This window comes from Rattus norvegicus, chromosome 3 (genome assembly GCF_036323735.1).
Source record: "Rattus norvegicus strain BN/NHsdMcwi chromosome 3, GRCr8, whole genome shotgun sequence".
In the NCBI taxonomy this organism is placed as follows: Eukaryota; Metazoa; Chordata; class Mammalia; order Rodentia; family Muridae; genus Rattus; species Rattus norvegicus.
The window spans coordinates 66,637,280-66,781,458 of NC_086021.1; the positions used below are offsets into that span (position 1 = coordinate 66,637,280).

Here is a 144,179-nt window from a genome sequence, read left to right on the forward strand (position 1 = left end):
AGTTTCCATATATTGCCTTTACAAATCGAAGCTTCTTCAACTGCATTCATGCCTTTTGACTGTCTAGACACTGAGAAGTAGAAAAACAAAAACTATAAACGTTGACGTGGAAAGTATCCCATGTGTCTGTTTCATAATTTCATAAATAGATAGAAAAAAGTAAAGTTGCACTCTGCTTGATACCACAGCCTTTGGGGCTGTGTTTTCAAAGGTCCTTAAAGATTTTTTAATTCTATGGTATGACTATCATTAAAACAATCTGGCTATAAGCAGTCTTGTTGAAGACAAATTAATTCAGTTTATGAGTCCATGACCTAAAATTTTTTACAGTAATTAGCAGCTCTGGTTTACCTGAAAGATATAGTTATCAGGAGCGGGCAACTTAATATCAGCGCATTCTAATATCGATGTTATTTAAAGCCATATATTAACAGTCATAAGCATCTGTAGTGACAGAAGAGACATGCAGCAAAGGACGGGGAAACGGGAATAGAATTAATTGGTTTTGGTCTACCCACTTCAAATTAGAAATAGCAACAGAAAAAAAAATTAAACACTAAATGTATTCGTTAGGCAGGATCAGCAATCATGCTGCCCACACATGATCTGCAAGTAATTTGTAAATAAGAAAATTCATCACCTGGAGAATAATACACTCTAGTTTTTATGGCCCCAAAGACTAGACAAGTAAAAGCCGCTAATGAATGCACTGCATAAACACAGGGGCAAAAAACTGTGCATTGGTGAGCAAGTGACGATAACAAGGAGGCTCTTTTTTGTGTGTTGTTGTTGTTATTAAAGTAGACCAAAAGATGCACGGCACGCATCTGGAGATTTTCCTGAAGTGTTAGCACTGCTCAAAACAGGGTCGCTTAAGAGGCATAGGAAAGTGTTACTACAAGGTACGAAGGATAAAAGTCAGTGTTTAGAATGAGTTAGCATTTTACCAAAGAGGATGGGTGTAAAAAAAAAAACAAAAAAAAAAAACAAAAAAAAACCCTAAAACAGCTACCTTGATTCTAATTAAATATTTCTAATTGTATATTAGAAAACCTTTCTAATAAATGATAATCTGAAACAAGTTTTAGATTATCATCCTCAGATATAAAGCGATTGCCAACACATTATTTATTGAGAAAGTAAATATTAAATGATATTTTAAGGATTGTTCTACTTTGGACAAGTCTTTGATGTGGAAAACTACATTTTCTCTTGTAAGCTGTGGTTGTATAACACACTTTAATTCTGAATTCAAGGGAATGCACTCAGCTCTATGCCATTCCATTGTGAATTAGTTTTTCAGGGCCAGCTAAGAATTCAGAAGTAGGGCTGGAGAGATGGCTCAGTGGTTAAGAGCACTGACTGCTCTTCCAGAGGTCCTGAGTTCAAATCCCAGCACCCACATGGTGGCTCACAACCATCTGTAATCGGATCCGATGCCCTCTTCTGGTGTATCTGAAGACAGCTACAATGTGCTCATATACATAAAATAAATAAATAAATCTTTTAAAAAAAAAAGAATTCAGAAGTAAAGGGTAGATTCCATTGGACAACTTATTTTAAATACAGAGGTTCATCTCCCTGGTTTGAGAAGGCGACTATATAGCCCATTTTACAAAGAACTAGTAACTCTTTAGGTTTTTATATTTGAGTGTGTGTGCGTGTGTGTGCGCGCGCGCGCGCGCATGTGCACGCGAAATGTGCACACACACACCCTTGTGCCTCAGGAGGTCAGAAGAAGGCATGGGATCCTCTGGACCTAGAATTACAGGTAGTGAGCTGCCAGATGTTGATTCTGCAAACAAATTTTGGTCCTCTGAAAACGTTGTAGGTACTCATAACTGTTGAGCCATCTCACCAGCCCCAATTCTTAATTTTAAGAGAAATTCTAGTTAGATTTACTGCAAAGGAAGACAAGGATTTCCCCATATAGTTTAATTCAGGAGTGGGTTGGGTTACTTACACATAGGCATCATAAACTGACAAACACCAACAGTTCCCAGGTTTTGTCATCTGGACTAGGACGATGAGGAACTGGGCTAAATCCAAGGGCGCTGCTAGAAGCTTCCACCGCATAGACTCCCCTGAAAGTTGTACACTTGAACTAAAAAGAAAGAGGATAAGGAACGTGTCAAAGTAAATTGAAGTTGGCACAGGTGCTGTCAACATTGCAGTGATATAAGACATGCGAAGAAGAACAATGCCGGTCTAGTTCAAGAAAAAAATTAAGTCAGTGCTTATTGTAAATATAATGCTTGTTATACATATAGATATTTTGTGGGGATTTTATTTTCTTTACATTTCATTAACATCGGAAGAAGTTCTCTGATGGGGTGTTTACATGAATTATTATTAGGGTGTGTGTGTGTGTGTGTGTGTGTGTGTGTGTGTGTGTGTGTTCTTGTTCAAGCATGCTATTGTCAGTGCTCTACCACTGAGTGGAATTTCCGGCCTTCTCTTTTTCAGATAAGGTCTTTCGCTGCAGCTTGGACTGACAGGAAGCTCAATAGATAGCTCACGTCGACCTTAAATTTGCTACGTAGCCAAGGCCTTGACCTTAAACTTCTGGCCTGCTTCCACATACAAATGTTGGTATCAGGGACATACATTTCCAATCCTAACTCATGAGACACTGCATAACCAAACGTTAGTCCTTCGTGAGGCAAAAATGACTTTTCTGATTATTTACGGTTAACTAAATTTATTTGTTAGATACATGTTCCAGGAAATTAATGAGATGGAAAGAAAAAAAAAAAACCACTGTGATGGTTTGCATATGCTTGGCCCAGAGAGTGGCACTATTAGAAGGTGTGGCTTTGTTGGAGGAAGTGTGTCACTGTGGGGTGGTCTTGGAGAGCCTCCTCCTAGCTGCCTGAGGATGCTCAGTCTGTTCCTGGCTTCCTTCAGGTGATGTAGAGCTCAACTCCTCCTGCACCATGCCTGCCTGGAGGCTGCCGTGCTTTCCGCCTTGATGATTATTGACTGAACCTCTGAACCTGTAAGCCAGCCTCAACTAAATGTTGTCCTTTATAAAACTTACATTGGTCATGGTGTCTGTTCACAGCAATAAGACCCTAACTAAGACAATCACCTTTACTTATATTCTAAGTGATTTGTTAACATTTGATAAACAACATTTAGTTATTAAGTAGGAAAAGTAAACTTAATAGGAAAAATTATTTAAAAGGCACCCCACACCTATAATTTTTGTTTTCAAAGGTCAGGAAAGGGTTTCCTTGCTTTTTGTGGTGCTTTGTGATAGTTTACAAGAAAACAAGCATGTTAAACATCCTCAACCATTCCTACATTGGCACGTATTCTTCTTGTCCCCGCCAACATTGTGGCTGAAGGGGCAGTGTGTAAGTCAGGGAGAAGGAGGCAGGTGGGTGTTGGACGGAAGCCTTGTTTTGCCAATGTTTAGTCTGTATCTGCAAACTCTGGGCCACAGCCTTGTGTACCATATAGGATACATAATAATAGCTGTGTGAGTCCATACACAACACTGCATGGCTGTGCTAAGTATCTGCTTAACCTTGGTGCCTACATCTTTTGGCTCTTTTAACGGCTCAATTTTTTTTTTAAAGGATAGTTTATAGTTGAGGGGAGGGGAGAAAGAACAAAAGAAATAAAAAGAGGGAAAGAAAGGAAAGAAGGAAGGGAGGGAGGGAGGGAGGAAGGAAGGAAGGAAGGGAGGAAGGGAGGGAGGGAGGAAGGAAGGAAGGAAGGAAGGGAGGGAGAGAGGGAGGAAGGGAGGAAGGGAGGGAGGGAGGAAGGGAGGAAGGAAGGAAGGAAGGGAGGGAGGAAGGGAGGAAGGAAGGGAGGGAGGAAGGAAGGAAGGAAGGGAGGAAGGGAGGGAGGAAGGGAGGAAGGGAGGAAGGAAGGAAGGGAGGGAGGAAGGGAGGAAGGAAGGGAGAAAAGAAGGAAGGAAGGGAGGGAGGAAGGAAGGAGAGGAAAAGAAAAATACTACTGGAGGCAAATATCTTAAATGGGATATGATTCGACAACGGAGGATTTAAGATGTTTTGAGCAAGGTCTAAAAGCCTAGTGACAGATATAAAATGACAAAGAGAAAGCAAGGCTGCATGCTAGCCAGGAGCACGAAACTGGAAGAAACATGCAATATTGATGCAGAAGCCAAGGTAGAGAGTAAGAAAAAAATAACATGAGAATGGCATTAAGGTTATATAAGGAGTCATCTCTAAAAGATGTATGTTACATGATAGGCAGCAGGAGACTACTGCATTTGGGGAGGGGGGGGGATACCCAGGATAGCTGATTTCTTACCTTATTTTGTCATTAAACTGACTCTATTAACACGGTGACATCAGTTTTTCCAAGAAAATAAAAGTCAAAGGCTTAAGTTCTTCTTGTCTGTGTAAATAACCAGAGAACACGAAGGAAAAGCTAACAATCTCTTTGTTTATTCTTTTTCTAGACACATGGTTCAATATCTGTCCACTGTTTTCCCTCACTCCACTCACTCTTTCTAATTAAAATTTATATATAAATGATACCCATCTTCAAACCTATTAGTCATTCTACTTAAATATGGTCCTACGCATTGAAAAATAACAAAACAGGAGAGAAAAACCTATGTTTTATAAGATTTTTGTGAGTTGAAGGCTTCCTGTTAGCACAAATTGTTTCCCATCTTGCTGGACTCCCCTAAGCTTGCCCACATCTCTTAAAAGTCCTCATTAAAATGTCTTCTAATGGCATCTTTTGAATATATGTGTCTTCTGCTGGGATGCTGACTGATATAAGGCCTCTAGTCAGAGTTCTAAGAAGAATTTTATTAAAAAGGAAGCTATCCTAAGCGAGAGGGAATAGGTATATTATTTATACAAAATTATGTATGTGGCATATTTTACTTTTCACACTCTGAAGTGTTTGAAACTCCTGCATTCAAAATGAACATAAATTTATTTATAGCTTTTTTTTCCTTGAGACAAGATTTCACTATGTTGATCAAGATAGCCTCAAACTTCTGTATTCAAATGATCTTCTTGTCTGAACTGCCTCACAGCTGAGACTCAGGGCTTGTCTCCAGGTATTGTTATAATAGTTTCTTATAAAACTGTTATTCTGATGACATGGTATTAAAATGAATAAAAATCTACCCTCTGTCTTTCTCCCCACCTGTAATGTAAATTCGTAAGAGAATATTATTTATTGAATATAGAGCTGTGCTTGAAGAAAAATATTGGGAAAATCTTAATATGCTACAGGAGGGCATTCTTAGCCATAATGATAAAACTGTAAAGTCAAAGAATTTCTCCCTTCCAGAAGAAATCTGTGTCGTAATCCCAAGAATTTGAATAAATTGCCTCTTATTAATTGCAAAAGGGAATTTCCAAATATAGCTGAGTTTTTGGTACTTGAGCTGAAACTGTCCTGGATTCTGTGAGAGGAAGGAGGCTGGAGAGACCGGGAGGTGATAAAGAAACACATGGGAAGGATATAGCCACAGTCCAAGGTTTCTGGCCACCTCAGAGGAATAGGCTGTTTCCTGGAGCCTTCAGAGGGAATTCATCCTTACAATTCCTTAATTTTAGCCCAAAGAATTCATTTGGACATTAGCACTCTTAATAAGAGAATAAATGTTTGGGGTTTTTAGTCACTTTGTGGAAATTTATTAAAGCAACAATGAGAAACTAGTACAGATGCCAAGGCAATAAAGGGGGTTATCAGACCAGAACACAAACCAAATAGGATGGGAAATAGAATTCAACTCCTTTATTGAAATAAGAGACCTAAACCAAACTCCTTCAAAGACAGGAGCAGGAAGAACTGGAGCCATGACTTAAAATGGGGAAACTGAATTGCTACCCTTCCCGAATTTACACAGGTAGAGTGGAGCAGACAACGTGAAGAAAAGGAGCCAGGAGAAATGTAAGATCAGCTGGGCATGGTGGCTCACTCCTTTAATACCAGCACATGGGGAGCAGAGGCAGGCAGATTCTATGAGTTTGAAGTCACACTGGTCTACAAAATGAGCTTCCTGTCTTGAAGTAAAAAAGAAAGAAATGTAAAGCTAGGATTCAAGAAGAGAAATGGTGAACAAAATGATAGTTACGATAAAATTAAGAATTTTAGATGCCTCGGTGGTTACCAGAGGACCTGGGTTCAGTTCTCAGCACCCACATGCAGCTCACAACTTATGTAATTTCAGTTCCAGAAGATCTGACCCTCTCTTCAGGCCTGTGTGTGTAGGCACTATAAGCTAAACATCTATACACATAAAAATAAAATATTTTAATCATATTTTTAAAAATTTAAAGTTTAGAATTAGAAGGATGAAACTATCAAAATACAAAGATGAGATTAACAACTTCCTACTGGGCCTCCACAAGTCTGTATCAGGTGGTGTCTTAGAGCCAAAAGAAGAGGACATGTTCCCCTATCCCTAATCTAGAAGCTATCTCCTGTTGCAGCAAAAATAAAAACCTGGGGTGGGGGTTGGGGGGATGGTTCCTGAGAGTACCCTGGCTGTCTCCCTTCCTTGTTAGTTCTAGCTCCAACAGACCATTGGAACTATTGCTAATTCATCTCAGATTAGTATCTCTCCTGGTGGCTCTCTGTGAGCTGCAAACACTCTGGTTCCAGCTAACAGGTAAAATCAGGGCTCTAGAAGTCCAGCAGCGGCTGACCTATTGCGGCTCCCTGACACAGGACTCGGCCCATACTCCTGGAAACCACCTCCCTGGTAGTTAAAATATAAACTCCCAACTACCCGGTGAAATCAAGACTCAACAAACTGTAACCCAACAATCAGATTAATATGTTAAATTCTCAATCCACAATACATCCACACAATAAACTTACAACCAATTGATAAGGATATAAACCGCCCACCTAGATAAGATAAATTTGTCTACAGAAATCCATCCCAGCTACTTGGCAATTCAAGACCACCCGGATCTGGGTCATCCTCCCCGTCTCCATCTTGATTCTTCTCTTCTCCTTTTCTCCTGCCTTACAAAAGCTTTGTCCCCACCTTATTTTTTTACTGTCCAATCATGGCCTTTACCTAACTTGTCTGCCTTCACCTGCATAATGATCAACTTATAATCTCCAACTGATAAGCACTGGCAAATGAAAATTTAGTTCCCTCTGGGGAAGTCTCACTGGGAAAACAAATTGAGGGTGGGTTGCATGCCCAGCCATGAGGTTGGGTAGATGACCAACAGAAAATCTCAGCAACATTTTCAGGGATCCCTTGTCTTTTGATGTCTTCTCTGGGCTCTTTTATTTTTATTATTTATGTACATTAGCACAATGCACTGATTCCATCTAAATTCCAAAGTATTGTTTCACATAGCGTCACCAGAGAAACAACTCCAAAGTATTTACATTATGATTGGCATTAAAATACAAACAAGGCCTTTTTATTCTCATCTCATAAACTTATTTCATAACTAAGCATGGTATATATACTTTTAATCCCACCACTCAGAAAGTGGAGACAGACCAATCCCACATTTGAGGCTAGCCTGGTCTATAGACCAAGTTGTAGGACACACAGAGAACCTCCATCTCAAACACCACCACCACCACCACCACCACCACCACCACCACCACCAAAAGTTATTGCATGCAAATATGTGTGCCTCATTTTGAGTTGTATGTTAACATGATTTTAAAATAGAATTATAACATAATTGTTCTTATTAAGCATTAATGATTCAATTATGCTTTGAAACATAAAATAAAGTTTTCTGTAAGAAGAGGTGATCTTTTCTTCCTTAAGCACTTTGTCAATTTTTTTTGTAGTATCAGAATTACTATTTTCAAACCTTTCCAATGAACTTTTGGCACTTATTTTAAAAGTTACAATCTATCTGCAATGGATTTTTTTATCATTTCTGTGAGCAAATATTGACTTCTCTCCAAAAATGAGCCCATCAGGACCTGTATTTAGTAAATGATAAAAGTTGGCATTTATCTACAGAGGTTATGCTAAAAACTTCCTAGGTGACTTCATTTATTTATATATAACTATGTTGTTAATTTTATTATTTCAATTTCAAACATAAGAAAACACTTTTTACCATTTGTGATGATCTGAATGAGAATGACCCCCATAAGCTTATATCCATGAAAGCTTGGACCCTAGTCGATAGAACTTTTTAGTAAGGATTGGGAGGTGTGGCCTTGTTGGAGAAGGTATGTCATTGTGAGTGGGCTTTGAGACTTCAAAAGACTCCTATCAGTTCTAATGTGACCCCTCCATCCTGTGCTTGTGGACCAGAATGTGAATTCTTAGCTCATCCTGCTACCATGCCTTTGCTTGGCCATTGTAGGCGTCCAATTTTTCCAACCTATGTTAATAATGGTTCAACCTCTTCTCTAGTCCACCACCCACCAGAGGTAATAGAAAATAAAGTTCTTAGGACATGGGAGAAGTAGACCTGTTTAGAAATAGTTTTTTGGGAACAAATCCAAACTTCATTGTCAGGATATCAGCAGTTCGGCCCAGTAGCAAATCAGCAGCTGCAGTCCAGTCCTCTCAGTAGACACCACAAGCAAACCAGCAAGGGCAGTTCAATCCAGAAGAAACTGCAAGGCTCGCCAGTAGGCCCAAGGCAGCAGAAGAAGCCACAAAAAGACTGAGGAACCTCACAAGAAGATCTTTGGTGAGTTTCTCTCAATGGCATCACCACAAGTGGAGCTCAGCTACACAATGTAAAGTGAACCAATACAAGTAAGTGTGTTGTCAGCAGACAATAGCAAGGTGGAGCAAAGCAAACCAGTACTGGAGCTCCCACTGTATGTGGGGTCATATTTACATTTCTTCTGAACATCACGTGTTTGCTATAGCAAAACATCCTTTGACCCATGTCTGCCTCTGGGAAACAATCTTTCATGTGTCTGCTTTAGCATGGCATCTTTTACTGTGTGCCCTAGCAAAACATCATTTGACATAATCGACTTTCCAGAGAAACCAGAAGTTTCCACTTCAGGTCATCACCTATTCTAACCTGGGCTAAAATCACAAGCCCAATTAAATGTGTTCTTCTATAAATTACCTTGGTCATGGTATTTTGTCCTAGCGATGGAAAAGTAATTAAGACATGCCTTAAAGGTAAGAAATAGATTGGGATAGATTCAGAACTGTCCAGTACCACAGTCTTGCTCATGTTTGATAAAGTTTGAAGTCAGGTAATATAAATGTGCTTTTGCTATTGATTTAGTTATTCTAAGTACTACGTATTTCCATTTGATTCAGCTTGCCTGAAACTGATATCTCAGCACTGAGACTGGTTCAGCTACTTGGAAACTAATCTTTGCAAGTGTTTCTCCTGAGCCTATTAAACAGAAACAGACTTATGATTAATCTAGTGCTAATTATTCCTCACTCTTGAAGCATATCCTCTCCTTGGTGTTCTACTTGATGTTACCCATATGAATCTCCACCGAAGCTTATGTTGGAGTATCCTTTCCTCCCCCAAAACCTTTCACCGGCTTCTTCCTCTTAGCCACACCCACACACGGTTGACCATTTTTCTGGATATTTGAGGCATCACTCTGCTCATCCTACGGTACCTCCGTAAAGCTCTTTCCTTCATGTGCCATGCCCTGAATGCTCTGCCCTGCAGTCTTGCCTGCCCAGGTTGTCTCTTCAACTCAGATGGAGCTCTGATTTCTTCCTTTCCATGCTAAGGCATGAAACGTGTTTCTAGACGGCAAGCTGGGACAAGACAAGGAACAGTCCTCTGGCAGCTTGTTTTATACCTCTCAGAGACGTTGTTTGTTTGCTGTCCAATATCTTGATTTTCATTTTATTCCTTTTTATTCCATATGGCAATTTCTTTTGTAATTAGCCATTAAACTGCAAACAAATTATGTGCATAAGTCCTAGATCATGCTTTAATACATCACCTTTGCCCCCCCCCCTTCACATATGGTAGTGTTAGAAGGTGAGAGAACGATGTCACTGTGATCCTCACTACCTTGAATGTTAGCTTTTCATACGTGAAAGACAGAAACATTAGAATTTGTTTATGCCATTACCATTTGGTCTTTGCTAAAAACAAAGTTTGATAAAGTCACTAATGTACAAATCCATTCAGCCAAACAAGTAGCCTAGTCAAATTCATGTGAATTGGCAGTAATGGAGTTGATTTTTGAAATCTGACCTGTCTTCCCTCAAAATCATTGTTCAATAGTTTTCCCAATTTGGGTTATGTATGTATGGTGGTTTGAATATGCTTGGTCCAGGGAGTGGCCCTATTAGGAGATGTGGCCTTATTGGAATCAGTGTGACCTTGTTGGAGGACGTGTGTCACTGTTGGGGTGGACTATGGGACCCTTCTCCTAGCTGCTTGGGAGAAAGGCAGTCTTCTTCTGACCACCTTGCATCAACCCATAGAGCTCTCAGCTTTTGTTCTAGCACCATCTCTGCTTGAAGGTGCCATGCTTGATAACGGACTGCACAGTCTGGCTTGCAGATATCTGAACCTGCAAGCCAGCCCCGATTAAATGCTGTCCTTTATAAGAATTGCTTTGGTCATGGTGTCTATTCACAGTAGTAAACTCTAAGACAGCATGTATCTTCACCACACTTTTAAACATTCACATACTGCTTTTGGTATTACTGACTTTAATATTAGAAGCTTTTAAAATTAATTGAGCACTGCTTCTGATAATGACCACTAAATCATAGTTCTGATATGCTATTTGCATATTTTAATATATTATAATATACTATGAAAAGTATAATACAGTATAATTTAATATATTATGTATCATTAGTATATTATGAATATTTCTAATATTAGAAATATATGTACCCACAAGTACAAATTTGATATATCTACTAAAATATATTATTATATATTATTAGTATATAATAATATATATTACCATCTATTAGTTTTATTTGCAGGCACATTCATGAGACCTTTGCTCAGATACTGTTGTTGAGGAAGAACTCTAAGAATATTCATAGAAGTTTACAGTAACGAGTAATAGGAAATTATCCAAATATCCATCAGCTGAAAAATAGACAGTGATCCAGCCATAAAGCAATAAAAATTCTGTATGTATATAGAGACAACAGAAACTTTCATGTCCGTGGTAATTAAGACTCTATTCCTCATGAAACCTTCCTCGGAGCCCTATAGCATGAGAAGAGAGGAGAGCAAGGCCAATAAGGCAAAAGGACCCATCAATGTCTTTTATTGGAAAAAGCAAGGGAAATAAAGGCCCCAAGGACATTTACTTTAATAACTACCTAATGGCCAATGCCTAATACTGCTTCATGTACGTTAAATGCTATTTCTGTGCCATCCATAAGGTCTGTTTCATTCAAACCCTTTCTGTATACTGGGAAGTTGTTTGTAATGTAATCACCACTTTTGAAAAAATAATCTTTAGATAATCCTGGCTTCCTCCATGTAAGGCAAGTAAATATGAATCATTTGAGTTACTCTGTACATTCTGCTTGCTTTTCTAGAACAAGAAGTAAAGTTCTAAAAGCTTTTGAAGCAGAGATAATCTCACCCAGTAGCAATTTGAACATTTACTGTAGATTCCGAATCGTCCTCTGCAGGGTGTCTTTTTCTTAGTAGACGTTAAGACAATTCTTCATTGAATTATTTGCCCAAAGAGTTGAGGAATACCAAAAAGAATTACTTGGAAAGATGAAATTTAATTGACATCAAGGATACTTATACTACATCATCAAAAAAAAAATCATGGCAATATCAGTAAGTGCCTTTTAAATTAAATGACAAATTGGAAGTGTTTAACAACATATGGTCTCTTTTCCTTGACATATATGATTAAGAATATATCTTTTTATCAAAATGTAAAATACCATCTGGCAAAAGTAACAATTATTCTATTGGCTTTATACATTAAATTAATTCACTGTACTTTAAAATGTAAATATTTTCCTATTTTTTCTTTTCCTTGTGCTGGATCTATATTTATTTATAATACAAACTGCATAACTCAAAAACTATAATTAGGTATAACAATTAAAACCAATTTTGAATTTTGAACAGAAAGTATTCGTTAAATTCATAACAAACATTTCTTAAAATTTTAAGTGGAAACAGCCTTTTTGTAAAAACATTCATAATTATAAAGCCGGGTTAATAAAAATTTGACTATTGTCACTTATTAGGTATGCCATCAGACCTGTATTTGAGAGTAGTTGTCTGTTAAGCTCTTTAAAATAGGAAAGGGGACACCCGCAGATCCCGGCCCGCAGCAGCTCTCTGCTCCCAAACCCCGTGGGAGAGAGACCTCACCGCCTGGTCAGGTGGGCACTCCTGAGGCTGCAGAGCGGAGGAGACCACCAACACTGCCCACCCCTGCCCACATCCCTGGCCCAAGAGGAAACTGTATAAGGCCTCTGGGTTCCCGTAGGGGAGGGCCCAGGGGCGGCAGGATCCCTGCGCCTGAGACACCGCCGGAACCTGAAGGAAACAGACCGGATAAACAGTTCTCTGCACCCAAATCCCGTGGGAGGGAGAGCTAAACCTTCAGAGAGGAAGACACGCCTGGGAAACCAGAAGAGACTGCACTCTGCGCAAATCCAGACGCCAGAGGAAAACACGAAACGCCATCTGGAACCCTGGTGCACGGAGGCTCCCGGAAAGAGCGGCACAGATCTTCCCGGTTGCTGCCGACGCGGAGAGGACTTAGGCAGTACCCCACGAGCAAACTTGAGCCTTGGAACCACAGGTAGGACCAACTTTTCCCCTGCAAGAGACCTGCCTGGTGAACTCCAGACACAGGCCTACAGGAACAGCTGAAGACCTGTAGATAGGAAAAACTACATGCCCGAAAGCAGAACACTCTGCCCCCATAACTGGCTGAAAGAAAACAGGAAAACAGGTCTACAGCACTTCTGACACACAGGCTTATAGGACAGTCTAGCCACTGTCAGAAATAGCAGAACAAAGTAACACTAGAGATAATCTGATGGCGAGAGGCAAGCGCAGGAACCCAAGCAACAGAAACCAAAACTACATGGCATCATCGGAGCCCAATTCTCCCACCAAAATAAACATGGAATATCCAAACACACCAGAAAAGCAAGATCTAGTTTCAAAATCATTTGATCATGATGCTGGAGGACTTCAAGAAAGACGTGAAGAACTCCCTTAGAGAACAAGTAGAAGCCTACAGAGAGGAATCGCAAAAATGCCTGAAAGAATTCCAGGAAAACATAAATAAACAAGTAGAAACCCATAGAGAGGAGACACAAAAATCCCTGAAAGAATTCCAGGAAAACACAATCAAACAGTTGAAGGAATTAAAAATGGAAATAGAAGCAATCAAGAAAGAACACATGGAAATAACCCTGGATATAGAAAATCAAAAGAAGAGACAAGGAGCTATAGATACGAGCTTCACCAACAGAATACAAGAGATGGAAGAGAGAATCTCAGGAGCAGAAGATCCCATAGAAATCATTGACTCAACTGTCAAAGATAATGTAAAGCAGAAAAAGCTACTGGTCCAAAACATACAGGAAATCCAGGACTCAATGAGAAGATCAAACCTAAGGATAATAGGTATAGAAGAGAGTGAAGACTCCCAGCTCAAAGGACCAGTAAATATCTTCAACAAAATCATAGAAGAAAACTTCCCTAACGTAAAAAAAGAGATACCCATAGGCATGCAAGAAGCCTACAGAACTCCAAATAGATTGGACCAGAAAAGAAACACCTCCCGTCACATAATAGTCAAAACACCAAACGCACAAAATAAAGAAAGAATATTAAAAGCAGTAAGGGAAAAAGGTCAAGTAACATATAAAGGGAGACCTATCAGAATCACACCAGACTTTTCGCCAGAAACTATGAAGGCCAGAAGATCCTGGACAGATGTCATACAGACCCTAAGAGAACACAAATGCCAGCCCAGGTTACTGTATCCTGCAAAACTCTCAATTAACATAGATGGAGAAACCAAGATATTCCATGACAAAACCAAATTTACACAATATCTTTCTACAAATCCAGCACTACAAAGGATAATAAAGGGTAAAGCCCAACATAAGGAGGCAAGCTATACTCTGGAAGAAGCAAGAAACTAATCGTCTTGGCAACAAAACAAAGAGAAGAAAAGCACACAAACATAACCTCACATCCAAATATGAATATAACAGGAAGCAATAATCACTATTCCTTAATATCTCTCAACATCAATGGCCTTAACTCCCCAATAAAAAGACATAGATTAACAAACTGGATACGCAACGAGGACCCTGCATTCTGCTGCCTACAGGAAACACACCTCAGAGACAAAGACAGACACTACCTCAGAGTGAAAGGCTGGAAAACAAATTTCCAAGCAAATGGTCAGAAGAAGCAAGCTGGAGTAGCCATTCTAATATCAAATAAAATCAATTTTCAATTAAAAGTCATCAAAAAAGATAAGGAAGGACACTTCATATTCATCAAAGGAAAAATCCACCAAGATGAACTCTCAATCCTAAATATCTATGCCCCAAATACAAGGGCACCTACATACGTAAAAGAAACCTTACTAAAGCTCAAAACACACATTGCACCTCACACAATAATAGTGGGAGATTTCAACACCCCACTCTCATCAATGGACAGATCATGGAAACAGAAATTAAACAGAGACGTAGACAGACTAAGAGAACTCATGAGCCAAATGGACTTAACAGATATTTATAGAACATTCTATCCTAAAGCAAAAGGATATACCTTCTTCTCAGCTCCTCATGGTACTTTCTCCAAAATTGACCATATAGTTGGTCAAAAAACGGGCCTCAACAGGTACAGAAAGATAGAAATAATCCCATGCGTGCTATCAGATCACCACGGCTCTGAAACAGAATACTCACTGCCTTGCTCCTTACAACTTGCTAGCAGAGTTCTTAGACCATTCAAGACCATCTGACCAGGGATGATACTGCCCATCCTACCCTGAGCCCTATCACGTCAATTATAAATGAAATAATAAAATATTCTACTACCTTGCCTAGAAAAAAAAAAAAAAGATAAACCACATCCCTAGTCCTAGATTTTTTTTTTCCGGAGCCGGGGACCAAACCCAGGGCCTTGCGCTTGCTAGGTAAGCGCTCTACCACTGAGCTAAATCCCCAACCCCCCTAGATTTCTTTTACTGGTACATTTCATTTTCATAAAACTACAGAGAAGGTCTTGGAGCATGGTCATCTACATAGATCTTTACCAGAGTGCAAGGATAAACTTCATTCAGTAGCTTTTAAAAATTAATCTGGCCTGATAGAGGAGGTGACCTGGTGGGGAAAGCACTTGCCTTACAAGCATGAGGACCGGAATTTGAACCCTAGAGTCCACATAATGCCAGATAAATTGGAAGCCTGTTCCTAATCCTAAAGTTTCTGTGACAAGATGAGAGGTTGTTATAGGAAAATCTCCTGAAGCTCATAAGCCAGCTATGACCCAACTAGCCTCTTTTACACAGCAATGAACACCAGAGAGACTTATTCAAAATGAGGCGGAAGGGGAGGAGGAGAGGATTGACACCCAAGGCTGTCCTTTCATCTCCATGTGTGCTCTGTGTCACACATGCACCCGAACTCTCATATTCACATACACACATCATATATGCACACAAATAAAGAGAAATAAATAAATAATATGTAAGTAAAAAAAATAGGAAAGGGGTTTTTATTATAAAGGCATGGGTCAGTGCACCTTAACAGAGCATGTTTTGAACATGCTTGTAGTAATGTTAATCACTACTCATGCACTCATTCAATAAACACACCAAGTTCAGAGAATACTAAATGAGCAAAAAAAAGTTCCTCTCTGACAAAATACAGTGCACACGACACATTTAGTGATGTGAACTTTTGACAACAGAAGTTTTAAGAAGCATGTTAAACATAATATACTTTATGTTACCGTGTTCTTAAAACCGCTGTGGACCTCAAAGAGAATGTGTTATCATTACTGTATAATACTCCTATCAGATATGTAGCAATAAAAGTTCTGCTGTTTGTTTTTAAGGAATTTATTATTTCAAGAGGAACTTCATCTCAGTTTTAAATGTTCTCAGTGCTTTAAAGTATTCTCTGTAGGTAGGGTAGAGTAGTTGGATAGATATGTCTAGTATTAGATATTAAATTTTAATCTCTACTATGAGCAGAGTATCTTTTCTTCGTTTAAGAAAACTTAAAATTCAGACGAAAGGCAGGTTAAGTAAACCAGAGTTTTTAAATGAGATTATAGGAGAGGATTGATTACACAAGATGCTATGGATTGATTCCCCCCAACCCTCAAATGTAGGATACAGTGTGGGAGTAGAGAGAAAAGACAACAGATAGGAGGAACTATAGGTTTTTGAAAATCCTAAAGGTATGAAAAAAAACATGATTTAAATAAACTGAACCCATTTTCAGTTTGAACCCAAAGATTGAGGCTGATGAATCCCGACAAACCCCTACCACAGTAAACACATTAAACACTAATGTCAACTCAGAACGTTCTGCTGCGCTCCTGTCCAGTGACTCATACCTAAGTTCACTGTGAATCACCAACCTCAGTGCTCAGGAGCTGAAGCAGAAAGATTCTGAGCTGGAGGCTCTTCTGGACCACACGGCAAGTCCAAGACCAGCCTAGCCTACATGGTGAGACCCATTCCACAGAAGAAAAAGAAAGAAAAGAGGGTCTAAAATAATTGTTGTGCCTTTTAAATTGCTGTTTGCTTGACTTGTTCTTCAACACAAAATTAATCTTTTATGGATGGAACACATTTAGAACATTTTTAAACATCTGTTTTGCTAATTTCTGCTTCATATCTGAATCTTTCTTCCATTTACATTTAATGTGGTTACTGATAAGGCAGGATTTACATTTGTTATTTTGATGTTTCCCTCTCCTTCCTCTCTCCCTCCCTCCCTCTCTTTCTCCCGTCATTTTCCCCTTCTTTCCCAATGATTATTTAATTAATTAATTAATTAATTAAGTAATTTATGTGCTTTACATCCTGGTTGCAGCTCTTCCTCTCTCCTCTCCTCCCAGTTCTACCCCCACAAATTCCTCTCCCCATTACCCCTTCCCTTTCTCCTCAGAGAAAGGAAGGTCCCTTGGGTGCTTGCCTGCCCTGGGACATCAAGTTGCAATAGTACTAAGTACATCCTCTCCCACTGAGGCCTACTAGCCATTTCAGTTAGGGGAAGGGGATCCCAAGTCAGGCAACAGAATCAGAGACAATGCCCATTCCAACTGTTAGGGGATTCATGAAGACATGGGGATAGGAGACAGGATAGGGCTGGGTGACTGAGTAGAAATCCGAGAGGGGTATCTCTGGGACTAGCCAGAGACCTGGGACCGGGAGACTCCTGGGCATCTATAGGGGTGACCCAAGCTGAGTCTCCTAGCAGTGGGGTGAGGGTGGGGTATGGAGACTAAAGTGGCCATCTCCTGTAGCTAGGCAGGACTTCCAGTGGGAGGGAGTGTGACACCAACCCACCCACAAAACTTTCAACCTAAAATCTGTCCTGCCTACAAGATGTACAGGAATAAAGATGGAGCAGAGATGGAGGAAACTTCGGCCAACCAACGCCTGCTCCAACTTGACAACCATCCCACGGGAGAGAGCCAACCCCTGACACCATTAATGATACTCCGCTATGCTTACAGACAGTAGCCTAGCACGACTGTCTCCCGAGAGGCTTCATCCAGTAGTAGATGGAAACAGATGCAGAGACCCACAGCCAAACATCAGGCGGAGCTCTGGGAGACTTGTGGAAGAGAGGGCACGTAGGATCGAACAAGCTGGAGAGGCCAAGGACCCCACGGGAGGACTACAGAGTCAACTGACTTGGTCTGTGGGGGCTCACAGAGCCTGAACCATCAACCAGAGAGCTTGCGTGGGTTAGATCTATACATTTGTAGCAGGTATGCAACTTGGTCTTTCCCAATTTTTAATAAGTCTTTATTTTAACACATATATTTTTCAAACAGACAAGAAGCTTTAAGAGAAAGTTAAATTTCTAAACATTTTTTAAAGTATTTTTTATTTGTAAAAGCGTTTTGCCTGCATATATGTCTGTGCACTACATGTGTACCTAGTGTGCAAAGAGGCTACAAGTAGGCTAGAAGAGAACATCAGACTCCCTGGAACTGGGGTTACAGATGATTGAGAGCCATCACGTGGGTGCTGGATCCTCTGGAAGAGCAGCCAGTGTTCTTAATCACTGTGCATTATAAGAAACATTTAAAAAATATCTCCGTATGGCTTATGCAACAAATCCAGTGAATATTGGATTCTGAATCCATTGAAAAGGTCTCCCAGTAAGGTGCTGCTAAAAAGATGACAATGAACCAGACGGCCATGGATGTTTCCTCCAGAAGCATTTCCCAGTACAAAGAAGGTAGGTATCACAACAGCAGAAACCATGGGTGTGGGGTTGGGAAAGAGTAAGAAGAGCCGCTCACTGGACTTTTCAGACTTGAAAGAGATTAGAGAAGTGAAAGGGGAAAATGGATGAAGCAGCAGAGTGCTCCAATCAGAGGGAAAGGAATAGACTAAAACTATCAGAAGAGAAGTTAAGGGAGGGAATGACCTGAGCAGGAAGAGGGTAGGTCCCAAGGAACTCGAAAGAACTTAAATAGCATAGGTTCCATCCCCAGCATCCCAAGAGCAGCTATTTGTTTCATGTCATGTCTTTATTTCTTCATTGCTGCTAGTTTTAACATTATCTGGCCCACCTCTGCTTCTCTCTCTAGCTTTGAAGAACTGTCTTATATTGTAACCCTGGCTGATCTAGAACTCGGTATATAGACTAGGTTGATGGCAATCCTCCTGCCTCTGCCTCCACAGTGTTGGGATTACAACAGGATGTACCACAGTGATTGTTAGTCTTTGTTGTAAGTTTGGCTATATTTAGAATCACCATGGAAACACACCTCTGGAGATGTATGTATGTATGTATGTATATATATTAATTTAACAATCTTGTTCTTTGATTATAAGCACAAAGACATATTTGAGCATTTTATTTTTAATATTTTATTTATTCACTCAATTCATGTGTGTGCACAAACATGTATGTTTATAGACATGTGTAAATGCATACATGCACATTTACACATGTGTGCACAGGAGCAAGAAGGGGGCATTAGGTGTCCATCATCCCCACCCCTGCTTCTCAGAGGCAGGTTCTTCTTGAACTTGGGGCTTTCATCTTAGCTAGGTGAAAACTAGTAAGCCTGAGCGATCTTCTTATATTGACCCTGTGCCAGGAGGGGTCACAGCAGGTTGCAGGGACTGTCTGGTGGCTTGTGAGTAAGTGCTGGGATCTGAGTTCAGTCTTCATGGTCACTGAACAAGCACTCTGAGCTGCTAAGCAGCCCATCTAACTCCCTGTCTTTGACTATTTTCTAAGTGCTTGCCCTGGAAATTATAATTCAACTATGGTTTAGATAAATCTACTTAGGTTCAATACTGTTTAAAAGCCTCGTGCTATGTGACTTCATTTCTTACCTTTAGTTGTCATCATACAAATTACATCTTTATGTGGAATACTTCTATCAATTATGATTTATAATTCTTTCACTCAGTATCTTAGTTAGGGTTTTACTGCTATGAACAGACACCATGACCAAGGCAACTTTTATAAGGACAACATTTAATTGGGCTGGCTTACAGGTTCAGAGGTTCAGTCCATTATCATCAAGGCAGGAGCATGGCAGTATCCAGGCAGACATGGTGCAGGAGGAGCTGAGAGTTCTACATCTACATCTGAAGGCTGCTAGCAGAATACTGACTTCCAGGTAGCTAGGATGCGGGTCTTAAGCCCAAGCCTACAGTGACACACCTACTCTAACAAGACCACACCTTCTAATCCTGCCACTCCCTGGTCCAAGCATATACAAACCATCACACTCAGTCCTTTAACTCAAATAGAAAAATGAGTTACAATCATATGTGTGTGTGTGTGTGTGTGTGTGTGTGTGTTACTTATTCAACTGTCTTTACAAATATTCACTCCTTCATGTGGTTTGAAATATCTAGTACCTTTTTATTTGAAACTGAAGGACTCTCTTTAGTATTTCCTATTGAGAAGATTTTTTTATTGGCAAATTCTCTTTATTTTCTTTATTAAATACATTTTGAAAATGTATTAATATTTCCTCTGGTTTTGAAATGTAATAATCCTGGATGTAGGATTCTTTTGCTCTTTTTTTTCTGTTTCAAAAAGCTTTATATTTTTTACCTGGTCCAAGACTTGGGAGGGGCTCCAGAGTGACTAGAAAGTTGCCTAGTGACTTGAGTGGTTCATCCAGGTGGAGGTCCTGAGGCGGCTGGTACGATGCAGAGGAGTGAGCCCCTTGGAAGGCAAGGGGGCCTTCTAGTCATGCTTGAGAGTGAGCCACTCAAAGAGATATGCACCCAGAGATGGCTGGGACACACCAGTCTGTTGGTTGTGGCCCAGCCATCCAATGGAGGTTGGTCAGGTGGTTGAGAAGCTTCAACTCCTTATTCAGGATGTGGTTTTCCAAGAAGTCACAGTGGTGAAGGTCTGTGCAGGCAGAACCCAGGAAATGAAGATCCAAGAGGGCCTGATTCAGGTTTTTCTCCAGAACCTAGGCAGCCTCTGTAGCTTCCTGGGTTTTACCCCACTCATCTTGAGATGGCTTCTGCACATCCTGGAAGAGTACACAGCCGGCGTTTGTTCTACAACCTGAGAAGCTACTTGGTGCGCTCTGGCTTCTCCTTTCCCAATTGGAGGAAGAAGTGGCTTACACCCACCAGAGCTATGCCATCTGATCAAATTAGTATCCCATAGAGGTAGGTGTAAGAGGCCTCTGGGAGCAAGTTGATCAGGCAGTTCACAGGGATAATAATTTGGTGGAATAATCCTGAGAAATCTGAGAAGTCATGGATGACCCATGAGTATGGACCTAACTGCGAAGAGATGGTGCTGGCTGGTCCTAGGAGCCAAAGATGATGAAGAGGTCCTGCAACTGAAGAGATTGTAAGGCTGGAAGCTAACAAAGAGGGAGTCCCGGGGTCAGTTTTGTCCAAACACTGTTGAAGCAAGACATAGATCCCTGGGACCTCCAAGGCGCTGTTGTCACTTTTGTTTTTAATATTTGAATGTGTTCTACAGGTCTTTGAAGAGCTTTCCATATTTCTTCATTAATTTTTCTGTTTTTCAAATTGTAGAGTTTCAATGACCCATACTGAAATTGCTTTTTCTTTCTTCCCTTGCTTAAACCTGCTATCAAGACCCGTTGTGTAAAGTTATCACTTTTGTTAATGTATTTTCAATTCTACAACTTATATCTTTAAAATAATTGTCATTTTTAAAAGTAATTTTAAGTTTTTTTTTGAGACAGAGTATCATTACATAGCTCTGGAACTCATAGCTGTCCTAGAACTAACAGAGTTTGGCCTCCTCTCCCCCTCTCCCTCCTCCTCCCCTCTCCCTCCTCCTCCCCTCTCCCTCCTCTTCCCCTTCTACCTCTTCTTCCTCCTCCTTCTCTTCTCCCTCCACTTCCTCCTCTTCCTCTTCTTCCTCCTCCTCTCCCTCCACCTCTTCTTCCTTCTCTTCCTCCTCCTTCTCTTCTCCCTCCACTTCCTCCTCTTCCTCCTCTTCCTCTTCTTCCTCCCCCTCCACCTCTTCTTCCTTCTCTTCCTCCTCCTTCTCTTCTCCCTCCACTTCCTCCTCTTCCTCCTCTTCTTCTTCTTCCTCCTCCTCCCCTCCACCTCTTCTTCCTTCTCTTCCTCCTCCTTCTCTTCTCCCTCCACTTCCTCCTCTTCCTCCTCTTCCTCTTCTTCCTCCCCCTCCACCTCTTCTTCCTTCTCTTCCTCCTCCTTCTCTTCTCCCTCCACTTCCTCCTCTTCTTCTTCTTCCTCCTCCTCCCCTCCACCTCTTCTTCCTTCTCTTCCTCCTCCTTCTCTTCTCCCTCCACTTCCTCCTCTTCCTCCTCTTCCTCTTCTTCCTCCCCCTCCACCTCTTCTTCCTTCTCTTCCTCCTCCTCTTCCTCCTCCTCCAGCCCCTCTTCTTCTTCAGTGGTGAGATTAAAGGTGTGCACACTCAGGCTATTTAGTTCTTACTAATTTTTGATGTACTCTTTTCCCTTATATTCTTTTAGTTCTTCAGAAGTTGTTTCCATTAGCTTATTGAACACATTAAAAGGTTCCGTCATGTAATGTTGAGCACTAGACTCAACACATTAAAAATAATGTTTTAGGGACTGGAAAGGTGGCTTGGTGGTTAAGCATATTTATTGCTCTTCCAGAATATAAGTTCCCTTTCCAACACCCAAGTCAGAAAGTTCACTACTCTGTAACTCTATGTGTGATCTAATGCCCACTTTTGACCTCTGAAGGCACCTGTACAGAAGTGGCATTGATTCACACAGACATACTTACAGACATAAACAAAAATAATAAAAATAAATCTTTGAAAAAATCCTTCTACTAAGAAACTTGCTAAAATATATACAAATACATACATGAAAAGAGGTTTAATGGTATTACCATACAATACAGAGTAGTACCTCAAGTAGACACCACATGCTAATAAATAAAAACCAGTAATGTGTTACCTCTTTTTCAGTTGTTGGCCAATGCAGTCATATGTTCCAACACCCAAGCATTTCAGGCTATTGTCCATACGCCTGAATATTCCCTACAACTTGGTAGCCTGTCCTGTTGTTGAAGAGTCCACATGCTGGACACAAAGAACACAGAGAAACCAAACTCATACTCACCTGAAATCTTCATTTCTATTGGCTAACTTTCATGGTGCTAGAAGATGCAATGTATGCTACTGTTATTGTAAAATTATATTAAATGGTTTTCTTTTACCCCCACTAGATCCGACACTGCAGTACCCCAAGGTATCTGGTAGATATCTTGCCAGAAAGACACATCCTAACTCTGTGGCAGCCCAGTGTCTCTGCCACCACACACTCTCCCAAACTCAATTCTCCACATGTAAGAACAACAACACAATAACATCTGATCCAATTGATAAGATATAATTGCCCACCTAAACATATAAAGCCCTATATGCATCCATTCCTTAAGAATATTCATAACAACCTGTAAATACACAGAATGGATCTTAACATCAGCCTCCATATTCTCTCCCCAGCTTCTCTCCAGTCTCTTCTAGTCTCCAGTCCTTTCCGTTCCAGTCTCCTTCTCTTCCCTCAAACTTTTCTCCTGCCCATCCTTCCTTCTTGTCCAACAATAGGCCTCGTTCTATCTTGTCCCTGCCTACACCTGCATGATGACATCATCCCACATGCTTCGAGTAGAGAAAAATAATCATCAGTCTCACCTAGTCCTGAACTCTGCAAACTACAGAAACAATTGGCCTGACAAGATATGTCAACTGACGCAATAGTGACACAGATGTTATGAGAGTAACCAACACTTTCTGATTGTATCTAAGGTCTGTTCCATTAGATGGGACTGTTAAAGGGGCCGAGAACTGTGTCTAGATAGGTCATAGGCCTTAAGAAAGAGCTCAATCCTGTTATTCTGCCAAATGAATGGACATAGTATTGAAATGACTTCTAATACATAGCATGGATCAGAGCATATTTCAACCTTCATCAGAGATGCTTCTTGTAGTAGATGTCAATTAACACAGAGCCTCTCAGTTAGACAAAGCACAGGGAATAGGAGTCTGTGGAATGCTTAGCCTTCAATCATACATTTATATCTTACCCCTTCCTCCAAGGCTCAGGGATCTTTTTAGAAGAGTAGATGGAGAGATTGCCAGACGCAGAGGTCGTGGATCAAAAGAACCATTTTCTAGACACGATTGCACATAAGAACTCATAGTGATGTAAGAACATGCATAAGATCTAAGCAAGCAGAAGCCAGACGAAATCCCAGCACAGCGGTGGAAAGGTGGGTATCAGATCCCACCACTAGCAAAGGAAAGGGAGAGGAAGAGATAATTTTCTTTTATTATGTGACTCCCTGGTAGGTCAACCACATTCCCAAGACTAGATGAACAACATAAACTGTACTAGATGGGAAGGAATGTTTCCAAGTTGGGCGGGAAGAGAAGGAAGGTTTGAGAGAGGGGCTATAGAATGAGCTGAAAAGTGGATATGTTTAAATTAATGTTTATTAATTCTCTGAGAATTAATACAAACATTGTTTTTTTTTTTTACTTTATTTATTTATTTTATTTATATGTGTACACTGTAGCTGTCTTCAGAAGTACCAGAAGAGGGCACTGGATCCTATTACAGATGGTTGTAATGTGGTTGCTGGGACTTGAACTCAGGACCTCTGGAAGAGCAGTCGGTGGTCTTAACTGCTGAGCCATCTCTCCAGCCTCCAAATCATTATTTTAAAATGTGTATGTTTATGTATGCATGTGAGGGTGGGGTGCTCTTGGGAGAACAGAAGTGGTCATTGAATCCTCTGAAGATGAAGTTACAAGCAGTTGTATGTAAGCAGCCCATTGTGGTTGCTGGAAAATGAACTAGGGTCTTCCGGAAGAACAGCAAAAGCAAGAGTGCTTAGTTTCCAGGCCGGTAAGTTTTAACCATTGTCTTAGGGTTTTATGATGTGAACAGACACCATGACCAAGACAACTCTTATAAAGATAACATTTAATTGAGGCTGGCTTACGGGTTCAGAGGTTCAGTCCATTAACATCAAGGTGGGAGCAGGGCAGTGTCTAGGCAGGCATGGTGCAGGAATAGCTGAGAGTTCTGCATTTTCATCTGAAGGCTGCTAGCATAATACTGACTTCCAGGCAGCCATGATGAGGGTCTTAAAGCCCACACCCACAGTGACACTACTACCTACTCCAAAAGGGCAACACATTCTAACAGTGCCCCTCCCTGGGGCAAGCATATACAATCACAACCGTATATTTGTGAGTTATAATCATATTCCTTGTGAGCTTTACTAAAGGGGAATGATTTTGTAATCTGTTCTCTTCTACTATTCAGTAGTTCCATTAGGATGTTTGATTCAGGAATTTTTTTTTTTTTTATTTGAAACGCTTTAAAGATGCGTTGAGAAACTGGGAGTCGTAACATAAACATGTTGAGTGACCTAAATGGAGATTATATCTAGTCCTCTGGTGTGATATAAACTTGTCAGTTAATTTTTGGAGTAACTTTGTTTTGAAAATCTAACACAGAGCAAAGATAAAAGGTCTTTTATTGATAATTATGCAGAGAAGTATTTTTCAATGCATAGGGAAACAGCTAAAATAAGAGGCAGGAACACTGTAAAAACGTCGATTTCCTTGAGCTCTATAACCCTTTTTAGGCAGTGAAGGCAAGAAGGGGTAAACTTGGATATGGAAAGAGCTTGTTTATCTCTAACCATCTCCCCTTCCCCCCTTTCATTTTTGCCTTTCGAGTGACCAAGACAACCTTAATTCAAGTTTTTACTTTTTGAGGAAGGCTTCAAAGGCGAAGGATAGAACCAAGGAGATTCTGAGCTCCACAACGCTGACACCTCCAAAAATTTCCAAAACAGGGAGACCTCATGGAGTAGGATTGGTCCGGTGAGAAAGTCAGGAGGGCGGAGCAGCTTTCCTGACTTCCGCCTCCCGGGGACTGGGACCAGCGCCGGCCCGCGCGTGCGCCCTGAGCTCCCCTCCCGCCCCTCAGCCGGCTTCACTCCCCGGCGGATTCCAATTGGCGGTAGAGGAAAGGAAGCCGAAGGAGAGTCGGGAACCCGGAAGTACTTCTCAGCAGAGGCCTGGGCGACTCTTTTGAATGGAATCGGGCTGATTCATCGCTGTGTCTCCGAGCCAGGTCCTTGTTGATTGTGAGGCGCTGCCCTCGCCGCCGCGTCGCCACTAGGCCAGGTAGGGTGCAGACTGCGACCTCTTTTCAGAAGGCCTCAGCCGAGCCCCGAGGCGGGCCTGGGACGTCCGGAAGCCTAACTCGCTAGGCCGCCGCAAGCCCTGGGCTTTCCTGAGTCACGTTGCCCAGCCAGGTTGCCGGTGGAGTCCGGGGCATGATGGGGAGCGCGGGCCCCTTGGTCTTTCCCCTCACCTCTGGGTCTCTCACTGGTTTAGGTCTGGATGTCATCTCCTTGCAAACGTTTCTGCATCCCCCTAGATAGGCAACCTTTAGCCTATCAACTGGCAGAACCCTGTTTATGGTCTACTTGTGTTTGTCTTTAGTTCCTCCTTCGTTGGAGAACTTACAGTTTAGGGAAGAAAAGGAGAGAGGATGGACCGAATTTCAGGAGAGTGCATGCTCGCATAATTGTTTGACTCACTGGCTTTAAAACCTTCAGAGAAGCATTACTTTCAATCCTGAATGTTTTCAGACTAAAGTTTCATTATTCCTGCTGTACCATTACTGCCGTATTGCTCCACTTGAGTACTGGTCTGTGAATTGATTCCATTTCCATTTTTGAGTAAAGTAGAAATGAGCTACCGCTGCTGTAGGTTATTGGAACTCAGTTTTCCTGTGAGTCGAGCTCAGTGTCTGTCAAAGAATTAATGCCAGCATTTCAAAGGAGTCTTAAGGAATTTTGTGACTGTTTACTTACTAATTTGGGGATCGGCTCTTACTCAGCATCTCTGCTTGGTCTAAAATTAATTATGTACACCAGACTGGCCTTAAACTTCTACAATCCTGCCTCAGTTTTCCAAGTGTTGTAGTTAAAGGCTCTTAATCCCACTTTAGCACAGAGTGGAAAAAAAAAAGTTAAAATGACAACCAAGTTCGACCTCGTGGCCGTGGTAGTTTGTAATTGGCCCCCATAGGCCCATGAGGGAGTGGTTCTGTTAGGTGTGGCTTTGCTGGAGGAAGTGGGTCACTTTGGTCTGGGTGTCCTATGCACAGAAGTGGCACACAGTCTCCTGCTGCATGTGGATCAAGCTGTAGAACTCTTCAGCACCATGTCTGCCTGAGTGCCGTCATGCTTCCCACCATGATAACGAACCTGTAGGCCAGCCCCAATGAAATGTTTTCAATAAGAGTTGCTGTGGTCATAGCATCTCTTCACAGCAATAGAAACTCCAAGACAGTGGTGAACACTTTTAATCCCACAACTCAGGAGGCAGAGGCAGGCTGATCTCTGAGTTGAAGACCAGCCGGAACTACAAAATGAGTTCTAGGCCAGTCAGGGCCATATAGTGAGATCCTGTCTCACAACAACAGCAACAAACACACACACACACACACACACACTCCCCAAACACTAGTAAAGGTTTAATATAAAAGGCCTTAAAAATTAGCGAAGAAATACAGTTCTCAGTATGGGGAGGAAAAGGTCGGGGGAAATCTGGAGGTTTGAGGCTGGCCTGGTCTGTGTAACTGATTATAGGTCAGGCAGGGACAGATGTTCTCTAACCTTGTTCTCTAACTTTGATTGAAAGTAGCCCTGGGGTTTTTTGTGGCGGTGGTTCTGCTTTTCTGTTTGTATGTTTTTGAGATGGCTTCTCCCTACACAGCCCAGACTGACCGTTGTGATCTTCCTGCCGTAGGTATGTGCATCAATACGCAGCCTAAAAGTCTGTTGCAGTGCTGCAAACTTAGTGTAAGTAAGGCAACAGGACAAGTGCTTAGGTTGAAGTTAGAAACTGGACAGATTGTCAATGAAGATAATATAATGGTGCCCGTCTTGCCATGTTGGCTCGATAAGTGGTTCGTTTTTAATGTTTGATTTTATTGCGTAGGGCTTGAGAGAGCGCTCAGTGGTAAAGAAGGTGTGCTGCCCTTGCAGAGCACCCAGGTTCTGTTCCCAGCACCCTCATCCAGTGGCTCACAGTGGCTTGTAACTTCAGCTCTGCAGATGCTCTCAGATGCCTGTGCTAATGTGTAGACACCCCCACCACACAATTAAAGGAATGCCAGTAACTCACATGAAGTGCGTAGTAGAGATGGTTAACAACAAGAGCTGAAAGTTGTCTTGACTTTGTCCAAAACAAAGTTAAATCTTGTCAAAAGAACAACTTATGATCTTTTACTTTGGTCTCCTTTATTAGATTTGGGACGTCCATCCCACCCGCTAAGACCTTTGATAATAAAGCATTGTTAGTCTAGTTAGAAAGCTAGAGTTTAACCTCAAGGACCGGAGTCATCTTTTCATACTTGCCATGTAAACCCTATACCTAGTACCTAGGTTCATTTGTGTGAAAATCGGGAACAGGAAGCAGTTGGGCCTTTTTGGTTTTCAGTGTTTCAACAGTGTTTTCGTGATGGTTCGGGTCTACCTATGAAAGCCTTACCTGAGTACACACACCAGGTCCCTTGGGATGAGTTTATTGTAGGGTTGCTGCTCTTACTGGAGAATCCATACTTTGCTTTGTGACAGTTTGGTATTCTCAGCTGCCAAAAAAAAAAAAAAAAAAAAAAAACATTTGGTTGAATGGTTTTATCAGTTTTAAGAGGGCTGTAACCGTAGTGATGGTTTCATGCGGTAATGCACAGTGGCAGTGTTGATTAGTATCTAGGATAGTCCGTCCAGGCTCTGTCTGACATTTTGGATGTATTGGGGCAACAGACTTAGCAGGGCTGTGTGTTTTGTAGGTGAACTTTAGCATCTAGCTCCAGAACAAAATATCTTCTTCTACCTAGAACAGTGGGTAGATGGTGAAGTCAGGATTCAAATCTAAGTTGATTGATCCTAGAGGCATTTTTACTTTATATTACTGTCTTTCTGTATGGTAGTACTTAGCAAATATTTTGCTTAGATGTTGTAATTAGTGACAGTGTGGTAGATAGCTATATTCCAAGACTAAATTCTTAGTCTTGTACATGGAAGTTGGAGTGGGTTTTTAATTTTTAAAATACCGGTTTCTTGATTGGTGTTTGTGGGGGAGGAGAGGGAGACAGACACGGGTGGAGACAGACAGACACAGTGGGTTGGAGGAGGAGAGAAGAGACAGTCTGACAGCCTCCAGAAGTCAGTTCAGCACTTCAACCTTTTGGGCTCTGGGGCTCAAACTAAGACACCAGGCTACTCAGCAAGCCCTTCACTTGCTTTTAAAATGTTGTAATTCCAGTACTCCCAAGACAGAAGTGGTAGGGTTGCTGCAAGAATGAGGCCAGCCCATCTATAACAAGGTCCTGGCTGGTGAGACCCTGTCCCAAAAAAACCAAAAAGTGGGAACAAAATCCTACTTAAAGAATTAGTATTTAGTATTATCTCTCGTTCTGATTGTACTGGAAAAAGTAGGAAAAAAGTTCCTGTCTTCCACAAGTCAGAAAATAGAGGAATTGAATGTAGAAATATAGTGAGATCCCAAATCTGGAGTTGTTTGAAATATTTTACTGTTAGTTTGAGAGTATTAATATTTACATAGAGGAGTGGGGAGTAAACCAGTGAAGTAGGAGACACAACGTGAAGCCTGAATGACTTAATGCTTCATGATTTTAAATGAAGTTTAGGCATTTTTGATATGTTAGTATCCCTAGGAAAAGTTGAAAGTTAGAAAAATCCAGACTAATTCCACTTTGAAAGATCTGCTTTTGTGGTAGCCATTGTTCTGTATAGTGCCTATAAATATTTGAGAACTGATTTAAAGCTAACATGAACATAATCTAAAAATAATCACATTCTGGTCAAATACTACCCTGAGAGATTAAGTGGCAAGCCATCAACCTTTAAGTAGATACTTGCTTTATACACTTTGCTAATAAGGGTTCTGAGTATTTGTGTCTATGTGATGTCATCCTGGTTATGTAAAACACTTCATATTGTGGTAAGAAATGTGTTAAGAGAAGTTATATCAGGGGTAGAGAGAGAGAGGGCTCAGTGCTTAACAGCCCTTGTTCTTTCAGAGGACTCAGGTTCAGCTCCCAGCACCCACAGGACCACACACAAATGTTTGCACAACTGTTCCAGAGGATCTGGCACCCTTTTCTGGACCTCAAGGGGCACCAGGCATTCAAGTGGTGTGCATACATGCATGCAGGCAAAATGCACAGATCAAAATAAAATATATTAGAGAAAATATCAAAGTGAATCTATTATGAGTGGGTTCTTAAATCTTCGGTTTTTTGATAGGTGGAAACTTAGTTTTGATCTAGAAACCTTTTACATTGCTTCTGTTTCTGAGAATTGAAGGTGTTCTCTTTTAGCCAGATGGTTGTGGCTCATGACTTGGGAGGCAGGCAGATCTTTGTGAGTTTGAGGCTTAGCCTGGTCAACAGAGTGAGATCCAGGACAGCCAGGACTACACAGTGAAACCTTGTCTCTAACCCCACCCCCCCAAAAAAAACACTCTCCAAAACAATAACAGCAAAACCCTCACATCTCTTTTATGTTACTGTGTACAGTTTAACTTGTGAACATTTTTGCTAAATTCTGAACATATATGTCCCTGTCTCTGATATGATAGATTTATTTTTGTGAGTGTACCTGGTGTTCTGAGGCCCTCTAAGTGGTGACTATTCTAAGATGGTGAGTGCTGATTATAGAGGTAGCATCCATTGTTTGTTTTATGCCTGTGGTTATGTTAAATGTGCATTGTGGTTTTTCTATGTGCATTGATTTCTTCTAAACAGCTGTGTGAAACAGACGTTCTCTTATTCTTTGTGGATGAGAAAGTTGAGGAGAGGTAATTGAGTGAAGAGTGAGTGTTAGAGGCAGTGCTGCCTTCCTGGCTCTTGCTGCAGGATGACAGCATCGACCCCCATATGCTAAGGAAAGTAGTTGTCATCATTTATCCCTAGCCCCTGGGCTGTTTTTGTTTTTTGCACCTTTAATAACTATATGAAATAAAGATTGTGAAAATTAAATTTGAGATGTGAGTTGTATGTGTAGCATATTCTGTATTTTTCTGATTTTGAGAGTATAGGTAACTCAGATGAAGCAACGTCCTTTGAGTGTAGCTAACTGCTCACTATTCCATGCATGAACCTGGAATATATGTCTCTTGTGAAGGTGAATTCTGTATTTTAAATACCTCAATAGGAACTGGAGTTCAGTAATAGAATGCTTACCTAGCATGGACAGAGTTCTAGGTTCAATGGGTTCAATCCTCAAGACTGCCAAAAAATCCTGAAATACAGGTACACTTGTAGTAGACTCTGGTTTTTTTTGTTTTGTTGTGTTGTGTTGTGTGCGTGTGTGTGTGTGTGCGTGTGTGTGTGCGTGTGTGTGTGTGCGTGTGTGCGTGCGCGCGTGTGTGTGTCTTGGGGTGGGGTGTGGTATAAAATAGACCTGGTAAAATGTATCATTTTAACTTTTTGGTATGTAGTTCTGAAGTGTTTGAAGTGTTTAGTATATTTGCTTTGTTGAATCACCGTATTATTACCAACCATTTCTAGAGCTTTTCATCTTCCCACTTGTAAAACTTTGAAGAATATGATAGCTCATAATTTTGTTGAGTGGAGGAGGGCCATTATATTTGCCTCAGTTGTAAAACATTTTATTTTTAGATGTATAAATACCCATTAGAATCGACAAATTGGATTACATGAAATCAAAAAGCTTTTATATAGGGGAAGAAAAAAAACCCAAAACTTAACAGAGTGAACAGACAGCCTGCAGAATTAGAGAAAAATCTTTGCCAGCTATACTTCAGACAGAGTGGTTAATATCTAGAATACATAAATTAAATATCAAAAATTTAAAACCACACCTCCCCACACAAATGATGTACACACACATAAATAAGAAAAAGCTGCCATTCAACAAATGGGCTAATGAGTCGAACAAAGTGTTTCTTAAAAGAAGAAACCCAAATGGTCAATAGCTATTTTTAAAAATTGCAATCACTTTAGCCACCAGAGAAACAACAAAGTATAGCTACTCTAAACGAATGACTAGCATAATGACCGCACACACTGATGAGAAGTCCAAACTGGTGCAACCAGTTCAATTGTCTACATTTCATCTAGCAGGTCATTATATTTTTTACTTATAATGACTCACATGATGTCTCTGTTGCTGTTATAAAAGCACCCTGACAAAAGCAACTTATGGGAGAAATGAATTACTGTTGTCTTACAAATCTAGTCAGTTGTCTGTCGTCATTTTGGAGAAGTCAGCATAGGAATTTGAAGCAGGTAGACCCTTTACGTCCACAGTTAGTAACAGAGTAAGGAGTGAGGGTATGCCTAGTACTCAGTTTTCTCTATTCTTGCACAGTCTAGGGTCCCAAACCAGGTAATGGTATCACCAATTTCTGGCTGTGTCTTTCCATATAAATAAAGGCAATCAAGACAGTCCCCCCACAGGCTAACCTGATGTAGACAATCTCTTATTCAAACTCTTCTCAAGTGATTCTAGGCTGTGTCAGCTAGGAAGTTAAAACCAGTACACATGTTACCTTTTAGACCTGACTTCCTACTACTTCATCCCTTCCTCTCACCCTTTCTCCCTCCCATCCTTCCTTCTTTCCTTCCTTCTTGTGCTAGGGATTGAACTGAGATCTTTTTATACACCTAGGCAAGCACTCTGGCTGGGCTACATTTCCAGCCTTTACATACTATTTCCTGTTTTCAGGGTCAGCCAAATGGTAACATACATGTGTCATAACTATGTTCCTTTTTATAGCCACATTCTATTGTATGTATATATGATGGAATTTGTTTATTCATCATGTGATGGGCATTTGGACTATTTCCATATTTTGAGTATTGTGAATCCCACCACTACACACATGCATGTATGTGTCTTGCATTAAAGACATGTCTTAAATATTTTGTAGCATATTTCAAAGAATGGATTTGGTGAACCATATAGTTAGTAATTCTGTGTTTAAATTTTTCAACAACTGCCAAATTGTTTCCAGAACTCCTTGGTTCATAAGTTCAATAAGTAAGGATATTGTTGTCTCAAGATGCATAGTCTTAGATTATCTTTATAGAAATGCTTCTCAATTGAGAATGATTTTGCCCTCCAAGGGACATTTAGCAATATTTGGAGAAATTTTTTATTGTCACAAGTTAGTTATTTCTGCTAACATATAATGTATAGAGGTCAAAGATAGTGCTAAACACTCTGTTATACACTGGTCAGCCCCCGCATGGTTCTGAATGTCAGCAATGCCAGACTTAATATTTCTGATCCAGGGCCTGAAATTTACTCTTATCAGAGACAAAGTTGTTTGCCACTTTGCATTCACTTGTGATCTGCAAATAAAATGAAACTCCTTTCCCTCAGTGTTTATCCCTTTGCGATTATGGGTGGAAAATCTAAAGTTCTAAATTCTGAAGTGTGTTCAGAGAGGGAAGGAGAAAAGTAGAGAGAGTAATAGTGTTTTGTTGTGGTTTTTGACAGAATTTCACTATGTTAGAGTGACTTCAAACTCAGGGTGTCCAGCATCTTTTTGAAAAATAATGCTTTGGGCAACACAGTAGTAATTAAAGGATGAGAGTGTTGATATAACACTATCATTTTGTACATTTTATACAACTCTTAGCATCTTGCATGTTATTATCTTCAGTATATTTGTAAATAATTAAGTGATGAACTAATTGTGGGGATCATAGTGGTCAAGTTTTCTAGATAAAAGAAAAATAACACTAGTAGGGTCCTGTATGCATAAGTATAGAAATTTGCATTGAACCTATACTATTATATAATAATTTGATTTTTTTTAAAAAATATAAGTAAATATTATTCTTAAGAGACCTCAAGGAGTAATGAGAGTTATAAAATGTTAGTCTTCAAAGTCAGTAGAGAAAGCACAATTCTTAATCACAGTGTAGCAGAGTAATCTTGATGCATAACATGTGCTTGGGTGATAAATAAGTCTATGCTTTCAAGAGATAATTATTAAAACTTGGTTTAGAGCTGATGATGTAAGAGTGTGTGCCTGGCATGGGTGCTACCCTGAGTCCAGTCTTCAGCATTGGGGGAATGGTGACTTCTATTTCATTTGCAGGATTTTGCTGCTTTTTTGGGGGGAGTAATATAGTGCTCTCAATTCTCAAAATAATTAAATACCTTTCTTTTTTAGGGAGAGAGAGAGAAAAAAAAAACTGCTTGTGGAAAATTGTATCTGCCAGAATTAGCAAGAATTGGAGTTAATAAGAAATTTGTCAAATTCAACAAATTGAAGCTTAACTCCATAAGAATTGCAGTTACTGAACAGGTGAGGTTTAAGAATGTATTTTATTCTTAACTGTTGTTTTAGGATATGGTAGATACTATGTAAATGTATCATTTTTTAACAGGCATCAAATTATGAATATGTGTGATAACCAGATTTTACAAAGTTGGGTGATTTGGAATATTTATCAATATATTTCATTTCCAAATGTTAGTATTTTTATAAAATGTGTTCATCTTAAGTGTTTTAATTTGTTAAATATCTTTTCCTGTTTGCTCAGACATCTAATTTTGTGAAAAACACAAATTTGACCTGCCAGATTTTCTTTCCCTCTGCTCCCCACATCGCTCATGTATATTCACAGCATCTGGAGTCTGAGTGATGTCAGCAGAGACAGCACAGGGAAAGTAGATAAACTAACACAGCTGGGAGTCGACTTTGGCCTAGAATGAATGTATGGATATATACATATATGTATGTGTATTCCGAAGTGTATGTTGTCACCTCCATTGATTCTTTAGTTTTGTGAACTTGAAACGGTCCAAAAGAATTTTTCTTCTTTAGAAATATTTTAGAGAAAACAATCTTAAATTAAACAATTTTAAATTAAACAATTAAACAATTTTAAAATAATTTTAAATTAAACAATTTTAAAATACACGGGGTTATCTTAAAAGATTTGTATTGAGTGACTGAGTTGAGGAACTTGATGGATATGTTATTTGTAATTATAATTAGGCAGTTAAGTATGGTTGTGAAGATTAGATTTTGTCTCAAACACCAAATTTTCTTGCCTTTTCATTTGTACAGATGAATTCATCTGTTGTGAATCTCATAAACATGTTTTGTGAAAGAAAAAGACCACCCCCCCCAATAATCAATGATTCTGTTTTTATTCAATTTGAAAGCAGCAGAACTATTTTGTACTGTTAGAAGCCAGAATCCCACCTGCCCGGAGGGTAGAGCCTGGAAGGGGGCTCGAGAGGTCTTTCATGTGGTTTCTTGATATAGGTGAAGGGTACATCAACCACTGTGCTGTCCATGTCTTTATCATTTGTGTGCCTTTCTGTATGCAGACTTGAATAAAGTTTGTCACCAATTGATTGAGCAAACATCATTGCACAGAATTGTAGCGATGGAGTAAGTTACTGAGCTTCAGTCTGCAGCCTTTCCAATTGAACAAAATTCCTAATCTCTTAGCAGTTAGTTTAGATTATAATTTGTGATGATCTAAATTATACATTTAGGAAGAAGACAAATTTTAAGGCTCAGTATTAGTTTTAAAGTTAAAAATGCTTTGTTTTCATTTTTATATGCTTAGTTACACTGCTATTCATGTGACTAATTTGACTCCTTGTTCTGAGGCCATGCAAGTACAACTGCCATTTCTTTGTGGTATTTCTTTTGTGAGCATCTCATGCTTACGAGCATCTTCTCTGGTTATTCCAGATGCTGAAGATAAACTGATATCTCAAAGTTGTAGTCATTAACTCTGAAATTAGGATTGAGAATAGCGCTGTGAAGGGATGTGTCTCTCTATAAAATCTGATAGAAGTGTATCCATTGTGGTCCTTAGAACACTATCTTAATGCATTTTATGTTTATAGTATTTTCTTTTAATATAATGAATTCATTTTTAAAAAGCCTTTGATGCTAATTCAGAGATCTGTAATCTACTTACAATGTCTTTCACATGTAGTTTTGATGATAACTGACAAGCTGTAAGTTAATTAGCACAGCACTTACTAATGAGGATGTTAAAATTTAATTTAAAAGTGTAGATTTTTATTTGTACACTCTGAACAAATTGAAGGAAATTCAATCATACATATGATAAGCATTCTAGGCACTTTCCCCCCATCCAGGTGCTTTATTAGATAACAATAAGAAAATATAATTAACTTAAGGATAGCAAAGTTTTGAAAGTATGCTAAGATTGCTTGTCTTTAAAACTCTGGATAACCCAAAACCAAAGCAGTAAAATAAGGTCTGTTAATTAGCATGGAAGACAGCTTCTTGAATTAATATGTGGTGTTAATTAACAGGAAGTCTGATGTTGTGTTGTAATTACCACCAATATTTTTGACATACTGAGTGACTGAAGGTGAATTATATAGATAGCAATTGAGTAAACACTTTTGTGCTGAGGAACGTTTTCCTTTGTTTCTGTTTTCTAGAAATATGGACAGACTTCTTAGACTTGGAGGAGGTATGCCTGGACTGGGCCAGGTTAGTATGCAGACACTTTCTTAGTGTGTAAGCAACAATCTTTTATGTAGTTATCTTAGAAAAAGAACCAACATATCACCTCATGGTAAGAGGAACACCTTATTGGTGGTTACTAAAGCACTACATGAAGTAACATTGGAAAGATTTTTATCCTTTTCTCCTAGGAATAAGAATTTCTAGATGTTGTTTGGTTTAAAATGTTGAGATATGTAAACTTAAAAGCTGCCTTTTCCAAAAACCCTCACAACAACAACAGCAGCAACAACAACAACAACATCAAGAAAAAAAGAAAAGAGAGAGAACTTAAAACATGATATTCTTGAGTTTATAATGTAAACTTTTTATGTTATACATGGAAATATGGCATACTTTTTTTTTTGTAGATTCTGAAAACAACTTGTATGTATTCTTAACTCAAAATTTCTGCTAGTAATTATTGTGCATGGATGAATTGATAGTGGCTATTTTTTTCCTTTTAAGTTTGATATTTTTATGGTTTCTTTTATACTGTTAATTAACTATTCAATGATTTCTCAGTTGTATTAGTATTACTTATTTTGCTCGTTATTACTGGGCATTTGATTTCTAGGTAGATAGGTCAGAAGGCCATCTGTTTGCTTTCAGCTAAGGAATCTCCTTTTTGTTGTGCTGAGGATCAAAGCCCAGGCCTCACACATGCTAAGAAAGGGCTCCGCTGTGCTCACCACACCTATTGCTTTGTCTCTAAGTTTTGGTTATATTTCTGCTTATCCTTTTCCTTAATTAATAGAAGGGGTTATTAGGCACCATTCTCTCTCTGCAACTTTAGTCTCTTACTTACCAGCTTTCCTTGGTTTCTATATTATTACTCCCAGAATTTTGTCTTCCTTCATTCAAATTAAGGTGTATTTAGAGGAAGAAATACAGTTTTGAGACTTAATGGTTTGTGTGTGTGCATGCCTGCCTGCCTGCCTGCCTGTGTGTGTTTTAAAAGCACACCTACAAGAATCTTGACTAGGCCTGTCATGGTTTGTCACTGAGAATTCCTTTTAGAAAGGTGCCATCTTTTCGTGATTCTCTACCGTGTGCTGCAGCAGACTTATTTTTCATTTTTGTTAGCTTCGAACATTTCTCATGCTTATTGTTAGCCAGTTTCATCATGGCACTTCATTTTTTTGGATGATGTATTTCATTCTCTGTCATGGAGATGCTACAAATTTATGTGCAAGTTATTAAGTCATTGCCTTAGCAAAATTCTTAACTGAAGTTGAATCATATCTGCATACCAAATTAGCTTTCCTTAATTATTAGATATATTATTTATTCATCTTGTAAATCTGTTCTGAAAATTACTGCACATGAAATAATGGCCACAGACTGAGATACACTGTTTCACAGAGACCTTTGTATGTCTTTGGAAAATATGGGAAATCCAGTGTTTATCCACTAATCTCTGTTTCTGATTTTATTAGCTAGCCTCGGGGAGCTTAGTTTGGGTGTTTGTTAGAACTTTAATATGACCTACTATTCCATATATTTTTCTCTCCAGTTAGATGGAAAACTCTCAGAAGAGTAATGTGTAGAGTTCGTTTTTTGCCCCCCCCCCCATTTTGTGCTAGTACACTGTTGCTGTCTTCAACACACCAGAAGAGAACATTGAATCCCATTACAGATGGTTGTGAACCTCCATGTGGTGGTGGGAATTGAACTCAGGACCTCTGGAAGTGCAGTCAGTGCTCTTAACCACTGAGCCATCTCTCCAACCGTTGTGGTCTCTTTTTAAAAATACTAGATGATCAATTCTTTTGTTTCTCTTTTAAATTTTACTTTTGCAATTCAGTTTGTTCACCAGCTAGGAAGCTCCATGTGCTTCAGAATAGCAAGGGTCTTAATTCAGATTTCATTACCTGGGCTGCTTGATTCTGCCATTGACCAAAACTGAGCCAAATCTCCAGCCTTTTTTCCTTTCTCAAAATTGGTCAATCCAGTATTCCCATATTTAAGTTATGTAGTTGATCTTGTTTGGTGTTTAAGTGGCTAGGTGATGCCATCTAAGAGTCATTAAAGAACTACTTACTATCAGCGATCACCGTCTTTTGGAAAGTCCAAGATTTTTGAGGCTTTTTGCTGAGAAATCAAAGAGCAAATTATATAACCAGGATATGTTTTCATACTTAGTCTGATTATTTGTATGGTAATAATTCAGTCTTCCATTTGAATGTTGTTGTCTTTGTATTTAATGCTAGTTGTTTGCTTTCCCGAGGCTAATCTTACATATTATCAGAGGATCCAACCTCTTGTAAGCTCTCTTACCTCCACTGACTCTTCTCTGTTGGTGAGGTTGTTAATGTGTATATTGCATTTTGTAACATGTGTACTATATGCATGTGTGTAGGCGTGCACACTTGAAGTCAGTAACAAGTATCTTCTGCTGCACTATTTTCTTATATATATGTATATGTCTTTTTCTTTTGATAGTTGTATGTATGTATTCTAGTTACTCTCATTCCTTCACATTCATGTCTTCATGTTTTGTTTGTGAACAACTGAGTTTAACCAGGTGCCATCTGTGTGACCATTGGATCAAACTATGGTTGGAACCTAATGGGTTCACCTGTGGGAACAGAAGTGAAGCCAATGACTGGTAAATTCTGCCATTGAATTCACTGACATCCAGTGATTCATCAGGGCCTGTTAGGACTCCCTCTCTGACCTGTGCTTGATGTGCTGAGAGTGGCGGCCTCATGCAGACCCAGTACAGGCAGCTCTAACTGCGGTGATATCGTGATTACAATGGTTGTGTTGTGTCCAGAATATAGTATTCTGCAGCCCATCTCTATCTTCCAGCTCATGGATTCTTTCTATCCTCTCTTCTGCTATGTTTTCTGAGCCTTAAATGGGTTGGTGTAGATATCCTGCCATAAGCAGCCATTTGTCTTGGTGTTCACTGTAGTTCATTGTAAAGGAAACTTACCTGGGGTAACCTTTTTTTGGGGGGGTTGGGGGTCTGGTAGAGAGAGTTTGGTGTCAAATTCTATTTAGAAAAACTTGTTTTGAAGGTTTATTTTTATTTTTATTTTGTATGTGTGGGTGGCTTGTCTGCAGGAATGTCTGTGAACCACGGCTGTGTAGTGCTTTTGGAGGCCAGAAGAGGTTATCTGCTGTGCAGTTGCTGGGAACCAAACCAGCCTGCTGTGCAAGAAAAACAACTGCTGAGTCACTCCCCAGTGTGAGAAGGGTCTTCTCACTGAGCTGCTAGCTCATTGGCTTTTAGGCTAGCAGGCAAGCAAGCCCTCAGTGCCCCTGTCTGTCTTCCCAGTGGTAGGTTATGGGCATGTGCTCCCATCTCAGGGTTTGTACATGTGTGTTGGAGAACTGAACTCAAAGCCTTATTGTTTGTGCAGCAAGCACTTTACCTACTGAGCCATTCTCTCAGCCTCAGGGACTGTATTTAGAAAACAAACTCCAGGGCAGCTTGCTTGTGAGTTTCCTCTATTTGTTTCTAGATTTTCTGAAATAACAACTTAGGCTCATACTTGATATTTCACTAACTATTCACTCTCATAATAGTGTATTCTAAGTACTTTACAATTACTGAGCTGAATTACTCAAGTTACTGAGTCTATTGGCCAACCTACAGTCCCCTTCCCCAAATGAATCAAGGTTCCCACAAGTGCTAGACAAGTATTCTTTCCCCTGTCTTTTAATTGAAAAATGTTTTTTCATGAAGTGTATTTTGATTGTTTTCCCCCTCTCAGTCCCTCCCAGATTTTCCCTAACTCCCTACCCACCCAACTTTATATTCCTTTTCAAGAATAAAGAACAGAATCATACATAGAAAACATGCATGTGCCGCGCGCGCGCACGTGCACACACACACACACACACACACACACACACACACACACACGCACACACACACACCCCATAATAATACCATTGAGGTTTTGTTGTTGCTGCTGGCTACTCCTGGATGTAGGGCATACGCTGAAGTGAGGAAGTGAGTCCCAGTGACACTTTGCTGGGCAAAAATGATTTTCCTTTTGCCAGTGGGTATCAACTGCATATAACTTCTTGGGACCCAGAGTTTACATCCCCCTCTTGGTGGTGGAACCTCCTTTGGCTTGACCTTTTGTGGGTTTTGGACGCTGGCGCAGTCTGAGTTGATGTGTGCATCAGTCCTGCTATGTCTGGAAGACCCTGTGTTTCCTTGGAATCATCCATCACCTCTGGCTCTTATAGTTTTTCTGTCTCCTTTTCCTCATAGCTCCCTGATCCTTGAGGGCTTTGATGAAGACATACTATTTAGGACATAGTGCTTCAAAGCACGTTCTATAGAGTAACCAGGTGTGGGGTTTGTGTTAATTCTTACTTACTACAGGAAGCTTTTCTGATGTGGGTCGAGTGGTGCTTTGATCTGTGGGTGTAGCCATATGTCATTAGGAGTTCATTTTATTGCTATACTATTCTAGAAGAATAATAGTATTAGGTTTTCCCCTAGACTCATGACCTGTCTGATCTCAGGTTCTTGATCACTTAGGCAGTGGTAGGTGAGTTCTATCTAAGGAAGTGGTCCTTGAGTCTAAGCAATAAGCGATGGGTTAGTCCTGTAACATTTGTGCTGCTATTACACTAGTATACTTTGCAGGACAGTCATTCTTATAGACATGAGTTAGTACATGAGTGAGATTGACAATTACTCTTCTCACCCAGTAGCATGCAGAATACCTTCTAGTGTCATCAGTGCTAGCCAATGGGGGTGAAACTTCTAGTTAGGGACCAAGTTCTCTGACTTTGATGATGTAAATATAAGTGTTGTCTTTAGCAGTAGGACCTTACCTCCAAGTTGTAGAGATCAACCAGTAGCCTTGGCAATAGCCTGTGATGTTTGGCCCCTTTGGTCAGTGAATCAAGATGTAACCCATTCCTGGCATTGCAGGATTTACTAGATTGCATAAGCTATCTAGTTGGGACATCATCTCCCTGACTAGTTGTTGACTCCATTCTACATTTAGATTCCCCACCCCACCCCCCCTCTACCCCCGCCCCGTGTGTGTGTGTGTGTGTGTGTGTGTGTGTGTGTGTGTGTGTGTGCGTGTGTGTGAAAACCTCAGTAGTAGTAAGTTTTCCTATGGTGTTACAGGTGGCCTTTAGTGTTAGTTGCCCCTTCCCAATATCACCTTTTTTCACCATATTCCCCTTGTTTAGTCCTCCTATCCTAGTTTCTCTGTTGTCTTGCCATAACAATATATTATTCTGTTTCCCTTTCTTTGAGAGATGCTGTCCTACCGTCTAGTCCTTTACTGTATACCTAATCTCTCTGGTTTTTGGATTATAATACAAATATTGAAAGCTAAGAAAGGTTTTCTATGGAGTAAACTTGTAATATTGCCTCTCCTAGGTCTGGGTTACCTCACTCAGGATGATGGTTTCTAGCTCCATCCATTTACCTGCAGATTGTGTAAATAATTATATTTTCATTATCTATTCATCAGTTGCTGAACATCTATGCTATTTCTAGTTTCTGGCTATTATTAACAGAGCGGCACTAAACATGGATGAGCAGGTGTCTCTGTGGTAGGATGTGGAGTCCTTTGGGTATATGCCAAGAGTGGGATAGCTGGATCTTGAGGTAGATTGATTCCCACCTTCCTGAGGAGCCACCACCCTGATTTCCATAGTAGCCACACAAGTTTATGCTCCCATCAGCAGTGAATAAGTGCTGTCATTTATTTATTGGTCTTTGCCATTCTGACTGGGGTTAGATGAAATGTCAAAGTATTTATAATTTGCATTTCACTGATGGCTAAGGATGTTGAACATTTTAAAAGTGTTTCTCAGCCATTGTGTTTCATTGTTTGAGAATTCTCAGTTCTGTATTTTATTGAGTTATTTGTTTTCATGGTATTCAGTTTTCTTTGTTTATTCCAGATGCTAACCCTCTTTCAGATATATAGTTGATAAAGGTCTTTTCCATTCTGTAGGCTGCCGCTTTGCCTGGATATTGGTGTCTTTGGTGTAAACAAGCTTTGTAGCTTCATGAGGTCCATTCATTAATTGTTGTTCTTAGTGCCTGTGCTATTAGTTTCCTCTTTTCCTTTGGCAGTGAGTTCAAGACTGTTCTCCACTTCTCTTCTAAAAGTATCAGTTTCAGGGTAACTGGTCTTATGTTGCAGTCCTTTGATCCATTTGGAGTTGAGTTGTGTAGGGTGATAGATATGGATCTATTTTCATTCTTTTATATACAGCTGTCCAGTTTGATCAGCACCATTTGTTGAAGATGTTGTCCAGAAATAGACTATGTATGTATGGGAACGTGATTTATAATACTTCATTTCTGCTGAAGTAGAAGTAAAGTCAGTGAATGCTATCGAATTAAGTAGCTTTCAGTGTGGGAAAATGGAAATTAGATCCCATTCTTATATATATACAAAGTATTTTCCAGGTGGTTGAGCCATCTATATAGGAAACCAAACTATAGTTTTGGACAGTATACCTATTGGATAACTATTATCAGCTCAAACCAAAGTAGACATTGTTAGGAATGGAGAATTGGAGTGTTTGTACCTTGACGGAGATCATGAAATGGTGTAGCTGTTATAGAAACAGTGTGGGTCTTCAGAATGTTAAAGCAGAATTTCCACATAATATAGCACTCCTGCTTCTTGGTATGGAACCAAAGAATTGAAAGCAAGACTACATACAACATATTTGAATACCAGTGTTTAAAGCAATTTTTATATAACAGCCAAAAGATCGAAGCAATCCAAATGTCCTCCAGCAGTCGAATGATAAATGAGATGTGGCATGTTTGGAGTCTTACTTATTCAACCTGAAAGGAATGAACTTGGGTGAACTTGGGGCATAGGTATACCTAGACTGGAAATTGCCATGTAGAGCAGGTGGGCGGGTTACACAAATCCATAGGATCAAAGGTGTGTGCCACCATGACTGCTAAACTTACAATTTAAATGAATCAAAGCCAGACCTAAGTTATTTTGTTATGTCCTTACACCCTTAGGATAGGGTAGCACAAAGTACAACGTCATAAGTTGTATGTGTTTAGATAATATTCCACTAATTCTTTTTTCTATCTCGTGTGTGTGTGTGTGTGTGTGTGTGTGTGTGTGTTAGGGTATCTCTATGTAGCCTGGCTGCCCTGGAGCTCAATGTAAATCAAGCTGATCTTGAACTCACAAAGATTCATCTGCCTCTACCTCCTGACTGCTGTGATTAAAAGTGGTGTGTACCACTATGCTTGGCTAGCTAGCTGTCTTACTAATTCTTTCCCAAAAAGACAGACTTAAAGACTAGCAATAAAGAAAAAAAAATACTGCACATTTAGTAGAACTACAGTCATTAAGAATTATTTTTAAAAAGTGAGAAAAAGAACACATTTTTTTAACTGTAGGTTAAGAATGGCCAACATGAATATGAAAAGAAATTTATTATCACTAAATCAGAGAGAGGACAACCACAATTAGTTTGGTAGTTTTCTTAAATGGACAGGTGTCTCAGATTGGCCTGGAACTCACTGTCCTCTTGCTTCTGTGTCTTTTGTCCTGGGACTTCAGTCATGTACTGTCCTTTGTTGTGGTTTGAATGAGAATAGCCCCTTTAGGCTCATACATTTGAATACTTGGTCCCTATTTGGTTGACCTGCTTGAGGAAGATTAGGAGGTGTGACCTTATTGGAGGAAATGTGTCCTTGAAGGTGGACTTTGGGGTTTCAAAAGCCCATGCGGCCCCTCCCCCACCTTAATGGTTGTCTTAACATGTAAGCTCTCGGTTACTGCTCAAGTGCCTTGCCTGCCATGGTTCCTGTAATGATGGTCAGGGACTCACTCCAACCCTCTGGAGACCTGAGCCTCCAAATTAAATGTCTTCTTTTCTAACTTGCTTTAGTCACAGTGTTTTGTCATACCAATAGAAATGTAACTAATGCACGATACCCCAAAGCAGTTTTGATGTTTTAAAAGAAGTCTCTTGTGTTGTATGGTAATGAAAATTTAAGGGAAAAAATTCTTGTAAAAGCTATTTTCTCTTATTGGAGGAGTGATGGTATGTGGAGAAGGAGGAGCTAGTTAAGGTTGCTTAAAACATCAACTAGCAAATAGCTTTTAAATGAACACATTGTATAGGAACTAGAAATGGTTAGCATCGCTTTGGAGATGATTTTGACATATCTAATAGAGCTGGAAGTACCCCAGACTTACATGATTCAGCAAGTACAGTTTTCACTTTAGAGATTCTTGAAACATGTCTATCAAGGGACACTAGAAATATTGACAAACTGACAAATGTCTCTGTGGGGCAAATATATAAGGCAATATTATGTAGGAATGCAAATGAACTAGAATCTATATTAATATGTGCAGTAAACCTTATAAACATAGTATAAGAAAAATTAAGGTTATTTAAAAACAATAAGTAATACTTTTCAAGTGGACAGAACTGAGTAAAGTACTACGGTTTCTATGGAAACACTCAGCTTTATAGCATCCTGCATTGATGGTAATGTTTGCTATATCAGTCCTGTCAGTTAAGCACTTAAAATATGATAGGTGCAGCCCAAGAACTGAACTTTATATCCACTTTCTTATATACCTTTCAAGATCATAGCATATTTAGTATGACTTAACTGCATTAAAATGCTTTATGCTCATGGCTCATAGTATTGTATAGTACAACTTAGATATTCTTCACAAGTTATGAGAAGCACAAGGTATTTGAGCTTTATATATAATGTTAGTTTAAAAAATATACAGAGTTGGGTGTGTACACCTTTAATTTCAGCACTTGGAAAACAGAAGCAGACATTACTGAGTTTGAGGCCAGCCTGATTGACAGAGTCAGTTCCAGCACAGGATTGTCTTCAAAGAAACCAACACACACACACACACACACACACACACACACACACACACACACACACACACACCCCATTAAATCATTGTCATCTTTTTTGAGACAAGATCTTACCATGTGGTCTGGCTATCTGGCCTGGTACTTGCTGTGTAGACCAGAGTGGCCTCAAACTCAGAGATGCACCTGTCTCTGGCTCCCCCATGTAACTCCCATGCCTGGTTAGAGTTCATGCTTTGGAAGAATATTGAAGATGGGATATAGGTGAGAATATTGAAGATGTGAGTAAGAATGTAAGTAGAGACAAGCAGATCCTGCAGTGATGCTGTGTAGTAATTATAGATAATTATAGCAGTTTTATTTTAACCTTAATATGCTAGCTATCACATAATGGCATGAGCCAGCATAGTTTAATGTGTAAGGTTAATATTTATAGTTGTTACATTTGAAATAAAAGTTTTAATTTTGTTGTTAACACTGGTGTGGCATCATGAAATGAACAGGCTTTTTGATAGTTTTTTTTAATTAGTTGCCTTTATTTGTATTGTTTCTATGGATAGTTTTTAATCCAGATAGGTACTTGTGTTTTTACCTTCTTTTGAAAACTTTTTTATTTTTAACCTGATGTGTTTTAATTTAGTATGGTTTTAATTTAGTATGTTTTTAATTTAATTTAATTTAGTTGGTTTTAATTTAGTATGTTTCTTCTTCCCTGTTTCTGATCTTCTCATGTGTGGATTCTACTTACTGTACACATTTCCTGTTTTCTACTTCATAGACTCAAAGGGGCCCCTGAATATTTGATTGCTGATTTGCTATAGTACGCTAACTTGAAGGCTTTCAGTTTGATCCTCTATAAAAATTGTAGTCACATAGACAGACAATCAGGTACTTGGAATTATGAGTCACTGCTGGTGGAATTTAGAGCAAGTGTATGGGTCCTGAAAAAGAGTCTACTTAAACGTTGAACATTTTGTCAAGATTCTTGTCTAGTACTTAACAGAAATGTGTCAAGAGAGTACAGGGCTGGTAGAACATTAGGTGTTTTGATGTGAGATGTTTCTGTTCCACCTTTTCACTCATTCTTCATTCCAGCCTTGCAAAGGTAGGGATTGTTATTCCCACACTATGGGTCGAGTCCTATATGAATAGCAACTGTAGTTACAGGTCTTTCAGATGCTCATGTTATGTCAATAGTTAATGTTCCCTTATAGATAAACTATATTGTTACTGCCTATATGCCTCAAAAGTTAATTAAAACTGAAGCACTCATGATTTATACTACAAAATGTAGATGATGGGTAATATACTTATGTTTTTAAAACATAAAATGTAAAGTGTTTAAAGGGTTATTCTTGGGTTTAATGGTTAAGAGCACATAAGAGCTGACTTTAGTTCCCCATACTCACATCAGGCAGCTCGAAGTCACCAGTAACTCCAGTTCAGGGGCTTTTGGCCTCTATGGTAACCTGAGCTCAAACATAGAACTACAATAATGAGCCTAAGTCCTAAAAATAGAAGAGAGAGAGCTGTTGTTTATTTTGGCATAGAATATTTGATTTCTGTGTTAGGAATATTTAAACCATGATAATATTTTTAAAATTTTTTTCCCTGTGATAATGTGTATCTGGGCTTGTTGATATAGGTTGAAGTTACAAATAGTACAACTCTTAAAAGAATATTTGAATTTTTGACTAATAAAAAACTCCACATTTTTCTTGCTACTCACAGTTGGGTTATTGCTCTAAACTAATTGCCAAAATATGTTGTTTTACTAAAAAAAATTATTTTGGGAAAGAAGCTTCTCATGTTAGTACAATGACCGTTAGGTAGTACCTTGACTTGTGTAGTGAAAGAGGCACAGAGAGCTGGTTTATTTGAATAATCGACTTGCCAATTAGCCATCAAGTGCTCCCATCTGTGAGATTGTTGATCAGATGGGTTCGCTGGGTTGTTTCCAGACTAGGGCATCATAAATGGCACTTGAAAACTGTCACTCTGATGATGGGTTTCAAGTATTAAACTGCTTGGTGCTGTGGAACCTTTTTTTCCTTTTGCAGCACCATGTTTTTTTAGAACATACTGATCCCACTTATGAATTCTGTGGCATCCAGAGAACTTGGGAGACCTGCCACTGATGTAAAGTTCTGCTTAATCTGCTGCTCTGGCCTGGGCTGCCTTTAAACCACGCTGGTAACAGCTTCTTTCATGGCCTTCACAGTCATGCTGGTTGGTGATCTGACTGGCACAGGCAGGCACTGTGCATTGCCTGTTGGCCATGTAACTGGCACACTGGCAAGTTTCTTTGTACTTTGCCATCAATAAAAGCTCATTTTCAAATGTCTCCTTTATAGAAGTATAGAGTAGCCTAAGGCCATGTGAGTGTTGAGATTTCTCATAGCAGTTGTGTGAAATGACTTTGCACTCTCCTTTACATTTTGAAGGAATTTAAATTGCTTACAACTTATATTTTAAAATTTATTCAATAACTTAGGAGTATATATTTCTGTAACTAAAACCCCTTCTCATTGTTCTCTGTCTTTCAGACTTGGCCGTCTGCATGTAGGAAGCTTTCCTTGGTTGACTCTTTCAGTGCCTGTGGGTGTGTCTAGACACCAGAATCTGAGTGACAGACCTGTGTGTAGGCTTGTGCCAGGCTTCTCTTCTCTTCTCAGGGGATCCTGATTTTGAACCATCTTCCTGGTCTCTAGTTTGTGTAGGAAAGAAATCTGAGACTGCCCTCTCTGCCGTCCTGGCATGGGTTGCTAAAGTCACTGGCAGAGGGAGTGTCTTTATTTGGGGAATAGTTGACAGTCGCTCTGGAGTTGGGTAAGATCTAAACAGGGCTGAAATCCATGGCAAAGGCAAGAAAATGAGAATGTTGGGGAACTTTGTAGGCAGTTTGGGTTTAGTGTTTTATTCCCAGTGTAGATCTTCTTCAGATATTGGTATCATCCCCAGGCCCCTAGCTTTCACTTGTAGACAGTCTCAGTGAGGAAGTGACAAACTCTTGTAATTTGGAATTGTGGGTTGTATTTCCTTTTTGTTTTGTTAAGTTTGGGTGGTAGTGCTTCTCCTCTGTAAGAAAATGCCCAGTATTAAATAGATAATAAATGTTATTTAACATTAACTAACCAGGAGGTTTCCCTTCATAGGTGGGAAATTGATGCTTTGTAACAAGTAACTTTAGTATATCTTTGAAAAAATAGTACATTTGATAAAAAACAGTTTTATGACACAACTGAGAGACTGTTGCTTTTAACTGTGCCTCTTTTGTGAATAAGCAGAAGTATAAAAAAGGAGACAAGAAATAGACACCACAGTGTGACCTATAATTTTCTTCACAGAATGATAGGACATTCCCTGTGCCTTTGAACACTGTCACTTGCATGCTTTGTAAGCATGTTTCTTCTGATGTGTTTTTCTGTTCCTTTCCCCTTAGTTCCTCAGAAGTAGGAACTGTGTGGGAGTTTTCTTCCTTCCTAAGCAATGTTTTGAATCAATCAGTGCTTAATGATATTGCAGGTAATAGTATTTCTAGGAAGTACCAAAAAAGTGGGTTTTATTCTTTAATCTTTATTATGCCTGCGAACTTCTCAGCCTTTGTGCTTCTAATCAACATAAACGAGTAGATTTTTGTATGAGAAATAAGATGTTTTTATAAGTAAATAATTACTTTTAAATATACCTGTATTAAATGTATATATGATTTGTTACAGAATTTAGAAGTTCTATTTATTGAATTCTGCGTGCCCCTACCATTCCCTGTTCCCTTCTTTAGAAAAAACTGTTTCCTGATTCTTTTTGGCCTTTCAAAGATACTGCCTATCAGTTGTGTCTGAGTGAAATAGAAAGGAAGGCAGAAATATATAGAAATAATGTGTTGTAGCCTTTAGCCACATATGGCTAAAGCCATATATAACTGATCATGACTGAAAACTAAATGTTTATTTAACCTTAAATAAGTTGTTTAAATAGCTTCTTGAAGCAGCGGTTACTATAGTAGATGGTGTATTGTACATATTATAGTGTATACTGGGGGTTATTTTGTCCCATATTCGTATGTATAAAGGACCCCTCCCGAAGTTCTGGCTATAGAACTCAGGGCTTTGTGAATGTTAGGCAAAGTGCTCTACCACGGAGCTAGATCTTCAGCTCTAGAGCTTGTGTTTCTTAACTCATACCTTGCTGTTCTTTTAATCTTTGGAGTAACTATGATTTAGTCCTCTATTGGTAAATACTTGTTTCCTATCATACTTCAGGTGATTGTTATCCTTTGGTTTACAGTCTCTCTCCAAGGTATACATGCATATGTATAGAAGCTAAAATTTCTAGAATTGATGGTCATGTTAATCACAATAGGTTTAGCTTGTGCTAGAAATATCCCAGGCTTTGGCTCTGAATTTAAGCTTTACGGTGTACTTGAACACTGGTTAACTCAAGCCTGAGCATCTTCATTTGGAACCGTTACTATTAGCTGCTTTTCTGTTGCTATGCTAAAACACTCCGAACAAAGCAATTTATAACAGGAAGGGTTTGTTGGGTTTATGAGTCCAGAATGAAAAGAAGCTTGGTAACAAGTAGTGCAGCAGCTATGGTGGCTGGAGCATAATACTCAAACTGTAAGCAAAGAGGACAAACTGGGAGGTGGCAGCAGGCCTTGAAACCTCAAAGCCCACCCTTAGTGACATATGTTCTCCAACACAACCACATCTCTCAAGCTCCCCAAATGCCAACACCCCCTGGGGACCAAGTATGCAGATGCCCATGACTGTGGGGGACATCTCATTTAAATCACCAGATACTTTGCAGTTATTAATGCAATGGTGGATCTGCCAAATGGTGCTAGAGGTTCAAGTGAGAGGTGGTGACAATGGCAGTTCTGTTACTTGCTTAACTGACAATGAAACATAAAACAAGCCCAAAGGTGGATGTGGTTGAACATTTGGAATAGCCTTAGCTAACTCATCAGATTTGTAAGTACAGCCAGCCACTCTGCATCTTACTGGACCTCCCTGAATTGCATGGGTCATTTTAAAACTGTTTTTATGTTAGAGTCTGTGTATCAACTGGCAAGACTGCATTTCACATTGTTAATGGTGCTTTGCTTCTCAGCCAATCTTGATATAGGATTGAATGTATTTGAATAGCATGTGATTTCTCAATAGAACATAGAAAATGGAAAAGCTCATGATCTTTAGAATAGCAAGTTTTTGGTCTGAAATTTGTTTGAGTTTAGATACAGTTTATTTCAATAACTTTGCTTACTTGAAACAAAAGTCCTAGAATTGTATTAGAAAGTTAAAATTTATAACTTGTTTCCTTAGCCACAGATGAGCTCATATTAAAAGCTTTGGGTCAGCTCTTAGCACTGCCATTTGAATGTTTAACTGTAGAAGCAACTTATTCACGGTGGGGAGATGACTCAGCAGGTAAAGGCGTTTGCTGCTAAGGCTCTTTCTTGACCTGAGTTTGGTCACTGGGACTCATTTGGTACAAAGAGAGAACCTATTCCTATTGTTGTCTTCTAATCTCTTATATATATGGCATGACGTGCACATAAGCACAAAGAAACAAAGATATTATAACATACTAAAATTATATATAGCATATATATATTAAAGATTTATTTGTTGGTTTTATGCTAGTATACCGTGGCTGTCTTCAGACACACCAGAAGAGGGCTTCAGATCCCTTTACAGCCACCGTGTGGTTGCTGAGAACTGAACTCAGGACCTCTGGAGGAGCAGTCAGTGCCCTTAACCACTGAGCCATCTCTCCAGCCCCTAAAATTATATTTTTCAATGAGATGTTTGTTTGAAATCAGTGCCTAAAGTTTTCTAAGTATCTACTTTAAGAATCAGTTTCAGACATGTTCTGTATTTGTATGGGGGGAGAGGAAAATGTATTCAGTTTGTTTTCCTTTCTTTTTTAGTCTCTACCTAAAAAGCATATTTGTGTATTAAACTCAGCTCAAGGAAAAAAACAAAGTATTGAACTTTATATCTGAATTTAGTACATATTTCTTAAGTGTACATGTTATATTGAAATTAGATTTGCTATTTTTTAGTAGACGCCAGTAATCTTAAGTATTAAAGGTTTATTGTTAGAAGTAGTAGGAGGAATAGCAGTTATGTGCCAGGCTCTATACCAAATGTATTCCATATGTTATCTCATTTAATCCTTACATTAACCAGTAAGGACCATGTGGTATGATTAGCACCATTCACAAAAAAGTGAGTCTTAGTTTTAAGCAATAAAGATGCAACCTCAGATGTATGCTTTCTGATTTAAAATATTTATATGTCATTGATATCCTCACTGATATTTTAGTTTGGGGAGGGATTAAGGATTAATCAGATTGTTGCCAGGCATGTCATCTTATATACTGAATTTGAGGCTTAGGTAGTTAAGGTTAGCATTGTGAATTGCCGTTCACAGCTGCCACCATAGTTAACTCTGAAACATTGGAATGTTTTTTTTTTTTTTGAGTGTATAAATAAGGCACATTTGCTGGACATAGTGATACACATATTTAGACCCAGCACTTGGGAGGCAGGCAGATCTCTGTGAGTTTGAGGCCAACCTAGTCTACATAGAGAGTGGTAGCCTAGTCTCCATAGAGAGTGCTAGCCTAGTCTACATAGACAGTGGTAGCCCAGCCAGTGTTACACAGTGAAGCCTTCTCTTAAAAGAAGAAAGAAAGCTTATTTGAAGTAACTGGTAACTGGCAGAAAGAAAATTGGATCAGGAATATGAGTTAAAATTTTGAATGTGTCTTTAGAGTTGTAGCTTATACAAGTTATTCATCTACCTATATTTTCTTGTATTTGCATTTGATCTAGCTAAAAGGCTAAGAAAACTTCCTGTGTTTAAAACAAAACAACAGATAGTCATTCTCTTCAGGGACATGTCTCGGTCTCTGGAGAATAAATTAAGTCTTTTGAGGCTGGATTAGTTAACCACCAAACTAAGTTGTTTTAAAGCCAGCCTCTCATACTACCTTTGAGCATCTTTAATGCATGTATTCTCCCACATGAGCTTGTTGGCTGTCCTAGCATACACTGCCATGGTAAATGCCATTAACCCAGCAGAACAAATTTCTTGGACCTCTATAGCTTAAGCTAAATATATCAGTTTTCTTTATAAGCCTCTTAACTTCAAGTATCTTGTTATAAATAGCAAGGGGATGGGGAGGAAACAAAAAACAATCAAAGTGAGTATCCAACAGTAGATGAACAATTTTAAAAAGTGATATGTGTACATATTGTAGTATTATCTAACAGTAGGGAAAAAACAAAATGTGGTAGAACTGGAGAACATTATTATGTAAATTAAGCCAGGCATAAAAACACAAATAACACATGATCTTACACACATGTAGAAGAACAATCTCAGAAGTAGAACTCTATATATCAAAGCATCATATAATGTCCTATAAGTATGTATAATTCTTGTTTTCATTAAAAAGAGAACAAAAGTGCATTTGCCACCACAGCCTCCTAGGTATCAGACTTAGTAACAGATCACAATGTAGAGTGTCCATTGTTTGCATAGGGGATTAGTCTGATGCTCCTTGTATTCAGATTCTAAATTCTGTACCCCCAAGATTTGGTTGCACCCCAACTAGGAGATCTCAGGTATGCCAGCTTTTGCTGAATAAACTTTGTCCGCCAAGTTATATCTGATTGGTTAATAAAGATTCCTACAGCCTGGGCTGGGCTGAAGAAAGGCAGAACAAAGGCTCACAGGCTTGGAGTCTCAGGCAGGGACCAGGAAGGGTGTGTGTGTGTGTGGAGGGGTAGATGAATCATGACATGGCCATGAGGGCTGACCTGTTGGAGTAGGAGCTGCTCAGGAAGAACATGGCAGTGATCTCTCAGGGTCATTGACAGGAAGTAGACGGAACAGCAGAGAGTCGATGCCTGCCCAGCTCTAGTGCTTTAAGGCTTACTATAAATATAAGGCTTTGTATCTTTTATTTGTGAACTAAATGATCTAAGGTAGGGTAGAAACCCTTAAATAATATTTACCACAACAGTTTGCCCTCTGGGTTATATTCATGATGAGGCAGCTGACCAGCCTCTAAAGACTGTTATCATAGCAACCTAGGAAAATCAGAATTCAAAGTGTGAAATGCAGTTTCTTCTGACTACTGATGATTGTAAATGTGTTAGGAGGGCTAAGAAATATCAGTAGAACCACACTAAGTCAGGGACTGTCTTTAAAGTAATAAAAACCAAATAAAGGGTATGTGCAATGTGATTCTGTTACTAGCACCATAGAGAAAATGAAAACTAACAGATAATGACAGCACAGCAGAAGTTATTGGTTAGTAAAAGGATCATGAATAGATTACCCAGGAGCATACTAAGCACACTGAATGATGAATGTTTAACTTCTTGCTTGTAGTGGTGCTTTCACAAGTGTGTACAGTTGTTCCCAGATATTCATGGAGGACAAGTTTAGAATCCCCTACAGGTAAACTCTTTGGTGCACAAGTACCTTATGAAAGGTCATGATATTTTTATTAGTATGTGTGCATAGACTCCTGTATAGTTGAAGTCATCTCTAGATTGCTTAAGATTTTATTAGTAGTCATCATACCATCTTGTGTAGGGAGAGAAAAGGTCAGTATAGGTGCAGCTCCCCCAGCCAGTGAGCTTGTGTCAAGTTAAATAAAACTAGTCACCAGTCCAGTTGTTTTACAACTATCATCAGGGTGCCTCTCTGGAACTTTTTATCTCCTTAACGGTAGTTCTTCCCATTAAACAAGAATTGCCTCTTGCTCTTCCTTAGTTATTTCCTTGGGGGAAAGGTACTGAGTGAAGACAGACAGTGATGGCGATTCCTGCCTTTGTGGCACACGGAGTTTGTTACATCCAGTCTGATCATGAAACTGGGTCTTGAGGCCAGAACAGGATTACCTGTCATCCTCTAGCCCTGCCATATGGCCCTTCGCCTGAGAGCTCGGCTCCACAGCCACACGAATCCACAGCATTCCAAACAGAATGACCAGCTGGGGACCAGGTGTTCATATCCACGTGGGAGACATTTTACATTTAAATTACATTTAACACTTTTTCTGTACCCACTGTCAATTACTATTGCACTTTCTATTTTTGACTATGACTACTTTTAAGTCCTTTTGTGACTGAGGCATATTTCACATGCATTGTAAAATTCAGAATTTTTATTCTTTTTTACTGCTGAATAGTTTTTCATCATACATTGTCACCGCTCTAGTCAGTGGAATTGACTGGAGAACCTGGGAAAATTGAGCCAATAAATGAGGCAGACTAAAGACTCATGCAGGAGTCAACTTTAGTTCAAGTCTTAGACAGTTTATACTGTCAGGGTTAAGACAGGTCACCTGGGGGCTGGAACATGGCTCAGTGGTTAGGAGCACTGACTGCTCTTCCAGAGGTCCTGAGTTCAATTCCCAGCAACCACATGGTGGCTCACAACCATCTGTAGTGGGACCAGATGTTCTCTTCTGGTGTGTCTGAAGACAGCTACAGTTTCTGATTCATATACATAAAGTGATGAATAAATAAATAAATCTTTAAAAAAAAAAGAGGGGAAAAAAAGGTTACCCGAGTAAAGTTCTCATGAGTTAAGCTGTTTACAGTCACAATGACAAGCCACCCATGGGAAAACTGTTTTTCCATGAAGGAATATAAAGGATAGTTTGAACATTTAATTAAGTAGGAACACCAAGCAATAATGAGTAGTCTGGAGTAAACTCTTGTATCTGCTACATCTGTGAGGGGTACCACGAACAACTCCATGTTTTGAAGAAACCGAGGTGTCTTCACCAGCACTCAGAATTCCCCTCGCACTTTCATTCCTTCCTGTGTTCTGACAGTGTGTGTGTACTACCTTGTGCTTATCCATCCATCCACTATGATTAGTTGGGCTGTCTCCTACTCTTGGCTAGTGTAACTAATGCTGCTATTAACATTGAAGACCGGGGTTGGGGATTTAGCTCAGTGGTAGAGCGCTTGCCTAGGAAGCGCAAAACCCTGGGTTCGGTCCCCAGCTCCGAAAAAAAGAACCAAAAAAAAAAAAAATTGAAGACTTATCTGCTTGAGTCTGTATATTCAGGTTTTTCTTTGTAAATGTAATCAAAAATGAGTTGCTGGTTTTTGAAAGACTAATGTGTTTTTCTCAGCAGTCCATTACCTTATGAAAAGACTTAGGAGAGGAAACAATGACTCAGTAGTTTCACTTCCAGTTGCTCTTTCCTTTGTGCATTTCTCTCTAGCATCATTCTCCTTCTGCCCAAAGGACATAAAATTTTGTGATGCACATATGCTGCCCATCTTAGCAGTTAGCCAATCCTCCCACCCTTTTTACAGCTAAGTTTTTATGTTTACTTTTTGAAAACCTTTTTTTTTTTTAAGACTTTTTTTAAAAAAATGAAACTGTTGGGTTTAGGGGTCTTTTCTGTAGGCACAACTACCTTTACATAATTTCAAGTATTTTCTATTAATCTGTGACTCTTCTTTTCCCCATCCTGGTGGTGACCTTTGAAGAACAAAAGCTTTAACTTTGAGGTCTTCTATCATCTCACATTATAAACTTCTCAGTTTTCTGGTTTTAATGTTGTATTAGTTATATGTACAGTGTCTTGCCTTGGGCTCTTTTTCCTCCCGCTCTAGGAACACTGTCCCTTCCTGTGTCATGTTAATTTAAGTCTTTCCCTAGTGTACTGGTGAAAGGATACTTGTTCCCAGGGCTCTTTGGGAGTTTTGCTTTTCCCGCTAATCCTTTTGGGTGATTCTATAGATTCCTTATACATACATATGATTGTCACATAACTGAGTACAGAAAATCTGAGGACCCCTAGAATTTTAAGATGGCTCAAGCTGTTTCAGTCTTCCTGTAATCTTGGCCAGCTCGCTTCATCTCATAGCGTGCATCAGCTTCTGTGATTTACCGTCCTGCACTTTAGGACCTTGGGAAACTTGGATGACCACTGGGAAGGGAAGGTTCATCCCATTTGTTTCCCAGGTGTTACCTTGGCTTGTCTGCTACCTTGTCACAAACTGTTGTTTCACTTGGCTTTGTCCTTTGCAGGTGAGGACAGAAATCTAAATTAGGCTATTTTTGTTGGTTTTTGTTCTTGTTTTTGTTTTTATCATCTCTCTTGTGAGAAGGTGATATCACAGAACAATTACATAGTTAGGCTGGCCTTGAACATTTGGTCTTCTTGCCTCAACCTTGAGTGCAGAGATGACTGGCAGGTACCACCATACTTTATTTTTAATGGAAAAATAAATGATGTTGGAATAGATGTTCTAGAAGAGTGATTCTCAACCTTCCTAGTGACATGTGACCCTTTAATACAGTTCTTCATGTTGTGTAATACTAGTTAGACTATAAGAGAATGCACTCAAATTGAAGAATTAATTTAATTCAACTTGACAGACAATGTGAGGAGGATGCGTATATGTTTTTGTGTGTAATTTAAGTTTGATGTATAGGGCAAGATTTCTTAAGTGTGGTAGTACTAATAGTAGAGACAGATTGATCCATTTACAGTGACATTTGAAACCTGTTTTCTCAATAACACACTGAGGAGTTTCCTTTAGTTAGAGTTTATGGAACACTTACTATGTACAAGAGCCTCTGGTAAGTGTCTCACAATTATGAAGTAATTAGTGTGTTTACAGTCCTGTAGTTGTGCTATTGTTATATGCTTGATTTTTCACATGTATAAGTGAAATCCTAATTAATCCCCACTATGTTTAAAACTTTCAGGGGCAGGCCATGGTGGCACACGCCTGTCTGTAATCCTGTACTCTAGAAAGTAAAACAGCAGTCTAGCAAACTTGAAACATATCTAGACCAAACAATGAAAGCCTGTGGTAGAGACAGGGAGAAAAGAAAAAAGAAAATTAAATAGCTGGTTTGTCTCACAGATTGTAGCATTGTCTCAGCAGCAGAAGAAAGTGTATATGATTGTGTTTAACGGTATTATAAAGTAGTGGCACACCTCTGCACCGAAGGAGATGCGGACCAGCAGTCTCGCTTGGCCTTCATTCTAGCTGGAATTCCTTCTAGGGAGCCCTAGGGTGGACCAGAGGCAAAAGGCATGAGAATGTCAGACCTCTAGGAGTCAGGAAGAATAGTTCCAAGATCAGCAAGGGATTTAAGATGTTTTGAAGGATGTTTTGAAGCCTTCTCTGGCTGCTGGAGGACTGAACTGTTACTGTGGCTACTCCTGGCTGTGGCTGTGAGAGAATCCTGACAGATAGAAGAAAAATCTCGTGACCTGGTAGGAGAAAAGGATAAGGAGTCAAACAAATGAGGTGGCTCTCCTAGAGAGGTTACAGCCAGCCGCTGTTTAACAAAAGTTTTGAGAGTACTGTGGGTCAGGGTTCATACACATATTCAAGAGTATACCGGGAAGCTGGCAACCACTCCTCAGGGGCAGGACTGGTCCAGATCAACAAAAGTAATGAGAAGGAGATGGTGGTTGGGAGAATCAACAAGACTCACATCTTCAATGGAAGTAACTGGATCATGCTGTTATATAAAGGGGGGGGGGTGACAAATATGACAACCACTGTGGCCAAGAGCAGTGTCGTGCAGTGGTGATCTCCTGCGATCGACACACACCAGTGGATAGTTTTAACCCAGTGTCTGAGGAGCAAGGCAAAGTCCAGGATTGCCTCTACCTCTTTGAGATGGATAGCAGCCTGGCCTGTTCACCAGAGGTCTCACACTTGTCATATTTGCATCGTTGGTTGCTGTCTATGTCATTGGGGGTTTCTTATACCAGTGACTGATAGTGGGAGGGCCAAGGGAATGGAGCAGTTTCCTCATCTGACTTTCTGGCAGGATCTTGGTAACCTAGTAGCTGACAGTTGTGACTTTCTGTGCCATTCCAAACCCTGCAGTGTGCCTGCAGCATATCATGGAGTCAGAAGAAAGGGATGATCATTTGCTACCAATGTGATTGCACTTTTAATGTCCAGCCACTTCTTCAGTCTCCAGACCAAAGCATCCTTGGTAGACTTCTCAAGCAGTCTCTCCCTCTCTCACCTTGCCATTAATTTTCCTTCTTTCCAGTTGGCTTTTGATTTGACCCGAACCTGCCTCCCTTTGCTCCTATTGTTTTGCCTCTGCACTAGTACAGTGGAAGGCAGACAGACATACGGCCTGTGGGGCAGACTCCTACACCCCAGGAAGAGAAAGGACATGAGTCCTGGCTGTAAACATTTTTGTAAGTTAAGACACTGGATTCTTTAATTAAAAAAACAAAGATTACTTGTAAAAAAAAATAAAAAGTAAGATAAAGTAGTAAAAATGCATGGATGATCGTCACATATATTAGGGACTACTTTATGCTAACATAATAAATGAAAGGCAAGTCGAGAAATTATGTGGACTTTTAGTAAATAATTTTAAAAACATTAAAAATAATACTATATCACCTATACCGTTATGTAGTGAAAATGTAAAGAAGTACATGATAAAGTAAGATAAATTGGTATACGCCTATTAGTCGTAGCCCTTGTGAGACAGAGAATAAAATGCCTGAGGCCAGTGGTGCATGTAGCCACCCACAAAACAAAACAGGACTCCACCCTTACCCCCGTTTGTAAAGCATGCTCAGAATAGTGCTCCATCCGGGTGTGGAGTGGGGATGCAGTCAGTCAAGGGACAAGGATACAGCTGCTTTAGCTGATGTTTTATTTTGTAAGCTAGATAGTGATTTATTATACAAGTCAGACTTTTACATTTCTTACATTGCTGTTCTCCTAGAGGCAGCTTTCTCCTTGGGCCTCTCCCCAGTCTGCTGCCTGTTTGGTTTGCTGGATAGTACTTTTCTCTCTAGCTTCTTTATCTTATTTTTTGGATATCCTTATTCTTTTGTGTGGACCTAAATTTTAATGGAGACCACACAAGCTAACTTGTCTGAAGATTTGATACCATGTTACTATTCCATAGTGTGTTAATTAAGCTTTGGGTTTATATTTCAGATTTTAGGGCAAATGGGGGGTCTTGGGTAGTTTCCAGTAAGAGTGAAACAAAAATTCAATGAAGTGAGATAAAATGGGTTTCATGACTACTTGAATATGCTTGAGTATTCTATTGCAGGTTTAGTAAGTAGTCAGACTCTTGAGTTTTGAGATCCATCCTATAGGTACTTCATACATAGCTTCCTTAATAGTATTGATATTACCTAGTTGGTTAAGCCCCACCTACAACCATATTGTACTTCTCTACTTTCTTGTCCCCACATAGGCAGTCCTCCAGTGTTGGGACATGGCACATACTTCTTCACACTGATCTGACTGCTTCTTTCCAGTGTTGCCACTGCTAACTCAGCAGGTTGTCTGTTGTTAGCTGGGTGGGTGTCACTACTAGTGTTCTTAGTAAACCTACCGTCAGAAACCCAAGGGCCCTTTAAAATAATGTGCAACTGATAACTTCACTCCTGTATTTAAACATTAGTTACGTTTACACATTATTTTGTCTTCACTGTTGGATAAAGTTATACTACTCTGGTCAAGAAGTAATGATTCTCTTGCGTGGAAAATGACCAAGGAGAACTATCTTTCCTCAGGGAGTGTTTGTTACCAGTGTTGTTTGATGTGTGACTAGAGCCATTGTGAAGCCCAGCGGTCTTTTCACTTAACAAGGCATGCTAGGATAGGACAGAGAGGACTTTACTTACTTATTTATTTGACTCGTGAGGTACTTTGTGTTTGTTTTGTATTTTTAAAACAGTTTGAGCTCCTGTTGTAGGTTCCTTGATATCTTCAGGTAGCCATTTTACCGTATACTATTTAATTACTTTAATGTTCCATGCTATTTTGGTCATCCCTTGTAGGACTGTAAGATTTTCTCTCTAAAATTCTTCTGCTTTCTTTCATTATTTAATATTTGCTACTTTCTTTCCAGTCTTTTGAAATGGCCTGGTTTTCTCTTCCCTTAAAAGTTACTTTGGTGTCAGGTCATGATTTAGAAACAACTAAATCTTAATGGCTCAGCGTGACAAAACTTTTCTGTCACACTGTGATGGATCTCTGTTCTGTGGTATTGTCAGTATTCTGAGATTCCAGGTAATGGCATAGTCACTCTTTAAAAGTTCTCATTGAATGCAGTAAAGGTCAGGCAGTTTCATTTCTCTTAGTTGCTTACTTGTTCACACCTAACTACAAGAGGAAGGGGGCCAACATTTTTGTGTACTCAAGACTCAGGAGTATTTTATACATGACAAGAATTGCCACATGCAATGTCTCCATACCTAACTAATATCAAACTACTTCCTACTTCTGTGATATTTTGTCACTGCCTAACTGAATTGAAATTATAATAAATTGCAGTGGTGAAGAATTTGATGTGTTTTGAAATTGGCTCTGAACTTCTGAAATTTCAAGACAGCTAGCTGGGCAAACTTGTGTCAATCATTTCATTGGCTGACAGCAGTGCAGTCCTTTCCTTTATAAGTTTAGGACAGTGGTCCTTTGCCAGCAATCACCTGGCATCTACAGACAAAACTTGCTTTGTCTAGTGTGGTGGTGCAAGCCTTTAAACCCAGCACACACAGTGATCTCAGCTCGTATAACTGCAGCAGACAGTATCTCTGTGAATTCTAGGTCAGTCTGGTCTACTTAAGTAAGTTCTAGGCCAGCAGGGGCTGGATTGTGGGAGCCTGTCTTAGAAAAGGAAAAAAGCCCCAAACCACAAAAACAAAAACAACAACAGTAAAAACCAAATGGTACTTGAACCTCACCCCAGAGCAGTCAAATCAGAACCTCTGACTGGACCCAGGCATCAGGGTTATTTCACTTGACACAGTTTTGAGATATACACAGGACTAAAAAGCACCTCTATGTTCCTTGCATGTTTTCTGGAGAGGCTCTTTGAACATCAGGCCTTGTTCTGCTTTTATTATTCCTAAAGCTTATCACGTTTCCTGTTATTTTGGCCCCAAACCTGTGTTATATATTCATTTTTATATTTGTGTATAAATATAATATGTAGTTTTGGAGACACTACATTTAAGAATTAGCACTACATCTAATTAGATCATCATATACATATCTAGTGCTTGTCATACTGTCTGTCACACAGGTTTTCTAAACTCCATATTCTGAAACCCATGCCCACATGCACGTCTTTCTTACATGTTCTTTTGTCTTTTTCTTTCATTAGATGAGATAAATAACATTTGGGAGACAAAGCAGCATGAGGATAGCATTTTAAAAATACAAAGCAAAAACTGCATACATACAGAAAGGCTATTAGTATTCCTTTAAACACCCAGGGCCTGGCTCTTGTGGCTGCTGTTTCTAACAGCTGATCACAGTAACATCCACTTAACCTTCAGCTTTCTGATCAGTGATGCAACTAATCCCGTCTTGACTCTGCTTTCCCTTCCAGGGGTGTCCATTGCTTGGATGTCTGATAATCCGTTGCTTACTGCTTACAGTATGTGTTGAAAGAATACTATATTCTGAGAACAGCATGTTAAAGGGAACCCCAGGTTTGAGACTTGTGCCATGTGTCAGGGACAGAGTGACATGGTTTCTGTCCCTGGAACAGAGCCAGCAGGGTATGGGCGTCCATGAGTGTGGACGGCTGCTGTGGGTGGAAAGCTCGTTTGTATAATGATGTACATATTCTTATGCTTCTCCTTCAAGGAATGTCCTTCTTGTTAACAACTCCATGATGATCAGAGGCAGCATGAGTCTGGGAGGGGAAGGTGTGGCTAATGTCTCAGCAAATGATAACCTCTGGGACCTTCAGGACAGCCCTTATAGCTATGGAAAAGAGCTCTAAAAGCATGAATTTGAAAGTATGTAACTTTTCAACTATGCAAAAAATATGAGGATGCAGTGTACAAATGCATCCTCATATTACAAATGCAGGCAGATTCCTGAGTTTAGGGTCAACCTGGGACAGAGCTAATTTAGGTTGAGGTATGGTTAGAATGTTAGTCTCAGGACAATGTCTCACCTAGCTAAGTTTACAAAGGCAGTCAGATCTCTCAATTCTTTTGTAATTTTTTAAAAAGAATATTGTTGTCCTTTTCGTAAGAGTCAAGTGCTGATTCGTGGGATGGTCAAGAGTAACCTGGAATAAATAACTGGGTTGATATGTAAATAAAAACCTGGGCAAAAAATGGTAGCAGTTCTTTAGAATTTTTTCTAGGAGAACTGAGCTGCCTGGAGATCTCTGGAGAGTGAGCACAGCTCTTGAATTTTTTCTAACTGGATTTCTGAGCCCAGTTGGGAATCCCAAGAATTTCAGATGTGTCAGGTTTTTTGTTTTGTTTTGTTTTGTTTTTTTAAAGATTTATTTTATTTAATATATAGGAGTACACTGTAGCTGTCTTCAGACACACCAGAAGAGGCAATAGATTCTATTACAAATGTTTGTGACCACCATGTGGTTGCTGGGAATTGAACTCAGGACCGCTGGAAGAGCAGTCAGTGCTCTTAACCACTGAGCCATCTCTCCAGCTCCTGGTTTTGTTTTTTTTTTAATATTAAGATTTATATTAAGATTAAACTACTTCCATAAATGCCAAGTACAAGTAACAAGTTTGCCTATTTGTGTGTGTGATTGTTCATGCATGCACACCTGCACCATGGAGATCAAAGAACAATTTGCAGGAGTCTGTGCTTTTGTGTGTACACGAGTGAGTGAAACAAGGAGGTAACTCTGGGTGTCATTCTCAGAAATGCTATCCTCTTCCTTTGAAATAGTGTTTCTCACTGACCTGGAGCTTACCCAGTTAGGCTTAACTGACTGGCAAGCGAGCCCCAGGGAATCTTCCTCTCTCTCTCTCTGCCTCCTTGGTGCTGAGATTACAAGCACTTTCCAAGTGTACCCTACCATGCCTAGCTTTTTACGTGGGTCCTGGGGTTCAAATTTAGATTCTCATGTTCACAAAGCAAGCACTCTACTAACTGAGCCAAACTGTCAGCCCCAAAGTATCTCCTCTTTAAAAGAGTCCTTTAGAAAAGCATCCATTCAGACTGAAGTGGCATTAAATTATGTTTGACATCTAAGTTTCTTAAGCTAACCAGCTAATATTCTTGTTTGGAACTCTTTGAACAGTAATGCATAGGACAATTGCTACCATGTCTCCTGTGCCTGATAGTGTGTTTCTGTCTGTTGCTTTGCTCTGTACTGTTCCTTTCTGACTTGGGAAAGCCTTGCATATTCTTCAGTTCTTAGCATAAGGGAAGATGTATCAAATTGGCTATTATGACTTACATGCTTTCTTGTATTTTTGTATTTATCTTACTGTGTTGGAATTTTTATTGTTGCTTTCTTGGGTGCCTTCTACTTTGTAAACCTTTTAAAGGAGGAGAATTGCCTGCCTTTGTGTAGCACACATGACAGAGGTCCCTTAAGCTTATGGTTATTGAGTGAATAGATGAAATCATTTATTCTATGTGTCTGGAGTTTGACCTTGGTTCTTCCTCCCAGCCCCATGCTCCCAGAAATAAGACTCAGACTCAAAATATGTTTACAAACACCTTAGCCATATAGCTAGATTCTTCTCTGACTAGATATGACTTAAAACATTCCATTTATTCCAGCCTACATTCTGCGACATGGCTGATTACTCGTGCTCAGGTACCGTGTGTCTGTCTTACTCCTCACCTGGCTCTAACCCAGAGTTCTTTCTGCCTCCCTGATGTTCCACCTTCTATTTAATTGACAGGTAATGCAGCCATACAATACACAAGATAGTCATATACATACATACATACATACATACATACATATATATATATATGACTATATATATCTCCCTATATATATTGCATGTATGGGTGATAAGTTTGCCTAATTTAGGGTATGAAGTAATGATTTATAAACTTCCCAAAATGATCACTTCATTTGTAATTTTGTGTAATTTAAACGTTTAAAATAAGCAGTACTAGTTGAACAGTATTTTTAAGTGGGACCAGGCAAGCAAAATGGCTTAGCTGATAAAAATGCTTGCTACTTAAAGTTGACAGTGTGAATTTGATCTCTGGAACACATACATGGTGGAAGGAAAGAACTAACTACTAAAAGTTGTCTTCCAACCTCTGTATGTATAGCCTAGTTGATGCATTCACACACAAATAATATAAATATAGAAGAGAAATACAAATGTTTGTATGTAGTGTCTGTTACTAGAACAGTTCTGATGCCTCAGTGTTCTGCTATAGGGAATTCAGGATTTTGCTTTTCTTGGTCCCCTCTTGAGTTATAAAAAACAACATAATTCGTTTCTCAGAAGTTCATAAGTTATCTTTTGGGTTCTAAAGTTTGAACCCAAAGTTTTCTTTTGAAAAGCAGTCACTGTACTTGATCTTGCCTACTGTGTGGATGGTAGTCGTAGTGACCCAGAAGGGAGGGTGTTTAGTTATTCTGGTAGAACAGTTTATACATGTCTAATGTGACTGATATTCATGATATCTTATACACACACACTTTTAAATAGGTGAAAATTGTCTCAAAATGACTGTCAGAGTGGTCTTGAAGGGAAAGAAATGTCAGTTGTGTACCAGACACTGGGCCACCAGTTCTTACTTAGATCTTTTTATAACTAGATAATGGTGTTATCTCCCTATCTCTCTTGCTAGTGTATCACTTTCACCTCACTGCCTGCTCCCCATTGAAATTTTTATATTTTTAAAATGTTGGTTCTAAGGCAGCCACTTAGTGTGTTGTATTAGAGAAGTTCAGTAGGCTTAGGATGGCAGTGTTTTCAACAAGGAGCTGAGTATGTCAGATAAATTAGAGAACTTGACAGGAGTAAGGAGGGCAAAGGATAAAAGGAATAATGTATATATAGGAAGGAGTGTGCTGTATCTCAGGTTTGATATCCTTGAACCTTTGCAATCTCCACTAATGCAGCTTTTAATAAATAAGCACTTTTTTTTTTTTTGGTTAGAGTTATTCAGGAGTCCAGAGGTATTTCAACAATGAGTAAAATTATGCCTCCATCATCATATTCTAATTATTTATCAATTTATCACAGATATTTAGTGTCAGATATAAAGTAAAGTTTTCAAATGTTTACTTTTCAGCCTGATGTTTTCATTCAAGTCAGTACTTTAAAAATTACTCAGAATTGAGATACAGTGGCATACACATTAATTACTCTTTAATTATAAGATTTAGTATCTTGTCTATATAACTTTTGTTTTAAATTCTTAAAATAAAAATATAGGGAATATTAGTATTTATAAATGTGGCATTTGAAAGGCAGTGCATCATTATTTTGACATTTCCATTCTTATTTTCTTCCCTTTTTTTTTGTCTCTCTCTCTCTCTCTCTCTCTCTCTCTTTTTTTAAAGAATTAATGTGCCATCTGGAAACCTGAGATCATGCCATAAAAGGAATTTTGGCTTTTTTTGGCAACCAGTCATCAGGATATGCTGTGACTGCACCTTATCAGAATAATGAAACATAATTAGAAAGGTGTATTAACTCCTGTGCTTCAAAGAATTTTTATATTTGGAATTTTATGTGCACCTTGAAAATAAAAAAAAATGACTGAAAATTTATCTCAGTGTTAAGGTGATTAATTATATAGTTGTTGGATTCTTAAGCCTGAATGTAAATGAAATTTCTTATGACTAAAATGGTTCTGAGCTATTTCTAAACACTGTATGCTAGATTTTTATTCTGGTGTTAAGCAAATACAATTAGTTTATATGTTTATCTAAGAAGAGAGTTGCACTTACATTGCAATTAACTTGCTGTGTTCTTTTCTGAATAATACAGTCACTGGAACTGTCAGCCAAAGGACTCCTTCCTCCCTCTTTTGGAACAATTTTAACTCTAAAAAGTAACAAGTTTTTAAAAAATTAATTGAGAGAAAACAGCTGAAATCATGTAGTGAAAGAGTTAAGTCCACATGAAAGAATTCATTTCCACTTTAATGACCTAGCCTTGCTGGGTTAGGACGGTGGGGAACATGCTTCTGACTTGCTCTCCTATTGCCAATTAACACCTCCTAGAACAGGTTGCTTCAGCTAGTCATTGAAGCTCAGGCAGTAGGAATAGTTTACATGCAGCTTGTTTTTCACACTAGTTGTTTAATACTCAAAAATTAAAGTATTAAAAGGTTCTTTCTTACCTTGCTGGGTAAGAGATAAACAATACAGCGGTAGTTAATTTGTATATGTTTGGATTCATATATTATTTTATGCTTAGTTTTGGTTTTAATTGTGGAAACATATGAATTTTATAATAGAATTGAGGCATATTAGGCACTATAAAATTTAAAAATATTTTCTGTTAACTGTTTGGAGTACTGTATATAGTTAGCTTTTGTTTTGTATTAACTGTACCTACTCATGTCTTTTAAATTAATTTCATTAATAAAAAATTAAATTCATTTGTTAACAAAGTCTCTTCTCTTTTTTAAAAAACATTTAAATACACTTTTAATGATCATTCTAAAATTCAAGATCAAGTGTACACCTTAGACAGCTATAATAAAAAAAGTCTGCAACATTTTAATTGCAATTTTAAAGCGTTTCATGTCATTTTCCAAAGTAAATTTATAGTCTTAGATATTTGGAAAATGTTACAATTCACTGATACTATTTATTTTACATTTCTTTTATGTGACACTTTGATTCATGATTAATCAGCAGGTATTTTAATAACATAGTAAAATTGGCTAAATAATTGATACCAGTTCACACTAAGAGAAAGGTGGAGTAATATAACTAATAGTGTTAACAAATTTGTTAAAAGGCCTGAGTAGGTAACACTTCGAGGCGATGGTTTTTATGCTGTTATAATGGCAAATGTCTTTTTTTTTAATTTTTTAATTTTTTTTTTTTTTAGCACTTAGTCAACAAGGGCTGCCCAAGTAAAAGTCACAGCTTTTTTATGCTAGATCAGATTTTTAACCTTCTAAATGAGGAGAAAACAAAACAGAAAACTCAAGTATCATTTAATGTAGCCGTATTTAATGTTTGTGGACCTCTGTGGTCATTTCTGTTTAATTCATTGTGCTAGGTGATCTCTGTGCTGCTGTGGAGTGCATTGGTTTCTGTCCCCACAGGGTGGGCGTTGGTGAATGCTGGCTGGTGGTGTTGCCTGTGGGCAGTCATGTACAGGTGTTCAGGCCATTGACTCAGCTTACAATGTAGATACCATCCCCCCCCATTTTAAAACTTTCAAGCAAACAAACTTCAAGCAGTCAGATTTAAGTAATTTTAAAGTGGCCTATAAGAATTGAGTCCTGCAGATTTAGTAACACAAGCATTTTCATTTCTACTCTTTGAATAAAATCATGGATTTATAGGATTATATAACTATAAGTCATATTCTGGTTTATGTTGTTTGCTTGTTTTGAGACAGAGTCTTCGGTATATTCCATGCTGGTTGTGTTCTCACTGTGTAGCCCCAGGTTGGCCTCAAGTAAGTACCAGTCCTCCTGCCTCAGCTTCCTGAGTTCTGGGGTGACAGGTCTGTGCTACCATGACTGACAGATTCTCAGGTTTTGTTTGTTTGTTTGTTTTTTATTATTCATAAATTTTATTTGACCTAATATGTTAGAAGAGATTACCTTTTATTAACTAGATTAACATAGCATACTTCCAAGTTGCAACAGTTTGGAAGTTTTTCTAACAAAATAAAAAAGATAGAAATGAAACAAGTAAAATAAAACTTGTACAGTGACTTAAAACACAGTATTGTTTAAACCACATTTCAAATTTTTACTGAATAAGGTGAGCCATTAAGTGTGAAAAGTGAAAGTTGCTGTTTATTATAGCACGTCAGTGTCAACTCAATTCAGACTGAGATACTTGTCATTTAGTTGTGGTCTGCCCTTCACTGAATGTCTGATCTTGAAGGAGAGACAGTGGGGAAAAACACTTCAGTTATGAAGTTTAACTAATAAAAAGCAGAAGCTCGAAGAAAAGGTAGGATTATAGAACGCGGGATGATAAAGGTGAGATTCTTCTAAAGCAATGGATAGTGAAAACAAATTCCCAAACCTTATTTTTTAAGATTTAGGGTAAAAATAGTAAGCTAACCACTGCCCCACCGTCAGTTTGCTTGGAGGTGTCCGCACAGAGGGCACCAACCTGTGCACATAAATAGAAACAAATAAGTACTTAAATAGTGGATGGTTTAATACATTTAGACAATACAAGACTAGACAGGTCCACCAATAAGTAAGATAGCTGGCCTTTTATCCCTTCTTCTTGACTTTACTAGTGGCACATGGTGGTGCGGCCGGCAAGTAGTTTAAATAGTTGCCAAAGAGACAGCACTAAATGTTGCATGTTTCCATTTTCAGTCACCAGATACTACTGTAAAAATATGCATAGAAACACTGAAGCTCTTAAAGCCCAAGAAAGACTGAACTGTAGCAATGGAGACTGCTCTGAAGTCTGAATTGTTAACAGAAATAGGGTTTGGGAAGAGTATACAGTATCCTCTCAGTCTGGCCAAGCTCCTGTTTCCCAGCCATTTGTTCACTTCAGTTCATGTTAAACAACTTCAACTGTTGAGAAAAGATACTCATTGCTATAAGGCATTTGAAAACCCTTAAAGGGGGGCTGGGGATTTAGCTCAGTGGTAGAACGCTTACCTAGGAAGCACAAGGCCCTGGGTTCGGTCCCCAGCTCCGAAAAAAAGAACCAAAAAAAAAAAACCCTTAAAGGAAAAATTTGAATCTAACTTGTAAATTTCCTCGTCTGGTTTTTAATTCTCTGTTCTTCTTATGAGCCTAATACAAACTTTTTTTTTCCAGAATAGTTATACTAAGTCAGTTTTTGCACTTGGGAGTATGTATAACTGATAATAGACAACAGAAGCCTCTTCCATGACCTTGTTTACTGAAAGGACTTGGTAATGGAATATATGAAAAATGAGAGCATTGTGCCTTACGTTGTGGGCCTGCTGGATATGTGTGCATGTGTTTATTTTGAGTGGTATTGTATTAAACATAGACTGGCTTTCTTTACTTCCGGATTTTTTTCTTGCTTAGATGCCTCCTTAGTAAATTCTAATGCTTTCAGTTCTTGTTGAAGGTGTTGTTAAAGAACGTTGAAGTTTAACCTATATCGTATTCAGTTACTAAAATGTGCCTTACCTTATGCTCTAAGATCGAGAATCGACAAATGGGATCTCATAAAACTGCAAAGCTTCTGTAAGGCAAAGGACACTGTGGTTAGGACAAAACGGCAACCAACAGATTGGGAAAAGATCTTTACCAATCCTATAACAGATAGAGGGCTTATATTCAAAATATACAAAGAACTCAAGAAGTTAGACCGCAGGGAGACAAATAACCCTATTAAAAATGGGGTTCAGAACTAAACAAAGAATTCACAGCTGAAGAATGCCAAATGGCTGAGAAACACCTAAAGAAATGTTCAACATCTTTAGTCATAAGGGAAATGCAAATCAAAACAACCCTGAGATTTCACCTCACACCAGTGAGACTGGCTAAGATCAAAAACTCAGGTGACAGCAAATGCTGGCGAGGATGTGGAAAAAGAGGAACACTCCTCCATTGTTGGTGGGATTGCAGACTGGTACAACCATTCTGGAAATCAGTCTGGAGGTTCCTCAGAAAATTGGTCATTGAACTGCCTGAGGACCCAGCTATACCTCTCTTGAGCATATACCCAAAAGATGCCCCAACATATAACAAAGACACATGCTCCATTGTGTTCATAGCAGCCTTATTTATAATAGCCAGAAGCTGGAAAGAACCCAGATGCCCTTCAACAGAGGAATGGATACAGAAAATGTGGTACATCTACACAATGGAATATTACCCAGCTATCAAAAACAATGACTTTATGAAATTCATAGGCAAATGGATGGAACTGGAAAATATCATCCTGAGTGAGGTAACCCAATCACAGAAAAACACACATGGTATGCACTCATTGATAAGTGGCTATTAGCCCAAATGCTCGAATTACCCTAGATGCACAGAACACATGAAACTCAAGACAGATGATCAAAATGTGAATGCTTCACTCCTTCTTTAAAAGGGGAACAAGAATACCCTTGGCAGGGAATAGGGAGGCAAAGTTTAGAACAGAGGCAGAAGGAACACCCATTCAGAGCCTGCCCCACATGTGGCCCATACATATACAGCCACCAAACTAGATAAGATGGATGAAGCAAAGAAGTGCAGGCCGACAGGAACTGAATGTAGATCTCTCCTGAGAGACACAGCCAGGAAAGGGCAAATACATAGGCGAATGCCAGCAGCAAACCACTGAACTGAGAATAGAACCCCCGTTGAAGGAATCAGAGAAAGACCTGGAAGAGCTTGAAGGGGCTCGAGACCCCATATGAACAACAATGCCAAGCAACCAGAGCTTCCAGAGACTAAGCCACTACCTAAAGACTATACATGGACTGACCCTGGACTCTGACCTCATAGGTAGCAATGAATATCGTAGTAAGAGCACCAGTGGAAGGGGAAGCCCTTGGTCCTGCCAAGACTGAAACCCCAGTGAATGTGGTTGTTTGGGGGGAGGGCGGCAATGGGGGGAGGATGGGGAGGGAGCGGGGTTAGGGACATGTTGGCCTGGAAACCGGGAAGGGGAATAACAATCGAAATGTAAATAAGAAATACTCAAGTTAATAAAGATTAAAAAAATGCCTTACATTCTTAGTATGCTGGTAAAATAGTTGTCATAAGCTCAGTAGAGTTCACATGAATAGTTGGCACATTATAGATAACTTTTCCCATTCTGTATGTTTTAATCCAGTGTAGGTTTATCCTAACAATAGTTAAGTTTGCCTTGGGGCGGGGGGAACAGTTTGTATTAGTTCATACTTTTTTCCCCCATTATAGTCTTAGGGTGGGAAAAATGAGGCATGAGGGCAGGAAAAGCTAGAGGATTAGGAAGTCTCTGAGAGTCAGGGGAAGAACCACCTGCTGCTCTAGGCTTCACCTGGACAAATCATTGTCCTGTGTTTTCCCTCACTGAGTCATTGAATCATGGTCTCACTGTATCTCTGTCCTCCAGCCTCTGCCCCAAGAATGTAGGGATTCTTGACTTAAATGTATACACATTTAAGTTACTTAATATTTGAAGTAGAGCTGTTAATATTTTTATTTGCCTGGGAAATAGCTGTAAAATATCTTTTGTGTGGGGGTTTTCTTTTGTTTTTCTCTTTTTTAAAGACAGTGTGTTTGTAGTCCTGGCTGACCCAGAACTCAGAGATTCACCTGCCTCTGCTTCACTAATGTTGCTATTAAAGGAGTGCACCTCCACACCAGGCTACCATAAAGTATCTTGAGATCTCTGCTTCTGAGATAAACCATTATCTGATTTTTATTGTGGCTTAAATTTATTCAGTTTAAAATGTATTAAAGCTATGGCTCTCAACCTGTGGGTTGTAACCTCTGGGTGCTAAACACCCTTTCACTGGGGTTACATATCAAATATTCCACATATCAGATGCTTATATTACAATTTAGATAAAAGCAAAATTATACTTATGTAGTAGCAACAAAAATAATTTTATGGTTGGGGGAGGGGTCTCAACAACATGAGGAACTGTATTAAGGGGTCACAGCCTTAAGAAGGTGGAGGACCATTGTATCAAACTAATGATATGAGAAAACTGGGGTTGTATTTGAGAGCAAGCGATTTCGGGTTCTTGTCTCATGAATTGAATAGTGAAATTCAAAAGACCACAGAAGACAAATATTATAGATTCAGAGATAGGAGCTTAAGAGAGAGGAAAACAGAGTTTCAGGCTTCTCAGTAGCAGGTGTCTAGGAATAGAGAGCACCATTAAGGTACTTTGGGGGCTTTTGAAGGACTTTATGGCAGAAATTGTGATGAGAAACGGGAGTAAAGAACTGTTCTTTACTATTTACTCGTATGCTGAGGTTTTAAAAATACCCTAAATGCTTTGTTAGAGTCTAATTCCTCCTGGTGGAGTTTAATCTGTTTTTTTTTTCCCTATCAATAACCCCCCAACCCATACCCACACACATGCACACACACACACACACACACACACACACACACACACAAGTGTGTTCAGTATTGCATTTGCACTGTATAACTCAGTGCACTCATCCACATTTCAGAAAATACACAGAAACACACAGGTGTTCCTCCTCTCTGGGCATCTTAACTGCCCTTCAATAGGAAGGGTACCCCATGTTTCTTTCCCTTTCCTTAGTAGAAATGGTTTCAGATCCTAAAGCTAAAGCATGACAGCTCAGCTATCAGAGAAAAGTTGATTTGCCTGCCTGCTGGTGTGCTGTAGTGGAAACCGCACATCACTGTCCATCAGAATCATACTTTAGTTCTAGTGGGTGATAAGCTTTAGCTTCCAGTCTGTGTCAGTATATGCTTTAGCTGTCTCACAAGAGAAACTTTTGTGCTATACATTTTAACTAAATAATGAATGGTAACTGGTCACACATTTGGAAATTCCTCCATACCCTGAAACAGAAACCTCAGGTTTTCTTCATGGGATTGTATGATTTTGAAAAGTTTAGATGAACATATTTTTCTTCTCCCTCTCCCCAGGGTGAATGTTTATAGTAAGAGTTCAGCATATAGTATAAACATGGGAGTTCAGGTAGATGCACACAGTATTTTCTAAACTTATTTGATACATATTTTTGTTAGGGTTTCTGCTGCTCTGATAAGACATCAGGACCAGAAACAATTTAGGGAAGAAAGACTATTTCTTCTTACACTTCCAGGCAACAGACTGAGGGAGATCAGGGCTGGACAAGAACCCAGAGGCAGGAACTGAAACAAGCTGGGAAAGAGAACTACATATGAGCTTACTCCTCCTGGCTTGCTCAACCTGCCTTGAACAACTCAGGACCAGTCTCTAGGGGGTGGCACCGCCCACAGTGGGCCGAATCTACTCATATCAATCTCAAAAGAAGTGCCCTGTAGACTTTCCTCACCTCTGCTCTCTTAGTTAACCTTAGTTATTTAATCTTGTATCAAGCTGACATCAAAACTAGCCATCACAGCCAGGAGGAAACTTTTTGATAGTATGTTTTGCAGCTCTTTTCTCAAAATCTCTGCCATTCTGTAGAATAAAACTTTTCATAAACTTGGTTTTATGTTGGGTATAAGAACTGAATTGAATTGGCAGGAATCTTACTTACGTATTAATCTAGTATCAGAGTCAAGACATTAAATAAAATAGGTTGAACAGATTAATTTATAGAGAACACGTTAACTTTGGTGTTGGAAATAATGTGATGATGGAGTTAGGGGGTTACTGTGTTGTTTCAGCTAATCCGCCTCAGAAGCTCAGAAGTCTGTCAGAGCCGATTAACTCTAGTTACAGGGAGTCTTTCTTAATTTTCTGTGTATCTTGGGCTATTACAAGATTTTTCTCTTACTGAACCCCAGTCTACTAGCTTGGATAATTTCCCCATTGGTTTATAGTAGTGTTGGTTAATGTAGTCTCAATGATCCTGAAGTTTCATCAGGATTCAGAGTCACCGTAGGGCCTTTTAGAACCCTGATTTCTGGTGACTTAGAAAAATGTGTACTGCTCACAAGTTTCCATAAGATAGAAGTGGGGCTGGTTTGGAGTCTGTACCATTCCCTGAGAATTATTAGTCCAGCCAGCTGCTGTGTTCTCTCATTTCTTTCAGGTATTTAAAGAGCTGTATTGTATCTTGGATCCTTTCCGAACATCCTCAGTTTTCTTAATATTTTATGTGTATTGTGATTTCTGTCATGATCCTGTCATGATCATTGTTGAGCTCTAGATTTTGAGAGTAAGTAATTATTTAAAAGTGGAATCTCTTATTTAAATGTCAAGAATTGGCCAAAAATATGTATCCTTGAGTGCTTTAGAATACTTTGCATTAGTAAACACTAAGTCTGCCTGTTTGTTATATGAACTGATGACAAGTTAGCTTCCCTTCCATCAAAGCTGTGGAAGATCTACCTTCATGGTAGTGTAGTTGGTGGCCACGCCCCTCTTGTAGCTTTCATTTTTGTTACCTCAGCTTTATTGAGCTGCAGTTGACAAATTTGGTCTTCAGATATACATATGTCTGATGATTTGACATGCTTGCTATTTCGTGAATGGATTCTTACAGGCGTGGTAGTTTTATATGCGTTATCCCTTTTCCCTATGACTGACCTATCTTCTTTCTTTTCTTTTACTTTAATGTAGGCTTCTTCCAAGATTCTAAATTAAAATATCCCCTACTGCTGTGCACTCAGGAGGCAGAGACAGATGTGCCTCTGTGATGAAGTCAGATGTAGTCTGGTCTATGTAGTGAGTTCTAAGATAGGTTGAGGTACATAGAGAAACCCTGTCCCTATAGCAACAGATTAAGATACTTGGATTTAAATGTATAGCTGTCGCTCTTTAAGGTGACTAAAGCCATTAGAAGGCGAGGCTTTCATTAATGTTCTTTACTTGTAGTTTAAGTTCTTGGATTTATTTGCATTGTTTAAAGACAGTTATGAACATTTTGGTTCCTGCAAACATTCTTTATTTACTCAAAAATTTTGTAGGAGTGAAAAAATGAGTCACAAGGTTTGTGCAACCCTAATGCTATTGCTATCCATTGTTGAGCTGCTTTGATGGGTCATGACAGTTCATATTGATGGGTTATACCAGCTCATATTGATGGCTGCCAGTGCTGCTCAGGGTCCCCTTCATCGTCCTTTCCAAAAGTGGACACTGTAAAACTTGTCTTGTTGGGGAAAGTCTTAATGTGTTAATTGGTATTTCTTTAATTAAAGAAGGTCAGCTAGGGAGGTTGGACATATTTCATATTTATATCATATTGTATTTTTTATATAATTAGCTTCTATATTCTTTGCCTGTGTTTCTGCTAAGGGCTTAGTAATTTTTAAAATTTATTTACTTAATGACTTTTTTTTGACATAAATGAGGCAACTACGTATTTTGCTTTTTAATATTCAGAAACTATATATTGTGTTTTGTGCCTGTCATCTGTGTTCCTGCACCGGGATCGCACAGATATTAGTTATGAGTTACTGCCGCGCTTCAGTTTCCTTTTTTAATGTAATTCTTTAATCTTACTGGTTAACGCTATAGCATGATATAGAGAAACAAATTTAGTTTGAAGTGCTTCCTTTTTTTAAGCAGGATAAGAAGAAATAGTATATTCAGTTCTATGGTGACAACTTGGAAAGCTAATGAAATGCAATGTCTACAGTAATATAGCGGTCTGGTTAGGGTCAAGATAGAGAGAACCTGAATTTCTTGGTACACTGATTACAGCAGTTAGCTCTAAAGGATGCGTTAGAGTCAAGTGTTTTAATAGTGAATGCTTTGATTTTTAAATGCTAGGTAATGTTAATGTACATACACAGCAGGATATAAAAATGGAAAGCGTTGTAATTCCATATTCTATAAATTCTTTATAATCATATCAAAACCTAATAAAGTTAACAGAAAAGAGGAATGGCCAAATGTCACTTTTGTTCTGAAAAACGAACTGTAAATGCAAACTCCCTCATTGATTTCAGACACAGAGATGATCTAACAGTGTGCAGTGTTCCTCTGTTCAGCAGAGCAGCACAGACCAAGGGAGCCATAGCAGCAGCACTGTGGCCTCCACAGAAACATTCAGGCCCCAGGTGTGCATCCCAGACCCAATATTCAAAATGTTTAGAAGTCAAAATAGTAAGTGTTGAAACAAATTTCCGATTTGTAGCCATTTGGGTTTTTTTGGATTGTGGGTGCTTAACTGTTTTAGACTGTGGATACTCTGAAATACGAAACATGTCTGGTCCTGATCATTCAGTTAAGCTACTTTTTTCTGTTGACTAACTTTCTTAGTGTTTACTTTATTACTTTTAAGCAGTACGTGTGTGTGTGTGTGTGTGTGTGTGTGTGTGTGTGTGTGTGTGTGTGTGTATGAATTTCTACTTTAAATCCACTTGGCGGTTGTTCATCATTGATTTGTCGGTAAACAGTTTTATTTCATCTTACTTTAGTATCTTAAGTTTTTAGTGTTTTATGTCTTTTGATCACACAGGCATGTGCATGTGTTTGTTAAAGACCTAAAGGGATGGCTATAGGTGAAACTTTGTCTTGTTCAGAACGCTGACTCTTGCAGTGCACTAACAGTCTGTTCCTGAAAGCAGAAACCCCGGACTCCCTGTGACGAGTCCGCTGGCCTCGAACCCACAGGCTCCCCGGGCAGCCTTGAGCAGACTTGGAATGTACTGCATCTGGGTTCTCCAGTGCTTTACCGTCAGCCTTGTGTCTACTCCCCACGCACCCCCACAAGTGTCTTGGTCAAATATTTACCATGGTTTCATTTTAAGCAGTTAATTTAAAGTTCAAAGATCTTTCAAATTTTTATTTCTGGAACAGTCACAATGAGCTCTATCCCTCTCCATTTGTAAGAGAGAATGTTGTATTCTGTGCCACTGTATGGAACCTACCAACAGTAATGTTATTTTGTCCTATTTTCTTATTGTGCAATTTTAATTCTTAATTTTTAAATCTTGTCTCCCCTCCAATGCTTTATTACAAAGAAAATCATATTCTACTTACAGAAAGGCTTTCTAAAATGTTGCTTGTTACTCTAATTTTTAGACAACTTACTGATTGAATTATGAACCCATATGCTTGTCCACAGAACTATTTACCAAAAGACATATTTTTTTTCCCCTCTTGAGGCAGGTCATCTTTGTTGTTAAGCTGTTTGTAAGTTTTTACATTTCTCTCTGAACTCAGTTTGCAGGGTCTTTAATGAGGTCTCTTCTTTATTACACCTTTGAGTCTTAGTCAGAGCAGGTGAGTGTGTAGAAATACTGTAGCCAGATAGATACTCATTGCTCTCAAGGTAGTGTGTGTATCCCAGTTTTTTCTCCCTCTGCTTTTTTCTGTCTCTGTAAATTTAACTTACCAATTCCTCTTTACTTCTAGCCAGCACCCCAGTCCAGGATTTTTAGTCTCTGACTCACATACATAATGAAGAGATAAAACAGGTGGGCCACACCTGAGCAGTCAAAGGTTTTGAAACCAACCAAGATCACTTAGCAAGTACTTGAAGGAAGGGGGAAAGAGAGGGCGGGCAGAGTCCGGAGAGATAGAGAGAGAAGAGAGCAGAACAGTACGTGTATCAGTACCAAAAAGGATTGAGGGTCTTACTTTTTCCTAACATAGGACTTTCTCTAGTCTGGTTTTGAGCCCTAAGAAAATAGGTGATAAGAAAATCTCAGATCTCCTCCACTTGCATGTACTCTCTCTCTCTTACAGACAACTGTTGGAAACTTTCCTTTTCAGTTCTATTAGCTTTCAGGACCATCTCTGTTGATTCATTCTTTTCCAGCAAATATTACTGAGTTCTTGCTATGTGCTTTGCTAGTACTGATTATATATAACACCCAACAACGGCAGGGTGTTTTCTTTCATTGATGACTGAGAAGAGTTTCTGGATTCTATCAGTGATATATTTAAGGTAAAAATATGATCTTTTTTAAAAATTATTTTCTGGCAAATTGAAAAAGGCTATTTTAATATCTTCAGATGACAACCAGTTTTTAAAGTTGTTATTGCCCAAGAAATCATTTGAATGTGGTGTTTATCATCTTAAGGATAAAGTTTAACTTCCACAAATGCATCATCACATCTAACTGGATACAGTCTTCAATTTTTCTTAATCTTTAAGATTTTTATTAAAGATTTATCTATTTTTATTTTATATATAGGGGTTTTGCCTTCATGCGTGTCTGTGTACCACATATGTGTAGTGCCTTTTGAGGCCAGAAGGGGATGTTTCATTCCCAGAAACATGAGCTACAGGCAGTCATGGGCCAGCATGTGTGTGCTGAAATTCGAGCTTGGGTCCTCTGAGAGAGAACCACTGCTCTTACCACTGAACCATCTTTCCAGCTCCATTTCTAATCTTTCTTAAGTTTCTTAGCTAGGATAGAAAATATTAAAGCTTCTATAACTTCATCAAAAAGTACTTGAGCTTACCACCAAGTTTTTGTTTTGAAAGTTCATTTGAAAGAAACAGTGAAACTGCATTCAGTGATAAGGGAAGTATTGCACTTGGGAACTGGCTATGCTTTAATGCTTCCGATGACAATAGTAAGATTTTTTAACAGCCTCAAAAGGTGACAAATTTAGTGTATAAATAGAAATACATATAGATTGTTAGTGGGGTATGAGTAAAGCAGTTAATTTAATTTCAACAAGTAAAAGCACAAAAGCAAGAGAGAGTGAATGGTTAACATAATTGATATGATATAGAGAAGTAAAACCGGTCAAAGAAGTCAGAAACATTGGACAGAGCTTGGGAATCCTGAGGAAGAGAGTTAGGAAGGATTGTAGGAGCCAGAGGGGTCAAAGACACCACAACACAGCCCACAGAATCAACTAAGCGGGGCTCATAGAGGCTCACAGAGGCAGAAGTGACAGTTGAGGAGTCTGTATGGGTCTGACTATACCCTCTGCATATGTGTTATGGTTGTGTGGCTTGGTGTTCTTGTGGGACTCCTGACAGTGGGAGCCAAGCAGTCTTGGACTCTTTGCCTGCTGTTGAAAGCCTTTTCCTCCTCCTAGGTTGCCGTGTCCAGCCTTGATATGAGGGTTTGTGCCTAGTCATGCTATCTTGGGTTGATATCCCTGAGAGGCTTGCTCTTTTGTGAAGGGAAACAGCGGGAGCGGGGGGGGGGGGGGGGAGACCTAGGTGTAGGGAAGGACTGGGAGGAGGGAAGGGAAACTGTAGATGGGATAAAATATATGAGAGAAGAAGAAATAAAATAAATAAAAATGAAAAGAAACTATGTTCTAGACTGCCCAGTATTTAAAAAAAAAAAAAAAACCAAAAAACCCTGAAAGAACGTGTAGTGCTTGGCATGGCATCTGCACTTACTGGCTGCTGGATGAGGCTACCGTGAGGGTGAAGACCACAAGTTCCCCTGTGCAGCTCACTGTGACAACCAGGAGAGATATGTTTTTTTGTGAATAAATAGCATCTTTTAGGGAGAAACTTAGCTGATTCACTGATCTGTAGTAGCATTAAAGGCAGTGGTCAGCCGCTGTAAGTGTTTTCGTGCCTAACTGACCTTATCTAGTTTGTTCACACCTGAAGTGGTTGTGCTAAATTTGTTGTGTGTGGGAAAGGCAACAACTTCATTAGGCAAGTGTAGAGAGTATGTTGTTCACAGCTCTCTCACCTAGGGATTAGAAGTCCTCTTCCATTTTCCCTCCCGCTGTATCTATGAGTCTGCAGAGTGATCCCAGTTCCTAATCTGCACGCTGTCTGTAGCTAACGCTGAAGCAGCTCTGAGGATCTGCTGTGTTTGTTGATCTTGGGTTTATCAAGCTAGTCCAATAGCAGTTGGCATTCAGAATCTATGGGCTTGTGATGTAATGTTAACTAATGTTGCAGTAATTGGCAGTAATTATTTTGTAGCCAAGGTAGATGAAGACCATGGGAGTAAACTTTACGGCTGTTGAGAAGTTGTCAGAATACTGAGCTTTAACAGTTGCCTTCATGCTTGATATTTCATGATTATTTGCATTGCAGTTGGATAAAAATTGATGTTTTTCCAGAAGCTCTCATAATAATCAAGTTTATTTTACATGTAAGTTTAATTTTAACTCCAGTATTCTGTGTATTGTAGTAACTGATGGACTTGTTTTTAGGGTCCACCTACAGATGCCCCTGCCGTAGACACAGCAGAACAAGTTTACATCTCCTCCTTGGCGTTGCTAAAGGTAAGGAGGGGCAGAGGTACTGCTCCAGAGCTGCCTTTGCATTCACTCTTTTCCTTTGGTATATTTGTCACCCTAATTCCCTCAGGCGTAAGGGTGACCTAAGTATCAGTTAGGGTATATCTGTAAAATAGGCTTTTATTTCCACAGAAGCAAAATGGGTTATTTGGCAGAGTGGGTGGGTGTGTCAAGATTTCAATTAAATGTGTTCAAATTATCTTCCTCTTTACAGATGTTAAAACATGGCCGTGCTGGGGTTCCTATGGAAGTTATGGGTCTAATGCTTGGCGAATTTGTTGATGATTACACCGTCAGAGTGATTGATGTGTTTGCTATGCCACAATCAGGAACTGTGAGTATTACTTATGTTGACTGCTACATGTCTTCCTCTTCTTCTTCTTTTTCCTTTTTTTAATTCAAAATAATTGTCATTTTTTAATGTTTTTTTCTTTGCTTTAGGAAGCAGCAATCACAAGGTTACTAATACAAATTTTATTTTGTGTTGAATTAAATCATTAGTCCTTTAAATGCACCATGAGTTCTTATAAACTGAATGACAGTAATACTAAATTACTTACTGGATTTAAAAATTGGTTGCTATAAAAGTAAGGTGCTATAAAAGTTAATTACTTTGAACATTTGATCAAAGTTTTTGGAAACTATAAAATTGGAATACATGTGAATTAGCCCTCCCATAGGTTTCTATTGTTTTGAAGTCTGTGTGCTATATATGGTACTGAGTGACATTCAGTTGTTAAGTAGTAAAATGTAGGTTTTGAAAGCAATCTACTACATGTTTAAAATGGGTTCTTTCTAATGGTAATTTTGCTTTGCCTTTTATTTATGCCAGTAGATTTTTATAAAAAGTAGTACATTATACCTTTTTGTTTGGATTTTTAAAAAAGATTTATTCATTCATTTTATCAGTATGCTGTCTCTGTCTTCAGACACACCAGAAGAGGGCATCAGATCTCATTATGGATGGTTGTGAGCCACCATGTGGTTGCTGGGAATTGAACTCAGGACCTCTGGAAGAGCAGTCAGTGCTCTTAACCACTGAGCCATCTCTCCAGTCCTCTTTGGATTTATTTATTTATTTATTTATTTTTATTTATTTATTTATTTTTTTTGTGGTTGTTGTTTGTTAGAGATTGGGGTCTTCCCATATAGCCCTTGCTGGCCTGGAATTTTGTATATAGAGTAAGCTGCCCTGTAACTGACAGAGATCTCTGTGCCTCTGTATTGGAATACTGGGATTAAAGGTGTGTGCTATGGTACCCTGCTGGATTTAAAGAAAATGCGAAAAAGCATTATTAAAAGCCAATACAGTAGCTTATGCCTTGAGTCATGGCACTTGAGAGGTGGAGAAAGGAGATGAAGGATTCAAGGTCTTCCTTGTCTTGAATAGACATTTTGAAGCCATTTGGCCCCACATTGAAACTCAAACCAAAGATTGTCAGCATTAACTCTACTTACTGTTGAAAACCTGATATATACCACTCTCACTGTGTTTCTCTGGTGGGTTTTTCCCTTTACTGTACCAGTATTCCTATTAAGGGTGAGCCTTAATGGTAAAGCTGCTTGCTCTGTTTAAAGGCCTTACTATGAGCTTGCTTTGATAAGGCACATACTGAGGAACAAATTATAAACACTTAAGTGATGCCATTGTATGTGTGTACACACACATGCATATAGCTACATGTATACATACACATATGAGACAAGTGTTTTCTGCAGAGCATCTGCTATATCATGCAACATATTTGCAGATAATACAAAACAATATGAAAATCTACAATACTTCTAGATGAGATAAGTTTTTGTTTTGGTAAATTGATTTGGAATTGTTTTGTCTTTCTGGATATCCATTATACTTTTTGTTCATATGGATATGTAAATGCTATGTTAACCACAAATTTATATTTAAATCTTAGTCTGCTGTTATTCTTTTTCTATCAGAATATATATAATACATAAAATTAACTTGTTATAGGTAGTCCCTATTTATAAAATCAGGATAATAAATGATTTCTTATATATTATTGCTACACCTCCGTGTAAATGCTTGCTTGATGGTGTGCGATAGGCTATTTTGATTCTTATATTCACTCTGTGTAGTAGAATCAGAAAGTATTTCTTTTGGCTCAAGAATCAAGAGGCTCTTCTGTAAAGGGTATTTCTGCAAAGTCATCCCCTCTTTCTCTCTCTCCTCCTTTTCCCTACACGCTACCTCTCCTCCACTCCTCTTCATTCCCTCTTCATTCTTCAATGAAAACAAAGCCCCAAAAAGATATAGCCCAGCAACAGAGTGTACCTTCTTATTTTCCAAGGATGCTGTCTTTGGAATTCAGTACGTTATTTGCTTTGGTGGGAAGGAAATGATTCTGTTAAACTGCTTGCATAGCTAGATTAGACTTAGATTCCTGATGTTGAAAGACAGCCTTATAGGAGGTAAATGGCACTGACCTATAATAGGTCATCCTTCATATTGACATTTTATTAACATAAAGCGTCTTTGTGTGCTAAAATCATACTTTTTAGTAAACTTGCAAATTAATGCAATATTTAAGAGAATTGATTATGTGGTTTGTGTCTAGTAATGAGTTTTGTGATTGCTGTTTTATGAGGCAATATATGATTCTTCAAATTATTCATATTATTGAAAAAATAGTATTGTATAATAACTGACCAGTTGTAGTCCTTCTCTTGTCAGAGAATGAGATCTGGAGGTATGCCTACCACAGGTAGGTATAACTGAAAAAAATCGTAGTTTGTCAGTTATTTGGCACAGCTTATAAATACAGAGCAACAGCCATAAACTTTTAGCACTCCGAATATTGTCTCAATCATTAGCTAACAGCAGTTTGGTACTTGACAGATTTAGAAATCAGTGATTTGAGTAGCTATCACCAAATGTATCAAAACCTATAGATATAAATTATAATACAAAATTGTGGGTAGGGTTATATGTTCATTTACGGTATGTATTTTACTCAGAGAAAAAAAAAAGTTTCTTTTTTCTAATATAGGGTGTCAGTGTAGAAGCAGTTGATCCAGTGTTCCAAGCCAAAATGTTGGATATGCTGAAACAAACAGGAAGGTGGGTATTTTTTTTTAATGAATGAGAAATAATTTTGGAAATGTACTTTAAAGTCAATGGTATTTGTAATATCATTCCTAGGGGAGGAATCAGTGTAGTTGATCTGCCTGTATGATGCCTCTTGACATCCTGAGTGGAAGTCTACCAATCAGAAAACTGCCTTGTATTAAGACACTCAGCTGTCATGTCATAGGCTTGGGCCTACTGCTCCTCTGTGTAGCATCTAGAATTATGTTCTCTTCACTTGTAAACAACAAGCCTGGTCTGTTCTGTGTATTTGAGAATTGCAGCCGAATGTTTTTCTGAATAAATGTGTGTAGACATGAGTTTTTAAAGACAGTAATCCAAGTGTTTTCCCCTTCAAGCTAAGTCTCCAGTAGTTGTCATTCTCTTGCTCAGATTCTTCTACTGTGGAGAAAACTTCAAAATTAATGTTAGCAAAAGGCTCAGCAGCTGAGCAGAGCAGTGCAAATTGGTTTTTGACTGAGTTCCTAGTTGTACTGCTGGTTTAATTGATATTTAATCCTTTCACAACAGTGGATCCTGGTGTCCATTGTTAAGAACTGTACTCTGTGCTTGGAAATCCAGCTCCCAGAGCTAAGGAGTTAAAGAGTAGATATTTACCGAATGCTGAAAGGGTAAAAGCTGGCTCTGAGGAAGTGTGGTAACAAGGTGAAAGTCTGAAAGCCTTCTCTACCACTGCTAATGTGCGTCTCTTAATGATAGCCCTCCTTTGTCACACTTACTCATTTCCATGCTTGCTGGAGAATATGGTGTCCGGTTTCAGAGTTTCTAATGGTGCTTTTTCACACCTGTGTGCCTTCATCTTCTCTTAATTTATACCCTGTTAGTGTGTTGTTTCTCTCCTCTCCTCTGCATTGCTGTGCTCTGAGTCCGAGTGCCCTTCGTTTCAGGCCCGAGATGGTTGTTGGTTGGTATCACAGTCACCCTGGCTTTGGCTGTTGGCTTTCTGGTGTGGACATCAACACTCAGCAGAGCTTTGAAGCCTTGTCGGAGAGAGCTGTGGCAGTGGTTGTGGATCCCATTCAGAGTGTGAAAGGAAAGGTAGAGTCAGTTCTAACTTCATTGTTGTCTGCTGCCACTTTATTCACATGCATGTAATAAAATCCTTACTTGAAAGTGTCCTTACTAAACACACACACACACACACACACACACACACACACACACACACACACACAAATGCTTTTTTTAATTGAAATTATGCAAGACTTTAAATGTATGTCATGGTATTAGCAATTTAAAAAATTAACGTAGGGGTTTTATTTTTAATTTGTAATCATGAATGAATGTTTATCCTTAATTTTTAAAAATTTCATAAATTTGAATGTTAAATCATACTAAAAGCCTACTTCATACATTTCACTAATATTTAATAGCATGTTATTTTAAAGGGCTTTGTTTTTCAGACATTATACAGGATGTATTCTGGAGTTGGTTATTTTAAATATTTTAGACAATGAAAACTTGTCCCAAAGACTTGGTAATCAGCCATTCATGTATTTGGAGTGAGGTCCCAGATGAATGATTAAATATGCTGACTGATTCTAAAAAGAGGTTAACTTGCAGAGCACATTGGGTTATATTGTCCTTTGTTGAAATCTCTTTTGTTCTTGTTTAGTTCTCTCTCTTTTTTGTTCGTTCTTTCGTTCTTTCTTTCCCCCTTCCTTCCTTTCTTTCTTTCTTTCTAGCCCCATATGCCATTTTCCTATTTCCTGCCTCCTGACAGCAGGGTGCAGCTCTATTATCACCTTCACAGAGCTGTCTGCAAATGTGAGAGGCAATTCGATTTTGCTCAACCACAGGGAGAGTGGATTAGAAAACTACAGAACAGAGAGAAATTGGCTAGGTGGTTGCTGCTTTAAAATGCTGCTGAGGTGTCTTGTTTGAGCATGTACTTCCACTGTGGTGCAGAGTCATTGTTAGAGTAAAATCACACACACTCACCGAATCCTCTTTATGCAGGTTTTACAAATAATCTGTAAAGCACTTAGAAATAAATATTAGCTTGATATCTCTCAGACCTGGAGTTTATAGTGTGTGGATTACATTTACATGTACGCAGCGGCTGAAGCAAACTAATGTGATTGTTAAAACATGGATGCTTTGTGCTTCAAATTTGAAATGGAATGTTTTCTGATACCATATTATGATGTATAAAAATTGAGGTCTTATTTAAAGCTTGATCCTGTGAGATGTAATATAGCTTTTCAAAGGCAGAAACTGTCCCCCAAAACAATAATAGTACCAACTGAGATACTAGGCAATTTAAGGAAATTTGGAATGCTTGCTGTGTTTCCATTTATTTGCCCTTTATTTTACTAAGTAAATTGTTACTTAATACAGATGGAGAAATCGAAGTCCTTATTGCTTATCAGATTTAAAGTACAATATAATTTTCTGATGTTTAAGGTATCTTTTCAGTAACATAATTTAATAGTAATTATTATTCTAGAAATAAAGAATTAAAACCTGTGAAGCTCCCACCACAGTAATTTATAAGCAGTGTTTATGTCTTATCTCTGAAGTATAATTCTAGAGAGCAGTTTTAGCTTCAAAACTTGCATTCAAGTAATGTCTATGTCTAATATCAAATTCCCATTAGTCCTGATTAGTTGTAATTCATTTTAAAAATGAAAATAACATTTAAAACTGCACTTATAGCAAAGGACTTGACTGTTGTGTAATTTTTAAAAAATATGTAAAATTACGAAATCAGATATATTATTACCTAGCTTTATTAGGTCATGCAATATTGTTGAATTTTTAAAATGTAACTATATACAGTCAGTGATCCTTACTGCCTTATACTCGGATTCATACAACTCTGTTACCTGCACTGTATGAACACACCTTTGTCAGTATATAGTCCATCTCTATGGTGTCTGAGTTTGGTTGTGATTTATTACTCTTTAATTGTCAAGAATTTTTGACATTACAAGTCATCTAAATGCTAGTAAATCCATGCTGGGATGTTTTAGTTAAGAATATAATTTATAAAATTAAAGAATTCCATGTATGTGATTTATCAAAACTGTCAAAATATTTAATAAAACTGTGATTAGATCAAGAGTTAAAATGACAGTCTATATGTAAATAACTAAAGTTGAAACTCTTATACTTTGAAAACCTCTTTCCTATATATTTTTATTTTTATAAATTTCAATATTATCTATTTTTTTTAGCAATTTAAATAAGTATGGATTCTTTCCCGGTATGAGCTTATTCCCGGTAAGCTCAGTTTTCATTTAGGGTGACCTGAGTGTGTTATTAATTGAATAACATCCAGGTATTAAAGTAATAACAATTTGGACTTAATCCTAGAAATAGACACCACTACTGTTACTGTTATTATTATTATTGCTGAAAAATAAAACAGAAATCCCACTCTATAAAATTATACAGCACTTAAGCTTTTTTATTTGCTCGTGAACACTACATTTAATAGGTCCTTCATAACCAGAGCAACTCAGGAATGGGATGTGAGCGCTAGAGGTCATTGTACAGCCTTTTAAGTTCACGTGACAAGGTTATCACTCTCTTTAGCTTCCTGTAGCCTAAGTCAGGGGAGAGGACTTCAAGTTTTCTCTAATCTTAAACAGTAGTTTATCTTATTTAAAGTAGGTGTTACATGTGAATTTTTTCCCATATGTTAGGAGTAATGTTAAGTTAAAAATATTATACAAGTTTATTCCCTTGGACTTTGGTGACATCCCTATCCCCAAAAAAGACCACCAGAATAATAAAATATACTATATGATAAAGAGTCCATATTATATGCCGAGTTATATAGCACAAATTCTTTTAAATGATAGGAAATGATTTGCCACTTAAGTTCATAATAGAAGTAATAGAGTAAACTCATAGAGACTGCCAGTGAGCTCTTGATTTCAACTATGTAGTGACATAGTTTCAAGATTCTGCTTTAGTGTTCAGTTTATTTGTAAGGTATGCATACCAAATGTTTATACTCAGCTCCAAGGGGCACAGTGATGACCTCTTGCCTGGTTTGCCATGTAGTCACCCTGCAGCAGGACCTGATCCAGCACAGTGGCAGCTCCACAAGTTGATCCAACCTGTAACACTGCTACTGTTCTTTTTCATATGGGGTTACTTTGAGCAACATCTGAAAACTACTGTACAGTGTGGTCTTAAACTTACTGTTTAAAAAATACTAGATTTAGAGAACTTCCCTTGCCGAGACTGCGTTTAGTGAATATGTAGGTGCTGTCACTAACTCTAGTAGTCACAGTGACTGCTTTCTGTGGAAAGCTTACAGAAGCTAATGAACACGTAATCTGAACAGTGGTTGAGGTTTTCTGAAACATGTTTATTTCACCTGATAAGGAATGTTCAACGAGCTTTGAAAATGGAGTCTGATCCCGAACCCGAATCCCATGTTTGCCATGTACAGTAGAGTGTACTGTGGTAGCACAGCCCCGTGATGAAGGCAGAGTAGGTTAGGAAGCTGGGCTCCGCACTGAAGGACAGAGGAGGCCCTGCCTTGTGTGGAGAGCGGAGGAGGAACACTGCACCAGGTGCTTTCACAGATCCTAGAACTCAACAGGACATCTTTCACTGAACATGGAACTCTCACAGGAAAGAAATACAAATATAGGAAAAGTGAATTAGAAAATGGATATGTCTAAGGGCTTTCCTGTTTGTCTTTTTTTTCCAGATATTTAGGAGTTGGAAAATGTAATTTTCACATGTTAATTTTAAAATTGTGGTACTTTCAAGTTACTTAAATAACAGCTCTATTTTTTCTTATTAAAAAATACATATAAATTATGTAAGGAGACATAAAATAGTGAAGGGCAACATGACCTGAAACCAGGTACTTAATTTTTGTGAGGCTTCATTTTGTTATCTGTGTTACAGAGACTTTTGTGTCCATTTTGTAATTTTTGAATATATTGGAGTGATGCACACACTGGTTAGAGAGTAAGCATCATGTGCTCATAGTGATACTGATGTACATGTCTCTTAGTTGCCATGTGATAAATGGAATTTTATTAGTGTGGAAAGTAAGAACTAGTTTTTTTAAAAAATACAGAATATTAATATCTCTGGAAATCTTACTAAAAATAGATCTGAGTTAACCCTTAATTTGTTCATGCTTTAGGAAATTGATGGTAACACCTACAAAAGAAGAGAGCCTTCTCATTGCAGAATTAATTTTTTTAGTGGGCATAGACCATTTCAAGGATATTTTCTCCAGATATATTAATGAAGAGTAAAGGGGATAGATATATTTTGCTGAAACTCTGGCCTATGGGCTTGAACACTTCGACGTTTTATGACTCTTAGGTATGAGAATACCTATCATATTCTCACAGGTATTAATAGGCCACATTTATAAGATGATATAATTATACATTTCCAATTAGGATTTTAATGGCAACTTTAAAATTAAAATGCTAAAGGAATAAATGTTGTATAGAGGTAAATGTATTTTAATCTAAAGTTAGTGTGTTAATGCGCTCTGAGCTGATGGATTTACCTCAGTGCTTGCTATCTGTTCTCAGTGCTGTGATTATGTTTAAAGTAATTCGAATGCAGCAGCTGTGTTAGTTTAGGAAAAATGGAATTTAAGACAATGACCCATTACCTATAAGGGTTTTACAGGCGTTTGGCTTACTGGATGCTTTTGCTTTCGTAGTCATCTAATTATCTAGTCGGTCACCCGTGTGGACGAGCACTGTGTGCCAGGTATGCACTGGAGATACAGAAAGGAGGAGGCTCTGCCTCTCCCCCTTAGTGCTAGCTGTGTGTGGGTAAACAGTGGTTTAATTAAGAATCTTTCCTGCAGCGTCACGTGTTAATTTTTAAGATCATATTGATGTGGCATTAGCTCTTACGAAAGTCTTTCTGAACTTAGGCCTTACTTTTGAGAGGTTTAATGTGTTTCTACGATTTTCTAAAGAAAGTAGAATTGATTTTGGCATATTTTTTTCAAGACATCAGGGTATTGTTCGATTATTAGCAGGGAAACATGTTCACAGCCATGTTTTACATCACAACTGAACTTACTGCATAGTTTTTATTCGAAATGAAACTGTTCTGTGAAACTTGAATTTAATCTGCCTCTAGATGTAGTGAGTGCATGGAAACTAAGCAGTAGTAAGGAAATGAGAATATATGGCCAAACCGAATGACAGGGATTTTAAAATCATGATTGGTAGCTTTCTCTTTATACATGAGATAGTACACACACATATTTTCTTAGAGTTTTCCGTTTTGTATGTATTTGCTTTATGCCACTGTGAAGGGCTTTAGTTTCATCCCATAGCTACTGTTACAGAGCAGCCGTCCATCAGTGAGCCATAAACCCTGATTGGTATAAGTGAAATCTAACCTCGTCTAGCTTTCGTGTTGCTGTAGTTATTATATCACATAGTTTGCTAATGTGATAGTAATCTAGTATTCTGGTTTTAGTGTCTATATAGGCATAAGTCATAGTTCTTTCTCTTACACATTGTAGCATATCGTTTATTTTGAGTTATATATAAGCCTTAGTTTCTTCATTTATAAACTGATAGAGTTTTGGTTATTGCCGTTTACAGTTTACTTCTTGATAATTGAAATGGTTTGGAAAGATATTAATAAGCAAATTTTAAAGTGGTTATGTTATATGTAGGAATTTAGATGATGTTTTTCATGCCTTTTGAGTAATGCTAGGGTGAAGGACATAACTTGGTTTTCTTTTAAAATGATGGTATAGTACAATAAATGTACACAGATACCTTACTTGCCCATTAAACCTTAATCTTTACTATCTGGGATTCTTTTTTTCATCGCTTACTTCTATGGGCCTATTAGTAGGAACATCACTTTTATTATCACAGTCTGATATTAAAGCAAGATCTAAAATCACTTGTTCACTTTGTATAGCTACCAGAGACAGTTGGCACTCCTGCGTTGGTATCAGACCAGCAACCTTTAGGTGTTGGGCTCTTGAAGCTCATTAGAAGTCCCCTAAGGAGTTCAGTATTAAGTGTGCTGTTTGTCACCTGTGCACTGAGAAACGTCTAGCATGAATAAAGATTCTAGACATTTGCTATTTTGTGTGTGTGTGTGTGTGTGTGTGTGTGTAACAAAGAAAATGGCCATGAATTTTTAAGAAAGCAAAGACTGTGAGTATGTATTAAAGGGTTTGTTGAAAGGAAAGGGAAGGGGGGGATGTATAATCCCCCCCCCTCCAAATTCTTAAAGGATAGCATTGTTTCAGCTATATTCTTTTTAATTTTTAATTAAGACTTTTCTAAAAGAAAATACCTTAAAATGTATTTTCTTAACTTCCTCATTTCTTTTTCATGTATCAAGTGTCTCAGGATAGCAAATTTATAATTTTGATTTGATTTTTAGAGTAACTTTTCACAATGTTTACCCTCACAGTGCTACTCTTTGTTGACTATGTTAAGGTTGGGTGCTGTACAGATCATAAACCATACATGACAGATTTATTTGGAGAAAATACTGTAATGGATAAGGGCTTGAGGAATGTGGTTCTGGGAGGGAAGGCCTGACCATATAGGTTTCTAGAGAGTAGCTGAATCACAGCTTTCAAAGGTGTCTTGATTTTGGCAGAGATGGCTAAATTCTTGTTCCATGGTTGTGTTTAGTCATTGGCTGGGAGCAGCTCTGGGGATCTATTGCTGGTGTGATGCTCAGTGGATTGAAAGGTGCAGCAGCTGGAGTTTAGAAGTCAGCTGTGCTGTCCCCAGCAGGTTCTATTAGAGAGAGCGAGATCTAAAAGGAACAGCTCTGTGACTAGCACAGTTAACAAGAACTGTAATGACAAGCACACATGTATTATTTAATCTTAGCACCAGCTCTGTGAAGTATCATTCATGAGCAGACAAAGAGATTGGGCCATTCAGTAAATTGTTTTAGGTCACTTGGCTAGCAGGTCATAGATCTAGAATTGTAACTTTGAGAGGAGACTGATTCATGGGTAAGCACTCAAATTCCTATACTATGCTGGCCATGTGCAAACACTAAAAAGTTGTGCTCAATTTCTTTGTATTATTTAAGTAAATTCTTTTAACAATGTTTTATGAATCTAGAAATATCTAACTACCTTTGCATTACTAGATTCTAACTCGACTTGCTTTTACTAAGAGATGTATGTACAAAACTTGTGGGCCCGCTCCTGATCTTGATCCGTCTCTTCACTTGCCAGGGAAGTGCACTCTGCTGGTTCTGCCCCTTCCCTCTTCTTCACTGTACTGAAATTGTACTACAGATCTGTAGCTACAGTAAGCAATTCTCCGAGGAGGAAGAAAGAAACAGTACATTCACATAGGAATTTCTTTTCCAGAGCTAAAATTGACATTTTATAAATAATTTCCGTGTTGCAAACTTGAGACCAAGAAATCACAGCAAATCAGTGATATGCATTTGGCATGACTCAGTTTTAGTTCTTAGTGCTTTTCATTGGAAATGGCATAAAAAGTAAGATATCTTTGAATTTTTTATGCTGTGGGCTTACAAGAGATGGAAAATGTTTTTATCTTATAGACGAATGGCAGTGCATAGCAGCAGAAGTAACGAAATGGTCACAAACCCGCATAGTATTCCCCAGGTCACATTCATTCTTAATTTTTAAAGAATCTAGAAACAAACTAAGCAGCTGATAACAGGCCATTTCCAGGCAGCAGTGTTTGGTGTGACTCTGCTCTTCTTCCAGTGCTTCCCGTTTTCTCAGTGCTTTAGAGGCGGATTGTGGGGTCACTTGTCTACATGCTTTTACAGTATTTAGCCTTGCTTTTGCTCTTAATCTTTCCTACCCTCCTTCCTTCCTTCCCTCCTTCCTTCCTTCCCTCCTTCCTTCCTTCCTTCCTTCCTTCCCTCCTTCCTTCCTTCCCTCCTTCCTTCCCTCCTCCCCTCCTTCCTTCCTTCCTTCCTTCCTTCCTTCCTTCCTTCCTTCCTTCCGTCCTTCCTCCCTCCCTCCCTCTATTTTTTTTCTAGCTATAGGTGTTAGGATGACTTATAGTTATAAAAGATTCTAAATATTTACATCTTCCTACCCCTTTGAGCTCAAGAAAATGACTGCATCATAAATGTTTTAGCATCAGTTCTTACTTTTGTTGTGTTTTTGAAACACTTCCATTGGTCATTGACTTCAATGTAAGTACCATTGGAAGTGCCCCCTAGAAGCCACAGTGAGATGAGGAGGAGAGTAATAGTAGCCCCTGCTGGAAGGATATATGCAATAAAATACCTTTTCATTAAATTACAATGAGGGTTGCTTAAAAAAAAAACCTTCCTTTGAATGTAAAAATCAGGGTTGCAAATTGATGCTTTAGAAATTTAGTCTGGTCTTTTAGTGACCCAGAGAAATATGGATTAAAAATAGTATCTTGAATGAACTGTTGTTATGCTCATAGAAGAAGTCAAGAATATGGATTAAACTGAATCTGAAAATAATTACAGCTTAAATCCTAAGCCAGATTCACCATTAAATGGAAATGATAGGTCCTTGACCCTTGGGTGTGCTTGGAATAAACGTGGAACTCAGTATTGTTTTCAAAACTATTTTGCTTTTGTAAGCTGAGACAGATGTACAAGAAAGATGCAGTTTTTGTTTTGTATTGGCAGCTTCCAAATATTTAGTATCTATTTCCAAGAGTTGCAATTAGTAAAGCAACCATGGTACTGAAGTCTGCACATCCCACAGCTAATTATATTTGCAAGGTCAGAGTGAATACATATTTTCAGAAAAATAAAGGGTTATATAAATATGTGTCTTCTACTTGGCTGTTATATCACAGTTTGTTGATCTGGAGTATAATGTGTACAATTCACAAATTTGTCTGATAACAGAAAGTGGTGTGTGATTGTGTTTATTTTACTAACCAGTATATTCACAGCAATCACTTCCAAATATCTCTCCAGTAAAGATGTGTTAATTACAAAACAGACAAGGTCTTCTATTATATTAAAGCTACTAACAAGAAGACAGCAGGAATCACACATGTAAATAGCATCATCAACCCCTATTTTAGTCCTCTGTTTTGATCTGTGAGTTGCGCATAGACCAAAGGTGCTATTAAAGACTGAGTGTATGAAATAGGCAGCATTATATGAACAAAATTTATTCAACAAGAAAACAGACCTTTAACATGAATTTAACAAGCCTGAGAAATTATAAACTATCATATGCTGCAGATTCATGCAGTGATAATAAACAAAAAAAGGAAAGTAAGAGGTTTCCCTAAGCTAGCCAAACTGCTAATGGTTTTGTTATAAGCTGTCTACTGTTGCGCTGACCTCAGAAAAGTCTCAAGGCACTTGTACCAGGAAAAATTAACCGGTCAGGTTGGTAAACAGAGATCCAGTGGGTTTTAGGGCTTAGATATAGACAGGAATTTTTTTATTTTTCTTCCTACAGTGTAGAGGTTATTGTTGCCATGAGGAGGTGAATTTGATGTAGTCGTTCTTTTTTCTTTTTTCTTTGGGTTAAATTTTGAGGTTCACAAGACAAAATGGTTTCATGTATACATATTTCAGAGGAAGCCATAAAAAAACAGAATGCTTTAAGAATGCATCATTCTTTCTTCTTCTCCCTTCAGTGCCTTAATTCTTGGAGGTTCTTTGTTTAGTATGTTGCATTTTGATTTATTTCCTAACAATGAGTGACCACTTGCTGTCATTCTGTTGCATCATTCTGTAAATACACAAACATGGAGAAACGCCCTGAGCTTAAACACACCTTCAAGTTCTCACTAGGGCTTTTCTTGGATCTTACTGTGGCATAATTAACACCTTCTTCACCCGTTGCTCATTAGCGTACTGGACATTAATGAGTCTACTTTGATAGGTTGTCCTAACGGAGAAATCTACTTATTCTCACAGCAGAGAAGGCAATTATAAAATTGTACAGAAATTAAAATGTAGAATATATTGCCATATTTACTTTTTATTGCATGTTAAATCTAATTTTGGTCTGCAGGTTTTTGAACATGTTAGTTTCCTTAAGACAGTTGCTATAGTGATGGCAGAAAATTCCTTTAATTTTAGTGTAATCATTTCTATCGCTGCTCAGGAACTATCAATCTGAGCACGTCATTTCATCTGGGTCATAATTTACTAGTTGAACAACATATTAAATCTGTAAGTTTTGTTGTATTTTTTTTAATTTCAGGGTTAACAAAAGTAGGTCATGGTATTCACTTAGCTGTGACCTAACTGGCATTTTTTTTAATGATACGTCACACCTGCTTACACTATTTCATAGAAATGATGAATTTTTGCATGAAACTTGCTGTCTAATGTTTTAGTTTGAAAACAGTTGGCATAAAAATGTATGTAAGCATTTCATTGGGATATAATACGAAATTTTCATAATTTACAATTTTTCCCTAGAAATGATTCTTACTGAACTCTAAGGATGGAATCATAAAGCAGTTGACAAAAACAATGATAATGCTGTTTTATATTTACAATTAATAGTTGAAAGCAAGTGTTTAGGGTTCTGATTAAACACTTGGCTTTGAAGCAAAAGAAATTTTGGAGAAAGTTCAGATCACAGAATTAAAAGCAGCATCCAAGCTTGACTGTTATTATCCTTAGGACAGCAGGAATATACTAGACCTAGCTATCTTGTATGCTTTGGTATAACTTTATGTTTGCTATAACTATTATCTTTAGACTCCTGATAGAGTCAGGCTCTCACATGTTAACTCTAGCTGGCCTCAAATTCACCGTGATCTGCCTGTGTCTGCCTCCTCAGAAATTCTGGGATTAAATGTGTGCATGCTGGTATTGTAGGCATGCATTTTTAGAATTGATTGTATTTCAGTTAGCATGAAAATTATAGTTTTTAATATTTCAGTCTATTAATACAACAGTTGTATAACTGAAAATGAATCCAGGTAACAGTAGTTTTGAAAACACTGATAGTCTTAGTTGTTTAATACTTGTGAAGGTGAGTCAAGAAGTGCTGTTTTGTTGTTTCAAGATTGTCTTGGAAAAGTGGTCTGTCTTAGTATCACATGGTTTTACCTAAAATGCCACATTTTTAAAGCTTTATGTTCTTTCAAACTTGAAGGATAAGTATGTAAGCAATAAGATAGTGGGAAATAGCTGACTCTCATTAATCTCTTGATATGGAAGAGCTAAATAACATGTTATGGGTCGTGAAGGAATTTGAGTCTTTAATAAACAAAAAGAATTTTTTCTATGAACTTGTAACCTATTGTTTCTGACTGAGAGCATGGGTGACCTTGGTTTTCTTAAATTGTGCCTCCTATCCTTGACAGTGGCTTGGATGTTTAAAGCCATTAGACAAGGTATAAAGTATTTCAGAGTCAGAAGAAGTAAAGGGTATCTGACTAGTAGAGAATACATGGGCAAGTGACGTGCTGGCTGCAATTTTGTTGTCATTTCAAGTATGGCGACGGCGTAACTGATGTGACAGGACTGGGTCTTAGCTGTAGTCCCTTAGCTTGTGCTCACTTTCAGTTTTAGCTTCCCCATCATTCATTTTGACTAGGAAAACTTTAGGTATCAAATAAGCACAGCAATGAAGGTTATTTGCTGTGCGCTTAATAATGACATATTTTTAATAATAAAGATGCTAAGTTAATATTTTGCTGCTTCATGAAAATCGCAATAATTGGTGTCACCTTACATTACAAGATAGAAGGTGGTATACTGATGGCACTATCAGCAGGAGGCTCTTTTTATTAATATTATAATTAAATGATTGTCTGGAAATAGGCCAGAAACAGATGCATGTTGATCTTGCCTTGTCCACTGTTGCTTGGCACCATCACTTGTTTTAAAAAGGAACTGACTTGACACCTTGTTTTACAGGTTGTTATTGATGCCTTCAGACTGATCAATGCTAATATGATGGTCTTAGGACATGAACCGAGACAAACGACTTCCAATCTGGGCCACTTAAACAAGCCATCTATCCAGGTAATGACAATATTTGATAATGTATTAAAGTCTGTTTTGTAATTTTAAATGTGCTGCCATCATTTTAGATCTAATTCATAATCATTTTAATTTTCCTAAAAGCAGTCTTTTTTCTTATTGCTGTTTTAAAAGAAAATACCAGCTCCTTTTGAGGCTACAGGTTTGAACCAAGCCTGTTTGAGAGAACAAAACTCATGTGTGTATGTCAGTATGTGTATATGTATGTATCAAAAAGAGATGGAAATACTATTGCAAAAAGTTACATTTGCCTCATACGAGACGATTTTCAGTAATGTTTTAAGTTTTTTTTTTATCATGGGAATATGAGAGAACCTCTGTATTGATCATATCTTCTGTATAGTTAGCATCTAAGAAGAAGGCTAATAAAAGTTTCAGGAGAGCAGTTAGCTAACCTAGATCAGATGGATCTAAACAGTCTTCAGAGTAATAGAAAGGGGAGAGAAGCAGTATGTCTTAAGAGGTCCCAAGAAATAGCTTAGGTAGTATGTAATTCTGTCTACCTTTTTGGTTTATCCTCACCTTTGATTAAATTCACCTAAAACGGATATTTATTATTTTTATTAAATTTACATTTTGTTTGTCTAGTGGTATCAACTGCTGTTACTTTGGTATTCAAACACCTAATATCCCTTTGAGTGATAGTGTTTTCTTTGTTCCATTCATGTGCCTCATTGTTTCAGTACAAGTCTTTATTGTCTGTAAGAAATTATGTTAAATGTGTTTTAAGTGCACAGTCTGTGTGTCTGTGTAGGTAATTATTTCTCTAAAGATTAATTAATAGGACAAAAATACCATGTTTGATTAAATAGGACACTCAGGACAAAGACATTATAGTAGCTACTGCTATTCCCCTTCTGAAATGTTGTTTTGCCTTAAGGTTGTCTTTGGGGAGTTGTGGCATTAACAGTTCACCATGGTCCAGCTTTGGTTATACTTGATAACTCTAGTTTTAGGCAGTTTTGCTGATAGCATTTATTCTAGCTCTTCATCATAGTGAAATGTTTTGTCTCAAAGAAATGAAGTATGTGGCTTTTGAAACAATTTAAAAAAAAAAAAAAAAACAAGGTAGGGCAAAACTACAGAGAATAATGAGTATGAAATAAGCTACCAGCTTTTTTGATTGGGCACAGACAAGCCCATACTTGCATGTTCCAAGAGAATATATTATTGGTTCTGTTTAGCCCGTGATAATGACCTTTCTCATACACCCCCATAGCATCGTCCCGCTTCATTATTTTCTACAAAAGGTTAAATAGCATCTCACAATCTAGAATCATTGTGATTACTACTACATGGTATATTTCTGCCAGAAGTTTTTACTAATTGCAAGTCAGCAGCCACCTGTTGCATATTTCCTTTTTTAAATTAAAACACTGCCTTTTAACTTAAGACAAAAATCGATATTGAAATCTGTTTCTTCTGCACTAATCTACTTGGTAGTGTTTAATCCTACCTTCTATCTTTAATTAAAAATGGGCCCTTTGAAACAGCTTTCCAGCCTAAGTTAAATGACTTTTATACAAAAGCTAAATTGGCATTGTTTTTCCTATTATTTTAAGTTTGTCTTGTCTCCCAATTAGAATCTGTAAATATATTTATTTCATAGTTTATGTAGTGCTCATTGGAATGACATCTATCTGGGTGCTTTACAATTTTAAGACAATTTCTACACTAAAGTACACAAATGCAACAAGCCAAAAAGAGACACACCTTAACACATTTAAATTTTGTAAGACAGGCTAGATAGCAAGTCCATAATAGAATTTGAAGGTATGTGTGTCAAATTTTAAGTTGTTGATTAGAAACTTTCAGAAATACCACGCCTTTTATTTTGAAGGAAAGTTAGTTGGTGTTAATAGGGAACTTGGTCCTAAGACAATGAAGAAGTAGTAGAATCTGACCGTGGGCATTAGCATGCATTCTGGAAATCTTTGGTGATTTTCTAGCACTGCTTTCTTTGTTATATTTAAATGACAGACGAGAATGTTATGATTACATTGTAAACTATTTAATAGTCACAGGGAAGTTTAAATGGAATATACAAGTTCTCCCTTTAATAAGTGCATGTTTTAGCGCTTGTCGCTATATATTTATACCAACACATTGGATTGATTATCTCTAGGTAATACAATAATGGGACTTTCCCCCTTGTTTTTCCTTGACCATATTGGCACATGCCTATAATCCCAGCACCCAGGAGATGGATGGATCTCTTTGAGTTCCAGGACAGCCTTGTCTACAGAGTGAATTCTAGGACAGCCAGGGCTATACAGAGAAATCCTATCTCAAAAAACAGAAGCAAGACAAAAATAAAAAACAAAAACTTTTTGCAGTAAAGCCAAATACTTAAAATATTTTATATGTTTTTTATGCATTTTACGTATGAGTGTTTTGAATGCATGTATGTGTGCGTACCATGTTTGTGTTTGATACCCTTGGAAGTTGGAAAGTAGGAATCAGATCCCTTGGAACTAGAGTTTGGGATGGTTGCAAACCCGCAGGTGAGTGCTAAGAATTAAGCCAGGTCCTCTACAAAAGCAACAAGCTCTTTTAACCTCTGAGTCACTTCTCCAGCCCAAGAAAATACTATTTGTATGTGCTCATGGCAGTATTGAAGTAGTTAACAGTAAATTCTATTTTAAGTATTCAATTAAAAACTTACTGGTTTTTTGATATTTCAACTCCTTAAAAGTCGCGATTAATTTTGATGTTGTTATCCCGTGGACATTTAGTAAACATTGGTACTCAATACATGCACCAGGGCTTGAATCTCTAAGTGTACCTCTGAGCATGCTTTCATTGTACAGCAGAGTTAAAAGTATTTGAAAACCTTATTTTCAATAATTATAAGATGCAGAGCTGTACAGCAGCAGCAGTTTGACGGTCGTAGGCGTTTTCTAGATGAGGCAGCTGAGACTCCGAAACTGAGCTCTTTAAATTACTCTTGACATATGCAAGACCTGGTAGACCTTTCTATTCTCTTATATTATAGTTGGAAATTTTATACAATTTTGGCATAATTCATTTGTTGCCTGTGTGATACTTTGGTTTGTTTTGAGACAGTCTCACTCTGTGTCCAGGTTGACCTGGCTCCATGTTGTCCAGGTGGGCCTCAAACCCTGAATGAGTACCGAGATTACAGATATGTGCTATAATGCCCAGCAAACTGATTTATAAAACCCTGCTGTATCCACAACAGATAATGTACGGAGGTTTAGCCACAAGTATACTGGATCTACACCAGTGGTTCCCAACCTTGGGGTCTTTCTATCTGTCCTTTTGGGTGCCAAATGACCCTTTCACTGAGGTCACCTAAGACCATCAGAAAAAAACATATTTCTGCTACGATTCAAAACAGTAGCAAAATTACAGTTATGAATAACAGAAATAATTTTATGGTTGGGGGCGGGGGTCACCACACCATGAGGAACTGTATTAAAAGGTCATAGCATTAGGAAGGTTGAGAAGCACTGATGTATGCAGTCAGTCCTCTTGTGTGAGGTCAAAGCTTCTGGTCAGTTTGTTTCAGTAGGTGAGTAAGTGAGTGAAGTTGTAAGACCACTGACTATCGTTTTATCATGTACCTGCTAATATTTCATGTTGTTTGTGATAAGTTTTATTACACTTATCAAAGTAATATATTTGAAAACCAAATAGGGCCACCAAACACTGGGTTATTTCATTAGTCTTTGTAATGAAGGCCTGTCTGTGGATTTAGTGACTGGCCTCTGGATTTATTGGTTTTAACCATTGTTAGTTTTGCCACCATGTAGTCTTTAGCGCAGCTAGTGTATTGCACAAAGATTGTGATTACAACCAAGTTTCATTGCCCAGTCAGGCTGTGTCCGCTTTGAGAAATGATCAGACTTAACAAAATCTGCACTAGAAGATAAATCTCCTAATGTGTACAAGTGTAAGTTCAGGTTGAGGGAATCGTGAGCAGTTCCAGTTTCTGATTGCTATGGTACAGCATTTTTATTCAGTAAAAGATGATTTACTACATCCGGGAATTTTTGAAATAGATAAGGATTTAATAGATTCTCACAGTGACTAAATTCATACACCAACCATTTGAAATCAACTTTGCATTTCTTCATGAAATCAATGGCTTTCTCTTGACTTTATAGGTTACTTTTATAGAATATCTTAGTAATGTGAAAACTGATTATCCTAGGAAGTACAAGTGATTGATATTTGATTTTTATATTTAAATGTCCTTTTATACCCATCTGTCATGTGCACATAGAACGAGCCTACTAGAACGCATGGGGTATAAAGTGCATGATAGGCAGTGCAGTCACTGGGTACTCACTTCCCCACCTTCTCTTAGCCAGTTTACGACTTAGACTGCAAAACCCTAGTTAGAAAGTGGTGGTTATTTGGTTAGCCTGTCTTTATTTCCCAAAAGTAAGCTCCAAACTATTTTGATTATTTTTTAGATTTGTTTTAAAATATATATAAATTATAATTCTATGCTTTTATGTTTTAGACGCTAATGGTGGATATGATACATATCTTAATGCCGTTGTGAACCACAGTCGAACCTAAGTTGCTAGTATTAGATACTTTTGTAGTATATAGCATAGTTTCTTTTTCTTTCACTTTTCTTTAAATTGAAAATAATTCTTTTTTTTTTCTACAGTGTGTTCTGACCACTGTTTCTACCCTTCCATCTGCTTTTAGATCATTCTTACCTCCCCATCCACCTAACTCAAAGCCCTCTTTAGAAAACAGGCAAAAAAAAAAAAAAAAAAAAACAAAACAAAACAAAAAAAACCAGATAAATGAAAAAGGAAAAGGCACTAGAAACACACGTACATACAAACAAAACACAAAATTGGCAACTATATTATATAAGGAAAAGAGGAAAATGTTGAAATAAAGCAATTTGAAGCAAAAATACCATTGGATTCAGTTTGTATTGGTTGTCTGCTGCTGGGCCTGAGCCAGCGTTTTTTTATGTGTGGTTTGTGAGTCTCTATTAGAGAAAAATACATCGTCTTTTGTAAGTGATTGTCAGTTGGAGATAGCTTCTTAGCATGGATGGGAGCTTGTGCATACTTCCCGCTCTAAGCACTGGAACCCTGGCTGTCTTGGACCAGTGCAGGCCTTGTGCTGCTGCCCCAGTCTCTGAGTTCATGCGTGTGTTAGTTGTTGTGTTTAGAAGACATTGTTTCCTTGGTGTTATCCATCCCTTCAGGAGTGGAGTGTGATAAAGACATCTTTTAGGACTGAGTGCTCTAAAGCCTCTCTGCACATTGTAGAGTTGTGGTCTCTGTGTTAGTTCCCATCTGTTGCAAGAGCTTGAAGCCTCTGCTGTTAGCTGACAGATGAATGTGTGGCCATAGCAGAGCAGAGTTAGTCGTTTCATTGTACATTCCTTTACAGAACAGTAGCCTTGGTTTGTAGTTCCTTTTTAAAAAATTGCTTAAGTTTCTGTCGTGATTGATCTATTTATCTTAGAGGTTGTGTCCAATGAAAATAAATTCTGATAGGTGGGATTTCAATTTGTTGTCTCTGAAGGACATAAGTGAAATGGATATGGTAAAGAAAGAGCCTCTGGGTCTGGGAAAGACTGTGTGTGCCTTATCCTGGCAGAAGATCCCGAAGGTCCTTGGTCAGCCAGCATAGCTCAGTCAGAAAGCTCCTAGTTCTGTGACTCGGTCTTGTCTCAACAGCTGAAGTGGAGAGTAATTTAGGAAGACTCCTCAAGATGCCCAGAAGCCTTAACCTAAAAAGACAAACAACTGCAGTGAGCATACATAAGGACTAGTGCATGCAGTCGCTTGCACGTGCACCCACCCACCTTCTCAGTGCTAGTTTGGAGACTCGCCTGGACACAGCCAGTGAGAACTGAATTAACAAAAGGGGAAGCCAGATTAATGTGAATGAAGAAGCATGTGTACTATTGACTTGTTTTATATTTTTCTTCTGGAAAAGCACATTGTCCTCTAAACATCAAAATCGGATAATAGCTATGAGTAGTTAGTTTGTGGCAGGCTGTGATAAGCTCAGACTTCATTGCTGTGGTAAGCCTCTGTCATGGCTGTGGGGAGTTTTCAATCTGTGAAGCACCTGGAGTGCTTTAAAGACTTTGTCAGTAGTTCTTTAAACTTTATTCCTAAACCCGCACCCGAGAAAAATGTTTTAAGTTACTCTTCATTTACAGTAAGATCCCTTCTAGTTTTGTTTAAAATGTATTACATTTTATTTATTTTGTTGGGAGGGGATTTGCAAAAGTCAGTTTTATTCTTCTACCTGTGGGTCCAAGGAATTGAACTGGGGTCTCAGGCTTGGTAACAAGGCTTTTACCAAGTAATCCTTCAGGAAAGCTGAGCATGGTGGCCACACAGCCTTAATCTCAGGACCCTGAGACAGAGGCCGGTGGGTCTCTAAGTTCAAGGCCAGCAGCCTAATGTACATACTGAGTTTAAACCAGGTAGAGGTCCACCATGAGACTGTGAAAGGAAAGAAGGAAGGAAGGAAGGAAAGGAAGGAAGGAAGGACGGATGGATGCATGGTTAGATGTGGTTGTGCCATGCATAAGATATATCAATAGTTTGTTTAGATGAAACATTAATTTATTATTTTAATAATTGTTTTTAGGCATTAATTCACGGATTAAACAGACATTACTACTCCATCACTATTAATTATCGGAAAAATGAACTGGAACAGAAGGTAAGTCTATGAAAATCTTTTTCCTTTTCTTTTACGTCTGTGATGTGTTTTATGTCCGTATGTATATTTGTTGCCTCGGGGGTCAGAGAGGCTCTTGGACCCCCGAGACTGCAGTCACACTGTGGTGGTAGTGGTACACAGCAGGGAGCAGTCTTGTGCTGTGAGGTTTGTTTTGTTTTTCTTTTTTTCACATGTCATAAAGTATTCAATTATCAAAAGAAAAATTAACTTTCTTCCAGTGGTAGTACTTAATTGAAGGTAAGTTCTAGAGTATGACTTTTGAAAAAAGTTATCTTAAAATTATAAACTTGTGGCTGGAGAGATAGCTTATTTATTGGTGCTGCTCTTAGAGGACCCAAGTTTGGTTCCCAGCAGCCATATCACACTGCTCACAACTGCTCGTAACTATAGCTCAAGGGGAACTGATGCCCTCCTCTGGCCTCTGCAGACACGTGCACGTACAATAACGTCTTAAAAATTACATCATATGAAAAATTACCAGGGGACATTTAGGGAAGCACAGAACAACAAGAACAAAATACAAACTCAGTCACATGTGACAACTCAGCAGGTACAGAGACTTCCTTCTGGGCATGATAGCAAGAGGGGAGTGTCTCTGACCCGTGTGGTAGGAGGCTCGGACTAACGCCTTAAAGTTTTTCTCTGACTTTCCCATGCATGCTGTGGCACGTGTGCCCATCCAAAAACACTAAATAAATGTAGTAAGAGAAAATCACAAATTTGTAAGGCAGGTGAGGTGTCATAGCCTTTTGAGATGCTGAATCAAATCAGGAAGTTTGTGAGTTTCAGGTCAAACTGGGCAACATTGTATGACTCCCCCGAACCCCCCCTCCCAAAAGCACACATGCATCTGCATATAAACCTCTTCTTTAAATGTTTGAGTGTGTAGTTGTGTAGTTATTAAATTGTTGACTGATAACTCAGTCCCAGTGTATTGGTGTATTTGAAAATGGGACATGTCTGTGAGTCTTTTTCTACTTTTATTTTGTCAGTCCTGTCAGTAAGTAATAAGTATTACGTTTTTATAGCAAACCTGTGTGTAATATGAGAGTTCAATGCATCCTTCAGTTCATTGTGTTTTGTTTTGTTTTTTTAACTGCTGTGGTTAGATATTTTAGAATCTAGCTAGACCTTGGCAATCTTAAATGCAACTGAATAAAGTAAAGGAAAAAGTGTCCGTAGAGACTATAAAAGTAGTATCTTATCATGCAAGGGAGAAAGATTCTTGTTAAAGCAATGTGAGACAGTTGTCTTTAGTCTTTAGTCAGTTTATTAGGAAAGGCATCTGGCTCTAACTGACGTGGGTACCAGACAGAGACAAAGGCATGGAGCACCAGTGTATATTAGTATAAATTTAGGATATTTCCAGCTGGTACTTATTTGAATGAATAAAATTATATTTAAATTCATTAATTTTTGTGAAGTTTTTTTAACAAGACAGAGAAAATGTCTTTATAGCAACAAAACAATGTTTTTCCTATATTTTTAGATGCTGTTAAATTTGCATAAGAAGAGTTGGATGGAAGGATTGACACTTCAGGACTACAGTGAACATTGTAAACACAATGAATCGGTGGTAAAAGAGATGTTGGAATTAGCCAAGAATTATAATAAGGTAAAAGTCATTTATTCCTTCACAGTTGTCGAAATGTTTATAATTAGGTACTGAATGGTTATACAAAATAAGTAGTTAAAAATAGAGAAGCCTCTTTTGTAGATTTGATAATAAACACTTAATATATAGGTAGTCTGGTCCCTTCCTAAAACCTACCACCATTATGTAAATGTAGCCATAGAAAATATGTACAGAAAGACAATTAGGTTCTTCTTAAATATACAGCTGGGGAGCTAGAAAGATGCTTAGTATTTAGGAGCACTTGCTTCTCTTAGAGAGAACCTGAGTGGTGCCCAGTACCCATGGAAGGCAGCTGACAACTGCTTAAACTTGAGCTCCCATGGCATACAGACATAAATACACATACCGATACATGACAAACAAAATAATTCTTTTAAGCTGGGCATGGTGGCACGTTTAATAAACTTTTATATTTTTTATTTAATCAATACTTACTGAAAATCTTCTGTGTGCCAAGCACTGGTACATGTTAAAAAGAAAGACATAAAAGTCCTTGTTGCCCAGAGAACTTTCTGTAAAGGAACGTGAACAGGTACAGCATAGTACATTGTGGTTAGTGCCATGGGCACACAAGCAGTGAGTGACTAGAAGCCTTTGTATGGGGCCAGTAAAAAAATCTGTCTTATCAAAAAATCATTGTGTGCAATCTCCTGAAAATATTTAATGCTAAAATAGATGTGGTTATTGGGCTGGAGAGGTGGCTCAGTGTGTAAAGGTCTGAGTCGCATCCGTAACCCATGTCAAGAAGCTGGGTGTGCTGCTGCCCAGTGCTGAAGAGGTTTAAAAGATAGCCAAGATTCATAATTGCCAAGACACAGAATCAACTAGTGTCCAGCCACAGATGCATGTGTAAGATTTCTCTCTCTGTGTCCTTGTGTGTGTTCACAGTGTAATACTGTTTTTTATTTAAGGGGGAAAAAAAAAAAGAAATCCTACCACTGTAACACGATGATCCTGGAAGAAATGGTTAGATGGAATAAACTAGACACTTAAAAACAAATCTTCACATGTAAAGTCCAAAATCCCAAACTCGGCAGTAAAAAATATAAAATCATGGCTTTCAGAATCATGAAGCTGGTGTTGGGAGGGCTGGGAAAAAAGAAAAGGCCTGGGATATGTTTAGGAAGCGGTGGACGTGGCTAGGGTGTATATGAGGAGGAGTGGGAGAGAGTCACAGAGCTAATTTTGATCAGAGGCATGGTACACCTGGATCCTGACTTTAGACACAGTAAGGAGATCTGAATGGGAGTTAACTAAATGGCCGTGTTGTGTAGTGACAGTGGTAATGAAGGCATTGATAGTAAATGAGGCATGTCACTGATTGGATTATGTAAAAAGAGGAAAATCAAAATTGAACTCAACATTTCCTGCTTACTCAACTACATGTGTGCTGATAACAACCTTTTCAGTGTAGGTAGGGAAGGCAGGAATGAAGAAACTGTTTTGTTTACTGTTTTTGTTTCTTAATTGATGCTCAGAATAGCAGATCTCCTTGTGGTGTTTGGTCCATGCACCAACTCTTCTGTCTCTCACCCCTGCTTGTGCCCTGCCACTCCCTGTGTCCCCTCTTTGCATGTCACATGTGCTCTCTTCCCCTCCCTGCCACCTTACTGTTTACCCTCCCAAGCTCCCTTTTTAGTTCCATGGTCTATATACCCAAAGATATTCACATATAAAAATTCAAAGCTACATCTTTTAAGCACAACTTGAAATATTGAGAATTAACAGTAAAGGCTAAAACTCAAGATTTAAGAGGCATAGTTAAGACCGATTATTGAAATTATAATATTTCTGTTTTTAAATTAAGCACTATGTCATATAAAATATTATACAAAAGAAAGTGTATAAGATTTATCAGATGTTAACAGCAAGCAGAGTCTTTAAAACTAAATTTCCAGCAGAGGTATGTCAGGTTTTGACAGGCATGTCCTAGAATATAATATTTTAGACCTGGACTCCCTCTCCCCCAGTACTAGGTTGAGAGTCTTTTCTTTTCTTTCTGGTGTTGCTTTCATGCTGGAGAGGTGCAAAGTCAAATGCTGCTATAGGCCTGAACAGAGACAAAAAGGAGTTTATCACTTAAAATAGTTAACCTTTTATTGTCAAAGAAAAGTATAACAACTTGTTATTCAGTAGAGCGTAGGAATGGTTTTTATTTCTCTGTAACATTACAGTTAAGTAAATTTATATTTCCTTCTGCCAGGAAATAACCTATTTATGGTTACTGCTGCCCATCCATAGAATTTTTTTCCTATATTACAGTTTAAAAAATCTCTGTAGTACTAAAAATCTTGTAAGGTTTGGTTAAAAATGAAAACAGTGTGTAAGCTGTGATACCAAGAGTCCAGATTTGGGAATGTAATTCCCTCTATGATTGAAAGAAATACGTTGAAGTTTTTATAGTAACACTTAAAATATACAAGGAAGGCCCGTGCTACCACAGTTCTTCACTGCATTCTTTTTAATTGGTTGGCTTTTTAAGCTAAGGTAATTATTGTTAGATGCCAGTTAGGTCCTAAAGTAAAAGGAGATTGAGGATAATTAAATTCTTATGTTCCAAGTTTTCAATCTCGAGTCTGAATTTCACACAGGAGTTCTGCTTGATTATTACTCATTGGGTTTTCTAATTACTGCGCTGACACCTGCAGCACTGCTCCAGACCCCAGCTACACAGGCCAGAATGCTGTTACTGGATGTGAAAACTGTGCGTTTTTCATCCATACTTGTAAATGAGTGCATAGGTGAAAGTGTACTGCAAAAGATCGTTTTAAGAATAACACAGAAACAAAATTTTGCCTTTTAACGCATATAGCGCTATAGATTCTGAGACCTTACAGCTACCTTGTCAGTTGATATATTGATAAACTTCATAACCTGAAAGATAAGACATTTTTATGTTTCATATAAACTGTAAATATATTTGGTTTTGTTTATTAAATAGAATTTTTGTGGTTGTGTATTTAGATAAAAACAAAAGAAAATATAAGTATTGAGGAGAATTATCCAAATCATCATTATTAGAATATAATGTGATAGATTATTTGCAGTCACCCAGAAATCCAAGAGAATAAAAGGTAATTTCAGGAACTGTTTTGTCAAGAATGATGTAGGTGGTTAAAATGCTTTTAAAAACAAAGGACAAGAATTATGGGGAAAAGGTATTAAATATGAGAAACTTTAAACCTTATTAAAGAAAAAAACATATTAAGTAGACATAACTTTCAATATTAAAGTTTATGAAAGATACTACCAGTGGGAGAGTAATCTGTAATATTCTACAGGTTGTATTTTATTTTGTGTGTGTGTGTGTGTGTGTGTGTATATATATATGTATGTATGTTATGTGCACCATGTATGTTACATGCGTATATGTTTACCATGTGCTCCCCTGTTGCCCAGGGAGATCAGAAGAGGATGGTAGCTCCTCTGGAACTGGAGTTACAGAAAGTTGTGAGCTGCCATATGGTTGCTGGGGGCTTCTAACAGCTGAGCCAGCTTTCCAGTCCCTTGAAAGTGATCTTTATTTTAAATATATGTTGTGTGTCCTATTGTTTTAATAACATTGTCATCTTCAGAGTAGGAGATAGGAAACTGTACTCCAAGGCCAGTTAGAACTCGAGGGTCAGACTGATTATCCTCTGCTCTGCGTTCATTGCATTGACATACATCTTTTAAGTCAGCTTAAGATGCACTGCAGGGTGCTAAACGTTAGCCATTATCTATACATATATTATACATAGATATTATTTATGTATATTTAAATAGCTGGGAGGAACGGAAAATGAAAGGAATCATTCCTTTTTAGGAGCCTGTGTCTATAGTCCAGCCAATGTGGTCATCTCCCATTGGCAAGACATAGCCACATGAACGAGCCTCTGGCAGCCAGAAAGTCCAGAAAGCTCGTATCGTGAGATCTTGCGCTGTGAGCATCAGTGCCTTTAGGAAAATCACAGTTATATATAATATAATAAGAGGAAGGTGGATGTTGGTAATTTGAAGATACTACTACAAACCCCCTTCCCCCTTTTTTGGTGGTGGTGGTAGGGAGGCAGTTTCTCTCTTTATAGAGCCTGGCTGTCCTGGAATCACTATGTACACTAGGTCGTCTTGACCTCTTAGAGATCCTTTGCCTCTGCCTTCCAAGTGCTGGGATTAAAGGCATGTGTTTACTGAGCTTACCAAAAAACTTTTAATTGTCTAAGAGCTGAGTTACTCTAAATTGCTGTTACTGTCTATACATGAAAGTTAAGTGCTTGCATACTCACGTGATCTTTGTTTTCTATTCCTTATTTAGTGTTATTACATTTTAAATTGGATTTCCTGTTAAGATCTTTGCAAAGGATCTCTGTTGTTCTGGTTGTCTTTATATTATAGATTTGTCTTTATTATTATACATGATGCATCATTTAAAGTAATGAGTTTCCTTAGTAACAAATGTTACTGTGAGTCTGGGTGTGAGGGACATGCCTTTAGTCCCAGGACTTAGGAGGCAGAGGCAGGCAGAGCTCTTCAGTTAAAAGACAGCCAGGGCTACCCAGACAAACCTGACCAAAAACAAAAAAGCAAAAACAAAATAACTCAACAAACAAACAAAACCAGATGTTGCCATGAAGCCTGGATAGGACTTTGCTGGAGTCATATTTTCATTGCTTATCTCTCTGTGATTAGAAACAAGGTGGTCTTGGAAATATTCCCTTATCTCTAAAGAGAGGTTGTCTTGAGGGCTATGAATGACTTGTGAAATCCCTGGCATGGGCGCATCTGAAATGATGGGCACAAGTGCTTTTGCTGTTTTTAATGTCATTCTGTTTTAAAAATTAAATTACATTTGTTTATAGGTGGATTATGGATGAGCGTGTGCTGTGACGAAGTTGTGGTGGTCAGAGGGCAGCCCGTAGGAGTTGGGGATTGAACTTAGGTCGTCAGGTTTGGCCTTATCTGCTGACCACCTTCCTGGCTCTTTAATGCCATTCTTTTTGCTTTTTTTTTTTTTAAGATTTATTTTATTTATGTATTTGATATTAGGTTTTTGGGATGTTTATATACTGTGTGCATGCTGATGGAATATAGATGAGGGAATTAGATCCTTTGGAAACGAAGTTAACGAAGGGTTAAAAACAGTTTTGTGGATGCTGAGAATTGAACCTGGATCCTCTGTAAGAGCCCTAAATGCTCTTAACCACTGAGCCTTCTCTCCAGCCTCGTTAATATGTTTCCTAACTGCTCTATTTTTTGACATCTTGCTAATCAACAGTCCATTCAATTATCTAAATTAACCCTTACTTTGCATCTTTATATTTCCACTGTCACTGCCTTAGCTCCCAATATCCTTCATGTTCTTCGAGTCCCTCCCACTTAAGTGGTGTTCTCACAGAGCCACCTGGTCTTTCCATATCAACATGGTTATGTAACCAGACTGAAACAGAAATAGTATGACGAGTGCTACGTGTTGTCTTAACTAAAACGCCAAGTCTATACTATGTGCATAGAATCAGTATAGTGATCAGTTTATAGAATAAATAGATATCTGTAAAGTATACCTGCTGAGACCAATTTCTAAAACAAAGAATTCTTTTAACAATTCAAAGTGGGCAATGCCTTGAATAGTCATTTCTCCACATGGCAGTAAGCATAGAAGCATCCCCATCAGTCATTAGAGAAGTGCGCAGTGAGAAGGGGGACTGCTTTGTAATTTTAGCTCCTAGGAGGCAGGGACAAAACAACTATTACAAGATCTGGCCTACATTAAATGAGTTCCAGGATATCTAGGAAATGGGCAGACCAAAAACAGCCATAGTGACACATCATTTCCCTCAGTCAAGATAATCAAAAGTAGAAATATTGCTGAGGCTATAAAGGAACTGGAACCTGATTACTAATACTGCAAAACAGGGCAACTGCAGCTGGTCTCTGAATCTCATGTCTTTCTTCTTTGTTTCATCTCCAAGCATGACTACTAATACAGCATAACCAACCCCTAAAGGACCAACAACCACCCGCTTCTGTCTCTTGGTGCCCTAGAATTATATGCCCCACAATCCAAAGGTCACATGATCACAGAAAGTATCTGTGGCTGGTGTAACCATGCCTCTGGTAGAGCATGAGGCAAATCATAGTCAGCTGCAGTCAGTCCCATACCCACACCTGGGATTAAAGTAAAATCATATTCTTGAAGTATTTCTGTGTTTTTGTTTTTGGGGTTATTTTTTTGTTTGTTTTTTAAAGAAACCAAATTTTCAGAATTCTCACTGCAGGCAACTGTTGTAGAAAACAGTTCAGCAATCCTCATAAAGTTAAAAATATATGTAACTTTATAGCCTAATAATTCTACTCCTAAAATATGCACAATAGAAGCAAAGCATGTATTCAAACAGAAATTGTACACAAATGTCCATTAGCCACTATTCACAGTAGTAAAAGGTGGAGATTACTAAAAGTGACATAAATAATGAACTGTTACTTGACTGCATCAAAAATAAAGTATGATTGATGCATGCTACAGTGTAGATGAACCTCTGAGGCATGGTAAATGAAAGAGTTGGGTATCAAAGGTTGTGTTGTTTGATGCCTGTATGAGGTATTCTGTGCCACAAGCAGTCACATTAGTAGTTACCAGGGACTCAAGGTGAGAGCAGCATGCGGGAAGTAACAGCCTCAGTAGGTTTATCTTTGGGATAGTGTGATGATTTAGGATATGGGTGATAGTTATACAGTATAACAAATATACAAAATGTTTTTTTACTTTTAAGTAGTTAATTTTGTGTTGAGTAAAACTTACTTTAGTTTTTAAGATATAAATTGGTTCATGTCACTGCTTTGCTTTTTTTTGGAATGTGTATGCATTTTGCTGACATGTACCTTGTGCATCCCTAGAGTCCATGGAGCCAAAAGAGGGCATCAAATTTGCCTGGAAATAAAGTTAGAGATGGCTGTGAGTTATCATGTGGTGCTGGGAACCAAACCCAGGTCCTCTGGAGGAGCAGCCTGCGCCTTAACCGCCGAGGCATCGCTCCAGATTCCACTCCTTTGCTTTTTGAAAGCATTTGAAAATTGAAATCTGTGCCCTTCATTGAAGGTCAAACCTGAACTGGCTCCTGCTTGCCTTTGGAATTTGTCTCAATATTAGATGGTTGGCTGACTTAAATTATCCTTTGGTTTTTTCTGGCCATCTGAAAAAGCCATACCTTTTCAGCAAACCTTCTTTTCCTTTTGAGATAAGACCTAGTTAAGATAGGACTCACATAGTGAGTTGTAGGGCAGCCAAGGTATATAGTGAGAATATATCCTATCCATACATACACACACACACACACACACACACACACACACACACACACACTGCTATTTAGTAGTGATAGTAGTCAAAAGTTTTATTGTCTTTTTTTTCCTCCATCTTTATTAACTTGGGTATTTTTTATTTACATTACAATTGTTATTCCCTTTCCTGGTTTCCAGGCCAACATCCCCCTAACCCTCCCCTCCCCTTCTACATGGGTGTTCCCCTCCCCATCCTCCCCCCATTACCGCCCTCCCCCCAATAATCACATTCACTGGGGGTTCAGTCTTGGCAGGACCAAGGGCTTCCCCTTCCACTGGTGCTCTTACTAGGATATTCATTGCTACCTATGAGGTCAGAGTCCAGGGTCAGTCCATGTATAGTCTTTAGGTAGTGGCTTAGTCCCTGGAAGCTCTGGTTGGTTGGCATTGTTGTTCATATGGGGTCTCAAGCCCCTTCAAGCTCTTTCACTCCTTTCCCAGATTCCTTCACCGAGGGTTCTGTTCTCGGTTCAGTGGTTTGCTGCTGGCATTCGCCTATGTATTTGCTTTATTCTGGCTGTGTCTCTCAGGAGAAATCTACATTCAGTTCCTGTCGGCCTGCACTTCTTTGCTTCATCCATCTTATCTAGTTTGGTGGCTGTATATGTATGGGCCACATGTGGGGCAGGCTCTGAATTGGTGTTCCTTCAGTCTCTGTTCTAAACTTTGCCTCCCTAACCCCTCCCAAGGGTATTCTTGTTCCCCTTATAAAGAAGGAGTGAAGCATCCGAATTTTGGTCATCTTTCTTGAGTTTCATGTGGTCTGTGCATCTTGGGTAATTCGAGCATAGTCAAGTCTCTTCCTTAGAAAGTTTTACAAATTGCTTCATGTTTGTTCATTTTTGCTTTTCAAAATATGCTTTTTAAAAAATTTATTTATTTAGATTTTCTGCTTCTGTAACTCACAGTGTTGTTTGGCTTATATTTACTATGAAAAATAAATTTAAAAATCCCAAAACCAAGTAAATACTTAGCAGCTATACAAAGGTTGCTTCCTGGTGGAAACAATGTATGTTCTTCTAGCAGCTCTTTTGTCCTTTGTTACATTAAAATCAATGCTCTATTGCTGATATTTGAAAGCATATACTTAAGTAGAATTTTAAGCATGTTGTAGAAAGAAGGAGAATGTCAGTAAAGAACAAACAGCAGCCAAAGGGCTATTCAGAGGAAATATATGGAATAAGACATCTTAAGGGATGGGAGAGAAAACAGGCGCTAGAGTAATTAATTGTACAGGTGTTCAGAGAACTGGAGCTGCTCTGTGGATATCTGAATGCTTGTGACATGCCAAGAGTTCAGACTATATTAAAAGATAAATAATGATGAAATTTGAGATATTGTTCATTTAAAAATTTTGATCATTAGTAGAAAAAAAAGAGAATGATGTTAAAGTGTTAATAAAAATCTCTTTAAGATAGAGGGTACATATGAGGGGATTATGATCACTTAACACACCAAATTCCAAGGATTTCTTAGAACTGTGCAGCCGTGCATGATGGGATAGCCATCTGGGGGTCTTTGTTGATAAACTGTTAGGAACGTTTCTAGTGTGAATAGCCACAAACATTTTCAGCGCTTTTTTGTTGGTTGAGTAAACCGAAGAGCACGGATGCAAAAGCAAATTTTGAAGCCAAATCACAGAAGTTGCCATAAACACAGAAGTTCCCTAGTGAGGACACTGCCTGTGCTGAATTTCATTTGTTACTGCGCTACCATTTCTTCATGTTTCCTGGGGACTAGCCAGATGAGCACTGCGAGTGAGGACAGACCCGGCTTGCGCAGATGGGAGATGAACTGTAGGTGATGCAGGTAGGAGAAGGCACAGAGGCCTTGGGGGCCATGGCCCGGTCTGCCTTACACTGCAGCGGGTGTACTTAGTCTTCTGTCGTGGGGGGTGGCAACCTTAGTGCACGCCGAACCCTACAGCTGCTCCGCACCTCCCAGATGGCAGCCATGGCTGGGAGTACTTGTCACCATCTGCACTTCTCCAAGAGTTTGTGAACTCTCTTTTAATTATTGGGAGTAGAAAAACTAATTGGTAAAGTGGTTAAATGTTGAACAAGATTTTTAAATTTTATCAGCGCTTTTTATATCCTCCTATCCTTTCAAGTAATATTAAAAAACTTTAAGTGCTTTTGACTTTCATCTGTGTATATTTGCTCTCTCTGATATTTGCACTTGATCCAAAATACTCTCTAATGATTATTTATGTAGATTGGTGTTTTGAGCCAAATTCCAAAACTCTTGCCTCCTTCCAGTACTGTAGTAAGTGCTGTTGTCGCCGTGTGTAGAGCGGCTCACACTGAGTGGGTATGGAGAATTGTTCCATTCATCTAACATGTTTTCAAGACAGCAAAGTAGAGTGTCACAATTGTGAAAGTAATTTAGAAAGATAAACTATATTGCCTTTCAGTGCTTCTATTTTTGTAAGACATTGAAAAGTGGGAAAAACCATTTCCTAGTTAGAAAATACTTTCATAACTAGCAGACTGATAGAGTGACATCTGACTTCAAAAATGAACATATTCTCTGTCTGGGGAGTTCTAGTTGGAATGTTGGTGAGTTTTATTTCTCCTGCTTTCAGGTTTGAGTGTAATTTCTAATATGGTACAAATAAGCACCCTCCAGTAATCAGCAGACACCAGGATAGTCACCATCTTTTCTCTTTAGGCAGGTTCTACTGGCGAAATTCTCTAGATAGTTTGTCCATTTATAAAATTAGACACTTGCCATCTTTGCTCATTTTCAAGTTCTCTGTTTACAAAACTATTAAGAAGGTGTGAAATACAGCCAAACTTCCCAGTTTATGGGAGATGTCTGATGATCGCATTTCCTACATGTTCATTGTTCACACATGAAGAAATTTGGCAGCTGTGAGATTATTAAGTTTAGAGTGTCCAAGTTGAATCCTCAGTGGGGTTTGGTTTTCTGTTTTCTGATACCACATTTTACCCCATTTATAGCCGTTTTGGTGGTAATGCTGTGGTAGCATTTTTGGACGTTGGGGATCACTAAGTTTTCTTCATCTTCTGTTTATCAGATGCCATGAATAAATTATAGACCACAAGCTTACCAAATACAGATTCTGTCTGGAGGCTGTAATATGCTCACACTGCTCATGTTGCAGACTTCTTAGGTTACAGTGCTTTGTGGAGGGCGTGGTGGGATGTGCTGATTGGGAGTGCAGTGCTGCCATTCCACCTAAACGTTCTCATTGCTGTGTGCTTTTGACAGAAAGCTTATGACTAGACACAAAGAATTTGTGGATAACTCTAAAGGAATAGAAATGGGTTTTTTTTTTTGTTCTTTTAATTTTATTTTTAATTTACATAATTAATTTGATGCTAAAAGCTTGAAATTCTTAATGGTTACTTCATGTGAAATGTTTTTTTTTTCTCTAAATGTATATTGAAGAGATTTAAAGATGTGTAGATTAACTTAATGCATGTATTAGATTAAAACAGCAGCTCTTTTTGGTCCTCAATGATATTAAGTAGCTACTAGATAAACACAGGTTAGATTGTTGAAAGACATGAAGAAGAAATTGGAACTTGGAGTAGGAAGGGATTTGGGGGAGGGGGATTAAACAAAGATTCCTCAGACTCTCATCTCCTCATCTCTCGGTGCCATTTAATGAACCAGTGTGATACTTTTTAGCATTGTTATATTTTCTTGTGTTTTTAAATGATAGTAATAATAGTTTTCATTACCCTGTAGATTGTTCTGGATTGAAACAAAATTACTTTTTCTAACAAATTGAGTAAAATGTGTTCCGAATGAAGATTGTGATCATCTTTGCTGTGGTGATTCTTCTTCAGTGGGAAAAGTAGAGACAGAATTTGAAACTCTGCCCTTTGTGTTCATTCCCAGGCTGTAGAAGAGGAAGATAAGATGACGCCTGAACAGCTGGCAATAAAGAATGTGGGCAAGCAGGTGAGGAGACCCAGACACACAGCACTGTGTGACGTGCTCTTGTAGCTCAAACTATCTTAGCCATGGTATTTTTTTCTTGTTAGTTTATATTACATTTTTCTTCTCTTATTTAAACATACTAATTTTTAAAGGCTAGTGTATTTATTTGATGTCAAATTCTCTTTGCTATTTGTAGAGAATAAATCATGACTCTCTACCTATGCCATACTGTCCTTAGTGAAAATAGTACACTAAAAATAAAGGAACCTTTGGTCCAGAGATAATTTTACTATAGTTGGGATAAAATAATAAGGATGTGGCAGATTTATTTATTTATTTATTTATTCATTTATTTATCAACGATACATTTTATCAGTAGGTAGGTAGTGCTGCTACAGATTTTCTTCATGTGTAACCATTTTTAAAGGTACATTTTTGTTACTGTATAGCTGATTCCCTGGGAAAGTTTAGAATTCTCTTGACTGCACTGTGAGAAAGGATTTAAATAGTGATTCTTTTGCTCTTCTAAGATGAAATATATATTTAAGCCTGGTTATCAGAGGATGGGGGAACATACCCAGCAATTAAAAGAATCTACAGATTAATTAGACTGTTTTTCTAAAGAATGTTGATTACATTTTTCCCCATTTCATGGAACATGGTTATCATATTGCTGATGTTGGCAGAATCTTGATATTTCAGATGCAAGACACTGAGCTGCCTTTGCTTTCAGCTATCCTACCATATGCTCTGGTCCCATCACATCTCACACGCTCGCTATGTAGGTTTGGGCCAGGACCATTCTTGGATGGGAAATCTCTAAGAATCACCCAGCTGCCACAAGAAGTAATGTAGATAACTGATAAATGAGTTACCAATTCACTGTAAAACCAATTAATCCCACAGAGTAGTAGGGCAAAGATCTGACTTTATCGTTTATTATAAAGAACTAAAATATGAGTACATTCTTAGTATTACAGTTTAAAAATGAGTACCCTCAAACCAAAATAAAATAGTTCATCTTCTTTTCCAGTCTGTGTGTTATTAGCCTTGTTTTCATTTTCGACTATTTATTTTCATCTAATATGTTAGATTACCAGTTTGGAGCCTTACCCTTTCTAGAACTCACTAAATAAATTACTTTCTGAGGCTGTGGTTTGTAGTAATACCTATCTTCTTTAACAGCCCACTAAAAGGACTCAGTTAAAATTGAAACTGGAAAATGTGTAATTTGATGTGGCATGGAAGTGATCGGGATTGCCAGGCAGTAACAGTGCAGGCCTTTAATCCCTGTACTCAGAGGCAGAGGCAGTTGTATCTCTGAGTTCAAGGCCATCTTGGTCTACCTAGTGAGTCCAAGATTGCCAAGGCTGTTACGTACACACATATAAAACCTGTCTCAAAAAACAAACAAACAAAAGAGTTATCATGAGAATCATGGGGGGGTTGGTTTTTTTTTAAATGTTTTAGTTCTTTTGAGGCAGGATTTCTCTGTGTAACAGCCCTGGTTGTCCTGGAACTCACTTTGTGTATAAATCAGAATGGCATCAAACTCACAGAGATCCTCCTGCCTTTGTTTACCAGGTGCTGGAATTGCAGGCATGAGCACTGAGCCCATTGTTTAAATGTGGTAAATAGGTCACTGGCCTGTTTTTGTACTGTTGGTCTTTCTTAGGACCTTTACCTGGAATGTGTTAGGAATTAATCCCTAAGTAATAGTAATATAGTCTAGTCATTGGGAATTACTTTAGCATGTGTTGTCTCAGTGGTAAGAAATTGGTGTATTGAAATTATGGGTAAGAAAAGCAGACCCAAGGCATAATTCAGGGAAGAAGTCTTATGTAAAGTTACAAATCTTTGTTATTTTAAACACAGGTAAGAAAATAATACTTTAAAATAGTTTTCATTGCATATAATATTTACCTTTTAAACTTTCAAATTTGGATGAAATAACTTATTTGTCCTTAAACTTGACTAAACATTTTAATTTATTATTATAATGCAATCTTAAGTTTCATTTTTAACCTGTCCTATTTTAAAATGGATCTGTTCAGGTTTAAGATTTGTACCTATATAAGTTTCTCTAATACAATTTTCTAGAATAGCTGGATGAAGCATTCTTACTATTTTAGAATTAGTCCAAATTATACTTAAAATTTTCAATTACAGTGTGACTTATGATCCAAGAATATTTTAACCATTTTCTTGAACTATTAAAATTATATGGGATTCATATTTATTTTTACAAAGATAAAAGAATTCATATTATAACCTTATCCATGAAAGTATCAGACATTAAAATATGATGACAGAATATTCATGTCACTTGGGCATATACACATGCACCTTCTTAAAATCAGGTGATTGTGAATTGTACTTGTTTTCCTTTATGAAAGCCTGTTACAGACCTGTGGCTAGCATTGACTGCACAGATCAGACTTTCATTGGGTACGTTATTTTAGCTTCTTAAATTTAGAAACCACAAGAATATAACAATGTGTTGGAAAAGCTGAATGATAAAGTACATGTAAATTTAGATTTCATTACTAATTTAATCTGCTCTTGAAAAAAATTAGTTTACCAGTAATATAGCTGTCTTTTCTTTTTCTTCTTTTACATTTTTTTTCCTTTTAGGATCCCAAACGTCATTTGGAAGAGCATGTGGATGTGCTTATGACTTCAAATATTGTCCAGTGTTTGGCAGCAATGTTGGATACCGTTGTATTTAAATAAAGCGGAGTAGAGAGCTGTCGGCGACACTCAGTGCATCGTCCTTCCTTGTTCCCAATGCTCATAGTCACGGGAACTCTGAAGGTGATCTGGTGACATGAGACGCCTGTGCCACCTCCCATCTCACTTGTGCAGTTACTTCTGTTTATTTTGTCAGGATTTTGCAGATTCCAAAGTTGTTCAGGAATACATCAAAGTGAACAAATTTTGTTAAGATCCCATTTACTATTTGAAAAAAATCAGTAGCACAAATATATTTTGATTGTTGCTTACAAAATAAAATACATTTACAATCCATGTCTCCCGAGGTCTTTTTGGCACTGGGTGGAAGTGACAAGAGTAACATTTGACAGCGCTTTGGAAATCTCACACAAAGCTATGTTTCTCTTTGCGTTTTGAAATCTAATAACACATAACACATCACTGTGATAACAAAACTTCGCAAATTAATGACTACTATTAGTGAGTGCCTTCCTCATTAGTGAGTCACCCAGATAAAATGCTGAGGTCTTTTTTTTAAAGCCTTTCTCAATCCAATATTATATATTCATATCTTAACATACTACACACTTTTAGGGTTTCAGAAAACTACATTTAGAAGACAGGCAGTTTTATTTTAAACTATCACAATTAGAAGAGTATATTCTACAAACAATTTGAAACTGTCTAGAAGTTGGCTTCTGGAAAGATCACTAGATATTCATGTAACCCAGTGGTAGAAGGTATATGTTCCCTTCAAAGGTAAATAGGAAAAAAAAAAAAAGGCCTAGTATAAATTGAATACCATGAGTTTATAAACAATAATTTTGTTTTCTTTCCTGAATTAAGTTTGAAGTACTCAGTGGTTGGTACCATAGTGTTGATTTTTGGCAGTTATCATAGCTTCTCAAGGAAACAAATAACCCTACCCTCCTTGTTAATACTTACTGAAAAACGTACCGAGTACTCCACAGAGTGTCTGACAGACGGAGACAAGTATTTACTTTTAGGTTGTATCCTTGTAAAAATATGGTCAAAGTACTTCCAATTCTTTGTTAAAGGAGGATTATATTGGGTAACTTGAGATTTCACCTACTAGGGGGTGGGTACCACAAGTGGCATGGTATACCAGATACTGTCCCAGTAAATATCTGTGCCCTTAACCGTCTGATGGAGTTGTCAGAGTTGGGGGTAGAATTGTTTAAGTGTCCAGTGTGTTTCAATGGATTTGTTTGTTTGTTTGTTTGTTTTCCCTTTTTTTCTGGTGGAATGAGATGCTCTGGGCACTTACTGCTTGTCCCATCCTTTAAATGTAGTGATAGTGTCTTGTTAACTGTAACAGTAAGTTGTTGTGATTGCATCTAATCACTTAAAAATTTTAAAAAGGGATAGAATGTTCCCTTTTGACTAATTCACACCTATGGGCATCTTTCTTTTTAAATACCGGGTTTTCACCCTTTATAATTAATGACAACTTTCACAGATATTGAAGAACTAGTTGAGAAAGAGAAAGAGAGAGAGAGAGAGAGAGAGAGAGAGAGAGAGAGAGAGAGAGAGAGAGTGTTTTAAGTTGAGTATGCCCTTTGAAAAGGAGAGATCTAAGCATTTCTGGGACTAGGTTCAGTACTCAGACTGAGTTAGAGTCTGTGGCTGGGAGGGCTTGCCTCATACCTGGCTACTTAACCTTGTGGGTTTCCTTGATTTCCCAGGTAACACTTCCTCCTGCCTTCTTCATGTTGGAAACAGTATTAGTTTCAGAACCTTGACACAATCCCTCATACCAAAAACCATTTGTTTTTGTATTTTTAAGTGATCAGAATCAAGTCGCTGCAATAGACACTCCATGAACACCTCAATCTAGTAATGTATAACCCCTTTATCAGTGGCCTGATATGGAAGGTCTTGTTAAACACAAGGTAACCCCATCACTACCACCACCAACGCACACAAGCAGTGAGGAGCTGAGGCTGCTCTAGTGACAGTGCAGTGATGTAACTACACACTGTGCAAGTGGTCTGCCTGGACCAGAGCTATGGAAGCTCATACACCCAGCCCAAGTCCACCCTAAACCTAAGATTAACAAGACTGTACAGTCCTCATTTTCTTTGTGAATATACGTTGATCTCGAGGAAAAGCCTATATATATTTGAGGAACTACTTTCGGGGCTGACTATTGAAAATGGGTCACACAGTGCCTGTTCACCTCCAGAATCAGTTCCTTAAAAACTAAGGGATGTGCATTCCTTTTCTATCCCCTCGACACTTAGATGGGTGCTTTGTTATTCCTTGTGTTTTTAAGAAGCCAGTTCGGAGTGTCCAGCATGGCAAAAGGCTTCCAAAAGCTCAGGTGGTCTGTCACCTTCATATATGTATTTAAGGCTCTGTGTCCTGTTCAAGACAAGAGGCAAGATGGTATGAGAAGCAGGAGGGTGAGGAGAGGCACTTGGTGACAGAAGCTAATGATACAAACAGGAGGACACAACCAGGTAAAATGGGGCAAAAGTTGTAGCAATGACTAAGGGAGGAAAACATCAAATACCATCATACCTATTTACCCCACCACGGCCGCCAACCTAGGTGCTCCAGTGCCTGCACAGCTAAAACCCAGCCTGTTTATGAAGCTTTCTGGAGAGGAGCTGAGGTTTGCTTGCAAAGGGAAAAAGGGTCTGGCGTTATTTTTCTCCCAGAAAATTGCTTCTACTTGATTCCAAACATCTGATCATCAACCTGTCCGCCGATGGCCATCAGTGCCAGGTCTTGCTCCTGTGCCCTGTGGGAGCCTGCAGCTGGTACCCTCTGCAGCCACGGAGTCTAGCCTCTGAGGGAGGTGGTGCAGTCTGTGCTCAGTGCTGGCCGCTGCAGACCAAACTCCAGCACATCTTGAATCTGTTAACTCTTTTCTGACCATACCCAAATTCCACCCAGCTTTGAACTCTGCTGCTCTGGCCGGGGCTACTGTCTGCGATCTCAAAGGCAGAGGCAGCAGCTGGAGGAGATAGATTCCCAGGCCCCGCCTGCCTGAGGCAAGGGTGGAGTGTGAGCCTCTCCAGCCTGAGCCAGACAGGTCGCCTGGCACTCTCTTAAGTCCCCCGAGCTCGCCGCCTCTCCACCACCTTGCAGGCCAAGCTGAGCTATGCCTGGGGTTGGCTTTGCATTTCTGCGCCTCTTGCCTTCAGGAAGGAAAGCTACGGAGCAGGTTGGCCATGTCTAGACAGCAGCTCTGGGTTTGTCATCTCAGGTGCTCTTGGCCTGAGGCTGGCCGCTGGCCTCCGTGAAGCAGATAGTAGGAGATCTTTTCTCCCTAAAACTCAGTTGCTTGGGGACTCATGTTACTTGTGCCAAAATTTCCTTAAATCGATTCTTTTCGCTAATCCTCTTTTAAAAATTACTGGCATGGATTCTTTTTCTCTCCCTCTGGATTATGTAAACATTACACACACACACACACACACACACACACACACACACACACACACACACACACACACCAGTAAGATCATCGCGTTGACACCACTTCCACTCTGTCTCCCCAGATCAACGCTTCTAGCGAACCCATTTGCGCTGGGGACTCAGCCCTCTCTCTTTTTTCCTGGCGAGGCTTATGAACCTGTCACCAAGCCAGTGCCTCCAAAAAGGAGGAAGTGCGGTGGGACTCAAAGGATACATGGCGCCCGCCCCCAGCTAGCTGCTCTTCAGATGATCTGCAACCAAGTTGGCTGATAAAATATTTAGTAACGACCCAGTAAACATGACTGCAAATACATTAAAGCACTTCAGCGCCACGGCTTATGATTATTTCAAAACTTAAAAAGGAGATCATAGATTGTCACTGTTTCTGTACCCTAGCCGGAAACCGAACCTTCCTGAGGTGGGTTGATGGGTGGGCTAGCCGCTTCGCCTCCTTATCTCTCTTAAGGCTGTGGCTTTCAGCGGCTGGAGGTTTGTTGATTTATTTATTTATTCGTGTAGTTTAAAGTGGGGGAGGGGGCGTCAAGGACACGCAGCACCGACTCAACAAAGCACAGGCTCAGGTGTGTATGCTTCTGCGTATTAACTGGAAAAGACAGACTCTGGAAGTTTTACAGGGCGAGAAGAGGCCACCGGCTCGCGCTTTGTATACTTTGCACTTGAAATCGTTACATTCAACTGAATATTTGGCTCATTCAGATCCGAAAAGTCTCCTAGCATCATCGAATTCCCTCCTCCACCCCTCCTCTCTAAAGAGAGAAGGGGGGGGGGGTTAGGAAATGTTTAGTAAATTGCACATCTTTGAATCTTCCTAAAGCAGTGGTCACAAAGCTTAAAGGTGACATAACAGAGCTCACGTAAACCAACACACTTTCCCCACCCCCCAAGCCAACAATAAAATCATCCCCTTCAATTTGCCATGATCGTCGCGACCAGGAGCCAGGTGATTATCCTAATTAATGTCTATCTAATTAAATTACTGTCAGCAGCTAACCAATGGCAGGAGCCGTTTCATCGGCTGCATAAGCAGCAAGATCAAAAGTGAGCCTTTTCTGATTGCTGCATAGTGTCAATTGGCCAATCTCTTCTCCCAGGGAAAAAAAAAAGTAAATCAAACCTTTGAGAAGCATTTGCTGGTTGAAGTGCTTTCTGTCTAGTGAGGGGTCTGTGGATTCCTAGTTTATGATAAACAGGACTTTAAAACCCAGGGACGGGAGGGCCAGCCTTCAGGTTCTAGAGCTATGCAGCTGGAGCATTGCCTCTCTCCTTCTATCATGCTCTCCAAGAAATTTCTCAATGTGAGCAGCAGCTACCCACATTCGGGCGGATCTGAGCTTGTCTTGCATGATCATCCCATTATCTCGACCACTGACAACCTGGAGAGAAGTTCACCTTTGAAAAAAATTACCAGGGGGATGACGAATCAGTCAGATACAGACAATTTTCCTGACTCCAAGGACTCACCAGGGGACGTCCAGAGAAGTAAACTCTCTCCTGTCTTGGACGGGGTCTCTGAGCTTCGTCACAGTTTCGATGGCTCTGCTGCAGATCGTTACCTCCTCTCTCAGTCCAGCCAGCCACAGTCTGCGGCCACCGCTCCCAGTGCCATGTTCCCGTACCCCGGCCAGCACGGACCGGCGCATCCCGCCTTCTCCATCGGCAGCCCCAGTCGCTACATGGCCCACCACCCGGTCATCACCAACGGAGCTTACAACAGCCTGCTGTCCAACTCTTCGCCGCAGGGCTACCCCACCGCCGGCTACCCCTACCCACAGCAGTACGGCCACTCCTACCAAGGAGCCCCATTCTACCAGTTCTCCTCCACCCAGCCCGGGTTGGTGCCCGGCAAGGCGCAGGTATACCTGTGCAACAGGCCACTTTGGCTGAAATTTCATCGGCATCAAACGGAGATGATCATCACTAAACAGGGAAGGTAATGCTACTTTTCTTGGCTGCCGCTGTTCCAGGCGTGACCCTGGGCGAACGCACCCAAGTTGTGACCGCCGGGCAGCGACTATGTGGGGTCGGGGAGCGGAGTGGAAAGGCGCTCGGGTGCGCCCTGGAGTTGGCTGGTTTTGGAAAAGGGGAAAGTGGAAGGGATAATAACCACCGTGGTGATGTTTGGTGGCGGGGAGCCTGCTGTGCCAATGCGGTCGGAGAACCAGTCGGTGGCTGGAGCAAGACGAAGAGCCGTGGCCGCTAACAGGCTTTCAGAGCAACTCATCGAAGCTGGCCTGTGCCGACAGGTGGAGAAGCAGGCCGCCAACCCGGCTCTCTACCGAGCAATCCGTCCCCCAACTCCAGAGCGCTCGGTGCTCTCCCCGACTTCGGTCCTACATCTTCCCTTCTCCCACTCTCCCTTTCTAGATCAGCAAACATTCGTTCAGACACGCGGCGAGGACAAGTTTTGCTTAGCTTTCTGGCGCCCCGCTTCTTGCAGCATTTAATCTTTAACATTTATTTTCTTTTTTTCCCCCTTGCTTTCTCTCTCTTTTTAATTCAAACAGGCGCATGTTTCCCTTTTTGAGTTTTAACATTTCTGGTCTCGATCCCACCGCTCATTACAATATTTTTGTGGATGTGATTTTGGCGGATCCCAATCACTGGAGGTTTCAAGGAGGCAAATGGGTTCCTTGTGGCAAAGCGGACACCAATGTGCAAGGCAAGTCCTTCCAATTAACACGTTTTCTTGACACTTATTTAGGTGAGAATGATTAATTAAAGCCTTTTGTGGACTGGCTCGAGCGACTTTTTAAAACGGTCGGCCAATGACTTCCTAAAGAAGAGAGGGACAGGGGACAGACTGAGCGGCAAGAAAGGGGAGGATTATGCAAAAGCTATTTTAATCATTCCCAGTTAATGGGAAGAAATCGCGGCTTAAAAAAAAAAAAAAAAAAGAAGCCCAGCTAATGGTCCTCTCTGTGAAGGTGTGTGTGTGTGTGTGTGTGTGTGTGTGTGTGTGTGTGTGTGTGTGTGATATGTGGTACAGAGTTGGGACTGGACAGTAAAGCTATTTTAATAATCTCCAGTTAAGAGAAGAAAGTATGCCCCCCTCCAAAAAAAAAAACAGGTAATGGGTTTCATTGTGAAGTGAGGTGTGTGTGTGTGTGTATGTGTGTGTGTGTGTGTGTGTGTGTGTGTGTGTGTGTGTGTGTGTGTGAGTGTTTCGTGTATTAAGGAGTTGGGACTGGGCAGTGCCCAGAGCAGCATATGTAAACAAGCTATTTCTTTATTAAGGAAACCGGGTCTATATGCATCCGGATTCCCCCAACACTGGGGCTCACTGGATGCGGCAAGAAATCTCGTTTGGAAAATTAAAACTTACCAACAACAAGGGAGCATCAAACAACAATGGGCAGGTCAGTCTCTCTCTCTCTCTCTCTCTCTCTCTCTCTCTCTCTCTCTCTCTCTCTCTTTCTCTCTCTCTCTCTCTCTCTCTCTCTCTCTCTCTCTCTCTCTCTGTAACACACACCCTTCTTTAGTTTACAGCAGCAAAGAAACACGGTAGAATTTATTTCGATCAATGAAGACTTCAAATATCACAATTCTGCCTCCCCAAATTATATTTAACCCATAAAGTTGTTCTCTTTGCCTCCTATCTGACTTTTTTCTGGAATTCACCTTTCCAGAAGCAAATACTGGTTGATTTCGAAAGGAAACAGAGTTGAGATTTGTAGGTTGTGAAAAATCTTTGTTCCTCTTCTAAGGAGGACCAGGGGAAAGGATTGTCTTTCGGGCTTCATTATCCTCAGTGCCCGGAGGATCCTGGCTTCCAAAGGTACCTGGGCCAGGGTATCCTGGCTACCCTGTCACCAGGAGGCGAGTCCCACAGCCAGTTTGGAGCAGCGGCCTCCAGTTGGCTCAGCCTGGCCCAGAGCGAGCCCCCGGGCTGGTGCGGGCTGGTGCGAACAGGCGCGGTAACAGCGCTCGCTCTCCTTTCTCTTCGCCGGACAGATGGTGGTTTTACAGTCCCTGCACAAGTACCAGCCCCGTCTGCACGTGGTGGAAGTGAATGAGGACGGCACAGAGGACACCAGCCAGCCAGGCCGCGTCCAGACGTTCACTTTCCCAGAGACTCAGTTCATCGCTGTCACCGCCTATCAGAACACCGATGTAAGGAAGCTCGGGGCTGGGCACGGGGCGAGTGGTATCTCCATAGTCCTTAGTCCACTCTGCGCGGACTAACCTGGGCCACAGCTGGCCCTACAGCACGATTTAGGGTAGGGCTAGGGGCCTGCTAGGCCCTTCCTCCAGATACCAAGCTGGTGGGAAAAGCTCTGCCTGCTTGCCTCCAGGTCTAAGGTATCGACCGGCCCAGCTGAGTTTTGGATACCTCTTTCTAGGACCAATGCTTTTGGAGCCTTAGTTTGGTCCTTAAACTAGAATACGTTAAAACGTGCATTTTCTTCCTTTCAAAGAAAAAAATGTCTTTTTTCTCTCTCTCTCTCAACAAACAGGCAGATCTACCCCGTGAATTCCATTAGCAAGCTATGAAATCTAGAATAATATGTTTCTAAAATCTCAGAACTGGTGGCTAAAATGAACAGATACTACTGTTCTGAGAGTTCGACACAGAAAACAGAGTGCACACAGACACATTCGTAGACATGAAATGTGCGAAGGCCAATAAAATAAAATTATAGGGACTGATGGACTTTCCTAGCACATGAACTTTCGAAGTATTTGCAAAAGCTGATTTTAGTAGCTGTTGTGACTTTAGAGGTACAAAAGTTCTGTGTTTCTATGTTTTGTCAAGTAAGTGAAAATTATTTCAGAAATGAAATAATTATTTCATATCAATCTAATTTTAAGATGCAGCTTACAGTTTTTGTTTGTTTGCTTGTTTGCCTGTGTGTGTGTGTGTGTGTGTGTGTGTGTGTGTGTGTGTGTGTGTTGAGAATCAGAATTAGCTCATTAAAAAAAATCTCTGGTCAAACTCTTGAAGACAGTAATGAGTTAAAGTTTTTAAGGGTTTTTGGAATGACTATTTGAATTAAATCATAGCACACAGGAGTGCTAACTGAAATGCCTTTTAGGTATTATCAATTTAAACCTGGTTCTTATAACATTCCGAATACTTTATCACTTTCCTTTCCTGCTAGTCTCTTAAAATTTTGTTAGAGAACTTTGCTATTTAATGACTCAGTAGGCCCAAGCCCCTGCCAAACAGCAGATGATATATTTTCAAACACACACCTTCTAATGTAGAAGATGAGGTCACAATCACTCTTCTGTTTTTTTTTGCAGATTACACAACTAAAAATAGATCATAACCCCTTTGCAAAAGGATTTCGAGATAACTATGACACGTAAGTAGTTTTACATGTTTATTTTTTTCTTCCTCAGATAGCTGCTAAATTGGCCATTAGCTTAGGGTGTATTGTTGTGTTTAAGGATTTCGAAAGTCGAAGTGAGTGAGAAAATTGTTCGTGATCTTCCCTTCCTTATTTTGTTGGTTCGCCCTTTGGTGACCTCATGGCTTGGTATTTGTGTGATTTTGGTTAAAAGTTTCCTGTACTCATCTGTAGCTTTCTTTCAAATTCCAAAGTTATGGTGGCCTCTGGTGTTAGCTGGCTGGCTGGCTGGCTGGGGGAGCTGCCCTGGTTCCCCCCAGTGCATGCTGTACGTGTGGCTGCAGATGCTCAGCTTAGCCGTCTGTCTAAACCGGGCAATTCTGCCTGAGAGTGCATGGGTCTCTGGCAGTTGTTACAGTCTTCTTGGCATATGTGGCTTTTATTTACCCATTTCTGAGTTTTATGTGGAAGCATTTCCTGTGACGTTTACTATGGACTGAATGAAAATGTGCCTTCGCTGGGCACGTTGGTGGGCAGAACTTAACTTACAGTCACTGCCGACTCTGGGCAGCTCTGAGCTATGGTTGCCTCTTATTTCTAAGCTTCAGAAGAAAAATGTCTTATCTCACTTTTTGCATCTGTGGTTTAATTAAATGTGTTGGTTCCCTTTCTTCAGGTCCCCTTACCCATCTCTAGGTCTTTTTCAGAGCAAGGCTGTCCTCTGGGACAGCCAGAGGTGTAAACTGAACGCTTTCTAGATTCATTGTGGGATTTTCACCCAGGACTTATTGTCCCTAAGAGTTTTCAGATGGTGTCATACAGCAAAATGTGAAGTGGGGTTGCGCGATTCACCTACTTTTTTTATGACTAGAAAACATAAAGGAAAAATATGTACTTTAATTTTCTGGCTTTGGGATAGAGCTAAAGCCTTAAAGTCTTTGACTAGGAATAAATTAGACGTGTTGGGGAAAGAGACAGGTAGCCCTTTAGCCCATTCCAAAGATGTCCAACTGAGAAAGTCAGTGCTATCTCCTAGCTCCAACTTTCTTATGTGTCTCCCAAAGGCAGTTCAAAGGAGCCCAACCTCATGAATATAATTCTCTGCATTGAAACTTTGCCACTCCAAGTCTTAAAATACGAGGAAAAAGGTGGGCCCAGTACAGTGGAAAGAACGAGGCCTGAGAGACCTGGGATGCTGGAAGATAGCTGTATAGGTTCTGGACTTTTAATTCTGTTAAAATAAAATAGCATTTATTTTGCACAAATCAATTCAGTAACCCTAAGTGGTCTGAGACCTGGATAGGCATCTAAACTATCTTTTTAGGCTGCTTCTTTCTTTTGACGGATATTGTGGTGGTAAACAGAGAAGACATTTGTACCTTGCTAATTGTTTCCCTCCCCCCTCCCTTTTTAAAATTTGAAACTGGAACTAAGTTTCAGGAGAGGATTTTTTTGGGGGGAGGGATAAACAGAATGCACCTGAGCAGCCATAGCTACTCCCATCTACCCCTCTTCCTGTAGCTGCCTTCCGTTGGATATGCCCCTTCCTTTCTTAAATCCATGCAAGTTCCTGATCTGTGTAAAAGTAATCCCTGGGTCTGGGGAATGAAAGTTGAGTAAATTCAACAATCTCTTTCCTCCTTAAGGTTGGTAATGTGGGCCTTGTTTGATCAGAGAGCAATGGTGGGAGGGCATGAGAGTTCAGAGGATCCTAGAAGGTTGCTTGGCCACACCCTGGGGAGGTTTTCCCCCCTTGGGGTTAAGATCTGACACTACTGAGGCACGCTTTCAAACAGTGTGTTGATTAAAGATGCAAACACTTGTGTGTGAGCTAAAGAGCGAGGTATGTGTGTATGTGTTGGAGGAAACTCTTATCCAACTCCAACCCTAATGGGGTCTCCTAGCCCTGTTAATAAATGTTTATTTTATCTAAAGTAATTCCCCCAAACACATTCTCTCTTGATTAGTGATCAAATTCTCGAACTTTCCGCTGCCTCGGTTTCCTCCTCAGGAAAGTAAGAGTCATACACAGCACCTAAGGGGATTGCTGTGAGCGACACAAATCTATCTGTGCTCATGTAAACAATCTCTATCTAACAGTCAGGCGCAGCTAAACTCTGTAAGGGTTAGCCATTGTTAGTGCTAGGCTGTTGGATCTAGGGTGATAGCTGCAAGAGTTTCCCCAGAGGGTCTTTCTCCTCCACGTTTTCTTCTAGTAATGGGCCAAAAGCTGGGTAGGAAAAAAATGAGAGTAAAGCACACTTCTTTCTAAAGAATTTTATTGATCAATGAGTATTTCTTCCAAGAAGTAGTTTGTTTGCCTGCGTTGGTAGAGGCTGGAGTTAAAGGGCTTACATAAGGGAAAGTCGAAAAGTACCTTAGAGGATTCCAGCAGCAATCCTCTGGGGCTCTGAAGGTCAGTGGAAGTCCACCTTTGAGGATATTACCTGGACATATAGGTCCCCATCCTTCCCATGCTGATTTCCCCTCTGGGGATTTCTTAAACTACCCCCCCCCCCAAAGGGAAAGGAATGGTTTGAAGAACTCAATGGACCCAGGAGGTCTTAAATGAGTGGAGAGAGTATGTCACTTGCTTAGAAACTTCACTCAGAAATTTATCAGAGAGGAAAGGCCCAACGGGCAAATAGCACCTTGATGCCTGTATAACTCTGTCATAGTGTGAGCACAATGCTGGTTAAGTGTATTTAGGCCCCATCTTGGTCCTGGTGCATTTAGCGGGAACAGGGGACCATGGAAGACCTCCACTCTTCATTTTTGCGTCCCGCTCAGGTTCCAGCAGTTGAACTGGTATCTTTGCAGTTTAGGCCAGACAACTTGCGGGTGTGTGACCTTCTGCCATCCCCATCCAGTATGGCAAGCGCAACCTACAGCTAGACGGTGTGCGGGTGGGCAAAAAACTAGAGGTGGCTTTCCCTCCAGGACCCTAAAGGGACCTCCGCACCACCCCTCGGTTCTTTCTGTCTCCCTCCCCCCCAGGATCTACACGGGCTGCGACATGGACCGCTTGACCCCGTCGCCCAACGACTCTCCGCGCTCTCAGATCGTGCCCGGCGCTCGCTACGCCATGGCCGGCTCTTTCCTGCAAGATCAATTCGTGAGCAACTACGCCAAGGCCCGCTTCCACCCGGGCGCCGGCGCGGGCCCCGGGCCTGGCACGGACCGCAGCGTGCCGCACACCAACGGGCTACTGTCCCCGCAACAGGCCGAGGACCCGGGCGCGCCGTCGCCGCAGCGCTGGTTCGTGACGCCGGCCAACAACCGGCTGGACTTCGCGGCCTCGGCCTACGATACGGCCACGGACTTCGCCGGCAACGCGGCCACGCTGCTGTCGTACGCGGCCGCGGGCGTGAAGGCGCTGCCGCTGCAGGCCGCGGGCTGCACGGGCCGCCCGCTCGGCTACTACGCCGACCCTTCCGGCTGGGGCGCGCGCAGCCCTCCGCAGTACTGCGGCGCCAAGTCGGGCTCCGTGCTCCCCTGCTGGCCCAACAGCGCTGCGGCCGCCGCGCGCATGGCGGGCGCCAACCCCTACTTAGGCGAGGAGGCCGAGGGCCTGGCGGCCGAGCGCTCTCCGCTGGCGCCCGCCGCCGAGGACGCCAAGCCCAAGGACCTGTCCGACTCCAGCTGGATCGAGACGCCCTCCTCGATCAAGTCCATCGACTCGAGCGACTCGGGGATTTACGAGCAGGCCAAGCGGAGGCGGATCTCTCCGGCCGACACGCCGGTGTCCGAGAGCTCGTCCCCACTCAAGAGCGAGGTGCTGGCCCAGCGGGACTGCGAGAAGAACTGCGCCAAGGACATAGGCGGCTACTATGGCTTCTACTCGCACAGCTAGGCCGCCAGCCCGCTCGCCCGTGCCCCCGGCCCCTCAGCTCGGCCCCACGTCCTCCTCCCCAGGCCCGCTCTTGCGCACTCGCTCTTTCACTTGACGCTCGATGACCGTCTGCGGGGATAAGTGCAGGTCTCCCACTATGATTTTAAAACTTTTTTTTTCTCTTTCTTTCTGCACAGCCATCTCTGCAGTTAGCGCACCGACCTTGAACCTGGCTGTAAACCTTGTGGTTTTCCAACTTTTCGTCTATGAAGTTATGATCCTCCCTTTTTTATTTTTCTCTCTCCTTGTCCCCCCTCACTCTCTCCTTCTTTCTCTTGGAATGAAACTCTTCAACTTTAGGAGACCTGGGCAATCCTGCCAGGCGTCAGCGATTCCGACCCGCCTTGTCTTGGCCTCCCTATTAACCGTAGGATGTTGACTCTAGAACCTGCACCCACCCAGCGCGTCCTTTCTTATACCCGAGTGGATGGATGGATGGATGGATGGTAGGGATGTTAATACTTTTAGTGGAACAAAGCCTGTGAAATGATTGTATATAGTGTTAATTTATTGTAACGAATGGCTAGTTTTTATTCTCATCGTCAAGGCACAAAACCAGTTCACGCTTAACTTTTTATACCCTTCCTTTTTTTCTCCTTTTCTTTTTCTCCTCTCATTCTTTCTCTTCCCCCGCCCCCTTTGTTTTCTTGTGAGATATTAAAGATATTCTAAGAGGCTCTGGAAACACGAAACAACACTTCATAGTGGTGGCTTTCTCACTTCTCAGTTCGTTGCATGATGTAACCACTATGTGCCCCAGTGCACACAGCATAGCTAAGGAGAATCCACCTGAACATCTATAAAAGCTAGTCGTCTGTTCCTAGGCGAGTCGATTAAGCGACATGCTTGCCACACAGACATAACTGGAGTTGTATGTGTCCCTCCCTCCCTCCCTCCCTCCTGAATGGAATAGCTCCACATCAGCAATATTATTTTGCCTTATTTGTTTTTCCCCAAAGTGCCAAATCCACTACTGGTCTGTGCAGGTGCCAAATATGCTGATAAACTGTTTCCGACTATCTTTTCAGTCCCCACTCCACCTTTCTATGCTGTAAATCTTTGTAATGAATAATCTACTAATGATAGAGATGACTGAATTGTTGGTAACTATAGTGTAGTCTAGTGAAGATGAATTGTGTGAGTTGTATATTTTACTGCATTTTAGTTTGAAAACAATTCCCCCGCCACTTAGAGACAGCTGAAATTTGACTTTCTTGGGAAAACACTTAGCATTATTGCAAGTAAGACTGATTCCCCCCAAGTCTTGTTATATTTGATAAGGAGCATTAATCCCCCTGGAAATAGATTAGTAGGATTTCTAATGTTGTGTAGCAAACTTATACTTTTTTTGTACTTTAAAATCAATGTGAAATATGCATCATACACAATATTCAATCTAGATTCCAGTCTATGGGGGGATTTTTCCTAATAGGAATTCAGGGTCTAAACGTGTGTATACTTTGGCTCTTCTGTAAATCAAATGTTGTGATTTTTATATTTGTTTTGTTTTGTCTGTGAATTGAATAATTTATACAAGTACACACTCCACTGAGAATCGTTTTGTTTTCTGCTCGTTTGTATCGTCTGTGTATAACAAGTAAAATAAATCTGGTAAAACGCTAAATATGGTGTTGAGAGCAGTTTACAGTTTGCAAAGAATTATTATAGGTTATGGCTTTTAAGGGTTAAGAAGACTAGCCCCTCTTCCTTCTGCTCTGGGCAGTCTTACAGTAGCCACTTCCCACACCCCTGTTGTTTCATAGTACCACCAGGGATTACTTTTTTCCTATTTATTTACAGTTATTCAATTCCCTATGAGTGTAGTTCTCTTTACTGCTGTATGTTTTCTCTAGGAAAATATATGAACTGTCTTTATCCTAGTTCTCATTCTCTCCGGAGGGGGAATAACAGGAAAAGGAGGGTCTGCAGAGGAGTTAAGGATTTCTTTAAAATTCATACAGTAGTTTGTGAGGCATCAGGTTAGAGTAGGGTATAATTTAAGGCAAGTCAAGATAAACTGTTGCCCGCAGATGCTGAACATTTTGGTTTTACAAAGAGGTCTTGGAGGTGACTGGTGAATCTTTATAAATGCAAACTTGGAAGGGCCTACATTTCTGGAGAGGGAGGTTTCAGAGTATTGTTTCCGGTGCAGTGGAGAAAGACCCACAGAACCAATACACGAAAGAACCGAGTTAAAAACTTGCTTTAGGTTAGGGATTGGAGGTGATGCTTGGGGTCGCCTTCTCGGTGTCTTCTGTAATGGGATTCTTGCCACAGTTTTACCCAGGTCAGGTCCCCACCCTTGAGAGCAAATGGCGATGAGGAATTACATGAGAAAGTTTTCAAGTCTATCTTTACCTCATAGAGGCGACTTCTGTACTTTGGTCTCCAAAGAGAGGGTGACTCCTGAAAGGGACAAGATAAATGGTTCAACCTTCTCCGTTAGTCTCAATTGGCCTGGGGTGACAGAAGTAAACTTATCAGAACCCAGAGACCATCCGTGTCCCCTTTGTGGTGCGACAGATGTAAAGAAGCTTCAAAATTGCAATTAACATGAAAAGTCGTGAGGGAGATTACACTGACTTGCCTTCCCTGGACAATCCTGCCGCTAGACGGCGTTCCGTGGAGTCTTGTGTGCCACGGAGAGGGAAAAAAATGATGACTGATTTTTCCTTTGTTTTTCTTTTCCCCTCTCCTCACCTAAGAAGTAAAGACGAACGACCAAAAAAACACCAAACACGGCGTATGGTGTGTGTGTGTGTAGGGAGAGGAGTGGAGCAGTGTGTTCCCGTGACCACGCACCCGCCCGGGGCTGCACTCTCAGCCTGCCGGTCCGCCCGCTTGCCCGCTTGCCCGCCCAGGCCCAGCAGCAGCACGTGCAGCCATGTGCGCGAGCGCGCTCTCGCGGGGGTCAGGGCTCCAGGGCGCGTGGCCGCGGGTTGGCCGAGCGCGCTCCGACCCCAAGCCCACTCGCGGGAGCGCGCCTCCCCGACCGCGTCCCCCTCCATGCCGACCCCCGCCGCTTCCCCGGCCCGGTCGGGGCGAGGCCGGGAGTGGTGTCAAGTGCGTAAGCGAAGCCCTTAGCCTCCGAGGAGAGATTTCACAGGAACGAAGCGCCTCGTGCTGAAAGACGAGCCTTAGCTGCTCTTAGCAAGCTTAAAAACACCGGGGAGGTCGTTTCCCTCGCAGCTCCGCCATCTGCTGTGTGGACTGAGTCAGCGTGAGGTAAATCTGCAGCCACGCGCTCCTCTCGGGGGCTGTATGCTTTCTGGTCCCCTTGACAGCACGAGCCCTTCTCCTCCTCTGCAGGAGGAGCCTGGGTGTCGGCGGAGTGAGGGGACTGTGGCTGCTGAGACGCCGCCGGTCCGAGGACAGGCAATGTTGGCCCCGGGGGCGGCCCAGGTCACGCCCCAGGCGGCTCATCCAAGTCGAGGCCGGAGAGGGATGGCCGGAGAGGGATGGCCGACCCTAGCTGTCAACTCAGTCCCCTCAGTTCTCAATGGCGCGTTTCTACACAAGGAAATGCAGGAAAAGAGGCAAGGGCGCACTGCCTTGGCCTTCCTTCGCCCGCTTCCAGCCTGTAGCCACCCGCGCCCATCTTGCAGGCCTTCAACCTCTTCGCCCTGCGCTGGTCGTGGAGAGCTGCTGGGGCCGTGAGGCGCCGCCCTGAGGCCTAACCCGCGAGCGGATGCCTGCCTGAGGCCGCGATGGCGGCGGGATCCGAGGGCCTACCAGGCTGGCACGCATGTGGAGCCCAGCCTTAGGCCTCAGGCCTAAACAAGCTGCTCAGCGAACTTGCAAGACAGTGGGCACATGGGTGGAGGGAAAGCCTGGGGTCATGCTGCAGGGTCAGGGCATCACCACCTCCAACCTCAGGCTCTTCTTGCCTGATGCAAAGCCAGGCCTCTGTACTCAATAGCCTTCAACCTCTAACAGCATTTTAATCATTATTGTTTGATCTGCTGGAGCTTATGCATTTATTTCACGAATCACATTGTTCGTGGTGTTTAAAGCAAATAACGGGAGCTATTAGCAGTTAGGATCTTAGGGCATGTGGACAACTTTACATCCTTAAATACTGAAGTTATATTTCCTCACAAATCCAACTGTTAACAGTTCTTAATTCTTAAGTGACTCACGTTTTGAGGGGTGATATTATTTATTCTTTTAGCAGCGAGGTTTTAAAGGCTCATTTAGATCCAGGTTAGGAACAAAGCTCGATTGAATGGAGGTCATATATGGAGGCCATATTTATTCTTAAAGAGAAAACTATATGATATTCCGACAATGCATGTTTATAAATGATTTTATGAAAACAATGAACTTGGTCTCAAGTGCAGCGCCTTGTGTACATGTGTCTGGGTAGTCAGTCACAGGGATAGAAAAAAAAGAGTAGAACCCATGATCCTGTGTTAAAACGAACCTGTCTAGATTCCCTTGAAAGAAATAGCAACAACAGATAAGCTTATGTATGAAGTATAAAACTTTGAGGTCAGTAACTCGATTCAACTTTTAAAGTATTTAATTTAGTATGGTGGCAACTGTGTGGCTAATTTTAATATTGAAATGAGTAATATTGTAGCCTAATCTGAAATAGTTTTTTAAAATGGGACCTTTTAAGTACTTCAAATCTTTGTGAATTATTAAAGTCATTGAAGTTAGACTTTCTTTTCCCAGATCAAGAAGATGAGAGTCTCTCTGAGAAGACAGACAAAACAGGCAAGAGCCATTGCCATTGCATTATATACTTAGTGTAGATCGACTGTTTTGAGAGTTGTATGTCTTGTTTTCCCTCTTTGGCTTGTGTATTAGGTTGTCACACTTAGAGAAATCCATTCACTTGAAAGAAAGCCCCACCGCTTTCACAGTGAAGTAAACTTGATGGTGTATAAGTCATTGGTCTCATCTGAGCTGATTATGTGTGCCTTGCGTGTATTTTACACCCACAGTATGCTTTGCAGCGGTGTTCAAGGCTTGGCGTGAAAAATTTGATTTGAATAGTTCCATTAATCCAATGGGGGAAAATATGGCTTAATAGACTTTCTGCTGATAGCTCCCCCTCTTACTAAGCTAACTCTGAAATAAATATATAATCTAGTATTAGGAGCATGGCATTTAAAAGACCCTTGCTGGTAATATTTAATTTAATATATATACTAGCTGTGACATTATTAGTACAATGATGCTGAACCACAAGCTGATTCTTCACAGATGTTTGACCTGTTACTTGTCACCAGATTACTTATAAGCATACCCTGAACTTTCTACTTCAATTTTGTTTTTAAATTGTTTTGGATTTCAAGTCTTTAAAAATATCTGCATGACAGAGTGTTCATTGTATATACAGAGAAGCATTTGTATTTTGCATCATGGCACACCTTTTTAATGAGGAGGCTGATGGGAATTAGGATGGGAAGGCATCTCTGGAAAGACCTGGTTTTAGCCAGTCTAAGTAATGCCAATAGGAAAAAAAAAGTACAGGATTAATTTCAAGGTAAGAGTTGGACCTGTGTTTTGATGACTGAATACTAAGTTTCAAGAAATAGTAAATTAATTAAACTTTCTGGTTGAAAATAGAACTTTTTTTTACTTATACAGATTTATTACTTACATTAGGTCCTTTAGGTTTTGCTATAGAGTATTTCTCCTAGAAAAAGTGTACTATATGAGGAGAAAAGCCATTTCAATCCAATCTTATCATTCAGAGGTCTTAAAAAATGCCAACAGCATTGTTCTAAAACTTCAGGGCCTTCCTAATTCACATCTGAACTTTCAGCAGGTATTTGTCATTTATTTTGCCATTCCTACCATGAAAGAAAGGCATTTCAGTCTTAGGAAAATTCAGAAGCAATTTTTTGGTTCTCAGTTAATTCAGTTTCATCTTAAAAGTTCAAATTTAGCAAAGCACATGTTCCCTTGTTCATGCCAAGTGTGATAAAAACTAGTCGAAAAATAAAACCATTGCAAACAAGTAGAACACTGCACTCCAGTGCACACTGTACGGCACATCATTTGTGGGCACATGTAAGTCTGCCTTGGAAAGTTTGTAGAAAACCCCATTATCTCAGAGAGACTTTAGTTGTGCTTTTTAAATAGCTCCTTTCACTATGATAAGCACACACACGAACATTTAGACATTTGTAATCTTCTATCATCAAAAAGTTATTCTTTCTAGAGTTCCAGAATATCTTGTTATGCACAGGAGATAACACTTTTTCTTGATTGTATCTACAATATGAATGAGTAAAGTCACCTACCCTCTTTGAAATGCAGTCAGTTATAGGCTACTTTGTGGAATTCTAAATTTAACCTCTCTGTTTATAATACGAACCTACCATATATATGTATATACATATATATGGAGCTTAATATTCTTGAACTTCCATGAATAAAATATACATGGGCCTTATGTAGATGAAGTTTAGGCTGTCTGCAGTCAGCACACTAATTTTTCGAGGCTGTTCGGTTATAATATATGTTTCTGTTATTTCAGATGTCTAACTAGATTAAAAATTTATGGACGACAAAGCAGTATTTCTAATTAAAGTGTTTCCAAAGTGGCTAGTGCATTTATAACTTCTGGGTTTGAATGAAAAATTAAAAGTTTGGATACAGTTTTACCAAATAATAGCACTGTTTACTGCCCAGAAGCCTTCTTTTGAGAAAACAGAAACTATAATGAGAATTATAGTTTCATGAGAATTTATCCTTTCATGGTTTACTTAACATAGAATGCTACATATTTTGTTCAAATAAAATCTTTTTCTATCCCTGTTTTAATTTGCTATTCCTTAAAATGACTACATTGCTAATGATTCTTACAGATCATTCACCTTTGACATTCATTCTCTTGACTTATGCTCACATTCTGCTTTGTTCCTGTGGAGAAAGTCAAAGAAACATACTGACTTTTTCCTCAGCAAGTGTGGCTCTCCATCCTCCATCTCTGCTCCCTCTCTGACACCCATTTTGCCCTTGTTGCAGCTCTTGCCAACAACTTTTTTTTTGCTACCATCCTCAATCTGAGTCTTTATAAACTCTGTCCTGACTCACAGCTTGCTTATTTAAGGTTAAGACTTTTACACTTTCCCCAAAAGCAATTTTAAAGTATGGGAGACAAGTATTACGTGCAGTGGTCCTTTTATTTAGCCCCTCCCATACTTTAAAATTATGTTTTTCCTTTCTTCTATACATCTCTGTATTCAGTTCATCTGGATATTCACTTTTCTATGATCTGGTTTCCCCTTGTGTTTGGGAAAGCACTAGCTACTGTTTTGTGTATTACTGGTCTGGATCCTTTTGTACAGGACATCCTTAGCTATGTGAGCTACTGCGTTTATCTCTTAGATCCATCTGTCAATGCTTTCTTTGATCTTTCTCAATTCGGCTTCCTCATTTGTATGGACACTACTACAATCCTTACTGTGTTCACTAGTGCACTCTCGATTAAAGGCAATGGCCTTGTTACCATATAGTTTATTTTCTTAGCTATTTTAGGCCATAATTAGCCCTTTTGTGACTTGATGTCATAGATTTTGTAACTCCTTTACTTTCTGCCGCTAACTTTTTTTTCTGGCCTTCTCTGTTTTGTTTGCTTGCCCCTTCATTCATCAATTCATTTTCTAAAAAACTTTACTTTTCAACGTGTTTAACTACATATATGCATCTTTCATAAGGTAATTTGCTAGTCGTGTCCCAAGTGATGTGGAAGCAGAGCCGTGAGAAGGCACATCTGGTAGTACTCTTGTTCTCTTACAGAAACAGTCCTCTTTATTTATCTTACAGCTCTATGTAGGACAGTTGGATTGGTTGGTGGTAGTGGACTTCAAGAGACTTCTAGGAGAGGGTAATCTAAGATCTTATGCAGAGTCCTTCACTTGCCCCCACCCCACCTAGTTCTTCCTTGGTGTCCAGGTGCTGAAAAAAATGGCTTTCATTTTTTAAAGCATTATTATTCACATTCTTCTTCATCTCATTGTCTTCATCTACCTGATGATGTTTTTACTCTGATAGTTTAATTTATACTCTACATTTCCCTATTTGGCCTTCCTTGTGGAAGCTTCTGATATAAAAGTCATGTTCTTTTTATTCTTGCCTCAAGTTCAATATGATGAGGCTGAAAGTGGAGGCTTTAAAAGTTAATTCTCCCTTTGTGTTAATTCAACCCTTCTAAGGCAGCAACATGAGATGTATGCATCATCAAAAAGCAAGAGATTTCATGACTGTATAATTATACATACTATATATTTTAAAATATGCACATCATTATTGCTCCATTTTTATATAGTCATAAAATGGTGTGTGTGTGTACACGCACGCGCACGTGTGCGCGCGCGCACACACACACACACACACACACACACACTCACATCCTATGCCCACCTAAAAGATCATATAGTACATTTTTAACAATGTATTTGTGAAAATAATTACTTCCAAGTAAGGATTAGAAGTCTTTAAATTTATTATTGCTTAATTTTCACACAGTATAATTTGAATAAGCTGGTGAAAACTTACTATGTTAAAGAAATATTCATATAATGTAACTGAAAATTTGAAGTTGATGCTATGGACTTTTAGAATATAAGTTACGGGGTTGGGGATTTAGCTCAGTGGTAGAGGCCCTGGGTTCAGTCCCCAGCTCCCAAAAAAAAAAAAAAAAAAAAAGAAATAGAATATAAGTTACTTATATTCATTGGTTTTAAAAAATAGAGTTCAAGGAAATTTGTATCTGAGTGGCTTGTAACAACAGTGAACACAAGCAAGATTTTATTGTTATTGTTTGTTAGTGTCTTACTACCTAGTTCTGGATGGCCTGGAATTCACTGTGTACATCAATTGAATTCACAGAGAAATATGCCTGCCTTTACTTTCCAAGTTCTTGTGATTAAAGATGTGTGCCACTGTGCCTAGCTACAAAAAAGACACTTTAAAGTGATCTATTCTATTTTCACTTGTAAAATAAAATCTTTAAAATGCATTTCAGTTTAATGAGTTGATCTGTTTGTGGCTATTTGACTTTTCTTTTTTGTTGTCTTTTTGAGACAGGGTTTCTCTGTGTAGCCCTGGCTGTCCTGGAACTCACTCTGTAGACCAGGCTGGTCTCAAATTCAGAGACTCACCTGCCTCTGCCTCCTGAGTGCTGGAATTAAAGATGTATGCCACCACTGGCCAGCTGATGATAATCTGGCTTCTTAATGGAGTTCAAATTCAAATCTTATGAGCTAGGATAGAGTTCCTGCTACAGAGCGACTTTCAAAGTTTTAAAAATGGAAACACACAAAGTCTCCCAAAATATTATTTATCTTTACCACATTCAATTTGTTTCAATATTTTAAACTTACCTTGGATGTTATTAAAAAGAAGATTCTAGATATGACCTAGAAAACATAGTTCATGCTTCTCTTGGATAGTGGCTTTTCATTTGAAAAAATAAGGATTCTCTTACAAGTATTCTGAGACAACGTAACAAAATTTGATCAGTCAAGCATGTCCTACTTCTCTCTTGTATTATATCTTTTTATATAAATTTTAGTACTTTGTGATTAGAGGTGTGTATTAGCGTGCCCTGGGTCTTACCTATTTTTTTTTTTTTAGTAGTAAGAAAGGTTGAATGCTTTGTTTTAATTTTTCAGCTACTAATGGTGGCAAATGGTACCTGTCCATTATAAATCTCATACCTAAAGAGTAGTGTAATAGTAATTAAAAGTAAAAATGATCACATAGATTGAAGATCATTGACTCTAAACCTTTTCTTTCCATATGGTGTGATTATTGAATTCAGAACCTCTTAGATGTTCGCCAAGTGCTCTGTCACTGAGATATACGCCATAGTCCTTAAAATAACTATTTTCTTGTTTAAAAACTGCATTTTAAAGACTTATTATATTATGTGCATGACTGTTTTTCCTGTATGTATGTGTCTTGTGAGGGTCTGGTACTCTTGAAAGTCAGAAGAGGGAGGTTGGATCCTCTGGAACTGGAATTACAGGGGGTTATGAGCTACCATATAGGTGCAGGGAATTGAACCCAGGTCTTCTGTGAGGGCAATAAGTATGTTTCCACTGGCCCACCTCTCTAGCCCAGTTTCATTTTTAAAAATCCTGTATCAGTGTGGCCATCTTTTAGAGGAGGCAGTTTCGTTGCTTGACTTGGGAACAGCGTTCTGAAGTACAGGTTCCTCACTTCTTGTGTAGGTACATTCTTCTCTCTTCAGCTCTGTGTGAGAGAGGAGTGGGAAATACTGTCTCGGGGACTCTACATCAGCTGGGGAGTAACCTTTACCTGGAAAATGAAATTGAGAACATTCTGGAAGTATTTTCTACTTGGCATCTGATGTCTAAATATGCCAGATAGAGTAATTTCTTCTTATCAGCACAAGCCAGATGCAACGCTGTTTAGTTATTCAGATGGCTTCATAGTTCCCAGTATCCTCCCAAGTCATTTACTTTTAATGGTCACATCACTCAGCAAACAAACAGTAACTTACATATTTGAGAAGTTTTATTCAATATATTTTCAATATATATTCATTATACAAATATCATAGAAACTTGCATTTTTATTTATTCAGATTCAGAATCCCCTAAAGTTCAGAGGGCTATTCAATATTATTATTCCTAGGAAAAAGTCTATTTTATGTACTTTTGTGTTTTGTATACTATTTGTATATGGAAGAATTAAAACTACAGGATGAAATAAGGCCGGTTCTTTTGCTGAGAAATATAATGTAGCTTATAAAGCCTTACCAGCTGTCGGACTCAAAATGCCTAAAATCCGAAGGCTAAAAAAAAGGGCTTGGTTAGGTGTGAGTGTGTGTGTGTGTGTGTGTGTGTGTGTGTGTGTGTGTGTGTGTACCTGTGTGCATGTGTGCATGCCTGTGTGTGTTCATGAGTGTGTGTGTGTGTGTGTGTGTGTGTGCGTGTGTGTAACTTTTTTCCATGGCCATGCTGTGTAGCCCAAGATAGTCTTGAGCTCCCCATTTATTGCTTCTGAATGCCAAGTGCTAGGATTGCAGGAGTGCAACACATACCCTACTTGATTTTTGTCATGCTCAACTGAGCTTCTGCTGTGTTTGCAAATCTGCAGCTTCTAGGACTTAAAACTAAGAGGATGAACAAGAAGAAAAATTAAACTTATTGATTCTTATTTCTGAGGTTCTTATTTCTATGATTTGCTTTTCTCAAATGCAGTATGTCATCTGTGCTGGAATTAAGTATTTATTAATGCTCAAGAAACTAGGCAGTCATGTGACCATAGCTTATTATAGCTCACTCCTAAATTTAGATGTGTTCCCAGATTGAAAAATGGTAAAAGGATTAGAACAAATGCACAGCTTTTAGTTTATTCCTTATTTTGGGTTCTATTTTTTGAAATTATGGTTCATTATTCTAATCATATTATATCTATCCTTTCAAAATTATGTTAGAATAATGTAAGACCATTAAACTTTGTATAAATTATACTTCTTTTGTTTGTTCACTTAGTCTTATTCCTAGAAAAATAGTTAAGTTTTTATTACTGAGGCATTTCCTGTTTTTGATTATCTGTATATTGCTTCTCACTTGTTTCCATCTGCCAATCTTTTGATTATTTTATTTCTTAGTTTCACTTGTTAATAAAAAAGGGAAATTATGGTAAAAATGAAATCTGTTTATTAGTGAATGCAATTTGGCAAGAGAGAAGATACAATATTTCTAAAATAAAATCTTTGGACTAATGGGTTTTATTTATGCTTGCTCTTTTTGCAGTTTAAACTATAATTAAATGAAAAGGTTTTAGTTTGTTCTTGGCAAACCAAAAGCAACACTGCCGATCGTTTCCTTAGATATCCTAATGAGTATGTCTCACTAAGGTGTACTGTTTAATATGCAAATACTTGAACCAAACCTCAGAATTTCTCTGCTATTAGGCAAAGGCTCTCTTGGCTAGACTTCAAACTAAACGTCCCGCTGGCTCTTTTCCCCATTATGGGCTACTTACTCACTGAGGGAGGAGTAATAATAGGCAATATTGCATCCATTTTTTTCCTTCATGCAGGTGATGGTAGTAGTGCGGCACTCCAGTGAGGCTTATTGTAGATGACATGAACTTTCTTCCTTTCATTGTGGTGGTTTTTTTTTTTTTTTGGTTTGTTTTTTTGTTTTTGTTTTTTTTTTGTTGTTGTTGTTTTTTTTTTTTTTTTGTCAAAAAGTAGCATCTCTTTACAGAAAGACAAAAACCTGGATATTTATTTCCTATTCAATATAAACTGAAACAGCAAGAACTTCTTATGTATGTTTAATTACTATTTAATTTAGTGAGCCTTTGCTGACTGCTATGATTGAGGCATACGTAAGACACTGGAAACTGGAGCATGAGTTGAATGCATGTTTTCTGTGGCTTCTGAAAACATCGATCTACATGATAGAAAATAGTTAAGTGGTAAGTTCTAGAAGAAGAATAGGAGTAAAATCCTTGAGAGTATAGGACCTGGTATAATTATATCCAGGTGAAGGAATCATGATGGCTTTGATGAGGCTGGACTTACACAAAAAGTTCAGAACATGGAGAGACACTTGGATAGAAAAATAATCGTTAGTGAGGTCAGGAAGATGGAGAAGACAATGGTGTGAGAGGCTAGAGAAAGGGCTAAGCAGTTAAGGTCACTGGCTGCTCTTCTAGGGGAAAGGTTCAGTTTCCAACACCCACTCTGTGACTCACAACTACCTTTGAATCAGTTCCAGGGGATCAGATGCCCCCATGGTCTCCATAGGCACAGCACCTACCCCTACACACAAACACATAATTAAGAAAAACAGAAAAAGAAAAAGAAATGTTGATGCTTGGGAAACAGAATGTGTCAGGAGGCAGACAGAAGGTAATTTAGACATGCTTGGGAACTTCTGTACTCTGGTTTAGGATTAACAAGGTCCTGGATTATTAGACATGCTTGGGAACTTCTGTACTCTGGCTCAGGATTAACAAGGTCCTGGATTATTAGACATGCTTGGGAACTTCTGTACTGTGGCTCAGGATTAACAAGGTCCTGGATTATTAGACATGCTTGGGAACTTCTGTACACTGGCTCAGGATTAACAAGGTCCTGGATTATTAGACATGCTTGGGAACTTCTGTACTCTGGCTCAGGGTTAACAAGGTCCTGGATTATTAGACATGCTTGGGAACTTCTGTACTCTGGTTTAGGATTAACAAGGTCCTGGATTATTAGACATGCTTGGGAACTTCTGTACTCTGGCTCAGGATTAACAAGGCCCTGGATTATTAGACATGCTTGGGAACTTCTGTACTCTGGCTCAGGATTAACAAGGTCCTGGATTTTATCCCATCACTGAACAATTGGACTATGACCAATAGGAATCATCCATAAGCTTGAATGACTTCTAGTATATACTGTAAGAAACAATGTGTATTAGTATACAATTTATATTTCCTACTTAATATACTTAGGCTGCAT

At 39.2% G+C, this 144,179-nt stretch overlaps 2 protein-coding genes and 1 pseudogene across 3 annotated transcripts; all 3 read left to right on the top strand.

Annotated features, from left to right (window-relative positions):
* The first annotated feature begins 25,653 nt into the window (after positions 1-25,653).
* Positions 25,654-118,387, top strand: Psmd14 (proteasome 26S subunit, non-ATPase 14). Its single transcript, NM_001025689.1, has 12 exons — positions 25,654-25,795; positions 33,860-33,994; positions 36,130-36,181; positions 79,653-79,724; positions 79,954-80,073; positions 82,751-82,821; positions 83,736-83,886; positions 95,665-95,772; positions 102,400-102,474; positions 103,985-104,110; positions 115,319-115,381; positions 117,995-118,387. The coding sequence occupies exons 3-12, from the start codon at positions 36,134-36,136 to the stop codon at positions 118,091-118,093; spliced, it is 933 nt and encodes a 310-aa protein (NP_001020860.1). The 5' UTR covers positions 25,654-25,795; positions 33,860-33,994; positions 36,130-36,133; the 3' UTR covers positions 118,094-118,387.
* LOC103691831 (cation-dependent mannose-6-phosphate receptor pseudogene) lies at positions 44,311-58,323 on the top strand (annotated as a pseudogene).
* Positions 118,388-121,525: 3,138 nt separating the features above from the next.
* Positions 121,526-132,347, top strand: Tbr1 (T-box brain transcription factor 1). 2 transcript variants are annotated; one of them, XM_039105842.2, is made up of 6 exons: positions 121,526-122,480; positions 124,045-124,199; positions 124,775-124,896; positions 125,492-125,650; positions 126,785-126,846; positions 129,829-132,347. In XM_039105842.2, exons 2-6 carry the CDS (start codon positions 124,049-124,051, stop codon positions 130,682-130,684), a joined length of 1,350 nt encoding a protein of 449 aa, XP_038961770.1. In that variant the 5' UTR covers positions 121,526-122,480; positions 124,045-124,048; the 3' UTR covers positions 130,685-132,347. The 2 variants fall into 2 exon arrangements, with proteins under 2 accessions (XP_038961770.1, NP_001177999.2); NM_001191070.2 differs by lacking the exon at positions 121,526-122,480 and adding an exon at positions 122,524-123,470.
* The last annotated feature ends 11,832 nt before the right edge of the window (positions 132,348-144,179 follow it).

Coding starts and splice junctions, on each gene's coding strand:
- Psmd14 (NM_001025689.1), top strand. CDS start 36,134: ATGGACAGACTTCTTAGACTTGGAGGAGGTATGCCTGGACTGGGCCAG. Junction 80,074..82,750: donor CTATGCCACAATCAGGAACT/GTGAGTATTACT, acceptor TTTCTAATATAG/GGTGTCAGTGTAGAAGCAGT. Junction 104,111..115,318: donor TAGCCAAGAATTATAATAAG/GTAAAAGTCATT, acceptor GTTCATTCCCAG/GCTGTAGAAGAGGAAGATAA.
- Tbr1 (NM_001191070.2), top strand. CDS start 122,779: ATGCAGCTGGAGCATTGCCTCTCTCCTTCTATCATGCTCTCCAAGAAA. Junction 124,200..124,774: donor AGCGGACACCAATGTGCAAG/GCAAGTCCTTCC, acceptor TTCTTTATTAAG/GAAACCGGGTCTATATGCAT. Junction 126,847..129,828: donor TTTCGAGATAACTATGACAC/GTAAGTAGTTTT, acceptor CCTCCCCCCCAG/GATCTACACGGGCTGCGACA.